We start from the raw sequence: 137,256 nt of genomic DNA, 5'->3' as shown, positions 1-137,256 counted from the left end.
TGGCAGTGGTGCGCAGGGACCAGAGTACAGACGGTAGCTGTTCTACCCACTTGCCGGCATAGGGATGCAGCTGGTCGAAAACTCGCACTTTTATTCCTTGAAGTACCATACCATTGGCACGTTTGACTTATCCATTGCTCATGGGGTGCGCGACGGAGGCATAACAAATTTTGATGCCGAAGTCCTCACATAAATCTTTAAATACTCCGCCCATGAATTGAGTGCCATTATCAGTAATGATCCTGTTGGGTACCCCAAACCGGTGCACAATGTTGATGAAGAAATCTCTAGCCTTGTCTGCCGTGATTGTGATGACCGGTTTGGCTTCGATCCACTTGGAAAATTTATCAACAGCTACAAAGAGGTGAGTATAACCACCAACTGCCTTTTTAAACGTGCCGACCATGTCGAGCCCCCAGACCGCAAACGGCCAAGACAACGGGATGGTTTGCAACTCCTGAGCTGGTAGATGAGTTTGTTGGGCGAAAAATTGACAACCCTCACATGTTCGCACAATTTTGTCAGCGTCGGACACGGCTGTGGGCCAGAAAAAACCTTGCCGGTAAGCCTTGCCAACGATGGTTCGTGCGGCAGCGTGATTGCCACAAATGCCTGAATGTAGAGTAAAGTCCATCAAAGGTCCCTAAACTTGTACCGTTGTGTCATCCCAGTCCCTAAACTCGCAAATCGATCGTTCAGGTCCTCAAACTTGTTCGACTGTGTCATCCCGGTCCCTAAACTTGCAGATCACTCATTTAGGTCCTCCAACTTGTTCAGTTGTGTCACTCCGGTCCCTAAGCAGAACAGTCTAAAAACTTTATATCAAAAAATAATTCATAACTTTTTCATGTGAACTCTAATGAAGACAAACTTTATATGAAAAATGTAGCCCTCGACGCGACCTATAACTTTATAGTTGAAAAGATTTTGAATTAAAACTGTTTAGGGTCCCAAAATTTTGTTGCATGTTTATAGATTTTGAAATTTTAATTTTAAAATTACATTTTGGGACAAAAAGTGACTTATAATAAAAAAAAGTTCAACTACAAAGTTGTAGATCGCATCGAGGGCTACAAATTTGATATAAAGTTTGTCTTCATTAGAGTTCACATGTAAACGTTATGAATTATTTTTAAATATAAAGTCTTTAGACCATCCTATTTAACCTAGATGTTATTCAAATCCAAGTTTAGCGACCGGGATAACACAAGCGACCAAGTTGGAGAATCTAAACGAGTGATCTGCAAGTTTAGGAACCGGGATGACACAGTCGAACAAGTTTGGGGACATGAACGGTCGATTTGCGAGTTTAGGGACCGGGATGACACAACGATACAAGTTTAGGTACCGGCGATGGACTTTAGCAATCGCGGTCCTTTAGCAATTGTCTTCCCTCCTCCAAAGATACACAACGTTGCAGGATTCCCGATGGACTTTTCTTGTATAGCTCGGTCTCATGAATGATATAGAGTCTGCTGCGCCTAGAGATCCGCTCGGCTTCATCTTTATTTTGAGGGAGTTCTTGTTTGGTCAAAAATCTTATGAGGGGCTCTCTCTAGTCGGCTTCAATCACGCTTACGTCTTGAGTGTTCGTGGCTTCAATTGTTTCTTTCCTTGGTATGGTTGGTTCATAAAGATGTTCAACAAACACGTCGGATGGAGCTGCTTCTCATTTTGAACCAAAATTAGCCAGTCTGTCGGCTGCCTCGTTATTATGTCGAAGAACATGGGTGAGCCCAAGTCCATCGAATTTGTCTTCCAACTTGTGTACCTCCTGCCGGTAAGCGGTCATGTTATCATCAAGGCAGGACCACTCCTTCATGACTTGATTAACAACCAACTGAGAATCTCCACGAACTATCAGACGTCGGATTCCTAAAGAAATCGCAATCCTTAGTCCGTGAAGAAGCGCCTCGTATTCTGCCACGTTGTGAGACGCAGAAAAATGTATCCACAATATGTAGCTCAGTCTTTCTCCAGTCAGGGAAATTAGAACAACCCCCGCTCCAGTGCTTGAGAGCCTCTTCGATCCGTCGAAATGCATAGTCCAATACTCCAACTTCTCCTCGGGCATGTCTTCTTGGCACTCAGTCCACTCGGCGACGAAGTCGGCTAAAGCTTGGGACTTGATCGAAGTTTGCGGCTTGAAACATATATCTAAGGACATCAATTCTAAGGCCCACTTTGTGATCCGCCCATTTGCTTTACGATTATGAAGTATATCCCCGAGTGGAAACGATGTGACCACCGTGACCGAGTGACCTTGGAAGTAGTGAGATAGTTTCCTGACGGTAATTAAAATACCATATAATAGCTTTTGAACCTGGGGATATCTTGTCTTGGAGTCAGCCAAAACCTCGCTAACGAAGTAGATTGGTCGTTGGACTTTTTGAACATGGCCTTCTTTTTCACGCTCAACAACCAGGACTGTGCTTACAACCTAGGAAGTTGCCGACACGTATAACAACATCAGCTCTTGCGGATGTGGTGAAGCTAGGACTAGTGGAGTAGTGAGAAGTTTTTTGAAGTCTTCAAAGGCTTTTTGTGCTTCGGGTTCCCACTGGAAATTGTCTGTTTTCTTTAACAGCTTGAAAAAGGACATCCCCCGCTCGCCGAGTCGCGAAACGAATCGGCTGAGCGCCGCCATGCAACCAGTCAGCTTTTGAACATCTTTCTGGGAGCTTGGTGGTTTCATGTTGAGGATGGCATTGATTTTCTCTGGGTTGGCTTGTATGCCTCTATGGGACACCATAAATCCAAGCAGCTTTCCTGACGGTACTCCGAAGATGCACTTTTCAGGGTTTAGTTTCATCCTGAAAGCGCGGATGCTTGCAAAGGTTTCTTCTAGATTCGTGATCAAATCATCCTTCTGCTTGGTCTTGACGACTACATCATCCATATAAGCTTCAACGTTGCGGCCGATCTGAGTTGAAAAACATCTCTGGATCATGCGTTGATAAGTTGCTCCTGCATTCTTTAATCCAAAGGGCATGGTGATGTAGCAGTAGGCTCCGAAGGGCGTGATGAATGAAGTCTTTAAGCAGTCGGATTCCTTCAGTCGGATCTGATGATATCCTGAGTAGCAATCCAAAAAACTGAGTAGCTCGCAGCCGGCCGTTGAGTCAACTACCTGGTCAATGCGAGGTAACCTGAAGGGATCTTTGGGGCAAGACTTGTTGAGGTCGGTATAATCAATACACATGCGCCACTGTCCCGTCTTCTTCCAAACCAGGACTGGGTTAGCTAACCAATCGGGATGAAGGGCTTCCTTGATGAAGCCTGCTGCTAACAGCTTGGTCAATTCTTCCTTGATTGCATCCTTCCTATCCTGTGCGAAACAGCGGAGTCGTTGCTTGATTGGTTTAGCGTCTTCCTTAACATGTAAAGAGTGCTCAATCACCTCTCTAGGAATACCAGGCATATCAGATGGTTTCCACGCAAAGATATCTTTATTATTTTGAAGAAAGGTGATGAGCGCGCTTTCCTATTTACAATCTAACTCAGCACCTATTACAGCAGTCTTAGTAGGATCAGAGGGATCTAGAGGTATTTTCTTGGTCTTGGCGTCGCTTTCTCCGCTCTTTGGCATCTTGGTTGCAGGCACTTCTCCTTCACTTGCTGTGGACGCAGCCAGTCAGATTTCTTCTCGGGCGAGCGTGATCTCGCAGGTCTGGGACATCTCGCAGCTTTCCTTGTCACATGTGACGGCTTGCTTGATGTCGCTCCGCAGGGATATAACTCCTCGAGGACCAGGCATCTTCATCATCATGTAGGTGTAGTGCGGGACAGCCATAAACTTGGCCAACGCCAGGCGTCCGAGTATGGCATGATACGCTGTCTCGAAATCAGCAACTTCGAAGCAAACGTTTTCTGTGTGGAAGTTCTCCCGAGTGCCGAAAGTAACCGGAAGAGTGATCTGGCCGAGTGGTGTAGCGGATAGCCCTGGAATGACTCCGTGAAAGGGCGCATTACTCAGCTTTAATTCCGTGCGAGGGATTTGCATGTCGTCTAGGGTTTTGGCGAAAAGGGTGTTGAGTGCACTGCCACCATCGATGAGGGATCTGCGAAGCTTGACGTTGCGAACCACTGGGTCTAGTACCAGGGTGTACCGCCCCGGGTGGACCACTTGGTCAGGATGATCCAAGCGGTCAAACTTAATTGTTGTCTCCGACCACCGAAGATATTGGGGCGTATCGGCTGAACAACGTTGATCTCCCGTTCGGTCAGCTTTTGCTTTCTCTTAGATTCACAAGCCAGGGGTCCGCCAAAGATGTGGTTGAGCTCCTTGCGATGGTCTTGAAAACCAGTCGGGGCATCATCGTCATCATCCTTCTTCTTGGACATGCTTTGATCTCCGTCGGAGGCCTTACGCGTGTTCTTAGCGTGTTGTTCTGCAAACTGTTTGTAGACGAAGCAATCTTTGGCCGCGTGATTGGAATTGGGATGATGCGGACATTGGGAGTTCATGATTTTGTCAAAAGTGTTGACGCGCGAACGTTGTCGGGAGGATGATGTAGTAGTTGCCACAAGTTCCTCGGGCTTACGCTTACGGTCCTTGTGATTGGTACTTCCACTCCCCCCTGTAGTCGGCGTATCTTTCTTCGGCTTCCAAGTGGTGCCCGACTGTTTGGACGCGATAATGGCATCTTCGGCTTTGGCATACTCGTTGGCTTTTTCAAACATCTGCTTGACCGTCTTGGGAGGCTTGCGCCCGAACTTGCCGACTAGGTCTTCGTGACGAATTCCCTTGGTGAAGGCGGCGATGATGACGTCGTCGGTAATGTCGGAGATCTTGTTGCGTTGCTTAGAAAAGCGTCGAATGTAATCTCGAAGGGATTCTCCGGACTTCTGAATGACGTTGTAGAGATCAAAATGTGTACCAAGGCGTTCAAAGGTGCCCTGAAAGTTGGCGATGAAGTGGTCGCGAAGTTCCGCCCATGATCCGATTGTGCCACGGGGTAACCCATGAAGCTAGGACCGGGCAGAATCCGCTAGAGCCACAGGCAAGTAGTTTGCCATGGCTTTGCTGTCTCCTCCTGCTGCGCGAATTGCGAGACCGTAGACGGTGAGCCAAGACTCCGGGTTAGTGGTGCCGTCATACTTCTTGATTCCAGTCGGCTTGAAGCCGGCTGGCCAATCCACTCGACGCAGGTCGCTTGTAAAGGCAGCGACTCCATCCACGTCGTCGTCGTAGCGATCTGGTGAATGGTGAGGGGCGTAGCCTCGTGTCGTGCGGCGCTGGTTGATTGTGTCGCGAAGATCGACGGGGCGCCTGCGAGGTGGGGAGCGTGGTCGTTCAACTTGGCGCTCCCTATGTCGTTCGGGAGGCGAGTGGATAGATCGCTCGTCGTGACCCCTGCTCCTGTGACTAGATCCCGCGCCGGCGACGCTGAGGCTCGGTCGGTGATAGTCTTGAGATCGAAGGTGGGGAACTCGGCTGCCAGTCGACGTGCGGACGCTTGCAGAGTTAACCGGGACCGAGGCGGCGATCATGGTCTTGGTCTGGTTCCAGATGTTGACGACATGATTAGCTTGATTGAGTGCGTCTTCCTTGAGGAGGGTGTCGAGGAGGGTGATCGCTGCAACCGCGTTCTGTTGAAGGGTGCGAAAAACCGCAGTTCCCTCGACGTCTTGCTGCCCGATAAGCTCTCGTGCTCGTCGCCCGGCGTCCAGGGCCCGTTGTCGCCGGTCCTCATCCTCCTTTGCAGCCTGTTCGCGTTCCTGTTGCTCACGCTGCAGCCATTCTCGCTCTTGTGCTTGGCGCTCCTCTTCCAGTCGGCGTCGTTCGGTTTCCTGTTGTACGCGTAGCTCTTCTGCTTTTCGGGCTTTGCGTTGTTCTTCCGTCTAGTCGTCAGCCATGAAGATGCCGAAGTAGAGAGGCGTGTAGTTGTCTTCAAAGCCTTCGTCGAAGTCGTCGAGGTTGCGGTAGTCGTAGCGGTAGCCGAAGTCATCGTACTCCACGATCTCCGTTGGTCGCGATTCGACGCCGGGGGAGCTGAGGTAGCCGTTCAGTTGTTCCGTCGAAACCGTACCGAGTGGCTGGAGTATGACGCCGACTTCCCTGGAGCTAGGTCGGACCGAGGCTGAAGCCGGATCTCGCCTAGGCCTACGGGGAGAAGACGCCCTTGTGGTGAAGACAGCAGCCAAATCATCGGGGAGTTTCATCAGGATTGGCGGATAGGCTCCATCGTCTTGATCGGGTCATTTTGAAGTAGATTGGATCTCGTCCGAGTGGTTTGAAGCCAACTCGGTAGAGATAATATTGGGGTAGATCTCGGCCGAGTTCGGGATACCGAACGGAGCGGAGATCTGGCCTCTTCCCGACTGGTTCGAATCCGAGTCGAGGAGAGAAATCTTGCCGAAGTCGTTGGTGATGAAGTCGAGGCTGCCGAAACGGAACGCCTGCCCGGGAGGGAAGACGAAGTCGTCGATGCCAGAAACGGAACCCATCGCACTTGTCGGCGAAGAACTTGACGCTACCCCTACATGGCGCGCCAACTGTCGAAACAAGATTTCGGCAATACTAAAAGGGGGTGGCTATCAAGCTGAAAAAGTGGATGGGTTTAGAGACAAGGAATTTTATACAGGTTCAGGCCTTCTTAATCAAGAAGTAATACCCTACTCCTGTCCAGGGATTGATCCGCCGAATGTATTATTGATCGTATGATTTGGGAGAAAAATCGTGCCCCTAGAGGCACCCAGACCCCTCCTTATATAGGGGAAGGGGTCCGTATTACAAAATACTGTCCATATCCCTAACGGAATATGTAGTTACAGATAAAATACAATCGTAACCGACTAGAATCTCGAATATTTCCTTAGCATACAAGTTTAGAATTTAACCCGAGTCCTCTTAAAGATATTCTATCTATGCATGACACCCCATATCCAATCGGGCTATACATGCTGTGTAGATATGGGGTATCCATAATCTCTACAAGATGATTGGGTTTACGAGATTATTACTACCACCTACACCATAGTACTGGAGCATTTGGCAGCTAATATATGTACTGTAGCAAGACGAACAATGAGAACGAGGCAGGTTCAGCCCGTTTCCGACTCATACGCGTTAGCCGACAAATTCGGCCTCTCCCGTCGGATTCGGATCCCAGATTATTTAATTTCTTCTAATTCCGAACTCGTTGCTCATTTCCTTCTCGCCCCTTTCAGGTTTCTACTACGGGCGATCGTCGTTATGCCACCGCGAGTAGCGAAGAGAGCGAGGCTCTGCCGCCGCTCCTGGTCCGACCTCCCGCACGAACTTCTCAGCAACATCATCCGCGGCCTCCCGGCCTTCGGCGACCGCCTCCGCTTCCGCGCCGTGTGCCAGCAATGGCGACGCGCGGAGCGCGCCCACGAGGAGCCCCCGCCCATGCCGTGGCTCGTCGCCGCGGGGCACTGCGTCGGCGTCCACGACGCCGCCATCCACCGCGTCGCCTTGCCCGAGGACGCCCGCGCCGCCGCCTGCCGCGGCTCGTTCGGCAACTGGCTGGCCCTGGTGCCCATGTCGCCGCCTCCTTACCAGCCCTTCCTGCTGAACCCGTTCACCACGGCAAGGATCCAGCTGCCCGTGTGGACCGAGGGGACGATCATCAAGATCGTTGTGTCGTCGGCGCCCGACTCGGAGAACTGCACCGTCGCCGCCGTTGTTGGTTCCGAATTCAACAACGAGCGCCGGCTCGGCAGTGTCTCCGTCTGCCGCCTCAGGCAGAAGAAAGAGGGCTCTTCTTCCCCTTGGTGGTGCATCACTAAGACGTTCTACCTCGAGGACATCGTCTTCTTCGAGGGTAAGCTACACGCAGTCGACGGAGCAGAGCAGACCTATGTCTTTGAGGATGACGAGCTAGAAGAGATGCGTAAATGGCCGTTGTTCCACCGCGATCGGGTCGCTCCCTTGTCCATCCACAAAAGGTATTACCTGACTCCCTGCCATGGGAAGCTACTGATGGTTTCCCGGAACTTTGGGATAAACCGTGTCCCCGGTGGCGCATACCACACTATTGGATTCAAAGTCTCTGAGGTGTCTGAGCACAGCTACGGGAGGATCATCCCTCCGCCTCCAGTGGCGGTCAAGAAATTCGACGGGCATGCACTGTTCGTCGGCGACGCCTGCTGCAGAGCTTTCGCCATCACAGACGAAGGCAGCAAGATCAAGGAGGACCAGATTTTCTTCTCCGACGATGAGAGTAACACGTCGGTCGTCCTCGGCGGCGGCGGAACTTTCCAGGTGGTCAACCACGAGGGAATCAACTGCTACCGGCCGCTGCGGCTGCTGCAATCCTACGACCTGCGCACGGACTGCTTCCGCAGGTACCGACAGCTCCGTCCCACGGGGCAATGGCAATGCGTCACGGTGCAGCGTCTCTTGCACAGGGATGCCTTGCCACCGCCGCCGGCGACAGATCAGTGGGGGGCAATGCTTCTTCTGTGGGAGGTGATGAGCAGCCTCGGGGCAAGCCGGCCGCCGTGCTACTGGTCAAGAATGCCGTCGCATGTCCCCAACATACGTGTCATACCTGGAAATGTAATTATGTCTGTAACTGTAATTGTCTACGACCAGAGCTGGTGCTTCACCCAGAGCGGGAGGTCAGTGCAAGAGGCGAAGCAGCTGGCAGCAAGCGAGGCAGTAAGCTTCCTTCGCAGCCGATTCCGTAGCGTGCTGGATGACAGCCCATGGAGCGGAGTACCACACTGCCATAGCCATGTCAGTGAGGATGAATACGAAGATGATGATGAAGACGAAAACACTTGAAGACCTTAAAACCGAGTAATGGTGTATACACTTGGCTCTGTACAGCTTTGCTTATACTGGAACGGGCTCGTCGCGGGGTCGGCTGTGCCGTGCAGTGCGGCGTGGTTGCATAGCCTGGCTGCCGCCTGGGCTGGGGTAGCTGGCTACGTTAGCTGGGCTGGCGCCTTTGCCGTTGCTGGGCCCGAGCAAAGTAAGGCAAAAAGGATGGGTGGGTCCGGCCAGGCCTGGAGGAAGAAGCAGACTGGGATAAATGGAGGAGCTGAAACGGCTGAGAAAAAAAAAAGGGAAAGACAAAGATTGTTGCCCGAGATGAATTTTTTTTTTTTGGGGGGGGGGGGGGGGGTTGGGGTTGTCACGAGGTGCTCCCCGGCGTGTTGTTTTTCCACGCCGTCGCACCGTCGCGGCCGCATCCGACGGTCCGTACAGCGGCGACGTCCCGCGAGGCTGTGAGTTGTGAGTGATGGCAACTTCAAAGTCAAACTTCCTGCTGCTGCCTTTCCGGGAAAATTCCCAACAGTACCGGGTCCAGGCGGGCGGAGGCGGAGGCGTAGGCGTGGAAACCTGTGGGTATGGAGAAAGCGCGTGTGCCTTCCGGCCGCGCAGAAGAAAAGCCTTCGCACGCAACGTGTTCGACGAATTGCCACTCCGAGATTCAGTTTCACCAATGGACACAATCACCAAGTCTCCTGCTTGTCTTCGAGTTTGCCAGACTGCCAAGGCTGTTGTCTTCGCTTAGGCGAGGAATTTTTCCCAGAGGGCGACTTTTCCTGCTCCCAAAACCCAACCGCGCGAGGGTATCTTTCTCATGCCAATCACCATGGGCATGGTCAGCGACTCAGAGCCATCGCCGCACTTTCGCTGTACGCGCTTGCGGGTGTCGCCTTGTTGGATAATCAGAGCAGCACGGCACCTCGTCGTGCCTCATCGTTGCAGTTCAGTACTCTTTATATGCTCAGGAACTCCCGTACGTGTTTGCAGCCTCCAGTATTGGCTGCTGCATGCTCGTCGTGGTTCCCAATGGCCGACGCGATCTCATGCCTGCAGCCACTGTGCGACTGCTTGGATGGCACCGGCCTGCTCGATGCCGCAGGAAGGGAGGTCGCCTCTTTCCTTCGGCTCAAATCAAATTGGGGTGATCTTGACAAGGCCAGGGAGAGCCTGGGGGCTGTTGAGAGGATGGTTCGAGGGCGGGTAACCGCGGAGTTAAACAAGCTGAACGTCTGTGATCCTCAGGTGGAGCTGTGGCTGAGGCGTGTCGATGAGCTGAAGCTGGGTGCCATTGATGAGGACTATAGCAGTTTGATGAATTACTCTAGCATTTGCCAGTGCACCAGGCATGCTGCTCGGCGTTCATGGATTGGCAAGCGTATCGTCGAGGCGCTGGATGAGGTGAATAAACTGATCGAGGAAGGGAGGCGGTTTAAGAAGTTTGGATTCAAGCCCTCACCGGAGATTGTCGAGCGCTTGCCTCAAACCAAGACATTTGGATTGGAGACCATGCTGGTTCAGCTGCATGATCTGCTTGAGAAGGCTGACTCGAACATAATTGGTATTTGGGGTCAAGGGGGTATTGGTAAGACGACACTACTACATGCCTTCAACAATGATCTTGAGAAGAAGGTCCATAACTACCAGGTAATGTGCTGTTTTCTCAAAAACTGCATTTTATTATGTATACGTTTATTTCTGGTTCTCTTTTGGGATGAATATAGATGATTGCTTCAATCATGATTTACATGTGGCACCATATTCAGAACTGTTGCATGGGAATATGGGACTGCTAGGGGGGTATGTATGATAATTTTCGTTTCAGTTATGCCAGGGGAATGTCATTGTTCTTGCACAAGAACACAATAGCGTGTCCCTTGCATGTATAGGATGGCTAAAATATTTTTCGCAAGTGCTAGTTCAAACTGAAAATTTTATAATCTCATAGGTAACATGATCAGGTACACACTAACCTTACATCTTAGAGATTTTTAAACACATCAGAGTTAATAAAGAGGAAGTAGCTAAATTTTGCATAATTGCACACTGAACATAGAAGAGTTAATCTAAAGAAGTATGGATTTAGCAAGCAAGTCAGGCCTTACTATCATACACCTGACAATAGTGTGTGGGAGACTGCCCGGAGTTGCTATTTTGATGAAATAGAGATACATATCTTATAATGTATCCAAATAGTTGGAAAGAAAGGTAGTAATGCATCCAAATGGTTGTCTCTTATCTAATTTTGTCCTGCAGCTGGGAAGGGTCAAACATTTTTTTAGATAATGTGCAACGCCCGGCCTCTGCATTCTAAGGTGAATGCACATTGCCATGTTGGCTCTCACAAATTTTAATTGGATGTACAAAACCCACCAAATATGCCAATACAATTGTATCTTTCTTTACTAAATTTTGTGAAGGGAAATCCATGGTGCAGGGCAGCACTTCCCTATGTAAGAAGATGCTATGTTGAACTCATACTATTAAGAGGTTTTCTCCAATCCTTTTCTAGTCGTTGTGGGGTATAGAGAGGTATACCTCTAGTGTTAGTCCAGATGTATATAACTCTTAGTTAGAACCAATATCTATACCTCTAAAAGAATGTAAGAACAAGTAACAAATATCTATAAAGATAAGTTTCCAATCCTCTTTCAACATGCAAGTTTAATTTTGGTACCTCCTTTTATGGAGAGGTATATCTCAAATATGGGGAGGTATATACCTCTCCAAGGATGGGAGAAAAATATCTATTATTAAAGTGGATACCGAGTTGCATTTTGCATAATTGCACACTGAGCATCGTACATACTTCTGTTCTACTTCTCTTCCATGTTGCATTTCAATAATATTTCTGAATTGCTTTTACCTTTGGAGTGAAAATCATGTTGCTTTTTTTTTTATTAAATTGGTTGTGCCAGGTTGTCATATTTATTGAAGTATCCAATTCAGAGACACTTGACACATTGGAGATGCAGAAGACCATCTCCGAACGTCTTAATTTACCATGGAATGAAGCAGAGATAACTGTGAAACGGGCCAGATTCCTTGTTAAGGCCTTGTCCAGGAAAAGATTTGTACTGCTTCTTGATGATGTAAGGAAGAAATTCCGGCTAGAAGATGTTGGCATCCCAACTCCAGACACCAACAGCCAGAGCAAGCTGATCCTAACTTCACGTTTCCAAGAAGTATGCTACCAGATGGGCGCATAGAGGAACTTGATTAAGATGGATCTTCTGGATAATGATGCTGCATGGAAACTGTTCTTGAGCAAGCTAAGCACCGAGGCTTGTGCAGCAGTTGAATCACCTAGTCCCAGCAATGTTGTTAGGGATCATGCCATAGCAATAGCTCAAAGTTGTGGAGGTCTACCACTTGCGCTCAATGTCATTGGGACTGCTGTGGCAGGCTATGAAGAACCAAGAGATTGGAATTCAGCTGCTGATGCAATCAAAGAGAATATGAAGTTTGAAGGTGTTGATGAAATGTTTGCTACGCTGAAATACAGCTTCGACAGGCTCACACCTACTCAGCAACAGTGCTTTCTGTATTGCACTCTTTTTCCAGAGTATGGATCAATTAGTAAAGAGCATCTTGTTGATTATTGGTTGGCTGAAGGTTTGCTACTTGATGATCGCGAGAAGGGTAATCAGATAATCCGAAGTCTTATTTCAGCATGCTTGTTGCAGACCACTAGTTCAATGTCATCAAAGGTGAAAATGCACCACATAATCAGACATTTGGGGCTTTGGTTGGTTAACAGGGAAGATAGAAGTTTTGTTGTTAAAGCAGGGATGGCCTTAGATAATGCTCCACCAGCAATAGAATGGAAAGAAGCTACAAGGATCTCCATCATGTCTAATAACATCACAGAGCTTTCTTTCTCACCAAAATGCGAAAACCTCACCACACTGTTAATCCAGAATAACCCAAAGTTGAACAAGCTAGGCTGGGGTTTTTTCAAATATATGCGATCCTTGAAAGTGCTAGATCTATCACACACTGCAATTACTTCCATTCCAGAATGTGATAAATTGGTTGCATTGCAGCATCTCGACCTGTCATACACACATATTATGAGATTACCTGAGCGCCTATGGTTATTGAAAGAGTTGAGGCATCTGGACCTCAGTGTGACTGTTGCACTTGAAGATACTTTGAATAACTGCTCAAAGTTACACAAGTTGAGAGTGCTGAATCTCTTCCGCAGCCATTACGGGATTCGTGATGTTGATGACCTGAATCTGGATTCACTGAGGGATCTATTGTTTCTTGGTATCACTATTTATTCACAAGATGTGCTTAAGAAATTGAACGAGACCCATCCTTTGGCAAAATCAACGCATCGCTTGAACCTGAAGTATTGTGGAGATATGCAATCAATCAAAATTTCTGACTTTAACCATATGAAGCACCTTGAGGAGCTGCATGTCGAATCATGCTATGACCTGAATACACTGGTTGCCGATACTGAGTTGACGACTTCTTGCCTACAAGCACTGACCCTCTCCGTCCTTCCCTCATTAGAAAATGTCCTTGTTGCACCAATGCCCCATAATTTTCGGTACGTTCGCAAATTGTCCATTTCACAATGCCCCAAGTTGTTGAACATCACATGGGTCCGAAGACTTGAACTGCTTGAGAGGCTTGTCATATCCAATTGTGATGAGATGCTGACTATTGTTGAAGAAGCTAACAGTACTGAAGAGCAGCAATATGGAACACAAACAATAAAAATGCAGGGTTATTATTCTGAAGAACAAGACGATCATGCAATGGCTGAGAGTTCACGCAATGAGTGGAATGATGATTACCAAAGCGTCAATGGAGAATCAACCAATGGCGCAACGAGGCAACCTGACTTCCCAAAGTTGAGATCAATTGTGCTGACTGATGTGAAGAAGCTGAGAAGCATTTGCACGCCAAGAGATTTTCCCTGCCTTGAGACTCTTCGAGTGGAAGACTGCCCAAATTTGAGACGCATCCCACTGTGCAGCACTCACAACTGTGGTAAACTGAAGCAAATTTGTGGTTCATCTGATTGGTGGAAGAAACTGCTGTGGGAGGACAAGGAGGCGGTGGCACATATGGAGAGCAAGTACTTCATTCCAATCTGACAGGATCCCGTTTTCAGTGGTCAATTATGTACACTATCGACATTTACCATCATTTTTTCAGGACCAACGTTACATTCATTTTTCATGGTATACATGTATATACAATTTTTTCATTTAAGCATTATGTGATTAATCTCTTTTCAAGAATAATTCCAGTGATCAATTTAGCTCCATTTCACTAGTGCAATCTGTCTAGTGGGACTGCTAGCGGTCGCACATACTTTAGGTAGTGGTAAAACTGCAGAGAGAGACAAGATTGCTTTGAGATTAGTGTTAGACTAGGGCCGTGTTTAGTTGTTTTGGCAAAAAAGTTTTGACGAACACATAAATGTATTTCAAATGTAGACTAATAACAAAACAAATTACAGATTCCGCTTATAAACTGCGAGACGAATCTATTAAACCTAATTAATCCATCATTAGCAAATGTTTATCGTAGCATCACATTGTCAAATAATGGTGTAATTATGCTCAAAAGATTCATCTCGCAATTTATATGCAAATTGTGCAATGGTTTTTTTCATCCATATTTAATGCTCCATGTATGTGTCTAAGGCCCTCTTTGTTTAGGCTAGGCTTATTGGTTTAGACTTTTAAGTCAGCTTATTAGCTTATATGATTTATAAGCCGGTGGATTTACTGTCCTAAGTTTAATGGTAGAGTCATACATCTACCTCACATAAGCTAAAAAAGCTTCTCCAACCTAGTTTTTGGTTTAATAGTGTTAGAGTGGCTTATGGTTTAAAAAAACCAAACGAAAAAGCCGCTTGTTTGTTTAGTCTTAAACTTTTCGGCTTATAAGTTGGCTTATAAGCCTAAACAAAGAGGGACTAAACATTTGATGTAACGGAAAAATTGAAAGTTTGAACGAATCTAAACACAGCCTAGGTCAGAGCGTCGGAGACGTCGTTGACAGTTGTAGAAGAGGGGCAATATTGCTTTGAGATTGTGGGAGAGAGCTGCGGTCTCAACCCCCCAAGTCCCCAACGCACACTGCGCACATGCGGCGGCGGCCGCGGCCGTGCACACATGCGCTCCGCCGCCCGCGTCCGCCTCGCGCCCAAACCGAGAGCCAACCAGCCTCCTCCTCCTCCTCCTCCTCCGTTTCGGCTCGCCCCCGCCGCCGTCGCGGCGCTCGGATCCCACCCCGACGCCTCCTCCTACGCCAGCCTCCTCTCCTCCCTCTCCAGAGAGTGCCACGCCCGCCACCCGTTCGACGCAAGTCCCCCGAGAGCCCGCCACTCGCAGACATGCAGGGCCTTGCACGGCCGGATACTGCGCGGCGGATCACCCCTCCTGGGACGCCTCGGCGACTCGCTCGTCGAACTGTACTGCAAGTCCGGCCGTGTGGGCTATGCCTGGAGCGCCCTGGGATACGCCGGGGAGCGGGCTTCAGGCGCGGCGAGCTCCCTGCTGTCCTGCCATGCGCGGTCGGGGTCCCCTGGGGATGTTCTCGGCGCGTTCCGGTATATCAGGTGCACTGCCGGTGGCCGGCCGGACCAGTTTGGTCTTGCGGTCGTTCTGTCGGCGTGTTCCAGGGTGGGTGTTCTTGCTTACGGCAGGCAGGTGCATTGCGATGTGGTCAAGAGCGGGTTCAGTTCCAGTGTCTTCTGCGAAGCGGCGTTGGTGGACATGTATGCCAAATGCGGTGATGTGCCCAATGCTCGCAGGGTGTTTGATGGGATTGCTTGCCCAGACACAATATGCTGGTCAAGCATGATTGCTTGCTATCATCGAGTTGGATGCTACCAGGAAGCGTTGGCTTTGTTTTCTAGGATGGATAAGATGGGCTCTGCTCCGGATCAAGTGACACTTGTTACCATCATTTCCACACTTGCAAGCTCGGGCAGGCTGGACCATGCAACAGCTTTGCTGAAGAAGATGCCTACACCAAGCACAGTTGCTTGGAATGCTGTCATCTCTGGTCACGCACAAAGTGGACTCGAGTTTAATGTGCTTGGCTTGTACAAGGATATGAGGAGCTGGGGGTTATGGCCCACTAGATCAACTTTTGCAAGCATGCTAAGTGCAGCGGCTAACATGAAAGCTTTTGTTGAAGGCCAGCAGATGCATGCTGCAGCAGTAATGCATGGCTTGGATGCAAATGTATTTGTGGGAAGTTCTCTGATCAACCTGTATGCTAAATGTGGCTGCCCCAGTGACGCGAAGAATGTTTTCGACTTGTCCTGTGAAAAGAACATTGTCATGTGGAACGCTATGCTCACAGGTTTTGTTCAGAATGAATTGCCAGAGGAAGCTATTAGAATGTTTCAGTATATGATGAGGTATACCCTTCAAACCGATGAATTTACGTTTGTCAGTATTCTTGGTGCATGCACCTACTTGAGTTCCTTTTATCTGGGAAAACAAGTACATTGTGTAACAATCAAGAACTGCATGGATATAAGCTTGTTTGTTGCTAATGCAACACTAGATATGTACTCAAAATATGGAGCAATTGGTGATGCAAAGGCACTATTCAGTCTAATCCCTTACAAGGATAGTATATCCTGGAATGCCCTTACAGTAGGACTTGCACAGAACCTAGAGGAGGAAGAAGCAGTGTGTATGCTCAAAAGGATGAGGCTGCATGGTATAACACCCGATGATGTATCTTTTTCTACTGCAATTAATGCTTGTTCCAATATCCGAGCCACTGAAACTGGAAAGCAGATCCATTGCCTGGCCATCAAATATGGTATCTGCTCAAATCATGCTGTTGGTAGCTCTCTGATTGACTTGTATTCAAAGCATGGAGATGTAGAGTCTTCTAGGAAGATTTTTGCACAAGTAGATGCGAGTAGTATAGTGCCAATAAATGCTTTAATTGCAGGTTTTGTGCAGAACAATAATGAAGATGAAGCAATACAACTGTTTCAGCAAGTTCTAAAAGATGGTTTAAAGCCCTCCAGTGTTACATTTTCAAGCATTCTTTCTGGCTGTAGTGGATCTCTTAATTCAGCTATTGGCAAGCAAGTTCATTGTTACACACTGAAGTCTGGTGTTCTATATGATGATACTCTCCTTGGTGTTTCATTGGCTGGAATATATTTGAAGTCCAAAATGCTTGAGGATGCAAATAAACTCTTAACAGAAATGCCAGATCACAAAAACCTGTTTGAGTGGACAGCTATCATTTCAGGGTATGCTCAAAATGGTTATGGTGATCACTCTTTGGTGTCATTTTGGAGAATGCGTCATTGTAATGTTCGCTCGGATGAGGCAACATTTGCAAGTGTTCTTAAAGCTTGTTCGGATGTAACGGCTTTTGCAGATGGGAAAGAGATACATGGCCTCATCACTAAATCTGGGTTTGGTTCTTATGAAACTGCAACTAGTGCCCTCATAGACATGTATTCCAAGTGTGGGGATGTCATTTCTTCCTTTGAAGCCTTCAAAGAATTGAAAAACAAACAAGATATAATGCCATGGAACTCTATGATTGTTGGATTTGCAAAAAATGGTTATGCTGATGAGGCACTTCTGCTTTTCCAGAAGATGGAGGAGTTGCAGATAAAGCCTGACGAAGTTACATTCCTAGGTGTCCTAATTGCTTGTACTCATTCTGGGCTAATTTCTGAAGGTCGGCATTTCTTTGGTTCCATGAGAAAAGTTTATGGATTAACACCTAGACTAGATCATTATGCCTGTTTTATTGATCTCCTTGGACGTGGTGGTCATCTTCAAGAGGCCCAAGAAGCTATTGACCAGTTGCCTTTCAGACCTGATGGTGTGGTCTGGGCTACGTATCTTGCAGCATGCAGAATGCACAAGGATGAAGAAAGGGGGAAAATTGCAGCAAGGAAACTTGTTGAGTTGGAACCACAATACTCATCTACATATGTGTTGCTTTCAAGCTTACATGCTGCTACTGGTAACTGGGCTGAAGCTAAGGTAACCAGAGAATCAATGCGAGAAAAAGGAGTGGCAAAATTTCCAGGATGTAGTTGGATTACCGTGGGAAACAAGACAAGCTTGTTTCTTGTACAGGATAAATACCACCCTGACAATCTTAGAATCTATGAAATGCTTGGTGATCTAACTGGAATGATGAAGAAAGATAACGATATTGATGAGTATGGTCTACTTTATTCAGCTGAAATGCTTGCTTGAGTGTGCTGGTGCTGCTTAAGAGCAAAGGGCCTTAATTCATCTTCTGGATCATCGAGGACCTTCAATAAATGCATGTTTAGTTGAGAGATTTGGAATGTTATGCATATTATTTATTCAAAAGTACATATACTCGTACCAATAATTGCTTTACTTGCTGCAATTGCAGCACCAGACTTTGAAAAGGATCAGCACCGCTAGGTGATATTGGATTGGCAAATATCAGAAGTGGACATGACAATGGGCCTGCTATTTTTCATCTGTAAGCAGTATTTCAATACCTAGGTTGTTAGAACATTGTATTGCTTTTGCCCCAACTTTTTTCCCTGCTCTCGTTCAAAAACCCTACTTTGGTCATCTTACTTCACCTTTGCCTATGTTTCTTGTTCCAGAAATGATCCTCAGAGGATTATTTGGACGGAGGACAACTGGCCATATTTGGAAAAGAACCTACTCAAGTTAATTGTTATGTCAGAAACAGTCCAAACAGCAAAGTAAGATTCTATTTAGTTTTCACATAAAATTATTCTCTCAACGAATATATGTGAAAGGCCACATTTTGTCACTATCAGCTAAGTCACTGTAATTCCAAAAATATGCAAGATGTTGTCTGCTATTTGGCAAAATCCTATCACAAATCACTTTCTCCTCAGTGATTTCTGTTCCTGACTTCATAGTCCAAAATTTAAAGAATTCTTTATTGAATTGCTGGCAAATAAAGTTCTCATTACTTTGTTAATCAAAGGAAGAATTATAAAGTTAAATACTAAGTTATCAAAGAAGAAATAATTGTAGTTAAGCTCCAAGTTATTACTCCCAGATAGTAATTTAGTGATGGTTCAAGAACAAATGAACAATAGAAATTATGCTGAATACAATTTTCCAATATAAACTGAATTGGCACAAATTATTACTTTTTCTGAAATTAAACTTGATCTTCCAAGTAGGGAAAACCACCAAGCAACATAGCCTCATAGAATACCACATACTTGTTGACAAGGTTTTTTTTTTTTCTGAAAAGAATATGATGTGAGAACTAACAATCAGCATGCAAATATTTCAAGCCTGATTTGACAAAGCAGTCAACCTTTCGTTAATATTTCCTATCCTATTATACAAAAACAAAATTGTCTCAAACGTGACTACCTTTTGTATAGGGCACTAACACTGGCCATGTGAATACTATTCTTCAACTGTTGTGAAAAAGAACTTGAATAATTGGCAAGTATCTATCTACATAAACTGTTATAGATGTTCACAAATGAAACAGCATGTTGGTCCAGCACGTTGCTTAGTTCGTGGCTACTGTCTTCCCTTCACAAACATCACATACAATTGAACCAAGGCCTTCACAGTATGGACACTTCGTATCTTCACCGACCCACTCCAAAAACTGCATTTTGAGGGGTAAACAGAAAGGTGCATATCAGAGAATAAATAGCATACTTATATTCACTATATGATGCGATCCTGCAACTGGAACTCGAGCTTACCTGTGGTTCAATGTTCGGCTCACCTGTTCCATCACATTCTGCAGGAAGAAAGAAAAAGGTCTTGTCAGGAGTCGCAACTCACAAGCAGCTCATTTCTCAATACATTACAAATGCTGTACATGTTGTGCCACCAAGCAGCAAATGTTATTACCTACGCACATGAGGCGGCCTTCACCCCGACAAGAGATGCACTTCTTAGTTGATGCATTGGTAGCGCTGCTGATTGGTTTATTCTTCTGTGTTAGCCTAGATGGGTCTTCCCACCTGTTTTCACCGATGAGAAACACTCTATTTTCAGACAACCCTACTCCTGAGACACCATTTCCTTTCACAACAGTTTGTTGAATCTCTGCAATTTCTGTTATGGAGGGAATGGCTGCTCCATTTATGCCATCCTACAAGAGAGTTGGATTAGAATATCATGCCATGACTACAGGTACTGCTTATCGCTTGAACTTTCTTTATATGCAAAGTAAGGAGGCCCTATATATGGGAGCAACTGCTGCAGAATTGTAGATAGCGAATTTCTTGTTCAGAAAAGATAATTGTGTTTCCTTAAACACAGAATGTGTTCATAACCGTTTCTTATTAGTTTGCCTTTATCTTAGCAATAGTGTTACCAAGTTAATAGGTGATAACTTGTGCAGCAAAAAAAGTGTAGGTTGATTGACTCACTTTTGTTTTCACATCCTGCCCAACTTGTCCTGTAAATAACATGTCAAGCAGATCTGATGTCATAATTCCACTCTCCGAAACCCGTACTGTTGCCTGCAACAGAAAGTAACGTGTTTACACAAGTTTATGGAGTAGTTAGCTATCTGAAAATATACGTTGAATTGAACGAAATAATGAAGCAGTAACCTGCCATGTCTTCACAGCTCGTTCGGTGCCAGATGAGAAGCTGGAGAACTCCATGTCTTCTTCGCCCGAATAGTAACCCAGCTTTTCCAATGCTTCCTGCGTTAGTGCAAAGGGCTCAAAATTATGTATTCTACCGATTAGTCTTGTAACTGCTACGGTGCAGAGCATTGCCAATTTGCCGTCGCGTGTGATCAGATTTACTCTATTGCAGTTAGCAGCTTGTATATTGTGACCACCACAAGTCCGTCGCAACCGAACAAATTAAAGCTGTGGCGCGTCAGCTCGGACACAGTTGATGCAACGCGAATCCTAGCCAGAACGAGAGGTGCACGACAACGCTGACCTGCATCGCGCGCACGTCCTCCCCCTCGGCACCCACCCTCAGCGTCCTCCTCCCGCCGCCGTCGCCGCCGCCGCTCTTCGCCTTGGCCGCCTTCTGCTCGACCACCACCACCTCCTTCCTCACCTCGACCTCCTCCTCCACCACCAGCGGTGGCCTGGGCGCCGCCGCCGGCGGAGGCGGCGGCGGCGGCACCGCCGCAACAGCGGGCGAGGGTGCTGGTGACGCCACTGCGGCGTCGACGGACGGGAGGGGGAGCGGGCCCGCCTCGACCGTGCCGAGGCGGAGGCGGAGCGCGGCAATCTCGGCGAGGAGGGACTCGCGCTCGGCGCGCCACCGCGACTCCTCCCGGAGCCACCGCTGCTCCTCCCGCAGCCAGCGCTGCTCCTCGCGCAGCCACCGCGCCTCCTCGCGCTCCTCCCACGACGACGCCGAGCACCGGAGGACCACAACCCGGCGCGGGAGGCCGCCGGGCCTGAACCGCGGGCGGTGGAACGAGGGGAAGAACGGGATGGTGGCGGTGGCAACGATCATGGCGGAGGAGGAGACGGCGGCGCTGAGCTGCCGCTTGCGAGGAGTGAGGAAGTGGCGCGCGGCGAGCAGAGGAGATTAGCCGCGGATATTTCTCGCTGTCCCGCGGTTGATTTTTCTTCCCCGCGGAGCGTTTAGCCTGCGAGAGGCGAGAGCAACGTGCGTGCGGCCTACAGGTAAATTTTCTTTTGGGCTGTCGGTTTGGCCCAACAAAAGCTTTCAAGCCTACCTCGGCCTTGATGGGCTCTCGTCTTCTCTTCACAGCCCCTCTCTATGAGCATCTTTCCCATCCTTAAGGTACCACGATGTACCATGAAGTACCAATCTAATCTAACCGTTGGTTTAAGAGGGGTAGGATCGGCTAACGAAAATGAGGTGTCCCTGCTAATCACCACCCACTCGGCCAATAACGAGTTCGTCCGTGCCGCCCTCTTCTCCTCTCTTCCATCTGCTGCATCGCCGTTGCATCGAGGCCTCCACGGCGCCTTCGCATCGAGCCTGTTCTCCCACCGTGGCGCCATCGCATCGACCACGGCGCGGCTGCCGTCTCATCAAGCCCACCGCAGCTTCCGTCTCATCAAGCCTGCTGCGGCCGCCGTCGCATCTAGCCCGCCGCCCCGCGGCCACCGTCTCATCGAGCACTCAGGCACTTTGCTAGACGGAGCTCCGAATCCATCACCGGTCAATTTGTCATCCCATCCTCCACCCTCACCTCAACTTCCCTGGCGGACGACAGAGCAAGCGCTCCAAATCGGTGGCTTTCATATCCAAATTTTATTCGGTTGGTAGAAAGTGGAGCTATTAAAATAAAGTTGAAATTTATTCGGCGGGAGCCGGCCCACGGAGAGGACTACCCAAGCCTCGATCACTCGGGGTAGTTCTTCCTTCACTCCGAAGGTGGTGAACTCCAAACCACTCACAAACGGCGCCGGGCCTCCTCCACAATCTCCTCGGAGAGGTCACCAGGCAACACCTCCACAAGCCGTCTAGGAGGCAGCAACCTCCAAGAGTAACAAGTCTAGGATGCTTGCCGAGGATGATCAAGTGCCACACTAGCTATAACAATGAAGCAATGCACTTGGATTGGCTTAACTCACTCTCTAACACCTCACTAGATAAACTAAGTGCACAAGGGTGTGAGAGCTCTTGCAAGGGTTCAAGATAATGCAATGGAGTGCCAAAACCTTACCCTTGCTGCTGGGGAGTGGGTATATATACCCCCAACCACCAAAACTAGCCGTTGGAACCGAAATCCCCAACTCTGTGCTCTGCCGGTCAGACCGCCGTTGTGAGGCCGGTCAGACCGGACTACTTTGTAACGGCTAGAAAACTAGCCATTACAGGGCAATCATTGAGCCCACTCAACCTGGTCGGTCTGACCGCAGTGTAGTGACCGGTCAGACCGTCCACGGCTCGGTCTGATCGGTTGCAGCTCTAGCGGCTCTGTATCGCCACCAAAACCCAGACCAGTCCAACAGACCAGTGGGGCCGGTCAGACCGGCCTAACCACGCCGGTCAGACCGGCTAACAGGCCCGGTCAGACCGACTTAGGGCCCACGGTCAGACCGCAGGTCACTTTTTAGCTCAACCGACCGTTAGTAAAACGGCGATATCTCTTGACTCGGGTCTCGAAATTTGGCGTTCTTGGACTCTATGGAAAGCTTATTCAAAGGGCCATCCAAACCATGAAAAAACCATCCAAGAAACACAACTTAAGTCAAGGATAAAGGGCTCACACTCCAAAGGATATCCACCGGACATACCCACAAGATGTCACTCACTCCTATTGGACATGCCCACTTCTCTCTTGGTTTAGGACTTGAAAAAACTCATCACACTTGGCTAGACAAGCCCACCAAATGCACCTACATGCATATGAACTAATATGGCACAAGATCATCCACAAGCTCGCTTCATAGACCCCTCTTGATAGTACGGCGCCTATCTAGCAAATCTGGTCTACACCAAACACCAAGACCGGGAAAAGACTAAGAAAACATTCTTAGCTACATTATATCTTTGCCTTGCGCCATCCATCTTAGGGTCAAGCTTGAGTCGAGATCAACACTAGTGACCATTTGATTCAACCATGTTTATACCAAGGTATTTACCATCATTTGTCAAGACTTTCTTCTCATCACAAGCTTGATTTCATTCTTTGCCAACATGGCGATGTCCTTGGCTTGGTGACCATTAACCCATGGTGTCATCCATTAGCCTCATCATAGTGGGACCTATTCCTTTTCACATCTCAAAGGAGAACATTAGTCTCAACAAATCGGTTGTCATCCTTCACTTGATGACTAACCGGTTGCATATGAAAGATATGGATATATTTGTTGAGTATTCATTTACACCACAAGTGTCATATACTCGTATGCAAGCTCAAGTGCAAAAATCCAATATGAATAATAGGTGAATAACATGGATCTAGAACATGCACAATAAATGTATAGGATTCGCTCCCCCTAAACATATGCATACAAATAAATTTACAAGAGAGGCGAGTGTATGCATAAGTAGTGAATAACCAATGGGGTTTATCCTATACACATAGAAAAGGCATGTAGCAATGATAAAGATAAACAAAAACACATACCTACATGATCTCCATGTTCTCAATGTAAAGGAGACTAAATAAGATAAGGCTCAAGTAAACATTAGTCTCACACTTATATAACAATAACATGGAAATCATATATATGAACCTATCAAAAAGTAGGAGATAAGAAGTGATACATATCGCTTTATCTCCATGAATTTTATCCTTGTCATGATTAAGGTCCATCACCAAAGAATGCATATCTACCATATCTCATTATCGGGAAATAACTTTGTTGAAAACTTATGTAAAAGAGAGGTTAATCCCATAAACATCGGTTTATCATCTATCACCAAAGCAACAATTACACAAATTGTTTAATCCAAGATTTTTCAATCTTTTCTCTCTTTTGTGATAGATAATAATCCGATATAAACAATACAAAGAGATGAGATGAAAGATAATTTCAAATCAAGGTAGAGATCTTATAATGAACCAAATATAGAATAAGCTCCCCCTCAAGATGTGCATATATATGGATATGAAGTAATGCATATGCACACAATCAATCAAGATCAATGAGGAAGCTCACACTATATTTTGGATCCACAAGAGAGACCAAGTTAGAATATGTGAAGTTTAATACATACCTCCCATCATTTTTACTTTCATATCTAAATAAGACTAATCAAGGAAAGGCTCATAAAAACGTTAGTCTCATATAATTAGATTTGTCATTAATCACCGAAACCAAATTAAGTCACTTGAACTTACAAATGTCTCTGATTCAGTTCCTCCATCCCTCAAGGATGGTAAAATCTCTCACTATAATAAACTCACCCATGGTTTAAAATTCCGGAACGAAATTTCGGTTTTATCGGACCCTCTAATATAATATTATTTTGGCTAAATTTTTTTATTGTTTCTACTTTTTTTTAATTTAGCAATATTTGTTTGAATTTGACCAAATTTTGTTTAAAAATTCAAATAATTTTGGACCAAAGTTTCCAAAATTTCGGAGAATTTTAGCATATCGGCAACCCCCGATACAAATTGAGAAAACGAAATATTAAACCCTGAACTCACCACGATTTTGCTATATATTTGTCGAAAACTGGTTAATGTAAATATACTATAATTATAATGTAATTGCATCGTAATTTACATGTAATGACAATGCAACTTGTATTTACTTTTACATAATTTTAAATCGTTGGATTTGTTTTAATATTTGTATAAGAAGGAAGGAAAAAAATCACAACATGCGTATGGGTGAGGACGTTCTGTCCTGAGACGTATGCTTCATATAATTAACGTGTTATTTTGAGATTTTTAAAAGTTACATCTAAGTTGTATTGTAGGTATATACAAGTTATAATATAATTACAGTACGATTATATTGAATCTATTAAATTTTTATAGGAAAATTTATAAGTCACCAAGAGCCTCATCCATGTATCTAGCTGGGATGAGACTCCCCAAACAAACATTGTGTAGTTTACAGTATGACTCATATGCCAGTATCATAATTACAAACTACGTAAAGTTAGAGGATCTGTTTTCATCCAGCTGGCCACCGCCACAGACGGAAACAGGCTACTGAACTGCAACCACAAAGGCGCCCAACTTAAGCTGCAGAATCCGTCAATCTGACCCGCGCGTAACAAGAAGCACGTTGACGGAACGACTCTGAATCACACAGATCGACCGGATAAACGTAGCCATACCGTCGATGGTCCGGTGACAAATTAATCAACTTGACGTGGAGATGAAATCTCCTTTCCTGTCTTATCTACTGGCCAGGCACGATCGCGCGAACAGCGACACGTCCCTCGTCCGTCCACAGTTGGATGATAGCAATTCTCTACCCTTTTCAACTGGTTCTTGTCGGAAAAGGTTCCGTGCTACCCGTTTTCCCGATGGTCCTCCAATTTGTCAAAATCTATCTGATGGTTTTCCGTTAATTTGCCTATGATCGTTTCCTGCATGCTCGCCTATCCCCCTCTTAATTAACATCAGATTATAATATCCGGTTCTTGTCGTAGAAAGCTCCGTGTTATCGTTTATATTCCAATAGTCGGTGAATTACTGAATTTTTCAATTTTCATATCTGGTTGTTTGATGTTCGCTTATTCCCTTCTGAATTAACTGCAGATTGTAATATAATTTCCACGTCTTGATAGTTATGGTCACGACCTTCCTCCTTCATATCCACGCAAGTTTAGCAACGTGATCAACGCGAGAATACGGAGAAATCACGGTACAAAATGGGTGACGATCTCTAGACCGACCAGTCTGGAGGAAAAATGTTCATTTAACAAACGTCTTAAACAGGGAAACCGCATATGCATGTATCATGTATGGATAGATCCCTTGATGGGCTTCTCTACCTGCGCAGTGTGATCGATTAATCCCAATTCTCAAGCACGCAAGCGACTTCTAGTAGTTACATAAAGAGAGAACTACGGACGTAGTAAATGTTTATCTGAAGCTGAAAAATCAAAACACTTGAGCACAACAATATTTCCTTAGATTTTTCGGCTGCGTATATCAACATGTAGATTTTTTTGGTGGGACTCTCTCTCTCCACCGCTCGCTGTGGAGCTGGACGGGACGCCGGCAAGACGGAGTGGCAAGGCGCCGACGACGAGGAAGAACCGACAACGGCGACCAGATCCGGCGCCGGGATGCACGGATCCGGTACCCCCATGGCCGGATCTACTGCTCCGGGCGGCAGCGACCCGGGTCGGCAAGTCGCGGCGTCGGCAGCGTGGAGGTGGCGGCGTCGGCGGCCGGAGGGCGGCCTCGGCGGCGTGGAGTTGGCAGCGGGGCGGAGGTCGCAGCAGCATGACAGTGGCTGCGGCGACAAACGGCGGGCGTGGCCAGATCTGGCCGAACGGCTGGCGGCGGCGGCGGCGGCGGCTGGTGAGGGCGGCGACGGCTGAGGCAACCGTTGCGGTGGCTGGCGATGGCGGCGACGACTGAGGCAGCCGCGACAGCGAGGTGGCGGCGGCGGTTGAGGCAGCCGCAGCTGTGGTGGCGGCTACACGCGGTGCCGACCGTGGATGAGGGGGAGGAGGCACGGTGGCCTCGGACGGCTAGCCGAGGGCGTTGCAGACGGCTGCATCTGGCCGGCTCAGCAGCGTTTGGAGGAGGGGTCGGAGACCGGCTAGGCGCAGAGAGGCACAGCCGATGGCAGCGAAGGCCGGCTCGGCGCGAGAGGTGCGGGCAGCGGAGATGGAGGCCGGCTTGGCGCGAGAGGCGCGTCTGATGGAGGGAGGCCGGATTGGCGTGAGAGGCGAGTCCGGTGGAGGAGGCCGGCTCGGCGCGGCCGGCGGTGGAGGAGGCGACCTTGGTGAGTGGAGGAGCTGCTGGTGGGTCTGGCGTGGTCTTCGACGCACGAAGGCTAGCCGGCGGAGGGCGCCGGTGCAGGGGTCCCACATGTCGGCGGAGGTTGATTGGTGGTGGAGCATCGGTGTGTTAGCTGTGGTTTCGCAGGTGGTAAGCGGTAGGTGAAAACCCAGCCCAGCCTTGATGGTTAATTCCCCCTCCTGAGGGCGTTGTCGTGTTGTCTCGCCCCTCAAGGGTGGTTGCCGGGCGAAAGCCCAGTCCTGGCTCCTTTGAGCCTTGACGGACGGCGGCGGCGGTTTTCCGTCGCTTCTCTTCTTGAAGACGTTGTTTTGGCACTCTCTTGCTGTGTGGCGATCTCGTCTGTGTTCCTTTGTTGGTCTAGCGGCGGTCGGTCACGCTTAGCGGCGGCCGGTCCGGTGCTAGCCTTCTCCCAGACTTGTGTTTAGGCGCTGTCGATGTGTGGGTGGTGGTATATTTTTTCTTTTTCCTGGTTTCGACCCTCCAGGGTTATAATCTTGTAATTTTTTCCTGCTCTATCAATAGAACTTCGCACCGTCTTATACGAATCGTTCAAAAAAAACATGTATATATATATAGAGGCTGGATATCTACCCATTATCTAATAAAAGAATCCCTTAAATTTTAAGACATATATACCACACGAAAGTGTGTAGCTAGGTATACTGATAGATAGTATTGCTTCGATCGTATTTATTGATTATTTTCACTATCTAAAAATACGCATTTGCTTCGTAAAAAAAATGAGGAAGAGATGATTAACACACGCAAGATCATATCGTACTATCTAGTTGATGGGACTCTGTATTTGCATCTGAATTTTTTTTCACCCTCTGTTTTTTTTAAGAAAAAAGTGACAAAAGTTTTGTCTCGTATATATTGATAGACAAGGGACTTTTCACCACTGTATTTGCATCCATGTAAGCACGGTTCAACTGTCCTGGTTAGCTTCTTCCACCCGTGCGCGCGTGTGCATGCAGCAGGAGGAGAAGCTTCTTCTTCATTAGCTTTTACGTGTGGGCTTCATTACATGTTGGCTGTTGTATTCAAGCTAAAACCACGTCGTCTCGTCCATCCAGTCGTCAATCGATTCTCTATATAAAGTCCAGACAGGTCGATCGATCGTTGGGGATAGATATATCGTGCGAGCTTTTTCTCGTCTGCCGCACACGTGTTGTACTATACCCCTTTGTTGGGTTCTTTGCCTCATATAAGGTTAGAAGAAGGTTAGAAGAGGCTAGATATAATCAGCATTGCAGCCTTCGCGACAAGTTCAGAAGATATATGGCAGGAGGCAGTAAGACGCGGATCCATGCCTCGCTCGTTTCCACTCTCCTGCTGCTGCTCCCATTGGCGTCTGCGATCCACAGGAGCGACTTCCCGGCGTCGTTCCTCTTCGGCACGGCCACCTCCTCGTATCAGGTCGGTTTTTCTCGCTCCGTCGCTCGCTTCCTCGCCGATGATTCATTCTCTCGATGCAGATATCCAGCGGCAGACTCTTGGCTGGCTGGAATGCTGGATTTTTGTAGGATCTAGAGGCCACCGACAGTCCGAAATGGTGGTGTTCTAAAAGAACTCTTATCATGAACACTTGGATAGGAGTAGCCGAGTAACAGTAGCACACCTACCTGCAAGGCTGCAACCGCTAGAATCTTTAATTGGCCCTCAATTTGTTGTGGCCTCAATCTTAGGTGATGTTTGGATATAGGGAATTAACTTTAGTCTCTATATTTAGACACTAATTTAGAGTATTAAATATAGACTACTTACAAAACTAATTACCTAAATAAAAGCTACTTTGCGAGACAAATTTTTTAAGCCTAATTAATCCATAATTAGAGAATGTTTACTGTAGCATCATATAGGCTAATCATACATTAATTAGGCTTAATAGATTCGTCTCGTGAATTAGTCCAAGATTATGGATGGGCTTTATTAATAGTATACATTTATATTTATAATTAGTGTCCAAACATCCAATGTGAGTCCTATCTAAACAGGGACTTAGTAGTAGGTCCCAGTCCTGGCGTGTCCTTCAAAATAGCAGTAATCAGTACGTACTACCTCAGGTTATATAATTCTCGATATTATGTGGTATTCAAAATATATCTTTTAATCTTATTTTTATATTAATATATATATATATATATATATAATAAATTAATATATTTCTATTTTTATTATAGTACTTTGTATGACAAATCTATATATGTTGTTTAGTGTCTCTAAATTAGATATTTTTAAAATCATTGATTAAAAAATTTGAATCTCAATTTTGTTTAAAATGTCAAGAATTATGAAATCATAGGGAGTATTTCAGCGCCGTAGCGCCCGTTCCGTCGTGGCGCCTAGCGGGAAAATTATCTCTTAAAAACCCTAATTGTGAAATTTGTTTCTTTGCTTGTCGTCTAGTGTCCGTGCCATCTTAAGATCTCAAATCCCCGATCTATCGTCAAGTTCATTTCCGAATCCAATCCTTCCAAATCAAATCCCTCCGCAAAAGTCTATTTTGCCTCACCCGGGGTCGATGGGCCGAATCTCTCTCGGCCCATCTCCCCCTCCCCTCCCCCGGCGCGCGCTCTCTCTCTCTCTCCCTCCCTCCCCCTCCCCTCCCCCGGCGCGCTCCCTCTCTCCCTCTCCCCCCTCCGCTCCGCCCGCGCGCTGCGCGCACGTGCGCGTGAGCCGCCCGCGCCGAGCCGAGCCCTCCTCTTCGCTCCCTCGCTGCCGCTCCCCGCGCGTCGTTCGCGCGCGCCCGCCCGCGTGGTCGTCGCCCGCGTCGCGTCTGCGCCGCCCGGCCCCGCTGCCCTGCCGCGCCTGCAGCCGCTCGGCCCCGCAGCCAGCGCGCGTGCCCGAACCGCGCCACTCCATCCGCCGCGCCTCCCGTTGCAAGCCGCGCGCGCGTGCCGAGTGGCCGACCGCCTGGTCGCCGCCGTCGTCAGCGCCTGCCCGCGCCTGTCGCCCGTGTCGCCGCTCCGCTCCACACCGCCCCGCCGTCATCGCCGTCGTCATCGCCTCGGCCCCGCCACTCCGCGCGCAAGCCGCCAAGGGACGGAGGCTGAGCCCTCCTCCCTCTACCGCGACGCCCCCGCTCCCCTCCTCCTTTTCCCAAAGAAGAAAGGGGCGAGCCCCCCTTTCTCTCCCTCCTTTTCCCCTTTTCCTCCCGCCGGCGTTATCCTCCCTCCGCCCTGTCGCCGATTGGACGCGAGCGCTGAGCGCCAACTCGCGCCTTGACCGCCCAAGTCGGTTCCAAACCGACATTGCCGCACTTAAAGCCCAGGCGCCCTCCCTCTCTTCTCCTCCCATCGCCATTGTTGCCCCTTCCGAGCTCTGTCTCGCCTCCGCCGTTCATCGCCAAGCGCCGGGAGAGCCGGTGCGTTCGTGGACGCGGAAGGGGACTCCGGGCGCTCGTCTTCCTCCTCTTCCCCAGCCCGAGGCCGGAGAGAATACTCCCGCGCCGTCGGCCTCTCGTCACAGCGCCCCTCCTCATCTCGGTAGTGCCTCCCTCCGTTCTTCCTCCTCGCTCCATCTCTCCCCCTTAGTTTTCGGTGGTAGCACGAGTAGCCTCCCCGTAGCTAGCCGGCGCCGCCCCGACCGTTGCCGTCGCTCGCCGTGTGCTCCCCGCCGTCGCCGCCCAAGCTCCGTAGCACCCGCTCGTCGCCGGCCTCGCTCGGCGTAGCTCCGCCCAATCCGACGCTAGCAACGGATTCCCGTAGCCGCGTAGATGCTCTCACCGCCGGGAATTGGCCCCTCGTGGCCTCGTCGCCATTTCCCCCTTTGCTCTCTGCCGGTTGCCGCCGCCGAAATCCGCCGCAGACGGGCTCCCTCCAGCGAATCCAAGCCGTTGGCTCGCTCCCTCTCCCTCTTCCTCGTCATCCCGGTGTACGCCCCGTCGCCCCTCATCGTCGCAAGGCGCCCCGGAGAAACCGCCGCCGCCCGCCGTCCATTCGCGGCCGGCGCCTTCGTCTTCCTCCCGCCAGCCCACGTGGCAGCCACGTAGGCGCCACGTCGGCGCTAGCTCAGCCGAGATCGGGTCGGGCCGACCCCGGCCAGCCCCTCCCGTGCGCGCGTTCCACCGCGAGCCGTGAGGCTGCGCGTCGGCCCGCCGCATCCGTTCCTCCGCGGACCACGCGCGTGCACCGCGTCCCTCCCCAGCCCGCGCGCGTGCGCCGCGTGCTCGCTCCGCACGGTGAACCGTGTCACCGACAAGCGGGTCCCACCCGGGACCGCGCGCGGTGAGCCCGGTCCACCGGCTCTCTCTCCTCCCTCCCGCGCGCGCGACCGCCTTGGGCCGGCCGGCCCATTAAGCTCGGCCGGACCGCCCCAAATTCTCTCGGGCCGCGCCCTAACCGCCGAGGAAAAGTCTATATTCCCTCCCTCTTTTCTTTTCTTTTCTTTTCTTTTCCAAAAAGGATTTAATTAAATCCTTTTCCTTTAGACCAAAAATCCAATAATCTTAGAAATTCAATATCTTCCCAACCGTGAATCCGTTTGACTCCGTTCAACTTCCAAAATTCCTCAAATCTCGAGATCTATCTAATGGCACGCTTAGAGGTCATTAATAGGGCTTTATTTTCACCGTTTGTTGAGTTGTCCCGTTTCGCGTGTAGTTTCGGAGCCCGAAGACCCACAGTGCGAGGATTTCGAGGATCAAGTTCCAGATCTCGAGCAAGGCAAGCCACCTTTGAACATCTTGAGCCTATATTTGAAATCTAATTATGTTGCTTGAAAAATATTATGCATTGATAGGACCGCACTTAATCTGTTAGTCCCATCTGCAAGGCAGATTGGCGGACCTACCTAGTTTGTTGCATTTGATCCTTCCTATGTTAATTGATATATCATGTCCCCTTGTAACCATCTAGATTGCGCCTCGATATTCGTGCACCCTGTGCGAGTATCGACGGTTGCCTTCAAACTTAAAATCTGAAAAACTTCTTGAGTAAAACTTGGGTTTTACAAAAGACTTGGAAAACCCGACACCTGGGTCGGTGCTTGCGAACTAAATGAATTTCCAAAACCGCGGACCGGGGAACGTACCGGGTGTACGGTTTCCCGCTCTCGCACTTAAGGACCGATTCCTTGGAATTTCATCCAAACATAAGACAAGTACGACCACATGGGTGGAATGGGACACCCCTGGCTGAGTAACTAGCTTATCAGGGGAGCCTTGATGCCGAGAGACATGTGGATTCGCCGGGGTGGTGTCGGGGAGGACCCCTGGGCTTCCTGGCACAGTATGGTCTGGGACCTAACCTGTTGTTGGTCTGGGACCCCTCTCGTCGGCATATGGTAAACCTGTGTCGGCTTTGGAAATGCCTTGTCATGAAAGCTTGGAGGTCTCCCGACGTGGCTGATCCCCACGGGCTGGGTGATCCGGGTTAGTAATGTCGTGTGGGTAAAGTGTACCCCCTCTGCAGAGATTAACAAACTGTTCGAACAGCCGTGCCCACGGTCATGGGCGGATGTGAGGTGATTCCTAGCGTAGTTTTGTTTGACTACTGCTTGTGAAATTGCTGTTGTGGAAAGGGGTTCGATGTTTGAAAAATCTGCAGCTGAAGGGATCAGCTAGGCCCGGGTGGCCGTTTGAAAGTTGTTGGCCCGGATGGCCGTTTAAAAGTTGTTGGCCGGGTGCCAACCTTGAACAATTTTAAAGACTGATACATAGCACAAACTCCGACCGGACGAGACGCACTGTCTCATCCGTGTCGTTTGAGAAGCACTCACTTAGTTGTTTTCAGAAAAGAGTTCAAATAAAATCAATTGCAAAAACAACAGCCTTTCCTTGAAGCCTGCATTAAACACTTAATTCCCATGGCTTGCTGAGTACTCCCATACTCACCCTTGCTCTATATAAATAATCCCCCCCAAGTTGCTGAAGGAGATGAAGCGGATCCTTCTGATGAGGAGTTCTTTCAGGAGCAAGCCGGCTACGATGAGTTTTAGGGTTTCGGCCTAGTTCCCAAGTCGCGCCTGTGTCGTATGGTCCAAGTCCTGGCTTCCGTTTCCCTTTTGTAATGCAGTTGTGAGCTCGGGATCTGTCCGCAGCCCAACATGACTGTACATCTACTCTATAATAAAGAGACCTCTGTTGCTGTGATATTCTGTCTCCCTGTGATACCAGCACTGTTTCCTGGGACTGGTATCGAATAACAGGTTAATTTGGAGCGTCACGGGCTAGTTTCGGTCGGGACTAGTTCGGGGCGTGACAATTAAATATAGACTACTTACAAAACTAATTACCTAAATAAAAGCTACTTTGCGAGACAAATTTTTTAAGCCTAATTAATCCATAATTAGAGAATGTTTACTGTAGCATCATATAGGCTAATCATAGATTAATTAGGCTTAATAGATTCGTCTCGCGAATTAGTCCAAGATTATAGATGGGCTTTATTAATAGTATACATTTATATTTATAATTAGTGTCTAAACATCCAATGTGAGTCCCATCTAAACAGGGACTTAGTAGTAGGTCCCAGTCCTGGCGTGTCCTTCAAAATAGCAGTAATCAGTACGTACTACCTCAGGTTATATAATTCTCGATATTATGTGGTATTCAAAATATATCTTTTGATCTTATTTTTATATTAATATATATATAATAAATTAATATATTTCTATTTTTATTATAGTACTTTGTATGACAAATATATATATGTTGTTTAGTGTCTCTAAATTAGATATTTTTAAAATCATTGATTAAAAAATTTGAATCTCAATTTTGTTTAAAATGTCAAGAATTATGAAATCATAGGGAGTATTTCAGCGCCGTAGCGCCTGGTACAAGCCTCGTGGAGAAGCAATAGCTAGTCCACGAGGCTCATACTTCAGCGCCGCAGCGCTTGGTACTCGAACCTCGGTAGTGGGGCTGGAGTTTTGACCTCCTTCAGTCTACAATTTTTTTTCTCATACGAGTTAAAGAAGAGGATATAAGGAAACACTAAGTGGCACATAATTAATTAAAATATTAGCTATATTTTTTTAAAAAAATAAATTAATATGGTTCTTTTCAAGCAAATTTTATATAGATAATTTTTATGAAACATATACCATTTAACAACTTGAAAAACGTGTGCATGAGCAACGTGAAAATAGAAATAAGAAAAATAGAGGGAAGACCACACAGCTTAATCACCTAGGTGAGGCTCTAGATTAATGAAGAGGGTAAAGTGGGACCGAATTTTAAACAGGTCGTGTTTTTATTACTCTCTCTGTCCCAAATTATAACACATATATTTTTTTACATGATCTTTAATAATATACTTTGACCAATATTTTATTTCATTCTATAGTCCCAACAAATATGAAATTAGCATAACATGAAAGTACTTTAAAATATGAATATAATGATATAACATGCATAATACTTATTATATATATATATATATAGTTAGTATGATTATTAGTTAAAAGCTACAAAGTTTGATTTTCTTTTAAAATAGGACAGAGGGAGGGAGTAATATTTTTCTAGACGAGAGGGGTTGGAGAAGAAAACTCCGACCCACTTATTAATGCTCATATATATATATATATATATATATATATATATATATATATATATATATATATATATATATATATATATATATATATATATATATATATATATATATATATATATATATATATATATATATATATATATATATATATATATACACGGTGTACCGTACTGAGTACAATGTTTTTCTTTTTGTTTTAGATTGAAGGTGCATATCTAGAAGGCAACAAAAGTTTAAGCAATTGGGATGTGTTCACTCATCTACCAGGTATGTTATTAACTCTGATTATTGTACGTCATCTTGTCATCTATAAAATAAAATAATTAAGCCTTACTTTCTCTGTCCTATAAAAAATTAACCTAGTACTAAATGTGACACATCATAATACTGCGTATATATACTTCTATCCAGGTTGGTTATATTAGAATGTGTGTCACATTTAATACTAGATTCGTTTTTTTTATAAGACGGGGGAGTACATCTCTTTTGAGGTGCCCATAATTTCCTTGTTGGATGGGCCCAATTTGAACTGCAGTATGGGCCTTCCCACGATGGCCCAGGGGATCGTTGACTTCTAAATTAGACATTAAAATACTGATAAAGGAAATTCTGCCGAGATAAGGCCCAGTGAAATTTCGAATTTAATTTCTAGGTAGGGAACGTATAAAAACATGATTTTGATGAGGGATCCGTACGGAAAGCCGCAAAGGATACGTGAACATCCTATGAAAATCCATTCATTTTTACTGCTTATTTGGTGCACACTACTGCAAGCGCCAGTCAAAAAGAAAAAAACACCGGAACGAGCGGTCATGTATATATAAACTGTATTTTTCGAGGTAAGAAGTATATATAAAATGTATGTGTTTCAGGAAATATCAAGGATGGAAGCAACGGAGATATCGCGGATGATCATTATCACCGCTACGAGGTGCAATGCAATTAAGCAAACACCATATTGAATTTACAAATCCTGTGCTTGCCTAAACTGAAATGGTACTGAATATTTCCTCTTTACAGGAGGACGTCGAGCTGATGAACTCCCTCGGCGTAAATGCCTATAGATTCTCGATATCATGGTCCAGAATCCTTCCAAGTGAGTTGAGTTGTTTCCATAGCTAAGTTTTCCCAGCTGACCAACTCTGACTGAATACAGTATCACCTCAATCCTTTGCTTAATACAAAATTTTCATTATGCATTTGCTGAGCATAGAAGGGAGATTTGGTGGAGTCAACCCAGCGGGCATTGATTTCTACAACAAACTTATCGATTCAATTTTACTGAAAGGTATCGATCGATCATCACCATGTGTCCATGTGCATTACAAATTACAAATTACTACTTCTTCTTCCCATAGTCCCATATTTCATCTCTGAATTTAATTCCTGATACATCTACCCATACAAATTTGATCACCTTTATTTTTTGCTGGAGCAGGAATACAGCCATTTGTCACCCTGACACACTACGACATCCCACAGGAGCTCGAAGACAGATACGGAGCTTGGCTCAACGCCGAGATACAGTACGACGCGCGAATATTTCCCCAATCAGACAACAAATGCCATGGATTCGAATTTTTAAACCTCGCATTTTGACTGGTTGGCTGGTTGCGATCAAGTTGTGAGATCTTCTTTCTGTGCATTCCAGGTCGGATTTCGGGCACTTCGCCGACGTCTGCTTCGGCGCGTTCGGCGACCGCGTCAAGTACTGGACCACCTTCAACGAGCCCAACGTCGCGGTGCGGCATGGCTACATGCTCGGCACCTACCCGCCGTCCCGCTGCTCGCCGCCGTTCGGCCACTGCGCCCGCGGCGGCGACTCACACGCCGAGCCCTACGTCGCCGCCCACAACGTGATACTCTCCCACGCCACCGCCATCGAGATATACAAGAGAAAGTACCAGGTTGGTGATCGATTCATTCTTGGTTGGTTGATTATTCCGTCGGCGTCAGCCATCAGGTGCATCACCAATTCACCATGGACGCCGACACTCGACGTATACACCGGGGCTTTGCTTGTGGTTGTGGTTGTGAACTTGTGATGATGAACACAGCTAAATTAGCTTATTCGTTGACACTTCCTCTCTTTCTTTGCTCCGTTGCGTGCAGAGCAAGCAGAGAGGAATGATTGGCATGGTGTTGTACAGCACCTGGTACGAGCCGCTGAGAGATGTCCCCGAGGACCGGCTTGCCACCGAGCGAGCCTTGGCGTTCGAAACTCCGTGGTACTACTACGAATTATAAGATCACTCGCTCCATTGCAGTGATTGAACGTGCTCGTAAAAAAAATGTGGATTTGTTCTGAATCAACAGAGGTTTTCTTCCGATTTTTGCCTGTATGTACTCTTGCAGGTTTCTTGATCCACTGGTCTACGGCGATTACCCACCGGAGATGCGCCAGATTCTCGGCGGGAGGCTGCCGAGTTTCTCGCCGGAGGACAGGAGGAAGCTGCGGTACAAGCTGGACTTCATCGGGGTGAACCACTACACGACCCTGTACGCCAGGGACTGCATGTTCTCAGACTGCCCACAGGGGCAGGAGACGCAGCACGCGCTGGCGGCTGTCACTGGAGAGAGCAACGGGCTTCCCATTGGAACTCCAGTTAAGCATAGTTTCAATAAGAAATCAACATCTATAGATGCTTCGAGGGGATTCGGAGATTAAAACTCCGAACCCCTTGAGCCATTTTTGTCCTTTAACGATGTCAGGGACGGTTGGAAATTTAGGATTTAAGGGGTTAAAGAATGTACTTGCAGACAGCGATGCCCACTTTCTACGTGGTACCGGACGGGATTGAGAAGATGGTCAAGTACTTCATGAGAAGATACAACAACCTGCCAATGTTCATCACAGAAAACGGTACGACAGAACAGAGTGACTGAACAGTTGTACTACCCCTACTAGTTGTGCAGTTGCTTTTTATTTCTGTTCCATTTACATGTTCTGAGAAGATTTGTTGCGCTGAAAAATGATTCAGGATACGCGCAAGGTGGAGATAGTTACACCGACGCAGAGGATTGGATTGATGACGAGGATAGGATAGAGTACCTGGAAGGCTATCTCACAAAACTTGCCAAAGTTATCAGGTCAGTTGGAATATTGTGCATATTGCCAAGTTTATACATGTGGATGTCAAATCTATCTATCTATCTATCTATTATATTATTAAAACAGTTTTGAAAGGAGGCACCACGTTTGCTGTGAGGACTAAAAATTCCCACATTAATCGGAGAAAAAGAAAAAAAAAGAAAATGAGAGTCCAAGTAGAAATACAATCTAAAAATAGCTGAAATTCGGAATTAAAAAATAAGCAATATTGAAAGAAGTTTCCATATAAGAACCCAATACGAGATTTATCAAAATTCAAAATAAAAATAAAATAAAAACCAAAATTAGAAAAGGAAAGAAAAGTCCAAGTAGAAATACAATTTAAAAATATCTGAAATTCGGAATTAAAAATTAGTAATATTGAAAGAAGTTTCCATTTAAGAACCCAATACGAGATTAATCAAAATTCGAAATAAAAATAAATTAAAAGCCAAAATTAGAAAAGGAAATGCGAGTCCAAGTAGGAATACAATTTAAAAATAGCTGAAATTCGGAATTAAAAATAAGGAATATTAAAAGAACAGTCCATATAAGAACCCAATATGAGATTAATTAAAATTCGGAATAAAAAGAAAAATAAATCCGAAATTAAGGCAAAAGAAAATAAAGAAGAGTTCAAGTAGGAATACAATTTAAAATTAGCTGAAATTCAGAATTAAAAATAAGCAATATTGAAAGAAGAATCCATATAAGGACCCAATATGAGATTAATTAAAATTTCAAATAAAAATTTAATAATATCCAAAATTAGAAAAATTAAAAGAGAGTTCAAGTAGAAATACAATTTTGAAACAACTGAAGTTGAAAATAAGAAATAAAAACATTAAAAGAACACAATATGGTATTAACTAATTTTTTTAGAAAAAATAAATTCTGAAATTAGATAAAAAAGATTTCAAATAGGAATAAAATTTATAAATAACTAAAATTTGTGATAAAAATAAAGACTATTGAAAGAAAAGACCATCTAAAACACACGACGAGATAAATTAAGTAACAGGCCTATAAATAAGTAGAGTTGGTGGCGGTTGATATGGCATATAAAAATTGTTAATGAAACACCAAATAGAATCCTAATGACGATTAAAAGGAGGGACGTCATGTAGGACGTGAAGCAAACAAGTAAAGCGGTTGCCGTGACTTCTAGAAAGTAAAAAGAAAAAAAACCACATTGATAATTATTTTTGATTTTTAAAATCTTAATGACAATAAAAAAGAGAAGTAGCGGGCGGGGTGTATAAGAGTACAGTTGCAGAGCCTCCGACGGTTGACGGGACTTCCAGAAAATAAAAAATAAATTGCAACGATAGTTATGTTCGATTTTTAGAATCACAATGAAAATAAAGAGTAGGCGGCGGACGAGGGCTGCAGAGGGGCATAGTGGCATCGTTTGATGGGACTTCTAAAAATTATAAAAAATAAAACTACAAGTCCAATTTTTAAAGGTTCGGAACTTCTAAAAAGTTAAAAAAAAACCCAATGATAATCATGTTCGATTTTAAAATCTCAATGAAAATAAAGAAGGGAGGCAGCAGGCGAGCCGTAGAGGAGCATAATGGCAAAACCGCTGACGGTATGGCGGGACTTCTAGAAAGTAAAAATGAACCCAAACTATAATTATGTTCGATTTTTAAAATCTCAATGACAATAAAGAGAAGAGATAGTGGACGGGAGTATAATGGCAATGTTTGACGGGACATCTAGAAATTATAAAAACAAAACCCAACGTGACAATAAACTCTAAAAACTATAAAATCCAAGTTTTAAAGGCTCCAAGAATAATAAATAGAAATAGTGATAGATCGAGTAAGCAAATAAAGAAGGAGATGACATAAGAGGTAGCAACTGGTGTGATTTTAAAAACTATGTAATTAGAAACACGAGGATGATAAGGTTTGGTCTTTTAAAGTCTTAACATTGAGATAGCTCTTTAATAAATTTTAAGTAAAATTATACTTAAAAAAATATATGATTTTTTTCTGCTAGCCGCGCAAATTGCGCGGGCTACCCAGCTAGTTATATTATTAAAGAAATAGAAAAAAGAGCCTCCGCGTTCGCTCTCGTGGTCTAGAAATTCTCACATTAATCGAAGAAAAAGAAAAAACAGAGTCCATATAGAAATACAATTAGGAAATAGCTGAAGTTCGGAATTAAAAAATAAGGAATATCAGAAGAGGAGACTAGAGTCCATATAAAAATATAATTAGGAAATAACTGAAATTCAGAATTAAAAATAAGGAATATTAAAAGTAGAGTATAGAGTCCATATAGAAATACAATTATGAAATAACTGAAATTCGGAATTAAAAATAAGGAATATTAGAAGTAGAGTATAAAGTCCATATAGGAATTTAAAAATAACTAAAATTTGGAATAAACATAATAAAATTAAAATTAGAGTTTAGAGTCCGTATAAAAATACAACTTATAAATAACTAAAAATTCAAAATTAAGAAAAGCATGGGAATAAGAGTTTAAAGTCAATATAGGAATACAGTTTAGAAGTAACTGAAATTTGAAATTAAAAATTAAAGAATATTGAAAGATGAGTTTAGAGTCCACATAGAAATACAATTAGAAATAATAAAAATTCAGAAATAAAAATAAATAATATTAGAAGAAGAGCATAGAGTCTATATAGAAATACAATTTACAAAAAATTCGGAATTAAAAAAAATATTAAAAGTCGAGTCTAGAGACCATATAGGAATATATATAATTTACAAATAACTAAAATTTGATATTAAAAATAATTAATAACTAACACGTATATAAAATACAATATGAATATTACACATTAATAGTTTTGTAAAGTTATTGCAAAATTTAAAATCATGTTGTCATTTTAATATATTTGAATAATATAATGAGAAAACATATATGCTATTATATGAGAGAAAATATAATGATGCTAACCGCATAATATGCGCAATTGAGGCTCACATGCTTTGCTACTAGGGACGGAGCTGATGTTCGTGGCTACTTCGCCTGGTCCGTCGTTGACAATTTCGAGTGGTTGTTTGGGTACACCCTTCGATTTGGACTGTACTACATAGACTACAGAACACAGGAAAGATCTCCAAAGCTATCTGCGCTGTGGTACAAGGAATTCCTCCAAAATCTGCATGAAAATCAATAGATAAAGTTGTACTTTCGAATTTAAATAGGGTGTAAAATGATAGTAATTCGTGTAATGATGTAACTGTAGTACTGTACATTAGTACATAATGTTGATTAGAATGGATACATGATATCCACCTATATATATCCAATTTATTGGACAATTTACTGTAAACTATCAAATTTAAAAAATGTGGTTCGACGTGCCTAATAAATTTAGCTAATACATACTCCAATACGGAGTATATATTTTTCATGTAACTTATTTTATTATATGGAGAATGTCCATCGTCGAGTACCCTATCCAATATGAAAAATCGGACTTCTGATCCAACACAAAAACGGGGCACCCTTCCACTCCTTGCTGCATGCGGCACATGCATCACCTTCCTCACACCCACCCTTTCATCATGCACTGCCTTTCTCCCACCTATAGATGACTCTCTTTTCTCCTCCACATACTCTTCTCTACATGTTTGCAGTTCTTAAGTACCAAATCTCAAATGATTTTTATTGAACTTTTTTTCGACCATACCATTGTATTTGTTAGAATAAATCTTTATAACAAGATCTCGCATAATTATATTCTGATAAAAATATATGTGCTTCAACCGTTAAGATTCGATGTTTCATGTGAAAAAAAGTGAATGTTTTAAGTGGAATTGTGATGTTGCATATTTTAGGTTTTCTTTTAAAAAAATTTTCTGATGTTTCAAGTTTGGACTCGATGTTTTATGTAGAGGTTGTTAGTGTTGTGGTAAAATTTTTAAGTTTAGACACATGCACTTATATAAATGAGAAAATTCCATGTGTACTATTAAAACTTTGCCCCTATAAATACGCAACCTTCGAAAATTGGACCATCATAATATAGTGTATTCCTCACTACTGAAAGAATAGTTATCCATAAACACAAGCATCTGTATCGAGTTTATGACTACTTAACCCGGATAGAAAGATTTCACTTTAAGAAACCAAACCAATTAAGTTTATTTTTTATTTTTTAAAAAATAAGTTTATTTTTAAATATTGCCTTTTTTGAAATATTTTATCAAGTGAGTTGAAATATTGTATTAAGTGATAAAATATTTTTTTAGAAGCGATGGAACAATGTGTACCCGATTTAAAGTCATCCCGGACTTATCAATTTCGATTAGAGATGACAATCTCTTCTTACAAGTGTAATAGTATAACAATTTAAATTACCAAAGGGAAACTTATTCCCTTGGTTGTAGGGCATACATGCGCTTATCTAAAGTAGGAGTATTTGGCAACAGAGTTATATTTGGTCATAAATCACGTTCAGTTTTGCGAAGAATCTAAAATACTCGGTACTATAAGACATAATTAATCGGAAGAATATATAGATCGGGCGCCCGATTGATTTTTCCGATTTCTTTTAAAAAAATCAGATGGTCAAATATTTTAGTTGATCAATGAGTGAAACATCAATTTATATACGGTGAAACCAAAAAATGAACAATTGAAACATTTAAATTTTTGTGAAACATAGTGAAAATATGTGTTGAAACATCTTACTATCACATATGAAACAATGAGTTTTAACGTTTTAGAACATATGTTTTTCTTTCATCAGAATATAGTCATACAATATGTTGTTGTAAAGATTTAAATATAACGAATAAACTAGTATGATTGAATCATATATTGGATAAATAATTTACAAGAAAAATTATTTGAAAGCTTGTTAAATGCATACATTGCACAGAGTGGAGAGAGAGGCATGAGAGATAACAAGGGAAGAAAGTTGCGTGAATCTTGTAATACACAGTGGAACACACGTTGAAACATGTTGATATCACGTATGAAACAATGGGTTTTAATGGTTTGAAACACACTTTTTTATTGGAATATAATCATGTGGTATCTTGTTGTAAATATTTAGTTACGATGAATATAATAGTGTAATCGGACCGTAGATCAGATATGTTGTTTAAAAGAAAAATTATTTAGAGTAATGAGGAGGGAGAGAGAAAAAGCTAGTTGTATACAATCTACTACTCCATCAATCCATAATATAAGTATTTTTGACTTTGAGATGGTCTCCGAGATTCTACTTTGGCCAACAATATTTATAAAAAGTAAGATATTTTAAATAAAAAGAGTTGTATATTATGATAGTTTGTTGAACGATAAATCTATTAACATCAATTTTACATGAATGATCTTTTTATTTTATTTTATTTTAATAGTTAAAATTAAAAATATTTGACTTTTCATTATGCATAAAATGCTTTAAGACGGATGGAGTACCATGCATGCTGCGGTAGTGGTAGCTGACAGGTGTTCTGACTTTTCATCTCTAATCAGACGCCTCTACGTGTGTATTCTCCTAATTAATCTACCTCTCATTCAATAAGTTCTAAATTGATGTCAGCTCGTGTAGCGCCCGTTCCGTCGTGGCGCCTAGCGGGAAAATTATCTCTTAAAAACCCTAATTGCGAAATTTGTTTCTTCGCTTGTCGTCTAGGGTCCGTGCCATCTCAAGATCTCAATCCCCGATCTATCGTCAAGTTCAAATCCGAATCCAAATCTTTCCAAATCAAATTCCTCCGCAAAAGTCTATTTTGCCTCCCCCGGGGTCGATGGGCCGAATTTCTCTCGGCCCATCTTCCCCTCTCCCCCGGCGCGCTCCCTCTCCCCCTCTCCCTCCGCTCCGCTCCGCCCCACCCGCGCGCCGCGCGCGCGTGTGCGCGAGCGCCGCGCCGAGCGCCCCCTCCCTTTCCCCTCGCTCTGCCCGCGCGTGCGCAAGCGCCGCGCCGAGCGCCCCTTCCCCTCGCCCTCCTTCTCCTCTCCCTGGCGAGCTCCCCGCTCGCGAAGACAGCCCCCGCGCGCCGTCGTTCGCGCGCGCGCGCCCGCGTGGTTCCCCACCCGAGCCGCGTCGTCTGCGCCGTCCGCGTCGCCCGGCCCCGCTGCTCTGCCGCGCCTGCAGCCGCTCGGCCCCGCGAGCCAGCGCGCGTGCCCAGCCACGCCGCCCTTTGTTTCCCGCGCGCGCGTGCCGAGTGGCCGACCGCCTGGTCGCCGCCGCCGTCACCCTCTGCCGCGCCAGCCCGCGCCTGTCGCCCGTGACGTCGCGCCGGTCCAAACCGCCCCGCCATCATCGCCGTCGTCATCGCCTCGGCCCCGCCACTCCCGCGCTAGCCTCCAAGGGACGGAGGCAGAGCCTCCCTCCTCCCTCTGCCGCGACGCCCCCGCTCCCTCCTCCTTTTCCCGAAGAGGCAAGGGGACAAGCCCCCCTTTTCTCTCCCTCTTTTCCCCTTTTTCCCTCCCGCCGGCGTCATCCTCCTCCCTCCTTCCTGTCGCCGCTTTGGCCGCGACCGCCGAGCGCTAGCCCTCTCCTTTGACCGCCCTAAGTCGGTTCCCAAACCGACATTGCCATCCTATAAACCCGAGCTCCCCCCCCTTTTTTCCTTTCCTCTCCCATTCACCTCCGCCTCATTGCCGCCCCTCTGTTTCGCCATCGCCGTTCGTCGTTGCGCGTGTCGGAGGAGCCGGCACGAGCAAGGACGCGGAAGGGGACTTCGGCCGCGCCCTCTCCTTCCTCTTCCCTGGCCCGAGGCCGGAGAGATTACTCCCGCGCCGTCGGCCTCTCGTCACAGCGCCCCGACCCGCACGGTAGTGCCTCTCTCCGTTCTTCCTCCTCACTCCATCTCCCCCCCTTAGTTTTCGGTGGTAGCACGAGTAGCCTCCCCGTAGCTAGCCGGCGCCGCCCCGACCGTTGCCGTCGCCCGCCGTGTGCTCGCCGCCGTCGCCGCTCGAGCTCCGTAGCACCCGCTCGTCGCCAGCCTCGCTCGGCGTAGCTCCGCCCAATCCGACGCTAACATCGGATTCCCGTAGCCGCGTAGATGCTCTCACCACCGGGAATCAGCCCCTCGTGACCTCGTCGCCGTTTCCCTCTTCCCTCCCCGCCGGTTGCCGCCGCCGCGATTCGCCGCCGTCAAGCTTCCTCCGGCGAATCCGAGCCGTTGGCTCGTCTCCCCTCATCTCGTGCAACCACCCGGTGTGCTCGTTTTCGCCGGTATCGCCGTGGTTCGCTCCGCCGCTCGCCACTGTTGTCCGCCGTCCGTTCCGGCCGGCGTCGTCGTCTACCTCCCGCCAGCCCACGTGGCAGCCACGTAGGCGCCACGTCGGCGCCAGCTCAGCTGAGGTCGGGACGGGCCGACCCCGGTCAGCCCCTCCCGTGCGCGCGTTCCACCGCGAGCCGTGAGGCTGCGCGTGGGCCCGCCGCATCCGTTCCTCCGCAGACCGTGCGCGTGCACCGCGTCCCTCCCCCGCCCGCGCGCGTGCGCCGCGTACTCCCTCCGCACGGTGAGCCGAGCCGCTGACAAGCGGGTCCCACCCGGGACCGCGCGCGGTGAGCCCGGTCCACCGGCTCTCTCTCCTCCCTCCCGCGCGCGCGACCGTCTTGGGCCGGCCGGCCCATTTAGCTCGGCCGGACCGCCCCAATTCTCTTGGGCCGCGTCCTAGCCGCCCGAGAAAAGTCTATTTTCCCTCCCTCTTTTCTTTTCTTTTCTTTTCTTTTCCAAAAAGGATTTAATTAAATCCTTTTCCTTTAGACCAAAAATCCAATAATCTTAGAAATTCAATACCTTCCCAACCGTAAATCCGTTTGACTCCGTCCAACTTCCAAAATTCCTCAAATCTCGAGATCTATCTAATGGCACGCTTAGAGGTCATTAATAGGGCTTTATTTTCGCCGTTTGTTGAGTTGTTCCGTTTCGCGTGTAGTTTCGGAGCCGGAAGACCCGCAGTGCGAGGATTTCGAGGATCAAGCTCCAGATCTCGAGCAAGGCAAGCCACCTTTGAACATCTTGAGCCTATATTTGAAATTTAATTATGTTGCTTGAAAAATATTATGCATTGATAGGATCGCACTTAATCTGTTGTCCCGTCTGCAAGGCAGTTTGGCGGACATACCTAATTTGTTGCATTGATCCTCCCTTTGTTAATTGTTATATCATGTCCCCTTGTAACCATCTAGATTGCGTCTCGATATTCGTGAACCCTGTGCGAGTATCGACGGACGCCTTCAAACTTAAAATCTGAAAAACAACTTGGGTAAAACTTGGGTTTTACAAAAGACTTGGAAAACCCGACACCTGGGTCGGTGCTTGCGAACTAAATGAATTTCCAAAACCGCGGACCGAGGAACGTACCGGGTGTACGGTTTCCCGCTCTCGCACTTAAGGACCGATTCCTTGGAATTTCATCCAAACATAAGTCAAGTACGACCACATGGGTGGAATGGGACACCCCTGGCTGAGTAACTAGCTTATCAGGGGAGCCTAGATGCCGAGAGACATGTGGATTCGCCGGGGTAGTGTCGGGGAGGACCCCTGGGCTTCCTGGCACAGTATGGTCTGGGACCTAACCTGTTGTTGGTCTGGGACCCCTCTCGTCGGCATATGGTAAACCTGTGTCGGCTTTGGAAATGCCTTGTCATGAAAGCTTGGAGGTCTCCCGACGTGGCTGATCCCCACGGGCTGGGTGATCCGGGTTAGTAATGTCGTGTGGGTAAAGTGTACCCCCTCTGCAGAGGTTAACAAACTGTTCGAACAGTCGTGCCCACGGTCATGGGCGGATGTGAGGTGATTCCTAGCGTAGTTTTGTTTGACAACTGCTTGTGAAATTGCTGTTGTGGAAAGGGGTTCGATGTTTGAAAAATCAGCAGCTGACGGGATCAGCTAGGCCTAGGTGGCCGTTTGAAAGTTGTTGGCCCGGGTGGCCGTTCGAAAGTTGTTGGCCGGGTGCCAATCTTGATCAATTCTAAAGACTGATACATTGCACAAACTCCGACCGGACGAGACGCACTGTCTCAATCGTGTCGTTTGAGAAGCACTCACTTAGTTGCTTTCAGAAAAGAGTTCAAATAAAATCAATTGCAAAAACAACAGCCTTTCCTTGAAGCCTGCATTAAACACTTAATTCCCATGGCTTGCTGAGTACTCCCATACTCACCCTTGCTCTATATAAATATCCCCCCCCCCCCTCAGTTGCTGAAGAAGATGAAGCGAATCCTGTTGATGAGGAGTTCTTCCAGGAGCAAGCCAGCTACGATGAGTTTTAGGGTTTCGGCCTAGTTCCCAAGTCGCGCCTGTGTTGATTGGTCCAAGTCCTGGCTTCCGTTTCCCTTTTGTAATGCAGTTGTGAGCTCGGGATTTGTCCGCAGCCCAACATGACTGTACCTCTACTCTATAATAAAGAGACCTCTGTTGCTGTGATATTCTGTCTTCCTGTGATACCAGCACTATTTTCTGGGACTGGTATCGATTAACAGGTTAATTTGGAGTGTCACGGGCTAGTTCCGGTCGGGACTAGTTCGGGGCGTGACAGCTCGCGGTTGGGCCGTGCATTTTATCGCACGTTTGATTGAAGGAGGCCTTGAGTAGTTGTGCATCACAAGAAACAACAACCACGTAATAAATCGTCGTGATATGATTTGATCGGAGCAGGTACAATAGGTACCCATACGCTGGCTATATCATACGTAGAAGATAAAAAAGTAGAGAGAGTGTGTAAAACGGCCGCTAGTTAGGCTAGCTTGCTGAGAGTAAAAGGCTGAAATGGCGGGTCCTATATATAATAAAGTAAATTTGTTTTATAGCAGATGGGCCAACGCTTATTGTATTGATTGGCTCTTATATTATCTGCAAATGATGTGTATGAAACTAGAGCCGATAACGGGCTGCACTATTAAACTTGCTCAGCAGGTATAATAGTGTTGACTCAGCCGGCGATAAGAACCACCACATCAGCATTATCATACGTGGAGAAGGGAGAAAACGTGAGAGAGAGTGAAGCGAGCGCTTCTGCAAGCGCCGGACGATAGCACGGTAAATTAGGTAAGATGGAATATTTTATTCACTTTGTGGGTCTATAGTGCAGTTACTTGATCTTATGTGCATATGCATACTGTGTGGTTTCAAGCATAGTTTAGTTTCACGCTCAAGCAGGATGGGCTACAGAGATGGAGTTTAGTTTTGATCACTTGTACATGCAACAATTAAACCTAGCCCTTGTTTAGTTTTAAACTTTTTCTTCAAACTTCCAATTTTCCCATTACATCAAAACTTTCATACACACAAACTTCCAATTTTTCTGTCACATCGTTTCAATTTCAACCAAACTTTTAATTTTGGTGTGAACTAATTCCGTAAAACCAATCTAGAGCCAATCTTTATACTTCAATCTACAGTATTAACTTTACATGACCTGAACATGTACTACCGCCGACTGCTGCTTTCACTATTGGGCCCTGACCGATCTTCTGGGTTACAGCGCCAAACATGTCGTGTCATCCTCCGGACCACATACACAAACCTAGCAGATACAATAGTAGACTATAAGCCAGCTGCAAACATATTTTAAAGAATAAATGAGGAGAGAGAAAAATAGGGGGCTACAGATTTGTAGCCAGCTATAGTGCAGACTTCAAAACGCAGTGTGTATGACATGTGAGATTAGATATTAATAGTATAGTATATAACAATTGTATGAATGAACTGTTATATTGGCTATAGATAATTTAAAGCCAGTAGTTAGCTATATTATTAAACTTGCTCTCAAATATTGCCGCTTAATTACTTTTCTACTCCTACCTAATCCCTCCGTCCAAAAAAAAAAGACAAACCCTGGGTTTTCGTGTCCAACGTTTGATCGTCCGTCTTATTTAAAAAAATTATGAAAAAAATTAAAAAGACAAGTCACGCATAAAGTATTAATCATATTTTATCATTTAACAACAATGAAAATACTAATTATAAAACAATTATAAGATGGACAGTCAAACGTTGGACACGAAAATTCAGGGTTTGTCTTTTTTTTTTCGGAGGGAGGACCAGTGAACCATCCATCCAGCTTGTGGGCATAGAAACCCAGGCCAATCGAGAATAGAGCTTGACCGCGACATGGCTGGGTTTTAGTGCCTCGCCGCGGCCGGCGACGCTGTCGACCACGCTGTAACTTTGAGAGTTTCAGACACCGCGAATGATGAGCTAAACTTGATTTGCCACGGCGATGAGTCACTCGACTTGCTGTGAACATGTGAGGACGGTTTAGAGCAGCTACAATAGCAGGCTATAAGTTAGCTATAAATATATTTTAAGAAGATAAATAAGGAGAGAGAAGAGCAGCGGGCTACATATTTGTAGCCAGCTGCAGCACGAATTTTAAGACGCAGTGTATGTATGACAGGTGCGATCATGTATTAATAATGTAGTACTCTCTCCGTCCTAAAATAAATGCAGTTTTACACTATTCATGTCCAACGTTTGACCGTTCGTCTTATTTAGAAATTTTATATGATTGGTATTTTTATTGTTAGTGGATGATAAAATATGAATAATAGTTTATGTGTGACTAATTTTTTAAAATATTTTCATATTTTTTTTAAATAAGACGGACGGTCAAACGTTGGACACGGATTCCTACGGCTGCACTTATTTTGGTACGGAGGTAATACTCCCTCCGTACTAGTAAAGGAAGTCGTTTAGGACAGCGACACGGTCTCCAAAACATAACTTTGACTTCTTATTTCTATAAAAATATTTATTAAAAAGTGATGTATGTATACTTTTATGAAAGGATTTTTCAAGACAAATCTATTCATATAATTTTTACATTTTCAAACTCAACAACTTGAGAGTTATTCATGATTTATATTCTTAAGGTTTGACTTAAACATTGTCCTAAACGACTTCTTTTATGAGTAAGGAAAGAGTATATAACTATTGTATGAATAAGCTAGTAGATTGATTATAGATAAATTAGAGCTAATAGTTGACTATACTATTAAACTTCTTATTACGTGCCGTGTTCACCTGCCCAATGACGAACTATCACCCACCCGGCCGGCCACGGACCCCATGGTCCCATGGCCGTGGGGTCGCTTTCTCCGGTTGCATGCGGTCACGGTGTCTGCACTCCCACGTAACCACGTGCATCCACACACGTATCGACGTACCGTACGCCTTCTCTCTCCACCGAGAGCGCTTCGATCCTTTTTCCCGTTCGTGCGACACGAGGCGAGACGAGAACTTGGGCGAATTGAGTGTGGTGGGCGCGGGCGCTCCGTGCTCGTGGTAGTAGTATAAATTAAGGCAGCGCAGAGAGTAGCGAGAGCAGTGCTCGAGCTAAACGAGTGAGAGAACGAGTAGTACGTGCTGTAGTGGGTGGATCGGTCGAGATGGCCGTGGCGGCGGCGACGCGCATTGCGGTGGTGGTGGTGGTCTTGGCGCTGGCGGTTCTCGCGCCGGCCGCGCGCGGGCTCCGCCGAGACGACTTCCCGCCGGGGTTCCTCTTCGGCGCCGCGACGTCCGCTTACCAGGTGGGTTGGTCGATCATGGGCTGCTCACATGGAGGGTGGGTGTGGAGCTTGCCTTTCCTTCTCGATCGTTCATTCGTTCCTGGCTGTGAATGACATGTATTCCGTTTTCTGCTGCTGCCAGATTGAGGGCGCATACTTGGACGACAACAAGGGGCTCAACAATTGGGATGTCTTCACCCACACGCAGGGTAAGAGGTCACCAACAGATTAACAATAATCAGTTCCTAAAACTATATATTTTTCTCCTAAACTGAATGCAAGAAATTGAATATAGGAAGTGAGAAAACTAATCCTTGATAGCCTAAAATTGATTTCCTATAATAAAAAATGGTCCCTCCCTTTAACTACTAGCAGAGAATATTACATTTTCTGCTCCTCCCCTATACGTGCGCCGGATGGCCAGCTCCTCTTTCATCTCGCTCGAGAGAGCGATTGGGAAAAAAATCGCTCTCTTAAAGTGGGGAAGAAGATATCTAGAGTTAGGAACCTGTATTATTGTTGAGAGACAGGTTAAGGATTCTGTTGGATATGATTTTTTGCCAAAATTTTCTAAATCTAAGGATAGAAAATAGAATAAGAAAATGTTGCGTTCTTTAGGAGTGGGTTGAGTAAAAGAAAAACATATTTCTCACGTGCCAAAGTGCTTAAACTGTTTTTTTTATAAAAATTATAGACAAGTTGCCTTAATTGCTTTTAAAAATTATATTTATTATTTTTTAAGTTTAGAATAATTAATTTAATTAACTATATACTAATAACTTTTTTTTCTCATGCCAACCACATCCCTAGGGTCGTCTATCACCGGCTACACTGAACTCAGATTCTCCTTCTCCCTTCTTAATTCTTCTTCTCCAATCAGGAGTACTAGTACTTTTCAAAAGAGAGCATTTTTTTTGAAAGAATATAAACTGTGGTTAGTGCTTCCATTCGAGATGTATGCCCGTATCATGTGTCAGTTTCACTGTGTCCAAAAGTTGGTCTGCATGTCACTGCCAACATATGCAAGGAGGCATCTTTTCCTCTCGGTAGCCTTGGAATAACGAATCATGCGTAATTCTTCACAGTCACTTGCTGTCCTTGACTGAAGGTGCGTACCTTATCCTGGACAAGAGCATTGCCAGTTCTCACAAGAGAAAAATAAAAACAAGACAAGAGTATGGTCATCTGTAGTTTGAAGATGTCTTAATCCAAACAGTGTAGTAATTGGCGTCTTCAGGTTTTCACACACGCAGTGTAGTTGAGATTTCTCACCCTTTTTTACTGATCATTCTACATGAAAAGCAACATCCAACATTCCACTCCCTTCCCTTCCGTTCCATAGTACTCTCTATTTTTTTTCTTTAATATTTGTCACCTTAAAATTAAATTAACCAACATCCAATATTTGAAGGAGCATTTCATTTTAAGTGTACTTGTGGTTTTTTATCTAACGTTTAATCGTCCGTCTTATTTAAAATTATTTAAATTTTTTTTATGATTAGTATTTTTATTATTATTATATGATAAAAGATAAATATTAATTTATGCGTGACTTTTTTAAAAATTTTATAAATTTTTCAAATAAGATGGACAATCAAACTTTCAATATAAAAATACACAACTACACTTAATTAAAATGAGACATACATATTATCTACCTGTTCGAATGGCATCCAACTTTTCCTAGCATTCAATGAAAAGGAAAAAAAGACTACTGCCAAAGATTCCTCCCTATATACTTCCTTCGTAAAAAAAACCTAGAAATAGATATGATATATCTTAATATAACAAATCTGGGCAGGCTTCTATTCAGATTCGTTTTTTTCAACTAGAAATAGATATGATATATCTTAATATAACAAATCTGGGCAGGCTTCTATTCAGATTCGTTTTTTTCAACTGAGGGAATACTAGCCAATTTGCAATCATCAGCCCATCAGGATGAGTAGTTAACTATTGGAAAATGGCAAATTCCTAACAGGATAAGTTGTAAAAAAAACAGAAATGGGACTTAAAACTAGTGTTTCTTACTACAATTAAACTTTGAGCGATTCGTAGTCGTTGGTATAGTGACATTCAAGGGGCGCTATCCACTTCAGCTGTTCTCCCCCTTCTTTTCTAACTCACATCTTTCTTTTTTCACGTGCACACTTTTTAAACTGCTAAACGGTACGTTTTTAAAAAATAATTATGGAAAAGTTGTTTTAAAAACTATATTAATCTATTTTTTAAGTTTTTAAACTAATAATTAATTAATTATATATTAATGAGCAACACCGTTTTACGTACGAGAAGATGAAGTTCCTAACAATACCTCCCGAACTCACTCCTTGGTTGTCATTCAATAGGCCAGCAAATATACTTGTGCTTTTCCTCTTCTTTTACAGCATGCTTGTATTTTTCCTTGGCTACTGCTTTACAGAGAAGGCAACATCTTAGCTTCTGATGACACATCTGTGTTCTGTTCCTATGAAGTGTTTTACTAGGAAAATGATCACTGTTCTTATCTTTCTCCGATCATTTTTACGGGAAAGTGTTTTACACTTTTACAATCAATCTACACTGATCACCTTTTCTAATCCAATGAACCGTACCTATTATAATACCACCTCAATTAGTGATAGTAAAATAAATTTTGTAACTAGTGATAATACTAGTGTGTTCCATTTGCTTCTAAAACAAGGAGTGGATCTCGTTTTGGAAGATTACATGCATGAGAGGTTTATTTACAAAATTGCTATCCCTCAAGCACAGATGCACATTCTACCATAATTTTTCAATATATCATATAGATGACTGTTTTTTCAAACATTGGCCAACAATATTTATTTAATTACTTAGTTATTAAGTAAAGTGATTAGAGTACCACTAGATCTTCCTAAAAAAATACTTTAAACACGCCTCTACGTTTACACATATTTTTAGAAAAGATGAATAGCCAAACTCAAAAAGTCAATTGCGCCTATATTAAAAAAAGGAAGTAGTATTAGATATAAGTTATCCTCTTGTTTATCTCTCAAAATTGTTTTGTTTCGTCACAGCTGGACGAATCTCAGATGGACGCAATGGGGACGTAGCGGACGACCACTACCATCGGTACACGGTACAAGAGAAATTTTACAAGACAGCCCATAAATGTCCAAGTGATGCATGTTAGATTTATAATAACTAGTATGGTGGCCCGCGCAGATTGCGCAACTAGCATTATTATATTTTCTCTCATATAATAGTATATATGTTTTCTCATTATATTATTAAAATATATTACAATGACAACATAATTTTAAATTTTGTAATAACTTTACGAAACTACTAATGTGTAATATTCAAATTGTATTTTATATACATGTTAGTTATTAATTATTTTTAATATCAAATTTTAGTTATTTGTAAATTATATATATTCCTATATAGACTCTAGACTCGTCTTTTAATATTTCTTTTTTTTAATTCTGAATTTTTATTATTTCTAATTGTATTTCTATGTGGACTCTAAACTCATCTTTCAATATTCTTTAATTTTTAATTTCAAATTTCTGTTACTTCTAAATTGTATTCCTATATTAACTATAAACTCTTCTTCCCATGTTTTTATTAATTTTAAATTTTAGTTATTTGTAAATTGTATTTTTATACGGACTCTAAACTCTACTTTTAATTTTATTATGTTTATTCCGAATTTTAGTTAGTTTTAAATTCCTATATGGACTCTATACTCTACTTCTAATATTCCTTTTTTTTTAATTCCGAATTTCTATTTTTTTCTTAATTGTATTTCTATATGGACTCTATACTCTACTTCTAATATTCCTTATTTTTGATTCCGAATTTATATTATTTCCTAATTGTATTTCTATATAAACTCTATACTCTATTTCTAATATTCCTTATTTTTAATTCCGAAATTCAGTTATTTCCTAATTATATTTCTATATGGACTCTAGTCTCCTCTTCTAATATTCCTTATTTTTTAATTCCGAATTTTAATGATTTCTAAATTGTATTTATATATGGACTCTAGTATTCTCTTCTAATATTTCTTATTTTTTAATTCTGAATTTCAGCTATTTCTAAATTGTATTTCTATATGGACTCTGATTTTTCTTTTTCTACGATTAATGTGAGAATTTCTAGGCAATGAGAGCGAATGTGGAGGCTTATTTTTCTATTCCTTTAATAATATAATAGATTAATATAATAGATGTGTGATGTTGTGAACAGGAAGATGTGGATATCCTGCATAACTTGGGTGTCAATTCCTACAGATTCTCGATTTCGTGGGCGAGAATTCTACCAAGTATTTCAAGAACTGTACATGCAGTGCTTGTTTTAAGTCGGTTCTGAAATTTGACCTGACTATGGACCATTCAGTTCCTTACTTAGCTGTCCTCGAATCATCGCAGGAGGCCGGCTTGGAGGAGTTAATTCAGCAGGAATTGCCTTCTACAACCGTCTGATCAACGCACTCCTTCAGAAAGGTACCCTCCCCCTTGCTAATATATTACGTACAATCTTGTGCGTTCGAAAAAAAAGAAAGGTACCCTTTCGACACTGAAATATTCAATGCACAGATAAGATGTTGGTTAAACTTTTAAAATGACATTCAATAATTTCTTATATGCTGTTTAAAAACAACTCAAACAATATTTATAGATTTGCCTTCAAAAATACTACCACAATATTATTAAATTTTATAAAATTATTTAATTTAAAATTGATGGTCAAAGCTTTAAAATCCAATCAAATCGTGAAAACGAAGTGTTAAATATTTATGACCAAAAGGAGTATATCACAACATGAGTTAAGTTGTCACATTTTCATACTCTAATCTTTGACAAATACTACTTGAATTGTTGCAATGTTTTTTCTTTGAGTAAATTACGCTCATGATATATGAACTTGTGTGATTGGTGCAAATAGATATAACAACTTGTAAATTGCTCACTTTGATATAATAATTTGGCTAGTTGGTGCGAACCAGGTCTAAATGATCCACACAAATAAAATTTATCTAAATTAGCACACACTAATAACGTAGCAGCATACACGTATGATTATGATTTGGATATCTTATTTCGAATCCAAATAAAAGGATAAATTAGATGTGCAAAAGTTTATTTTTCATGTCCAGGATAGAGTATTTATTTCATTTCTTGAGAAAATTTGATCATCTATATAGCTCGTCTAATGTTTTTTTATATGTTCAAGACCAAGACAATTTTTATCCGTACAATTAACTCCTAAAAAATCATTTTAATTTTCATGTTCAGACAATCTATTTCATCGAAAATGTATTTTTGTGATAGGGTATTTTTAGTTATTTTGCTTTTTCGTTGGTCTAAATCCTAAACAACAACAACAACAACAATAATATAGCTAGTATAATTTTTTTATGTGTAACAATAATTACACATAAGTATGTATTATATTTGTAGATAATGGAAATGGATTATATCTCCGGTTTCTGTCATAAGACACACAACCATAAGTTTAATAGTAATAAAAAGGTAAAATAAAAGTAAATCAAAATGAGAAATAAGGTATGGGACAAATCCTTTATTATTGACTAGCGTTAAACCACATAAATTTTTTTAAGCTAGCAATTCTAATGAAACTACGCCACCCATAGTGGAATATAAGTATGTATTATGTTAGATCAATTTTATTTGTGTGGTTCATTTTTGCCTAGGTTTGCATGAATTAGTCAAGTTATTGTATCGGAATAAATAATTTACAAGTTATTGTATCTATTTGCACCCACCCTATAAGTTGTGTGAACACAATTTGCTCCTTTCTTTTCTTTTCTTTTTCGTCAGGCATACAACCATTCGTGACTCTGAATCATTTCGACATTCCGCACGAACTGGAGACCCGGTACGGCGGCTGGTTAGGCGCTGCAATCCGGTATACATACATGGCCAAGTTAATTTCCTCTTCTGTGGTTCTGTCGCCTCAGCTTCAGCTTAAGCTTAATCCCGTGTATGTACATATGCATGTTTTCAGGGAGGAGTTTGAGTACTACTCGGACGTCTGCTTCAATGCGTTCGGCGATCGGGTCAGGTTCTGGACGACGTTCAACGAGCCGAACCTGTCCACCAGGCACCAGTACATTCTGGGAGAGTTCCCTCCGAACCACTGCTCCCCGCCGTTCGGCAACTGCAGCAGTGGCGACTCGCGCCGGGAGCCGTACGCCGCGGCGCACAACATCCTGCTCTCCCACGCCGCCGCCGTCCACAACTACAAGACGAATTATCAGGTGGTCACACACTTCACACAACCAACCCTCGATGGCTCGATCCCTAGCTGAGGCGCCTGAGCTCCTGCCTGGCACTGTACATACGCTAGCTAGTGTTTTTTTCGATGTGTCGTCTGAGATGCAGAGGTGGTTCTGTTTTGTGTGTGTGCGCTAGGCAAAGCAAGGCGGCTCGATCGGGATCGTGATCGCGGTGAAATGGTACGAGCCGCTGACGAATTCCACGGAGGATGTTCGGGCGGCACGGCGTGCGCTGGCCTTCGAGGTGGATTGGTATGGCTTTGCCTTTTTGCTCCCCTTTCTTCAGTGATGCACACATGTAAATTCAGAATCTTTTTATGAGCGAAGCAGAGATTCGGAATCCACCAACTAGAATAGCCTGCAAAATAATAATGAAAAAATAATACCTTGCGTACTTCGTAAATTAATGAAGTACACCCTTAAAAAATAATGCAACGCACCCCAAATGATTACGCACGGTGATCACGAATAGTGTTGATTTTTTTTTTAGAAAAAAAGAATGAGAACGTATGCTACTTGTTCTAAAGATAAAAACAATGCAAACTCAGTTCAACCTGATGTAGATAGGGATTTCTTCATTTTTGCTGCTCAGCTGCCAGCTTGGGTAAAACCGGCAGGCTGTAATTTGTAATTGTAATCGCGTCCAATCTGCTCCGGCGGAGAACCACCACAGCACCCTGTGCAGTGTTTGCATCATCTCTCCTTAAACTTAATAAAACTAGACCGGCAACTCTTAGCCGGTCCTGCAAAAATAAAAATAAAAATGCAAACATGTGACAAAGGCTATGTGTTTGTGTTTTGCAGCCTTGCAGGTATGCAGAGAGTAGAATTATTGATTTTTCCCTTTGTTATGTAGCTACCGACAAATTGTCGAAAGTGGGAGCTTTGAAAGCGTCATGTTGCTCATGTCTTATATATGTATGTTGCTTTCAGGTTTTTGGATCCAATATTCTTTGGTGATTACCCTAGAGAAATGAGAGAGATCTTATCATCAAATTTGCCAAAGTTTACCCCAGAAGAGAAAAAACTACTGCAGAATAACAAGGTTGATTTCATTGGGATAAATCATTACACAGCAATTTACGCAAAGGATTGCATCTATTCTCCGTGCACGCTTGACACTTACGAGGGGAATGCTCTCGTATACGCCATTGGTAGAAGAAACGGCAAAATAATTGGCAAACCCGTAAGAACTACTTGTCTCTTCTTCTGTAATTACTTTCTGCAACATTTGCTTAGTCTTATGCATCTCATATGTGATATGATCGACCTTGTAGACTGCACTTCATGGGTACTTTGTCGTCCCAGAAGCCATGGAAAAGGTTGTCATGTACGTCAATGATAGATATAGAAACACAACTATCTACATTACTGAGAACGGTGAGTGCCTGAGTGGCAACTGTCTTGGACTTGGGATATGCATTGGACTGTAAACCATATGAAAAATTAGTAGCAGTTCGTAGGCTTTATGTGTTCATTTTGTTCCTATTGATCATGGGGGTCCTGATATTTCATTTTAATTAGGCTACTCACAACACAGCGATACCAGCATGGAAGACTTGATCAACGACGTCGAAAGAGTCAACTACATGCATGATTACCTCAAGTATCTCTCTTCAGCAATCAGGTGATGTATTATTGCTAAACTTTATATGCATATATGCACAATCTATTCATGTCCAGTAGCTCATATTCAGTCTGTTGGGATATGTTTACTACAGGAAGGGAGCAAACGTAGGGGGCTACTTCGCGTGGTCAATCGTGGACAATTTTGAGTGGGTTTATGGTTACACCGTCAAGTTTGGGTTGTACCAAGTGGATTTCGACACGCAGGAAAGGATTCCAAGGATGTCTGCCAAGTGGTATAGAGATTTCCTCACGAGCTCCAGTCTTACAGACGGTCTCCAAGTGCGGTCACGTAGAGCAGATTCGTGAATAATTCCGATGCTAGAATACGTCTAGCACTGGATAGTTATTTTGTACTTGGAGTTGTATATATACTCAGATGTATTGTTGTGTACATGACTACATACTTTATAGTTACTTCAGTTATGGACTTGTGATCCTATCAAAATGCTCTCAAGCTCAATTCGTGGACACACAAGGGGGTGCTAGTACAGCTTAGCATAAGTGTACTTATTTACCAATAGAGAGCACCGGAGCAAGCTGTGTACGTTATGTATAGGACGATGTGTTTATGAAGCCATGTGTAAAATGTTATCATGTTTTGTGAAAGTGCATCCGAAGTTTATTTGTGTGATCAGAGTCTTTTTTTTTAGTGATTTCGAGTGGACATACGTATGTGTAGTATTGTGAATTTATATTGGTTGTAACGTGCGTTACATACTTACACTTAGACATTCACCGTTATTATACCAGTTACTTCTCTCCATCGGAACAATAGGGCCGTTATACTTATTACTAAACTTATTGAAGAGATAAAATAGAACCAAGGTCTATATTTTTATTTTTATCAGAGGTTAAATCGATCATCGGAAGAAGAATTAGGCCAAAAATTAGGATACATTCTTGGAAAATGAAACTTCCCTTCACCATTATTAGTTAATTTCTAATCAGTACGTGCAGTTTGCTCGATGGATATTAGAGTTCTACAAAGAATCTCGAAATGTCGGTTGGATCTAAACCATAATCAATCTACATATCATATATCAATAAAATTATAAGGGCTCATCTAGACGTACACTACCAGGAGAACGGTTTTTCCGTGCGGTCAAATCCGATTTTCGCGTGCGGGTGAGCGGCCCGCAAGCACCCAGGAGTCTGTGAAAATGGCAATTTTTGCGTGCGGGTGCTTATGTCGCCCGCGCGGAAAAAAATCTGAAAAAAAATTCAAAAAAATGAAAACCTAGAATCCGGCGACAGCGCCACCGCCTCCTCCTCGTCGTCATCCTCGTCATCATCCTCATCATCGTCGGCGGCGGCAGCCAAGGACACCGCTCCCACTCTCGTCAGCGGCGGCGGCGGCCTCCGCGCCGCCGGATCCGCCCTCCCACTGACCTCCGTGCTCCCCTCCGGCCGCACCGCTGCCGACGCCCCTCCCCTCCACCGGATCTGGGGAGGGAAGGAAGGGAAGGGGAGGGGAGCCGGATCCCAAAGGGGAGGGGGGAGGGCGGCCGCTAGATCTGCGCTCCCCTCCGGCCGCACCGCCGCCGATGCCCCTCCCCTCCGCCGGATCCGTGCGAGGGTTGGCCGCCGCCCACCGGATCCCGCGCGTCGTCGCCGCCTACGCCCGCTGCCGTCGTCAGTACTCGGGAGGAGAGGACTGGGAAAAAGAGATAGAGAGGAGAAAAAGAAATAGAGAGGAGAGAGGAGAGGAGAAAAAGAGGAAAAAAATTAAAGTGGGTAGGATGGAAAGAGAGAGTGGGTAATTTTGCGTGCAGCTCTCTTAATAGGTCCGTACGCGAAAATGAGGTTATTTTCCCAGACGCGACCAGTTATGGTCCGTCTGCAATCTAAATGTGTCCCTGTCCAGGAAAATCGGTTTTTAAGTAGTGGTAGGTATAGGAAAAATATATTTTAGTATCATGATTTGCTTAATTATGTAGGCAATGAAACATGGGAAATTTACAAATTAGTTGTTTGAATCGCTCACAGAAAAAACATAGGAAGTTTGAGAATATATATATATATATATATATATATATATATATATATATATATATATATATATATATATATATATATATATATATATATATATATATATATATATGTTGATTTATTAGAGAGACAAGGGAGAGAGAAAAAAAAAGTACAGTGAAACTTTCAAAGGAATTGTAAACATGTGGTTAAACCTCTTGCTTGAAACCTTCAAAATATAGTGGAAATACGAAATTTCTATGAGGCAATCTTAACATCAAAGGTTCTCAAATCTCAAAGCAATTTTTTTCAGTAGGTTCAATGGATCCCCTATATCTATAACTAATATAAATATTCGTATTTTTTCGGTTGTCACCTCATCCGTACACCAATTTTTCATCCATCACCTCCCCCCTAAAATCCCAATCGGAATTCAATCACCTCCCCATAAAATCCCAATCGGAATTCAATCACCCCCACCCAAAAAAAATTCCCAATCGGAATTCAATCACACAAATAAAATCAGAGGAAGCATATACACACAAATATATCCAAAAAAAAATATCGAACCGCCGCCGTCGAGCCGCCGCCGCCGCCGAACTGCCGCTGCCGTCACAGGCCGCTGCCAGCTCCCCTCCCGCTGGATCTGACGGAGGGGAGGGGCGCCACCGCCGCCGCCTCCCCCTGCCACTGGATCCGGCGGAGGGGAGGAGCGCCACTGCTGCTGGGATGCCGGCGGGCCGCCGGCGCCTCCCCTCCCACTGGATCCGGCGGAGGGAAGGGCACCGGCGCCCCTGTCCGCCGCCTCCCCTCCCGCCGGAAGGGAGGGCGTCGCCGCTCGCCACGGTCGAGCCCTCCCAGGGCCCCATGGCGAGGGAGAGGAGGTCGGCCGCTGCTCCACGCTGTCGCCCGTCGCCGCTCGGTGGGGGAAGGGGGGCGCCACCGCCATCGTCGCTCGGGGTGGGGGGCGTGGGGTGGGAGGGGGTGGGGGGAGTGGGCGCCCGTCACCGCTTGGGGGGGCGGGGGGGCGCGGCGCCGCCGTCGTCGCTCAGGGTGGGGTGGGGGTGGGGGGAATGAATGGTTAGGGTTAGGGTTTGGGTTTGGGTGTATTTATTTAGGTTAGGATTAATCTGTACCGTCCATTCGATTGGACGGCCCCAACTTCTCCCGCGTCGGGCCGCCGGCCTATTGGGCCACCGAATGAAGGACGTCAAATGGACTTCAACAAAGAAAGGAAACAGTGAGACACATAGAATAGACAAAAGGGAGGGAAATAAACTTTTCTATATTCGGCCCAAACATAGGAAGGAGGATTTTGATTCTTTTTCCAATTAAATAATTGTTAAATGATGTTTGTATTATTAAAAATTAGTAATTAAGCTCTGATAATTCCAATAAAATTCTAAAGAGCGTAACTAATCATGGAGAATTTAATAAAATTAAATTTAACCATGTTATTTTATTTTTCACACTTGCTTTACTTGTATATTGAATTAATTATACACCTACCTACTTAAAAATACCAAATATTTTAGCAAATTTTTATTTTAATTAATTACATAATGTAAATTTTTCTTAACTTTTTCTCAATTTTCTGTTCTGTACACTTCCCGTTGCAACGCACGGGCATATTTGCTAGTTTCTTATATAATTCATTTAATCCAAATGAGCATAAACTAACCTCATTTCGTGTTTGGGCCGTGCGCTTGTAGACTTGTAGCACAATTAACAGCACCTGCTGGAATCGGATCCTCTAACTTCGGTCTTCCCTGACGTTACTCTGCAGTCACTTTGATCTACCGTCCAGCAGCAATCCAACGACTCAGCTCGTAGATGCCTCGTGTGGTGCTCCCTGCTCGGCGCTGGCTCGGCTCTCGTGCCCAAGGCTCGGCTTGCTCGCTGGTTTGGGGAGACAGCAGGACGCGCGAACGGCGAGAGCTGCGCCCGACACTGGGAATTGCATCTCTAAACAACATATCATTTTGTGCATCTATGAACTTGCAACAATCAGCATTTCTTTTTATTCAATTCCAAGAAAATTTACAACACAATGTCAATCTGTATACAGGTTCAAACGAAAAAGAAAAATGAAATGAAGCTGGAAATGCTAGTGTTACAATCATGGTGCAGTCATAACATAAAACGTGAACAGCTAGCCAAAGCAGAACTAGAATTCTACAATGTCTAAAGTCAGCTGCCCCTCCTTGCTTGAAGCTGCTAATCCATGACACCATCTTGTCCAGAATCATCTATACGTAGGCAGTCAATCTGAAATGATTCAGTAAGCAGTACATTGCTGCAAACAGGGCAAGAGGTTGGCGTCCTGAGCTTGGCGAGCGCGTCGGCCACCGCGGCCACGAGGCACCTGAGCCTGCGCAGCTGCGCCGCCACCTCCTTCCTCCCTCGCTCCAACCGCCCGCCCTAGCCTTGCTCACCCGCGGGAGCCCGCCCGCCGCCGATGGAGCCGCCGCCCGACCTCGCCTTCAGCCCCCGACCTGCTACGTGCCGCTCCGCCCTCCCTCGTTCCAGCCACTGCCCGATCCCTGCTCGCCCGCGGGAGCTCGCCCGCCGCCGTGAAGGAATCAGATCTATGCGCCCGTCACCACCGCCTCCGCCATCACGGACGCAGCGAGCAGTAAGCAGGAGAAGAGGATAGGGGAAGGGGAAGCGAGCCGTCATGCAGGAGCCGCGAGCGAGTTCTGTCAAAAAAACGTGAGTGAGCCGAGCCAGCGCCGGGCAAGGAGCACCACGCGAGGCATCTGCGAGCTGAGTCGTTGGATTGCTGCTGGACGGTAGATCAGGGTGACTGCAGAGTAACATCAGGGAAGGCCGAAGTCAGAGGATCCGATTCCCAGCTGTGTGCTAACAAACCCCACAAGTAACAACCATCCAAAAAAAAAGAACTTCTATGGCACAACACGCCTAATGATTGAATGGTATAGATTCGCCTGTTGGCCAATACGCCTAACGTGGCCACGCCTCTCCTTATCATGGTGTCGTCTCTCCGCTCTACATTGATTTGACCATTATTGAATTGAAGACGAAGCATGAATTACTAAAACACCCTTTTTTTTGCAAATTTCAAACGTGCCCTCATTTATACTAGCAATATATACTGCTAATATATTATACTATAAAAGTTATAAGAAAAAAAACCCTTCAAGTAACAACAATATCGATATGTCATATAGAGTATATTAGTCATGCAAAGTCATTTAATTTGATCGAAAGATATTATATTTTAGTTCAGATTGATTCTCTATAGAGTTCAGCGTCATACAAGGTCAGACATGTCAATGTCATCCTCCAAACCAACCCAAAATAAGTAATCCCTATATAAAGAATTTTAGTTGGATGAAATATATCTAAACAGACAATATATAGATTTATAGTTGATTTACAGTTTTAGGATACGTCATATTCAACAAAAATTTACCTAAAATTTTAGGGCGGTAGGAGTACGGAGTAGTACAAACTTTGGCCCCGTTGCACCGATTTACGTACCATAATCCTCTCAAAAAAAAGATTACGTACCATCCATGCATGATCCATCCATCTTGCGGCCATAGAAACCGAAACAGAGCATGACCACGGGCATGGCCCGGCGAAAGGAAATGCGCGACCACAACGTGGCTGGGTTTTTAGTGGTTCACGGCTTCACGCAGCCGGCGACGCTGTCGACCACGCCTTGGCTTGAGAGTGAGACGCCGCCGAATCAGCCAAACTTAATTTTTGCACAGGCCGGCGGTGATAAACTCAACGACTGCCACTAACCTCCTCGCGTGCCTGTAGTCTGTTGCGCCTCCCCTGCTGGTACGTGTGGCTCCAGATAGAGCCGACCGGTTTACCTCACCTGTCCAATAACGAGACGGAACGGTCAATTTGATCACCTACCCACCCCCCACGGTCGCATTCCTGTTCCTTTGCGCGCGTCGAGGACTCGAGCCAGAGAGAATCTGGATGGACCGAGTTTAACATGTCTAATCCCAACTTGCAGGATAATCCCCACTTGAAAAGCCACCACGTTTTGCAGGATAATCCCAACTTGACTTCACTCACACGCGCACTCATATCCACGTACGATCTCCCACTCCGAGCGAGAGACGAAGGCCTGCACGTCCCGTTCCAGGGCCTAGCTTGTTCCGCCCGGCTGAGCGAGGCAAGGCGAGTCGAGCCGGGACAGCCGGACAGAGGAGCGAGCTACACGAGAGAGAGAGAGAGGGGGGGGGATCGAATGATCGATGATGGCCGTGGCGGCGGCAACGCGCATTGCGGTGGTGGTGGTCGCGGCGCTGGCGGCTCTCGCGCCGGGCGCGCGCGGGCTCCGCCGAGACGACTTCCCGGTGGGGTTCCTCTTCGGCGCCGCGACGTCCGCTTACCAGGTGGGTTGGTCGATCATGGGCTGCTCACATGGAGGGTGGGTGTGGAGCTTGCCTTTCCTTGTCGATCGTTCATTCGTTCCCGCCCGTACCTAATCTGTTATAGTGAAAGATGCCCATGCCGGCATGCCCCTTAAGCATTAGCCACCACCATACTTAGGGCCTGTTTAATTTGCGAAAAGAAAATTTTTGGATATCACATCGGATATTTGACTGGATGTCGAAAGGGATTTTCAGACACGAATGAAAAAACTAATTTCATAACTCGCCTGGAAACCGCAAGACGAATCTTTTGAGCCTAATTTTTTTTGCGGGGAAGGTTAAATCTATTACTCAAACGAATCTTTTGAGACTACTTAATCCGTCATTAGCACATGTGGATTATTGTAGTACTTATGGCTAATCATGGACTAATTAGGTTAAAAAGATTCGTCTCGTGATTTCTCCTACTTGTGTAATTATTTTTTTAATATATATTTAATGCTCTATGCATGTGTCCAAAGATTCGATATGATGTTTTTGAAAAAAAAAATTGGGGAACTAAATCAGGCCTTATATTTCTTTTTGTTGGTTGTAGCTTTACAGACAAGGCAACATTTGGTTTCTCATGACTCATCTGTGTTCTGTTCCTATCCTATGATGTCAGTATCATTGTTCCTATCATTCTCCAAACACTATTAGGGTGCTTGTGGCGTTTTTCCTTTTCTTTTCATTGCATGGAAGGTGTGCACATAAAAAATACAGTGGTGTCCACTGCCATAGTCAAACGGATGGACATCAGTGGCAAATGCAGCCAACACGATTTAAATTATGGTGGATGGAACGATATACACGAGGGGCTTAATTTACAAAATTGCTCTCCTTTGAGCTCAGATCTGCAAATGATGGATGCACATATTCTTCTCCTCTATTTTGTCGACATCACATCTACCACTGTTCTACCTAAAATCGGAACAGTTAACACGCGTATGTAATTCAAGTTAACCTCTTGTTTTTCTCTCAAAGTTGTTTCGATTCGTCACAGCTGGACGAATCTCAGATAGACGCAACGGGGATGTAGCGGATGATCACTACCATCGGTACACGGTACAAGAGAAAATTTACAAGCCAAAGCTATAACAATGTTCATGTGATGCATGATGCATCTTAGATTTATAACCGTGCCTAATGTTCCGAACAGGAAGATGTGGAGATTCTGCATAACTTGGGTGTCAATTCCTACAGATTCTCAATTTCGTGGGCAAGAATTCTACCAAGTATGTCAAGATCAACACATGCAGTACTAATGTTCACTTCAGTACTGAAGTTTTACCTGCAGATCGCCATTTGATCATATCCTCATTTTGTTGTTCTCCAATCCTCGCAGGAGGTCGGTTTGGAGGAGTTAATTCGGCAGGAATCGCCTTCTACAACCGTCTGATCGACGCGCTCCTACAGAAAGGTAACCCTTCCGACAGATCAGATTCAGATATCTATCGCAGCTATAGCTGGAGTAAGAGTAAAGTCGTCACATTTTCATACTCTAATAACAAGATGAACTGTTGCAATTTTCTTTCTTTTTCTTTGTATATGATCAGGCATACAACCATTCGTGACACTGAACCATTTCGACATTCCACAAGAGTTGGAAATCCGATATGGCGGCTGGTTGGGCGCTGGAATCCGGTAACGTACATGGCCACGTTTCCTCTTCTGTAATTCTGTCATGTCAGCTTCCGCTAAGGTTAATCCGGTATTTACGTATGCATTTTTCGTTTTCAGGGAGGAGTTTGGGTATTACTCGGACGTGTGCTTCAAGGCTTTCGGTGATCGTGTCAGGTTCTGGACGACGTTCAACGAGCCGAACCTGATCACCAAGTTCCAATTCATGCTGGGCGCGTACCCTCCGAACCGGTGCTCCCCGCCGTTCGGCAGCTGCAACAGCGGCGACTCGCGCCGGGAGCCGTACACCGCGGCGCACAACATCCTGCTCTCCCACGCCGCCGCCGTCCACAACTACAAGACGAATTACCAGGTGACCACACACAACACAACCAACCCCTCCTTAGCTGAGCTCTTGGCTGGCTAGTATGTTTCGACGTGTTGTCTGAGATTTTTTTGTGTGTGTGGTTAGGCAAAGCAAGGCGGCTCAATCGGGATCGTGGTCGCGATGAAATGGTACGAGCCGCTGACGAATTCGACGGAGGATGTGCGGGCGGCACGGCGTGCGCTGGCCTTCGAGGTGGATTGGTATGGCTTTGCATGTTACCTCCCTTTTCTTTAGTGATGCAAAATGTAGTGGCAAAAATTCAGTGTCCATCAATTAGAAATTAGAACACCCTGAAAAAAAAGAAGAGAAATTACCTCGTGTGTTCCGTAATTCTTGAACTTCATGTGGATGGGGATGCAATGAAAAAAGATTATACACGGTGATCACGACGTCTGTGCTGGTTTTTTTTCCTTTTTTTTAAAAAAAAAGGAATGGTAACGTGTGCTAGCTGTTTTTAAGATATAAATAGTGAGAACATGTGCACTGACATACTGTCACGCCCCGAACTAGTCCCGACTGGAACTAGCCCGTGACGCTCCAACTTAACCTGTTAATCGATACCAGTCCCAGGAAACAGTGCTGGTATCACAGGAAGACAGAATATCACAGCAACAGAGGTCTCTTTATTATAGAGTAGGAGTACAGTCATGTTGGGCTACGGACAGATCCCGAGCTCACAACTGCATTACAAAAGGGAAACGGAAGCCAGGACTTGGACCAAACAACACAGGCGCGACTTGGGAACTAGGCCGAAACCCTAAAACTCATCGTAGCCGACTTGCTCCTGGAAAAACTCCTCATCAGCAGGATCCGCTTCATCTTCTTCAGCAACTAGGGGGGATTATTTATATAGAGCAAGGGTGAGTACGAGAGTACTCAGCAAGCCATGGGAATTAAGTGTTTAATGCAGGCTTCAAGGAAAGGCTGTTGTTTTTGCAATTGATTTTATTTGAACTCTTTTCTGAAAACAACTAAGTGAGTGCTTCTCAAACGACACGGATGAGACAGTGCGTCTCGTCCGGTCGGAGTTTGTGCAATGTATCAGTCTTTAAAATTGTTCAAGGTTGGCACTCGGCCAACAACTTTTAAACGGCCATCCGGGCCAACAACTTTCAAACGGCCACCCGGGCCTAGCTGATCCCTTCAGCTGCAGATTTTTCAAACATCGAACTCCTTTCCACAACAGCAATTTCACAAGCAGTAGTCAAACAAAACTACGCTAGGAATCACCTCACATCCGCCCATGACCGTGGGCACGGCTGTTCGAACAGTTTGTTAACCTCTGCAGAGGGGGTACACTTTACCCACACGACATTACTAACCCGGATCACCCAGCCCGTGGGGATCAGCCACGTCGGGAGACCTCCAAGCTTTCATGACAAGGCATTTCCAAAGCCGATACAGGTTTACCATATGCCGACGAGAGGGGTCCCAGACCAACAACAGGTTAGGTCCCAGACCATACTGTGGCAGGAAGCCCAGGGGTCCTCCCCGACACCACCCCGGCGAATCCACATGTCTCTCGGCATCAAGGCTCCCCTGATAAGCTAGTTACTCAGCCAGGGGTGTCCCATTCCACCCATGTGGTCGTACTTGTCTTATGTTCGGATGAAATTCCAAGGAAACGGTCCTTAAGTGCGAGAGCGGAAAACCGTACACCCGGTACGTTCCCCGGTCCGCGGTTTTGGAAATTCATTTAGTTCGTAAGCACCGACCCAGGTGTCGGGTTTTCCAAGTCTTTTATAAACCCAAGTTTTACCCAAGTTGTTTTTCAGATTTTAAGTTTGAAGGCGTCCGTCGATACTCGCACAGGGTGCACGAATATCGTGACGCAACTAGATGGTTACAAGGGGACACGATATAACAATTAGCAAAGGGAGGATCAATGCAACAAATTAGGTGGGTCCGCCAATCTGCCTTGCAGACGGGACAACAGATTAAGTGCGATCCTATCAATGCATAATAATTTTTCAAGCAACATAATTAAATTCAAATATAGGCTCAAGATGTTCAAAGGTGGCTTGCCTTGCTCGAGATCTGGAGCTTGATCCTCGAAATCCTCGCACTGCGGGTCTTCGGGCTCCGAAACTACACGCGAAACGGGACAACTCAACAAACAGCGAAAATAAAGCCCTATTAATGACCTCTAAGCGTGCCATTAGATAGATCTCGAGATTTGAGGAATTTTGGAAGTTGAACGGAGTCAAACGGATTTACGGTTGGGAAGATATTGAATTTCTAAGATTATTGGATTTTTGGTCTAAAGGAAAAAGGATTTAATTAAATCCTTTTGGAAAAGAAAAGAAGAGGGAGGGAAAATAGACTTTTCTCGGACGGCTAGGGCGCGGCCCGAGAGAAAGGGCGGCTCGGCCGAGCTTAACGGGCCGGCCGGCCCAAGAAGGCGGCCCAGAGCGGCCCAAGACGCGCGCGCGCGGGAGGGAGGAGAGAGAGAGCCGGTGGACCGGGCTCACCACGCGTGGTCCCGGGTGGGACCCGCTTGTCAGCGGCTCGGCTCACCGTGCGGAGGGAGCACGCGGCGCGGCGCTAGGGTGGGGGAGGGACGCGGTGCACGCGCGCGGTTCGCGGTGGACGCGGATGCAGCGGGCCCACGCGCAGCCTTACGGCTCACAGTGGAACGCGCGCACGGGAGGGGCTGACCGGGGTCGGCCCGTCCCGACCTCGGCTGAGCTGGCGCCGACGTGGCGCCTACGTGGCTGCCACGCGGGCCGGCGGGAGGTAGACGATGACGCCGGCCGGAACGGACGGCGGACAACAGCGGCGAGCGGCGGAGCGAACCACGGCGATACCGGCGAAAGCGAGCACACCGGGTGGTTGCACGAGACGAGGGGAGACGAGCCAACGGCTCGGATTCGCCGGAGGAAGCTTGACGGCGGCGAATCGCGGCGGCGGCAACCGGCGGGGAGGGAAGAGGGAAACGGCGACGAGGTCACGAGGGGCCGATTCCCGGCGGTGAGAGCATCTACGCGGCCACGGGAATCCGATGCTAGCGTCGGATTGGGCGGAGCTACGACGAGCGAGGCTGGCGACGAGCGGGTGCTACGGAGATCGGGCGGCGACGGCGGCGAGCACACGGCGAGCGACGGCAATGGTCGGGGCGGCGCCGGCTAGCTACGGGGAGGCTACTCGTGCTACCACCGAGAACTAAGGGGGGGATGGAGCGCGGAGGAAGAACGGAGGGAGGCACTACCGTGCGGGCGGGATGCAGTGACGAGAGGCCGACGGCGGGGGAGTAATCTCTCCGGCCTTGGGCCGGGGAAGAGGAAGGAGAGGGCGCGCCCGGAGTCCCCTTCCACGTCCTTGCTCGTGCCGGCTCCTCCGACATGCGCAACGACGAACGGCGACGGCGAACAGAGCACGGGGGCGGCGGCAATGGCGCGGAGGCGAATGGGAGAGGAAGGAAAAGGGGGAGGCTGGGGTTTAAATGGGCGGCAATGTCGGTTTGGGAACCGACTTAGGGCGGTCAAAGGAGAGGGCTGGCGCTCGGCGGTCGCGGCCCAAGCGGCGACAGGGAGGAGGGAGGAGGATGACGCCGGCGGGAGGGAAAAAGGGGAAAAGAGGGAGAGAAAAGGGGGCTTGTCCCCTTGCCTCTTCGGGAAAAGGAGGAGGGAGCGGAGGCGGGGCGGCAGAGGGAGGAGGGAGGCTCTGCCTCCGTCCCTTGGCGGCTTGCGCGCGGAGAGGCGGGGCCGAGGCGATGACGACGGTGATGACGGCGGGGCGGTTTGGAGCGGAGCGGCGACACGGGCGACAGGCGCGGGCAGGCGCTGATGACGGCGGCAACCAGGCGGTCGGCCACCACGGCGCGCGCGCGCGGGGAACAACGGGCGACACGGCTGGGCACGCGCGCTGGCTCGCGGGGCCGAGCGGCTGCGCGGCTGCAGGCGCGACAGGGCAGCGGGACCGGGCGGCGCAGACGCGACGCGGGCGAGGACCACGCGGGCGCGCGGGGAGCGTCATCGAGGGGGCGGAAAGGAGGGCTCGGCTCGGCGCGGGCGGCTCACGCGCACGCGCGCGCGGCACGCGGGCGGGGCGGAGCGGAGCGGAGGGAGAGGGAGCGTGCCGGGGAGGGGAGGGGGCGAGAGAGAGAGAGAGAGAGCGGGAGCGCGCCGGGGGAGGGGAGGGGGAGATGGGCCGAGCGAGATTCGGCCCATCGACCCCGGAGGAGGCAAAATAGACTTTTACGGAGGAAATTGATTTGGAAGGATTTGGGTTCGGAATTGAACTCGACGATGGATCGGGGATTTGAGATCTTGAGATGGCACGGACACTAGACGACAAGCGAAGAAACAAATTTCGCAAATAGGGTTTTTAGGAGAAAATTTTCCCGCTAGGCGCCACGACGGAACGGGCGCTACACATACTTTCAGTACTCATAAACTACAACGTGCAACATGTGAGTAGGATTAAATTAGAGGAACGATTATTGATCACTGACAAGTTGTCTCTAAGGTTGGAGCTTTGAAGGTGTCCTTTTGGTCCGTGGATCTAGAAATTTAATAGATAGAAAAAAAAAGACATGGTCACAAAAACTATAGTGCCTATAGTATTCCATATCTATAGTAAGTCATACCAAGCGCTATTCTCTTATTAAGAAGAAATAGGCACTATATATATTCGGATCAGTATGTCATACAAGTCTAATATATACGACGGTCCCTATTACTCCTTAAATCAAATTGATACCGAGTTTCTTAAGTATTCCATATCTTCTATTTATGAGAACTAATTTATGATACCTACTACAAGATTATATCCATTCCGTTATGTTTGTGTTTTCCACTATTAAGAATATATTACACATTCAATTCGAATGCATTTTTTTACAGTTTTAATGTGTTACTTTCAGGTTTCTGGATCCAATATTCTTTGGTGAATACCCTAGAGAAATGAGAGAGATCCTCTCATCAAACTTACCAAAGTTTACACCAGAAGAAAAGAAGTTGTTGCAAAACAAGGTGGATTTCATTGGGATAAATCAATACACAGCAATTTACGCAAAGGATTGCATCTATTCTCCGTGCGCACTTAACACATATGAGGGGAATGCTCTCGTCTACACCACCGGTGTAAGAAACGGTGCAAAAATCGGGAAACCTGTAAGAACTAGTACTTCTCTACTTTTTTATGTCCCTACTTGATCTTCAATCAACTTTGTCCAATATTTGTTTGGTTTCTATGTATCTCATATTTGAATATGTGATATGATCGACCTTGCAGACTGCATTTTCAACGTATTTTGTTGTCCCAGAAAGCATAGAGTCGGCTGTCATGTACGTCAATGGTAGATATAAGGACACAACAATCTACATTACAGAAAACGGTGAGTAGTGATATGCATTGGACTCAACCCCCTGAAGATCCAGTTGCAAGTTCATATGGCTTTATGCGTCTATTCCGTCCCCATCACTTATCATGGATTCATGGGTCATGGTATTTGCTTTCAGGCTACTCACAACATAGCGATACCAACATGGAAGATTTGATCAATGACGTTGAAAGGGTCAACTACCTGCAAGGTTACCTCAAGTATCTTTCCTCGGCGGTCAGGTGATGTATTATTGCTGAACTTTGTATTGCATATGCATGTAAAATACATTCGTGTTTGCTGCAAGGTGTATTTGTGCTTTCCTGCTCACATGAAAGATCCGCCTGTTGGCACATGCTAAACTGCAGGAAGGGAGCAAATGTAGGGGGGTACTTCATGTGGTCACTCATCGATAATTTTGAGTGGGTATTCGGTTACACCATCAAGTTTGGGCTGTACCATGTGGATTTTGACACGCAGGAGAGGATTCCCAAGATGTCTGCCAAGTGGTATAGAGATTTCCTCACGGGCTCCAATGTAACAGACGATACCCAAGTGTGGTCACGTAGAGCAGATTCTTGAATATTCCGATACAAGTAGCTATACTACACCGGGGAACTGTTTTAACAGCTCGAGTGGATGTCCACCCATTTATTGCATGTCATCTAAATGGTTATAAAAAATTTTGAAAAAGTATAAACAAAATATATCAATATGTAATATATCACTCCACAAACATGCAAGTTAAAATTCAACTTCTACAAATTGTAACAAAAATAACAAACAAGACTTAAATTAATATATGTATATTTACAGTTAAATTTATTATTTTTCTTACAACTTATAGAAGTTTAATTTGAACTTACATGTTTGTGGAGTGATATATTATATATTGATCTATCTTGTCAATTTTTTTAAAATATTTCACATCCATTTAGTTGACATACAATAAACAGGTGGACGTCTACTCGAGCTATTAGATTCCAGTTCTCGACTTCCAGTCAATACATCTAGCACTGGATAGTAGTTTTATACTTGTTTAGAGTTGTAGACCCGCTTGTGTTGAAATGTAAAATTGGGGATATTGTAGTGCACACTAATACACTATTGCACTACTGTACAGTTACTTCAGTTATGAACTTGTGCTTTAATCAAAACTAGCATATATATTTTCTCTCATATAATAGCATATAGTATGTTTTCTCATTATATTATTCAAATATATTAAAATGACAACATAATTTTAAATTTTGCAATAACTTTACAAAACTACTAATATGTAATATTCATATTGTATTTTATATACGTGTTAGTTATTAATTATTTTTTATATCAAATTTTAGTTATTTGTAAATTATATATATTGACTAGTTTTTCAATATTTATTTTTTTTAATTCCGAATTTTCTGTAAATTGTATTTCTATATAGACTCTATACTCTTATTCCAATATTATTTATTTTTATTTCTGAATTTTTATTATTTCTAATTATATTTCTATGTGGACTTTAAACTAATTTTTAATTTCGAATTTCAGTTACTTTTAAATTGTATTCCTATATTGACTTTAAACTCTTCTTCCCATGTTTTTCTTAATTTCGAATTTTAGTTATTTGTAAATTGTATTTTTATACGGACTCTACACTCTACTTTTAATTTTATTATGTTTATTCCAAATTTTAGTTAGTTTTAAATTCCCATATGGACTCTATACTCTACTTCTAATACTCCTTATTTTTTAATTCTGAATTTCTATTTTTTTCTTAATTGTATTTCTATATAGACTCTATACTCTACTTCTAATATTCCTTATTTTTAATTCCGAATTTCAGTTATTTCCTAATTGTATTTCTATATGGACTCTATACTCTACTTCTAATATTCCTTATTTTTAATTCCGAATTTCAGTTATTTCCTAATTGTATTTCTATATGGACTCTATACTCTACTTTTAATATTCCTTATTTTTAATTCCGAATTTCAGTTATTTTCTAATTGTATTTCTATATGGACTTATTTTTAATTCCAAATTTCAGTTATTTCCTAATTGTATTTCTATATGGACTCTATACTCTACTTCTAATATTCCTTATTTTTAATTCCGAATTTCAGTTATTTTCTAATTGTATTTCTATATGGACTCTATTCTCCTCTTCTAATATTCCTTTTTTTTAATTCCGAATTTCAGTTATTATTTCTAAATAGTATTTCTATATGGACTCTATACTCTATTTCTAATATTCCTTATTTTAATTCCGAATTTCAGTTATTTCCTATTTGTATTTATATATGGACTCTATAATCTACTTCTAATATTCCTTATTTTTAATTCCGAATTTAAGTTATTTTCTAATTGTATTTCTATATGGACTCTAGTCCACTCTTCTAATATTCCTTATTTTTTAATTCCGAATTTCAACTATTTCTAAATTGTATTTCTATATGTACTCTAGTCCCCTCTTCTAATATTTCTTATTTTTTAATTCCGAATTTCAGGTATTTCTAAATTGTATTTCTATATGAACTCTGCTTTTTCTTTTTCTCCTATTAATATGAGAATTTCTAGGCCATGAGAGCGAACGTGGAGGTTCCTTTTTCTATTCATTTAATAATATAATAGATGCTTTAGTTCCACCATGTGAATGCATGAAGACAAGTCGGTGGCCTAGACTATCTTGGAGCAGCAACCGTGGTAAAAAAAACTGACACTTGTTACTGCGTGTGTGATTCATAAACCCCCGATTACTCTGTTAGCATTAGCACATGGTGTGATTTAATTTGGGCCTGTTTGATCAATGCTAAAATATGCCTAGTTTAAATAGTAAATGTGGTGGTTTGGTTGAAGCCAAATGGTTGGTAATGCCACAGTCAACTCGACATAATTCAAGAACTATTTTTATCATAATATAAAGTCAGCTCTCAATTATTATCAATTCAAACACATTCATTTTCTTCAATGCTACCTCACAAAACATTGGTAATACCAAAAATTAACAAGATAATATTATGGTATGATACTAAACCAAACAAGTTCTTTTTTTTCCAAATGATGTCCAAAGGATCAAAGATTAATCGACTTGTATCCAGAAAAACATAATCAAGGATAATAGTCAACAGAATTTAAATCTCTAATGCTAAAGAATCTATGTTTATTCCTTTGATAAATTTCGTTTGTTCCTTAAGGAGGTTGGGGGTAGGAGGCCCCCTAACGACCAATTGCGCGGGCTGGGCCGCAATGGGCTGCCACAGTGGCATGCAGAAAATAAAAAGGAAAAAAGTACACCAAAGATCCCTCAACTTGTCATTAAGTTTCAAAATCGTCATTGAACCGCAAAACCGGATACGACCCATCCCTCAACTTACAGAACCAGTGCAAATTAGGTTACTTAGCGGTTTTGACTCCGGTTTTGTCCGAGGTGGTATCTGACTCAGCGTGAGACCCACGTGGGCCCCACACGTCAGCCTATTCTTCCTCTCTTCCTCTCACCTATCTTCTCCACAGGCGGCGGCCAGCGGGCGCATGTGAGCGGTGGAGCGGCGCGCGGGCGGGTTCGATTGGTCGTCGGTGTTGGAGGCGGTGCGGGCGAGCAACGACACCCGCGTCACCGAGGCCCTCCGCGACTGTCGGATGCTGCTCGACGACTGCCGCGAGATCTCCAGCAACACCATCGCCATCATCCAGCAGGGCGCCGCCTTCGCCGCCATGCTCGACCTCCACGCCATCGAGAGCCACGCCGGCGGCAGCGAGGTCGACGTCGAGGATGACATCTAGCAGTAGCACCACGTGGACCGCCACCTCGAGGGGTCAGTACCCGTCCCGCCGTGGGTGTCCGACGAGGACTGGAGGATGCTCACCAGCGGCGAGGAATTCGTTGTCGGGCTGACACCGAACGTGACAGTGGCCAACGACGGCAGCGGCGACTTCACCAACATCTCGGCGGCGCTGGACGCCCTGCCGGAGACGTACACCGGGAAGTACATCATCTACGTGAAGGAACGCGTCTACGACGAGACGGTGAATTGAACGTCACCAGCCGAATGGCCAACATCACCATGTACGGCGATTGCTCCAAGAAATCCATCATCACCGGCAGCAAGAACATCGCCGACGGCGTCAGGATATGGAAGACAGCCACCTTCGGTACGCCACCGTACACCGCCATTGACTCATCCATTCATGCATTGACATGGACATTGACATCGGTGTTGCTGGTGCAGCGGTGGACAGCGACCGGTTCACGGCGATGAGGCTGGGGATACGGAACACGGCGGGGGAGGAGAAGCAGCAGACGTTGGCGCTACGGGTGAAGGCGGACAAGAGCATCTTTTTCAACTGCCGGATCGAGGGGAACCAGGACACGCTGTTCGCGCAGGCCTACCGCCAGTTCTACCGGAGCTGCGTCATCCTCGTCAAGCCTTCGCTCCCGGGAAAACCCACCGTGGTGACTGCGCACGGGCGTCGCGACCGGCAACAGACCACGGGGTTCGTGGTGCACCACAGCCAGGTGGTGGCCGCTGCACCGCCCGCCGCCTTCGCCCGCCCGCGCGCCGCTCGCCTGCGCCCACCGGGCGCCGCCCGTGGAGAAGATAGGTGAGAGGAAGAATAGGCTGATGTGTAGGGGCCACGTGGATCCCACACTAAGTCAGCTGCCACATCGGATAAAACCGGAATCAAAACCGCTAAGGGATTTAGTTTGCACTGGTTTTGTTAGTTGGGGGATGCGTCGTATCGGTTTTGCGGTTTAAGGACGATTTTGTAACTCGATGACAAGTTGAGGGAGACATGAAAAAACATTCAATTTAACCTCCTTAAGTTAAGGCTTTAACTAGTGATGGGCCCTTCTAATGGGCGATCGATCGCCAGCGATCACGCTGGGCGATCAGTTCCCCCCCCTCCCCTCCCCCCTCTATACTCCTCCCTCTTCTCCCTCCTTCCTCCTCCCCTTCTTCTCTTCCTATTACAGTACACCACACAAATTTTTTTAAAAAAACAAAAAGTTAGAAAAATTTATGTATAGAAATACTATATAAAAAAAATTTGAATTCAAATTCAAATTTGAATCGGGTATATAAACTTTTGTTTTATAAATTTTGGGTCTATAAACTTTAGGTGTATAAACTTTTAGATGTATAAAAATACTATATATAGAAAATATTTGAATTCAAATTTGAATTTGAATTCAAATTGTGTAAACTTTTGACTTATAAACTTTGGGTCTATAAACTTTAGGTGTATAAACTTTAGATGTATAGAAATATTATATATAGAAAATATTTGAATTCAAATTCAAATTTGAATCAGATATAATTCAAATTCAAATTTGAAACGGGTATGTAAACTTTTGACTTATAAACTTTAGGTTTATAAACTTTAGATGTATAGAAATACTATATATAAAAAAATATTTGAATTCAAATTCAAATTTGAATCGGATATATAAACTTTTGACTTATAAACTTTTGGTCTCTAAACTTTAGATGTGTAAACTTGAGGTGTATAAACTTTATGTGTATAAACTTTATGTGTATAAATTTACTAAAATAAAAAAATAATGCGGTGCCAAAAAAAAAAAGAAACCATGTGGAGGGGTGGAGGGAGGGAGGGGGGAGAGAATCGATCGCTACCCTATCCCCATAGCGATCGCCCATCAGCGTTCCTGACTAGTGATCGGATCTTATTTGTACATCTTAAACGTATAAAACGGGATATATTGATCTCTTGACTGTGTAAAACAACTTCACGTGACAGCCTAGGCATACGGCCCATATGCTGGCCTTGTTGACATATTGCGACTGTTAGACCCCCCCAACGACGTATGGTGCTCTGCACGGGCTGGGCTGCGGTGGGCTGTGATAGTTCCATGCAATGCCACGTACTCCTCGCTACCTGCTGGGCTACACAGCAAAACATCATCGGCTTCCGCCCTTGCACACTCTTCGGTGGGGTGGTGACGCGCGCCAGTCGGCAGATCACCGGGCCGCGCGCGGTAACGTGGCACCACATCCTGCTCCTCGCCGATCGTCCTTGTAGGCTACAGCGTTCGGTGGGAGGTGACGCTGACGCAGCGCAATCGCCATATCACCGGGCCGCGCGCGGTAACGTCGTAGGCGACATCGTTCTCTGTCTGTCCCGCACTCCCGCCTTTTGCCAAAGCGGCCCGCGACGCGACACAGCGGAGAGGTGCAACTCTGCCATCGTCGTCGCTTCTCAAGGTTTATCAATATCTCTCTCTCGGCGCGTATAGCCGTCGCGCGGAGGGACGAGCCAAGGCCACGCCGCATCCACAGATCGAGAATCGCGACGGGGAGAGGCGAGGCACCGTGTGGGCCGCCGGGAAGACGCACGCACGAGATGGCGGCGGCGTGGCTCGTGGTGCTCCTCACCGTGCACCGGCTCCTCCACCTCTCCGGCGTCTCGGCCGTCGACCGCAGCCAGTTCCCGCCGGACTTCCTCTTTGGGACCTCTTCTTCTGCTTACCAGGCACGACGGCGGAATCCCCACTCGACCATGCTGCATAACAAGTCTCTTTCTGAACTCTGCTTCTTCAGGTTGAAGGCGGATATTTGGAGGGTAACAAAGGTCTCAGCAACTGGGATGTCTTCACTCATAAGCAAGGTAAATAAAGCATGAAACTTCAATGTGTTTCCTTTCGTTTGTGCTTATTTCTGTTCCCTTTCTTCCCCACTATACAATTACTTTTTTTTTTCGAGAACATGTGGCTATGAACTTGCGATTATATCTTTGTTCACTCATCCTATATGGTTTTAGGTACAATTGAGGATGGAAGCAATGGCGATACAGCTAATGACCACTATCACCGTTACATGGTAACATCTCAAAAGAACCGCAAATTGCAAGATTCTTTCAGGAAAACAAAAGGAACTGCGAGGAATTATTCACGGATAATTATTCTGTAGAATGAACTTAATACTACTTATAGAGATATTCTAATGAATCTTTCTATCTGTTTAACTGCCTGATACTGAAAAATCTCTGCTCCAGGAAGATATTGAGTTGATGCACTCCTTGGGTGTCAACTCGTACAGGTTCTCCATATCATGGGCAAGGATTCTACCAAGTGAGCTTAACGATTCAGCTTATATACAATTGGAACAAACGATGTATTAAAAAAAATTCTTGTCGCTCAGAGGGTCGGTTTGGAGATGTTAATCCGGATGGTGTAGCATTCTACAACGCCCTTATTGATGGTCTTGTACAGAAAGGTATTTAAATAATATTACAAAAATCATATGTTACAAGCTAGAACAAAATTTTGAGGGAGACTAAACATAAGAGTTGTTAACTGGATATGTAACCAGGAATACAGCCATTTGTTACAATATGCCACTATGATATCCCACATGAACTGGACGAGCGATATGGTGGATGGTTGAGTCCAGAAATCCAGTATGTATTTTGATGTTCCATAAACATTGATTCATTTTAACTGGTTTCTTACTGATTTCTTATTATTTTCCAGGAAGGACTTCAGTTACTTTGCAGAAGTATGCTTCAAGCTGTTTGGTGACCGAATAAAATTCTGGACAACATTTAATCAACCGAATTTGTCCATAAAGTTCAGTTACATGGATGGATTTTACTCTCCTGGTCGTTGTTCTGAACCATTTGGGAAGTGTGCCTTAGGGAATTCTTCAATAGAGCCATACGTAGCAGGTCACAATATCATACTGTCGCATGCAAATGCAGTCAGCGTTTACAGAAACAAATATCAGGTACAAGGCCTACCCTTCAGACAAAAGGACTACAAAGTGATTAGAAGGACAAGAACATCAATTGTTATTTCCACACAGTTTATTAAATATTGAAAGCAATATCAATCTAATCCTTTTAATTAATTTTTTATTACATACAAATTTCAATATTCTGGTCATGTTGCTAGGGAAAACAAGGTGGTCAGATTGGAATTGCTTTGAGCATAACCTGGTATGAACCATTCCGGAATACCACTATAGATCTCTTGGCGGTTAAGAGGGCTCTATCTTTCGGTGCTTCATGGTATTATGCATTCCTTTAATATGCAATTGTCAACATGGTGCTACCTTGTTTTCTACTAATATGTTCTGATGTCCAAAAGTGTTTGCCATGAGAAGTAGTATCTGATGTGTTTTGGTGCAAGTCATTCACATAAATAGCTCATTCAGATTTCATCACAATAAGAAACTCAAAGGACTACCATTATGTTGATAGTTGTACTTGAAGATTTCCTCTGCTATATTTTTGACAATTTAACAAGAGAATAATACAAACATTCAATTGACATGTACTCCGTATGTTTTTGCACCGTTGCCTGACTTTTTTTTTCTAGGTTTTTAGACCCTATACTTCTTGGTGATTATCCCACAGAGATGCGTGAAGTCTTGGGTCAAAGCCTACCCAAGTTCACATCAAAACAAAAGAACAGACTGCAGAGCACAAAATTGGATTTTATCGGACTAAACCATTACACGACATGTTATGTGAAGGATTGCATCTTCTCACCGTGTGAAATTGATCCTGTTAATGCAGATGCACGAGTATTTAGTTTATACGAAAGGGATGGAGTGCCCATCGGTAAAGCGGTAAATATATAGTTATCAAAATTCTAAATTGTTTTGCAGACTTGGAACTTAAAGTAAACAGCAATTACTAGTAGTTGCACTCTGACTCAAACAGACAGGAGCGCCATTCTTTCATGACGTTCCACGAGGGATGGAAGAAGCAGTCACATACTATAAACAAAGATACAACAACACACCAACATATATCACTGAAAATGGTATGGCTCTCTTTCTCCCTATGTTGTTTCTATGAGCTAGAATAATCATTAGCCTGAACTTGGTAGGATATTTGCGGGTATCATTTGAGTAGAATATCATATACTTCCTATTGACCCCATGTGTGCAGTAGTGCACCAAAAAAGTAATTAATTTTTACATATCATAAATAGCTCATATACCAAAAAAATGAAAATGTACTTTTTTAGTGTTTTTACAGTAATATACATGTCTTTGAAAAAAATACAAAAATATATGTTTGCCGTGGGATGGTAACGTGGGACTGCGTCATGGACACGCGATACCGCGTCGATCCCACAGCTTAGAGCAAGTTTAATAGTATAGCCAACTACTAGCTTCAAATCATCTATAGCCAATATAATAGCCAATTCATACAATATTTGCTTATTATACTATTAATATCTGGTCCTACCTGTCATACACACATTACGTCTTGAAGTTCGTGCTGTAGCTGGCTACAGATCTGTAGCTCGTGACGCTTCTCTCTTCCTTTTATCTTTTAAAAATATGTTTATAGCTGGCTTATAGCCTGCTATTGTACCTGCTCTTAGCCATGCGGCACCACGCGGGCCCGCAGGCCGACCGTGCTGCACTGCGAGATGACCATGTGCGACCGAGCCTCACGCATGCATGCATATACCTCACGCGTGCACATCGTATTTCTTACCTCACGCATGCATCTTGGCCGTTGTCGCACGGCTAGCCCGCGGTACCGCGTGGTGCCGCCCGGCCAGCCCACAGGACCAACACGGTACCGCGCGTACCCCGTGCGGGATTTTGTGGGCTGTTGTCCCGCGTTTTGCACCGGGCCAAACACTCTGCCCCGCATTGTATATTTTCAATATTTTTCCATATACCCTCAAACTTACCTTCCTAAGTTACTTCTAGTTATTACTTCTTGCTATTCTTTTTTATTATGTTGTGCACACTGCACAGTAGTGCATTATCAATTTGTGAATCATTTTTTTAGGTTACTCCCAAGCAAGCAATAGCAACATGACTGCCAAGGATTTTACCAACGACACAGGAAGAATTACCTACATTCAAGGCTACCTCATTTCCTTAGCCTCGGCAATAAGGTAAGCTGAATAACTCTAAGCAGCCTCTTGCTAAGATTTGGCTTCAGACATTGCAGTAGTGATGTGTTGCCATGCCTGAAAATCAAGTTGTGTACCCTTTCTTGTGGAACAATTTGAAGGAAAGGAGCTGATGTACGTGGCTACTTTGTATGGTCTCTCCTTGATGACTTCGAGTGGAATTTTGGATACACGTTAAGGTTCGGGCTCTACCATGTCCACTACAAGACACTGAAGAGGACGCCAAAATTGTCGGTAGATTGGTACAGGAAGTTCCTCACGGGTTCACTGCTGAGGAGAAAGTTCAGAGATGAATCTCAGCTTCATAAGTTTAACTCTTATTAATCCATACATGCTGTTCTTCCCTTTCCATATTACTTTATGTAAAGTCAATATGTGATGCTTTAGCGTACATATGCTTGTACTTGCATATGTTCGCAATTATCCATCCTAGACCATATGCATAGAGTATAATATGTACTGAATAAAAGGGACGGATTTTTGTGTGTAATTCATCTCCGGAAGAACGCTTTGTGTCATCAAAGACCTTTGCCAATAGATAAGCTGAGTTTAAGGGGTTCTTCACGGGCTGTCTATGCATTTAGGGTGTGTTCGGCACCCATTTTCCTAACCCCTCTCCCTCGTTTTCCGCGCGCACGCCTTTCAAACTGCTAAATGGTGTGTTTTTTGCAAAAAGTTTCTATACAAAAGTTGCTTAAAAATCAAATTAATCCATTTTTGAAAAAAAATTAGCTAATACTTTATTAATCACGCGCTAATAAATCGCTCCGTTTTTCATGTAGGAGGGATTAGTTCCTATCCCCTGAAACTGAACACAGCCTAGCCTAGTTCATGCTGTAGTTAGGGATGGCAACTTGGGCCATCCCCGACGGACAGTGACCACCCGTCCCCGTCCCTGCCCCCACCGGGATTCCGGGGCTATGACGGGGGCACACACCAGAGGAGAGGAAACACGGTGCAGCACTGTGCATCAATTTGCGAATAGAGAGAAGGGAGACACGAATACAAATTGAGAAAATTTTGGGGATTTGGGAGTAGAGAATTAGAGATAATGGATACACAAAGTCACATACGGATTGAGAAAATAATGCTGAAACACGCACACAGGTGTGGCCATTTCCATTTTGATGTGGTAAATAAGAGTGTAAAATTACTTTGGTAGATTTTCTTATGTCACTCTATACTAATGTTATAGCTCTAGTATTGTAATTTATCCATTATAGGTAGAATTTGAACATTCTACAGTTCAGTAAGCATGCAATCTATGAATATTGTACAGCAATTTAATGGTAGTAATAACAATTAACAAAAGAACAAAAAAAACGATTACATAAATACCTGACCTCTATCTTCAGATGGTGATTTTGCTTGTATTTCATCAGTGGTTGAGAGCATTTTGGCCATTTTGTCTGCAAGAACTTGGAATCATCAGTGTTAGGCTACACTAACATTGAATTGACGACCTGCATTCTGGGCATTAGTATTCAACTGAAGCATTGCCACAGAACGAAAATTCAGGAAATCAAACAAAGCTTGTATCTGAGATACAATAAAACTGCTGCATTCGAAATCCAGTTAGTCATACCTGCATTCTCTGGAAGCTGAATGGCAACAAATAAAGTTCAAGGAATGTCTCAACACATCTGAAAGAACAAGTCAAACCACCATATGCAAGGTAAGGTGACAGTCCAGGCAGTGTACTATTCAAATTATTTTGAGTTTTTTTTTTTTGGCCCAAATCACTCTGTCTTCGACATGTCTCCTTTGATGTTTTCTGGATGCTGTCAAGAAAGGTGTTATTTGGAGTTTACAGCAATGGTTTCTGCTCTTCAAGTTTGTATGAATCTGATAACTAGGATGAAATGTTGCATACAATTACTCCCTCCGTCCCATTAAAAATCAACCTAGTATCGGATGTGACATATCCTAGAACTATGAATCTGGACATACAAGATGTGTCACACCTGATCCTAGATTCGATTTTTATGACACAGAGAGAGTAGGACAGAACCAGATAGAGAATAGACATATCGGCTTTCTTATAATTGTATTTGCAAAAAAAAAAAAAAAATCTCAAAGATCCAAAGTAAACTTATAAATCTCATTATGTGAAAATTAAACCATCCATTCTTTTAATTGAAATGCCGGATATTCACTAACGAAGAAAAGGGCATTTCAGGGTTACATGCCACCGGAGAATCTCTTACTTGGATTACAAAAAGCATCTTCATGCAGCACTAACTCTTCATCACCACCTATAGCTATTCTTCCTGTGTGGGAGTAGGGGGAGGAGGTGTCGATGTCGCAGGTGCAGGCGCCACAAATGTTTTTGAAGGTTCCCTTAAAGTCTTCGGGCTCTTCTCGTCAACGACCTCCATAGCAGCTCTCTCCTTTGCCTTTTGGGCTCTCTGAATTACTTCCTCCTGTAATGCCATTATCCCCCAAAAGAAGAACTCATAAGCATGTGCCATGCATTCAGATTTACAGAAGAATGGTAGGGTGATTATAAAGTTCTTTGTATATGCTATGCAGTGATCAATAATTATTAGTTGCAAAACCTAAGCAAACCTGGTGCATTGTGGCTAAGGCTGTAAGGCGTGAAGATACATTGTACTCTACTCCCTCCGTTTCATATTATAAGTTGTTTGATATTTTTCTTAGTCAAACTTCTTTAAGTTTAACCAAATTTATAGAAAAATATACTGACATTTTCGATACAAAACAAACATATTATCAAAATATATTTAATATTAAATTTAATGAAACTAATTTGGTACAAAAGATGTTGATGATTTTTTCTATAAATTTGGTTAAACCTAAAGAATTGTGACTAAGAAAAAAGTCAAATAACTTATAATCAACCTGAAGAATTGTGACTAAGAAAAAAAGTCCAATAACTTGTAATATGAAACGTACGGAGTATACAGCTAGCTCTCTAGTTCCCAATTCCCTGATTCATAGGCACAATTGCAAGCAACCACCTGAGTTAGGGAAATTATATAGTTTTTCACCAGCTAGATCGCATCCCTTTCCACAGTTCCAGATTTACAGGCTCACGCTTTGCTGCATTCTCATATGAGGAGTTCCCATCAAGAGGAAGGAGCGTGGTGATGCAGTACCTGGAACTCCTGGACCTGCTTCTGCTGCTCGGCTTGCCACTGCCCCACCACACTGAACACCTCGCCCACCACCGACTCCACCTTCTCGGTCAGCGCCTCGGCGAAGGCCTTCCCAAGGAAGAAGGCGTCAAGCACAGCCTTGCTCTCATCGTCACCTACACGGACAGCAACAGCAACACCCAATCCCACAGTTCAGAAGCGCCTCTCTCTTTCTCTCGGTTGCACCTTTCTGACCACACACACCAAACAGGTTTACCTACCTGGTTTGGGCCCTGGATTGGTCCCGCCGCCGCCGCCGCTACTCCTGGCTACGAATCTGGAGAACCTTCTGGCGGAGCACGGGGCGGCGGGGAAGGAAGCGCTGCGGCCGCGGGGGCCGGGGGCGTGGAGCGAGACCCAGCAGGTCGGGGAGGCAGCCGCTGCCGCCGGTGGTGGGAGCGGCGCCATGTGTGTGCTCGGGGTCTGAGCCGTAGTTCCGTGGAATTCCTCGGCTTCGCCAGCGGCCGCTAGCGGGTGGGAATTGCTGAAACCCCTCCGGCAACCCCCACCGGCGGTCGGCGGACGCGCGGCTTGGATTGGGGACAGCCGGGGGAAATGGAGGGATTGTTTCTCGGTAGTTCAGGATTTTTTTTTTTCTTTTGGGTTTCCCGTCCATCGAGAAAACTCACTAGTGGTGGGCTCCGACTGGACTGGCCCATCACGCTTGAACATTTGGCCCACCGAGGCCTTCACGCCTGCCCGTTTCGTCCTCACGCTGCGTCGCCCGGAGTAAAATTCTTGGTCAACTCTCTATCGTCAACGTCCTCGCATCGCGGATGGCCGGCCGGTCAAAGAGCGCTCGCTCGCTCGCTCACCTCACTGATCTCATCCGTGCTACTCCTGTCTCGATTAGAATTGCCAGAGTAATCGGAGCTCCGGTTCCGATCCCTGTCCATGGCGCGCTGCGGCGGCGAAAGGATGGTGGACGAGCTGCGCGACGTGCTGGACGACTTCGCGTTCCGGGCCAAGCGGCTGGCCGCGCCGCTGCTGCAGCCGTTCGGCCGCGCCTCCGAGGCGGTGGCGCTTGACGGCGCGGAGATCGACGGGCTCAGGCGCATCCGCGCGGCGCTCCGGGCCGCCGAGGAGCGCGTGGTCACCGATGACTTCGTCAGGCTGTGGCTGCGGGAGCTGGAGGACCTGGAGCGCATGGCCGAGGACGTGCTCGAGGAGCTCGAGTTCGAGGCGCTCCGCGCGTCCCGCCTCGAGCGGTTCAAGCTCCAGCTCCTCCGGTCCAGCGCCGGCAAGCGGAAGCGCGAGCTCAGCTCGCTCTTCTCCTCCTCCCCGGATCGCCTCAACCGCAAGATTGGGAAGATCATGGAGCGCTACAACGATCTCGCCAGGGACCGGGACGCGCTGCGGCTGCGAAGCAGTGATGAGGAGAGGCGACGTGAGCCGAGCCCACTGACGCCGACCAGCTGTTTGACGAAATGCTCCCTTCATGGAAGAGAGCGGGACAAGAAGCAGGTCATTAAGCTGCTCCTATCTGATGAATATAACTGCCAGGGTGTCTACTCTGTTGTGCCTATAGTTGGCGCTGCTGGTGTTGGGAAGACTAGTCTGGTTCAACACATCTACAATGATGAGGCCTTGAGATCCAAGTTTGACATGAAAATGTGGGTCTGGGTGTGCCAAGAGTTTGATGTATTGAAGCTCACAAGGAAGCTCGCTGAAGAAGCAACGGAGTCCCCTTGCGGCTTCGCTGAGATGAATCAACTACATCGAATCATTGCTAAACGGCTGGAGGGAAAGCGATTCTTGCTTGTTCTTGATGATGTATGGGATGAGAGTCTACTCCGCTGGACAAGCTTGCTGGTTCCTCTAAAATCTGCTGCACCTGGTAGTAGAATTGTAGTGACGACTAGAAGTGCTAAAGTTGCTCGAATGATGGCATTCAAGATACACCAACTGGGGTACCTCACTGATACTACCTGCTGGTCTGTGTGCCGAAATGCTGCCTTGCAAGACCGTGATCCTAGTATTATTGATGACGGCTTGATTTCTATAGGTAAATCTGTTGCAGCCAAGTGCAAAGGCTTGCCATTGGCTGCAAATGCAGCAGGAAGTGTTCTATCCATTGCAATTGATAGGAAGCACTGGGAGACTGTTGAGCAAAGTGACTTGTGGGCTAACAATGAAGTGATTGATCATACCCTTCCTGCTCTTCTAGTGAGCTACAATAGCTTACAGAAGCCTTTGAAACATTGTTTCTCGTATTGCTCGCTGTTTCCGAAGGAGTATGTGTTTAGAAAAGACAAGCTGGTCAGGCTATGGTTGGCACAAGGCTTTGCTGCAGCAGATGGAGAAAGCGATGCTGAAGATATTGCTTGCAGGTACTTTCATAACCTCGTGGAGAGGTTCTTTCTTCAGCAATCTCCATCTTATGACCATAACGAGCAAAGGTAATGTCACTTATTTTCCAACTCCAAAAAACCATGAACTATTAATTATGTCACAGGGATGTGCAATTATGCATGAGTGACCATCCTTTGGTTGATTGTTGAAGGAAAGTTCCACAAGAAAATATTACTGCATTGTTATTTTACCTTTATGCTCCCAAGGATAAATATGCAATTATTCATGGCATGCACAAAAATTGAACTGGCATGCAAATTAAACTCAATGTTAGCGCACTCCATTTTATGTACCATTCAAATACTCAAACATCACTAGCTACACCACATAAATGTCTGTACTGCTTACATGTTATTTTGCAATCTAAAATAGAAATTTGGCACTGAATTCGACATGGTGACTTGGTGAATGTCAAAATAATGCTGCTAAATATATTTTAATTTTAATATGGGAAGTTAAAAGTAAAGCATGGAAGACTTGGTTTACAAATCTAACTTGAAATGTTTCAGTATGCATGCTTTATGCAGAACAATAATACTAGAGACAACAAGAACTTCTGAAGTAAAAAATTGTAATTCTGCATATGCACAACCAAACTTGATGAATGGATATAGAATTGGTGCAGATGTGCCGTGTTACCAAAGATATTCAGGAAATACAGCATGTTAAGATTGCTATAAATTTATTATTTTTAATAAAAACTTATGTTTCATTTTTCTGTGGTGCTTTTATTAGTATTCTCCTTGTAATAGGTGAGTCTATACATTTTTTTCTTGAAATTTCCGAATTGAATGCTTTTTATGGACAATGTCACATAAGTGCCACTATTATGTAGTGGAGTTTAAACCTTAATATTGCTGCTATTATTTCCTTAGTGGCTGAAGAGTAGCACTGCAAGAGCTCACACTTTGATAGCCTTCCATATTTTCCATGTCTTAATCCCAGTGGTTTGATGAATATTTGTATTGATGGCTATTGATTATTAGATGAAAAGCTCCTATGGTTATAACTAGATGGATGGCCTTAAACAACTACTAATGTTGGTCATATAAACATTCATTTCTGGTTAAACCTTTTCAGGCTTCATGTTAGTTAGGTATAACTCATTTTAATCATATTCTTGCTTCATGGGTTTATGCTGTTTTAAGATCCTTCAGAAACTTCCATAACACTGATTATACTAACAGGTATGTCATGCATGATCTCTACCATGAGCTTGCTGAGTACGTAGCAGCCGATGAGTACTCTAGAATAGAGAGATTTACATTGAGCAACGTAAATGGAGAAGCTCGCCATCTATCCTTGACTCCAAGCGAGACTCATTCTCATGAAATAGGAGAATTTCATGCATCCAATAACAAATATATGAATGAATCCCAATACCCTGGCCTGCGAACTTTGCTGGTTGTCCAGAGAACCAAACATGACGATGGAAGAAAAACTTCGAGCATACAAAAACCAAGTGTTCTGTTCAAAGCTTTTGTATGTTTAAGGGCTCTGGATTTGAGTAATACTGACATGGAGGGCCTGCCAAACTCTATTGGGGAACTGATACACCTTAGGTACCTCAGTCTTGAGAACACCAAAATCAAGTGCCTGCCAGAGTCAATAAGTTCTCTATTCAAGTTGCACACGATGAACCTCAAGTGTTGCAACTATCTTAGTGAGCTGCCACAAGGGATAAAATTCCTTGCTAACTTAAGGCATCTTGAACTACCACGCATAGATAACTGGAATGTGTACATGCCATGTGGAATTTCTGAATTAACTAATCTCCAAACAATGCACACGATCAAGTTCACAAGTGATTCAGGAAGTTGTGGGATTGCTGACTTGGTTAACTTGGACAATCTTAGAGGTGAGCTGTGCATATCAGGCATAGAGAACGTAAGCAAAGAACAAATTGCTACAGAAGCTATCATGAAGAACAAAGGTGAATTGCGTAAGTTGGTACTCCAGTGGTCACACAATGACTCCATGTTTGCTAATGACGCATCATCTGTGTTGGACAGCCTTCAACCCCACCCTGCTCTGGAGGAACTCATTATCATGGGCTTTTTTGGTGTCAAATTTCCTGTATGGATGGGGAGCCAGTGCTCGTTTAAATTGTCCTTCCTAGAGCTGAAAGATTGTCGGAATTGTAAAGAATTGCCATCTCTTGGTCTATTACCCTGTCTGAAACATCTTTTCATCAACTCACTCACCAGCATCAAGCACGTGAGACGGATGTTATCTAGCGGTGATCATACTAGCTCTGGTGATTTTCAGTCCAGGATTGCTTTTCCTACATTGGAGACACTGAAATTCACAGACATGGAATCTTGGGAGCATTGGGATGAAACTGAGGCTACAGACTTCCCTTGTCTCCGACACCTTACCATTTTGAATTGTAGCAAACTAACGGGGTTGCCCAAGCTTCTGGCATTGGTAGATCTGCGAATAAAAAATTGTGAGTGTCTACTCGACTTGCCAAGTTTCCCATCCCTCCAGTGCATTAAAATGGAGGGTTTCTGCCGTGTCAACCATTTGTTGCAACTCCCTCTATTCTCTCAGCTTGAGATGCTAGAACTTCGGTGTCACAAAAAACTCGTATCGCTGAGAAAACTCCAGCATATTTCCCCATTTCACAGTTTGAGATTGAGAAAAGAACTAGTACAAAAGGTATCAGGTTGTGAAGTGTTGCCATTCCAGAATCCCTCTGTTCAAGATAGTCAGGTATTTGTTCTTTCTCAAGTAGAAATCAAACATGATTGCTATCAAATGTTGCATACTCTAAAGCATTGCATGCTTTGTGGTTTTCTGTGCATTTCAGAAAACTTGGACATTTTTAAGGTGTGCCGGGCAAATCCTTGAATGTAATGTTGTTGCTTGTACTGATCTTACCTTCGGCCAGACGAATGTCCACTCTTCTGAAGGTAGCTTACATTTTTCTTTCTTGTTCTTTATTGCCTTCCACCATTTTCGAAACTTGTGTGCTGATGGCACCCAATCATGTTCAAATTCGATCCATCTAAAGAATATTGCTCTGATCGACTTGTATGTTTAATATGTTTCAGAGGAAATCGGCAATGGTGTAATATTCCACATAGGACAGGATGAAGCTGTTGAGCTTGTATCCTGCAAACCGGTTTGGGTCCAAATAGGCCAGCCAGAGGAGGTTGAGATTATTTGCATAGACTAGCTATTATGAAGTCAGCTTGATGGTCAAATCTTCTTGTGCTAAACCTGGATACTGCTTGTAAAGTCAATACATAATAGTTTACAGTGTGATCCTACGTTGCAACTTGTGGTACAAGATTCTTGAATGATGTTGTTAAACATATAGTAGATGCTGATTGGATGACTCATAAGCCTTTGAAGCTGGAGTCATGAGTAAATGTTATCAATGAAACTCGGTCAGATGGTGACATGGTGGTGTGGAGGCTGTTTTCTAGTACATTTCCTATGAAATATATTTACGTTGTTCTGAGGAATAATGCATATATGTACTGGAAAAAATATACACGGCAACACTCTATACTCAAAATTCTCACTTCGATCGATGGAGGATAATATTTGACTATTCGAAATCTGTAGTGATCAATCCCAGCAAACATCGCCCAAAGGAATGTAATATATAGCCCGTTTCAAACCAAGATTGACGGATAAACTTACACAAACCCATAATAATAGATATAAAAAAAAACTCGGGTACTTTTATCATGATTAGATGCATGACAATAGGACATATATAAAACTGACGCAGAAACCACATGTTTACCCTTACAGCTGCTCCCTGCAGCTATTTATAACAACAACTTAGATATGTCTTCCTAAATGTAGGAAGAGCACTGGAGACGGTTCGCCTGCATCTCCAAGAGCTTAATTTGTTTAAACATCAGAATGCTCAGGCCAACTTATCTGCTGACCCTGCGCCGCGCGGTTTATCATGCCCAGGCCAGTCTCGAGCTGGAGGAGCACGCGCTCGTCGGCGAGCAGCTCCGGCGTGAAGAGATCCTTCCACGACTGATACCACACGGCGGCCTTCCCCGGGATGGGCCTCACTTCCGTCACAAACGGGTACACCGCGTACCTCCATTTGGCAAAGAACTCCGACTCCAGAACCGGCACCATGTACCTCGCCGGAACTAGGAGCGCCCACCTCATCACCAGAGGGAATGTGTTGCTCCCACCCCATGTCCTCGTCGGCGAGATCGTCGGATCCCGAAGGCTCCTGCTCACCACCGGCACGACGTGCCGCTGCACAGTCACAAACTCGTCCCACGTCTCCGGGTCGAACACGCCCTTCCACTGCGACACTTTGCCGTAGGCGCATCGCGTGACGTCCCGCCCCTTCATCCACCTCCCGAGCTCCCCCGCTATGTCGAGGTATACCCCGTGTAGGCGGTCGACGCCGAGGTGAGGGATCCACGGGCTCACCCAGACGCTGGCTGGATCCACGGGCTCACCCAGACGCTGGCTGGCTCTGTCCACCACGTCGGCGACCAGCTCCGGCATGACCACCTTCTCCAGGATGATGAAGGCCAGCGCCGATGGCGGGAGGGTGTCTTTCCACGTCTCCAAGAACCGGAGCATCGGCTCGGGGTTGCTGAGACGTTCCACGGCGACTCACTCACGCTCGGCGGGACGACGTACGTTGTCGATGAGCATCGCGTACGCCGACATGCCCGCCGACGGCGCATCCTCCTCCTCTTGCAGTATGTTCCTCAGCGACTGCACCAACGCCAGCGCCCAAGCTGGCCTCTGCAGGATGTCCCAGCGTCCGTCCTGTGGGCGCAGCAGCGGGCGGAGCCACGGCGCCGTGAGGTGAGCCGCCGTTTGCGCGAGCTGGAACGTCCCGTACGCCTCGGGGAACTTCTCCTTCAACCCCTCGAACTCGCAGATGAGGCCGCCCAGCGTGAGCGTCCTCGACGAGGTCTCCCCCCGGATCACCGCCATGGCGCTGACGATCTCCTCCTCCGCCGGGACCGGCCCGCGGTCCTCCCCGTCGTGGCTCGACAGCACCAGGCGCCGGGCCGTGCTGGCGCTGCCGCTCGCACGAAGCGTCTTCTGCGCCCGCTTGGCAGCGTAGGCGGCGCTCTCTTCGCGCAGCGTGGCGAGTGTCCTCTCGATGTCGAGGGCCTCCCACCCTGCACCGCCGCCGACCTACCGTGCGATCCCTCGACGGCGCCGAGGGCGGCGTTCCTAGGCCGGGAGGTCATCTCGATGGGATCGATGCGCCTAGGCGCCTAGCTGAGAGACTACGGGAGGAAAAGGGCATTCTCTACCGTTGGATAATGCCCCTTATATAGGGAGGCGGCGGCGCGAGGAGAGCCAAGCCTAAGTGGGGAGGCGCGCCGGCGCCACCGTGGCAGCGCGGAAACCCTAGCGGCTAGCGGCTCAGGTTAATGGGGCGGCGCAAGCGCCACAGCTGTGGCTGTGTGGCAAACTGGCAACCCTAACAAGCAGCTGATTTGGAAAGAAACACCGAAACAGGAAGCCATTCAAAAGCGTACAGGATAACCCAGGCTGGCGAGGCGCGGGAAGAAGGATAAGGCGCGCGAGGAAGAGGGAATATAGACGTTGGCGACGGGAAACTGTTTAAACACGGGTGTACGTTCACCCGTTTCTTGCATGTCAATTAAATGGTTAGAAAAAATTTTAAAAAATTTGACATGATAGGTTAATATGTAATATATCACTTCACAAACATGCAAGTTCAAATTCAACTGCTACAAGTTGTAACAAAAATAACAAATTTGATTGCGAATATACGTATATTAGTTAGAGTTAAATTTGTTATTTTTGTTATAACTTGTAGAAGTCGAATTGTAACTTGTATGTTTGTGAAGTGATATATTACATATTAACCTATCATGACAATTTTTTTGAAAATTTTTCATAACTATTTAGATGATATGCAAGAAACGGGTGAACGTCCACCCGAGAGATTAGAATCCACCTCCCGTTGGCGACGTACTGTTTAAAATCTTTCCAAATTTCTTCGGTTCTCCACCCTGGACGGTTTCACATTTTGAGGTTCCAAAAAGGAACCATTAGAAAAGATATCAAATGCCGTCGCGATTGATTTTCATTAGAAACCAAAATTAAACAACTATGTTATTAAATATTATATGCTCTATCTACAAGTACAACTTGCGTGCTTTCCTGATTGCTGCTACGTACTATTTCAGAATTTTACAATTAGTTTCTGGCAAAACGTCTCCCAAAAATTATTTCATATGTATTTTCAAATCAAAAGCAAGTCAAAATGACATTCATAGACATAGTATAGACATAACAAGCAAAGAGGCAAAAAAAAAACTGAACTTAAGCTTCATATCACGATTACATGATAGTAGATGCCTAGATGGCATACATGAATTGACCTCGGTAAACACAATATCTAACACATACAAGCTTCTTACTAGCAGGGGCTCAGCATCTCGAACTCGTATAGGCCTCAGCAGTTTATGTTACTAATGCTCCGGCACGCTTATCTCCAATCCCTGCGTCGCGCGGTTGATCATGTCGAGGCCGGCCTCGACATGCACGACCACGCGCTTCTCCGCGAGCAGTTCCGGCGTGAAAAGCCCTTTCCACACTTCATACCAAGCCATCGCCTCATCCAACCGGGGCCTCTCGCCCATTAGGTACCGATAGTTGGCGTACATCCATTTCTTGAAGAACCCTTGTATCAAAAGTGGCACCATGTACTTCACCGGCACGATGGATGCCCACCTCATTACAAGAGGGAAGAAGTTGTTGTTTTGTAGCCAAGTCATTCTTATCGAGATCTCGAGGTCATGGAGAGCCTTCCTCAGATGAGGCAGCACGTGCCGCTCAATGTGTTCATCCCAGCTCGCTGGATCGAACACCTTTTTCCATGGCAACGCAAGCTTGTAGTCGTACTCAGAGATCCCACCGCACAGCCAATCTCTGAGCCGCCTGCTTATAATGTACACTATTCGTAGGCGGGCGTGGCTGAGATGAGGAATCCACATGCCCACACAGACGCTCAGCTTACTCGGCCTCGTCAGCCTAAACACGTCCGTCGCGGCTACCAGCGTCGGCAAGATGACCTCATCTAGGATGGAATCCATGGTGGCTTGCGGAAGGAGGCCCTTCCATCTATTGACGAACCGTAGCATCGGCTCCGGCTCCTCAGCGCTCCACCACCACGCATCCAAGGGCGGTGCCATCACGAGGTCGTGGATCAGGCGAGGGTACGCCGCCGATGCGTCCGCCCCCAGCTTGTCCTTGAGCGCTTCTACCATGACAAGTGTACGGTTCAGCAACGGCTGCGTGCCTCCATACTCACCTGCGTTGTACTACCAGCTCAGCTGCGAGTGGAGCAGCGGCGCCGCGAAGCTGATCGCCTTGTACGGCATACAGTTTGTCCTGTAATCCTCCAGGAACTTCGCCTTCACTCCCGCGAACTCGTGGATCAGGCCGCCCAACGTGAGCTTCCCTGACTCGTTCAGCTCCCGGACCATCTTCAAGGCACGCTTGATCGCCGTGTACCTGGAGGCCATCCCCTCCCAGTCGTCGGCGGCGGTGGCGTGTTTCGGTGGGCGTTGCCTGCGCATGTTATAGGCTCGAACCTTCTCGTGGCGCCGCTCCCACGCCCGCGCGGCGGCATAGGCTTCACGCTCTCTCTGCAGCGTGTCCATGGCGCGAACCTCCTCGACGTCGACAACGGCTTCCGGCTCTGCTTCGCCGGTGCCCCGCTCGAGCTTGGGCTCTACAGGCGGCCCCGTGTCATAATCCGAGTCGCTATCGTACGACGACTCGAATTTGCCAACGCCTCCTTTCCCATACTTTTTGGTCGGGTTGATGGGATCGATAATCCCGTGGCCGTACTTGCCAAGGCCGGTGCCCTCCTCGTAGTTCATCTGAGCCATCAACCTTGCCACTATCTGGTTGGTTGCCATGCTCCCGGGCTGCGGCGGCAATGGGGGATAGTAGGAATTGCAGTAAGCGGGAGGGGAAAACAACGATTGACAATGGTGATCCGTGTCGCCGGAGCTCACGCGCACAAAGTGGATGGTGGGCACGTCTTTGCTTGCAGCCGCCGCAATTTCCTGCACGCCACTAGTCTTGGTGTTGGAGGAGTTAGGAGGAGTGCGATCAGATGTTTCCAACTCTTGGCCTGCATTAGTCTCGCCGTGGGAAAGACTACCACCTTGGTTTCTCCCCTCGTCACCGACGGAGGCCATTGAAATAACCGAGGCCAAGATCAGCATTGGGTGAAGTGTGCGCCTCCCTGTTAAGGCCGGCCTGTGTTATATAAGGGGAAGTAGCGGTTCTGTTCTGATTCGGTATACAGGGAAGTAGGGGCTGCGCGATCCTGTTCTTTCTCTTCCGAATCGGAAAGAGACGCGTATCGGGATTCGGGACTCTGTTCTCTTCCGAATCGGAAAGAGACGCATATCGCGGCTGCCCGTGCCACGTCCGCACCTGTCCACTAATCTGTTAGTCTTTGTTCGCTATCTATGGAAATTAATCCAAAGGAAAATCAACCCACGTGGGGTTTGGGTTGTTCCCCCACCTGACACCCAATCCCTCCTTGTGAATCCCCCTATCGTCCACTTGCGCGGGTGGTTAGTGGGATTAGCAGGGATTATCCCTGGGTTTGGATAGAAGGGGATTAGAAGGGATCACTACCATTCAAAAATAATTCAGAAATGATAAGAAAAAAATTGATCGTGAAAACAGAAAAAAAAATCAATGTGCAAAATAACTCTAAAAAGCCCAAAAATAGAAAAAAGTAGATTTACCATAGACGAATTCTGAAAAATAGTCCAGAATATTAAAAAAATTCATAATTTTGGATAGATTAAATTCTACAAGCAGTAAAACATCCAAAATAATCATATGTTTTCCATAGATATGCTAGTCACAGACAAGAGATTGATTTGTCATTTACATTGTCTACTAGTATAGCAATAGATTAGAAATTAAGCGCATATATCGTCTTCCATGTTCGGCCCTGCATATACTGATCTGTTGAAACAGTACAATTAGAGACTCCTAAATCTGCAGTTCTGCTAATTGAATTACCATTATACTACGAATAACAGTTCTGCAGGCAAACCCCAAAAGAACTGACGAAACTAAAACTAGTTTATCATCAAGCCCTTGAAAACAAACTTTTCCTTGTCTCTGAATTTTTCCCAAAAATAAAGAGAGTTTGGCAACTACCACCATCAGCTTCCAAATCCATCAAAAGTCCTGTCTCTTAATCTTAAAAACCTGAAAAACAAACAGGAAACATTATGGACACCTGAATAGTCATATGAAAATTTGTTTGGAAAATGACAATTATTCTGTGTTAATTTGGAAAAACTAAAATAAGAAGTGAGTTATCATCTACAATTCTGGGAAAAAAATATTTTTAAGACAAGGAAGAAGGTCAGGCATGATTAAGCCTAGTACATATACTCACAATTTTCAGTTTTTAAGCACTCAACCATACTTGCTATAGAAAACAAGGACTATTTGGACATATAAAGTACTTACCCTGATAAACATCATCTCTACTTGTCTTTGTCTGAACGTACCAGAAAACCAGCGTCTCATTTTTCATATTGTTCTTCCCTGAAAGGTTAATCTTTGAATATAAGCACAGAACTTGCAATGCCAACAGTTGCAATATCAACACAAATGAGTTATATGTCGATTTGTCCACAGTTCTGCACTACATATAGTAATAATTGAGCTAGTCAATGATATTCATGTTTTTGTCATATCTGTGAGACCATGGGCAGTGGCAGCACTGCTGAATGTGGTAAATTCATCAGATATATCATATAATTATTAATTATATTCGTGATAGAGCAGGTAGCTCCTTGGAAAAAGAAAAGTATGCATAATACCTGTTATATTTGTGTTTCTTGGAGTATCAACCAATAATGTAGGACCTGTCCAGCAAAGAGGAAATCGGTCAACTTCAAATATCTATAACTACCTGACAAATTTTCACTCAAGTTTCATTTGCAATTTCCTTTGGAATGTATTACATTACAGAGAGTGCATTTCTAAAGAATTGTTGAATAGGCATTTCACACTTTTCACAGCTATTATCTCACAAAATTTCTTCAGCTAAACTGTTAATTTTGTTGATCGAATCATATCAGGTGAACCTTCAATGTTGGAACAAAGCCAACGAAAAAATTGATCTTTGCAAGCAGCAGGACAAGAAGCTGTGCTCTGCACCTCTGCATGAGAGAAGCAACTGGAACAATGACAGGCTAATACTAGCACCTAACACTGAAATGGAGCTGTCTAATTCACTTGATCCTGCCAACTGTCAGTATACAAAGGGAGATCGTGCAAAATCAGAAAGACTGGTTTAGCTTCTACTCGCTCATCTAAGGCTTTGGAAACAACCGTGTTGCTCTCCTCGTCACCGGAGGAGAAGGGCATAGAAATTTACCAGGCTAACTAGCACTAGAGGATAGATGAGATCAATACGGGTTGTGTGCGTCCTCCCCGTCGAGGCCGACACTCTTATATAAGTCCGCTGTAGCGATTGTCTTCTATTCATATTCGACGAGGGGACGGTGTTCCGATTCGGTAAGGGATTCGGCGAGGGAAGTAGTGGTGTTCCGATTCGGTAAAGGGTCTGCAGCCGTCGGATTGCCAATCTACGATGTGGTGGACCTTGTTGTAATATGCTGGAGTTTAGGGTCTTTTTTGCAAAAAAAACGCTCAATTCCTATCTCCGCCTTCTCTCCCACCCTGCCATGGCTGCCGCCGCCTCCTCTTCATACTCTGCTGGTGCCTCTCCTCTCCATATGCACCGCTTTGGCACGCCTCCCTCCATGTCCCTAGTGAGAGCACTGCAAACCATCTTCATCTGAAATGTTAGTAACATTGTTCACAGAATTTACATACATATGTTATAGTTTATAAAATCAGATAAGAGATATGTGAATTTTGTGAATAATGTTACTATCACTTTATCGGATGAAGAAAAGACCAAAATAAAAGTTATAGATCTTGATGATTTATACAACTTTGTTGTTGATGGCTTTTTCAGTTGAAATTATTTAGTATTTGAAAATATTGTTTGAAGTTGTCATATTTTTAAATTAAAATTCAAATTGTTCAAAAAAATGTTATATAGAAAAATAACCAAAATAAAAGTTATAGATATTGATGAGTTATACAATTTTATTGTTGATGGCTTTTTAAGTTGAAATCATTTAGTATTTGAAAATGTTGTTTGAAGTTGTTATATTTTCAAATTCAAATTCAAATTGTTCAAAAAAATGTTATATAGAAAAATAACCAAAATAAAAGTTATAGATATTGATGAGTTATACAATTTTGTTGTTGATGGCTTTTTAAGTTGAAATCATTTAGTATTTGAAAATATTGTTTGAAGTTGTCATATTTTTAAATTCAAATTCAAATTGTTCAAAAAATGTTATATAGAAAAAAAGACCAAAGTAAAAGTTATAGATCTTGATGAGTTATACAACTTTATTGTTGATAATTTTTCCATTTGAAATCATTTACTACCCGAAAAAATATTTGAATTTCTTATATTTTAAAATTCAAATTTTATATAGCTCTATTAAACCCAGATGGAGAAATGACCAAAATAAAATTGGTAGATCTCAATGAGCTCTACAACTTTGTTTTTGACAGCTTTTTCATATGAGTTCATTTAGTATCGTAAAATTCAATTCGAAATTTATTTTTCCTAAAAGTCTGATTTATCTCCTCCTTACGATAATACTTGCTAAATATATATTTGATCCAATTAACTTGGTTTTGCTGGTGAAATATGTGATTAAAATAGATGTTATGTGAATGTGGTTGTGTTAAATATATGTATGTGAATGAATGTATATGAATAGGGTATGCTAGGGTGTGACATCCTGGCCCAGGGCTTAATAGGATTAATAGAATACTCATGCCAACAAGTTACAATTTCTTTCTCGGAATCCAATCTCCAAAGAACTATGAGGCTAAGCGTGCTTAGCCTAGAGCAATTTCGGGATGGATGGGTGATCGACCGGGAAGGCGCACGAGTGAGGGCAAAGGCGTGTGAGGCTAACAAAAAAACAAAATTTATTTTTTTTGGATTATACTTATCCGTGCGAGCTATAATTTAGGCCCGTTAGAGATGAGAGTCATCCGTGACGGGTTTTTGTGTTGGCCCGATTGAGATGTGTGTCATCCGTGACGCCCGGATGTCCGGTTGAGATATTTTCTCACATCACTGACCTTTGCTTAGTGAAGGGGCCCTGCCCGAAAGAGATGAGCTTTAAGCCCGTTAGAGATAACTGATCCCGTTCTAGTGTGTACACCAAGTTTGTATATGTACGTATTAAAAACCAAAAAAAAAAAAGAAAAGTGTACCGTCTGCTGCCTCCCTCTCCGTGCGCGCCACGTGTTCAATGGTGCACGTGGAGGAGGGGGAATGCGCGTGACTAGCCACGCATTAGCATTTGCGTGCTGCCTCAGCTGTGTCGATCTATCGTTTAATAACGCTTCTGCATTTTTTGCTGGTGGCCTATGAAAATTAAAATTTTCATATACGGGATCTAGTGAAAATAAGGTAATTTTTACGGCTGTCCTGTTATACACATTTGTAAAAATCAATTTTTATAGACAATGCTGAATTTATAGGGTCTCTTATCCTATATATCTATAAAGTTCATCCCCCGCTGAGTGTAGTTAATAATATTTATCTCTTCTCTCATAAAGCCACATTACCTTAATTGTGTTGTTAGCCTTTGGATGATTCATCAATAATGTAAATTACATCTCTTCACGTCATCTCAATTATTTTTAGCCTTTGGATGATTCATCAAGGGTGTAAAATACATTTCTTCACATCATCTTATTTGTTTTTAGCCTCTGGATGATTCATCAAGGTTATAAATTGCATCTCTTCCCCCAAAAAGTACACCATACAACCCAATCATTTCTAACATTTAGATAATTTATAAAGTATAAAAATAAATAAATACATGAAAAAAAAATCGAATAGTAGATAAGAAAGAAAAATTTAGAACTCATATCTACTATATTATCACACAATTTTTCCGCAGCAACGTGTGGGGTATCCATCTAGTTATTTTTAAAGGAGGATTCTTTTGAATCCACCTAAAAAATAAACCCATGTGTTGGGAAAATCGCTTCTTATAGTGCAGCTAATCATCTCCATTAAATATTCATTTGTTATATATGCTACAATTTATTTAGATGACCTGGAAAATATGGTATTTCGCTTACTCATGTTCTACGTACGCACATGCCTGATGCATATTTTACCCTTGATGTATTGCGCATTATATACTGGTCTTTTATTCAAAGCCGTCATCATTAGTTCTAAACTGAATGATTAACATGACTATTATTCTACTAATTAATTTCACGACATATTTTATTGGTCTTTTTAAAGATTTGAACAAAAATAATAACCTATTGTTTAAAAATTATATTTTCGCTGGAACCCTGAACCTCTGAAGTCAACACAACAATATGGTTAATTTCTAGCAAAACGTCTCTCGAAATGAATCTAATACCCATTTCCAAACCAAACCGAGTTAGTCAATTAAAATGACCTGATACCATTCACAGTTGATATAAAAGACTTCAAGTTTCCTTTTAAAAAGCAACAATTTAAGAGTTATATCACTGTTAGTACGTAACATTTTTTTAAAATAGAATTAGCACGGGATTGTGCTTTTTATTAAATATAATGGAAGAAAAAAAAACCCAAAAGCAAGAAAAGAGAAAAAACATCATATACAACCCCCGCGGGGGACTCGATGGGTGAGCGGGACCCGCACAACCAGATAGAGTTAGGCTGTGTTCGGAAGTGCCTGTTACCAACACACACAGTGCGTATAGAAAACGGAGTGGTACATTAGCACATGATTAATTACTAGTAATTATTAGCTAATTTTTTTAAAAAAAATGGATCAATATAACTTTTTTAAGCGACTTTCGTTTATAAACTTTTTTAAAAAAAACACACCGTTTAGCAGTTTGAAAAGCATGCGCGCGGAATACTAGAGAGGGGTTGGGAACCTAGGGCTCCAAACACAGCCTTAATACTCATTAGAAAGGACACATCACACTGAATGATAATGTACAAATCACAGAATTAAATCCTAGGCTATTGCATTGGCAAATAGCACAGGACCCATCCATGAGAGATGTATTGGAGTCTAGAATATCCTCGTTCCTCACTGGTTGCATGCCGGATTTAACATCCTGTCAAAAAGAAGTGGTTAAAAACGGTGAGAATTAGGACTAAGCACATCCCTTCTTTCTATAAAGTTAAGGCCAAAAGTTTAAACCTCGTGCTTCCACGTCATCATCAAATTGTGAACCGTTGGATAAATATATTAGATTGCTTCTCAGACATTAGATATAATGCAGCATAGAGCCCAACCCATCAGTCACCACCCCGGTGAGTCTCTTAGCTTCTTCAGTGCCAAATGTAACCCACATGGGCATATCTCCACACACATCTATATGCATCCAGCCTGTCAATCCATATAAAAGAGCTTTATGGCTGAACATTCCTTCACTTGACATGTGCTATCTAAATTATGTACAAATTTTTGATAGGGCTGCTAAAAAGAATTTCTTCAAGAAACCTATTTGTTTATTTTGTTTCTTTTTGAGATTATACCTCTTATCTAACAAATTGATGTTAACAAAGTCCTGCAGCAACGCGCTGGGCATCCTCTAGTTTGTAGAACACTGGATACCGCTGCACTAACAAGGTAGAAAGCCCCACATCGTACCCATGCATCTGAAGTCAGCGTAGGAGGAGGAGGCAGCGTGGTACTCAGAGAAGCAGGAGGGACTCAGGAATTCAGGAGGACGGGGAGAGGTGGCTGTGGGCTTCTGGTGTCGAGGTCTCAAGGAGGACACAACGTACCGAGCCCAAGCCCCGCTCGAGAGCCTGTGTCGAGGTCTCAACGGAGAAAACAAAGAATGAGGTTGGAGGAGAGGGGGAGGGGGGGGAGATGGGAAGTGGAGAAATTATGGTTTACTTCATATACCTCTATTTAAAAAGGCCAAATAGGCTTCAAGGTTCTACCTCATATCTTCGGAGCCCACCGGGTCATCCGCGAGCTGGAATTTCCACTCAACCCCAACAAGAAAATTGTCACCCCTAATAAGTATCATAGATATTATCACTGTTGGAGCCGTCGGGAGGAGTGTCTTAGAGAAGACGGTGCTTCCGACACCAGTCTTGGTGTTAAACAACTTAAGTAACCAATCTTATTTTAGAAAACAGATAAAACTTATATTATCATCGATGTCTCAATTAGAAGGACTTTAATTCTCGATCCATCCTACAAATAAGCAAAGATTTTAAAACTCAATTATCTGGCCATCTACAGAAATACGGAGGATTTTGGGCTTCCCAAACAAACTGCAACTAATAAAGCCAGGTCCGGTCCCACGTCCCAGACACCTGAGGCGGGAAACAAAAACCTACCCAAAAGATTTCCCCCGCTCCACTGACGGGTGGGCCCATCGGACGGGACCCAGCGTCATAACAACCGGGTACACGGCAGTGGCAGTTTCCCCTGGCCCCACTCCACGCCACAGAACCCACATCCCACCATGACGCGCAATTACCTCATTATCCTCTAGATTTTGTGGCAACTAGACTCTAGCGAGGATGGCATCCCTTGTAATTCTTCCGAACCTTGAGTCCTCTCTCTAAATCTCTCCGATATAAATATGAGCCGGCATCCCACAGACCCCTTCCCTTCTACCACAAATTTTTTTTCCACCTTCCCTCTCTCTCTTCTCTGCTGTCTCTCCCCCCCTCCATCTGCTTTGCTGGCCCCTGGCCTGTGAAGTTACGATTTTGCCCCTGGTGGGCCCCACCTTTGTACATCTCCTTCCCTTTTTTTTCTACCCTTTTTGCAGAACACATCGCCCTTCTCTTTTTCCTTTTCTCCCATCGAAACCTTTTTTTTTTTTCTGAATTCCTCTCTTTCTTTGACGGCTCTGACTCGTGCTGACGTGGCACGTGGCGAACGACCCTCAGCCGTCGATATGTCGCTCAGCGAGAAGCTGGAGGCGGCACGTGTCGCGGTCGGCAAGCGCAAGGAGCGGGAGCTCCTGGCTCAGGCTCCGGCTAATAAAGCTCTAGCCGAGCCGGGTACTAATAAGCCGGCTCCGGGGCCGGTCCCCAACAACAAGCTCCTAGCCGGTCACCTGGCGCACGAGTTCCTGACCCGCGGCACGCTCCAGGGCCGCCGGGTCGAGCCGACGAAGCCGAGCCAAGCCGCCGCCTTGCATCCCGGCGAGCCCGTGCCCGAGCCGGAGCCCGACGCCGCCAAGCGGAGGAGGTACGCCGAGGTGTCGTGGCTCCTCATGGCGAGCGGGGCCCGCGTCCCCGGCGTCGTCAACCCGACGCAGCTCGGCCGCTGGCTCCAGATAAAGGAGTGACGTGCCGGCGACCAGACATCACAACCCCAGGTGGTTTTCCCCCTTTTCACCGGGGAGAACCGACACATCATCAAACCGGTTTCTTCGTTTTCTCCTCCTCTTTGCCTGCTCCTCCTGTTTAGATTTTAGATCTAGGAGAGAAAAAGAAAAAAAAAACGTTGGTGTACTAGCAGCTTTATTCGATGAAATTATTGTTGTTATTCAAAACCAATGACCAGAATGGTCCAGCTTTCTATAGAAAGCGCGATTTCTTGTTAGTACTACTACTAGTTCGCTACCTGTATATCATGTGCGTGCAATGTTTGGTGGTTGTCATTTGTCAAGTACTAGTAGAACGGCGAGCGTGTGCACGCACCCGGGACGGTGAATCGCAATTTTTTTATATAACTGTTGATTCGCGTTGATGGGTGGATTTCGCGTGCTACCGAGCGCCGCCGCCCTCGCCTATCGGTTTCCTCGGCCTGTGTTCCATGGATGAGACGGCGGCTATTCGCATGAAGAGACGCGTAGAGGCGGTGGCGCGCGAGACGTGGGGGATGTGCCCAACGAGCATGGCGCCGTGCAAGCGGTTAGTGGTGGCCTGGTGGGAGTTGCTCCTCCCCCATCCATCATCGTTCCATGTGCCCTGGTGGCCTGATGCTGTTTTTAGATCTAAAGTTTGACGCAAACTTCAGTCCTTTTTCATCACATCAACTTGTCATACATACACAACTTTTTAGTCACATCATTTTCAATTTTAACTAAAATCTAAACTTTACGCTGAACTGAACACATCCTAAAAACGCATGTGTTTCCAGACCACAACCAGACGAATTATTGGAGAATTGTTCGGTGTCCTCCATGGCTGACGGTGTACACGGTTGAAGCATGCTTTGGACGACGCGATTGCAGAGGAGGTGATTCACGAAAAGGACGCACGCACGCACTACGTATTATTCTGATCTGAAGCTCTCTGCGAGTAATTTATTTCTGATCTTCCTCTGATTATTTATTCGGGCAATCAGGCAATGGAAAGGGCGTAGGGGCAGCTCCTCCCGTATTGTTTTCCAGAGCAAGATTAGTTGGTGTTTGCTGTTTCCATTTGATTGATTGGCTAGCATTGTTCCAAGTGGTTCGATTCCTGCACCTGCCTGGTCCATTCCTGCCAGTTTTAATTGCATTTAAATAAATCGGGGATCATTGTTGGTTGGGTAATTGTCTGAACTGTTCGTTCATCTCGTCTCTCGGTTTTGGTCAATGGCCTGCGGAGGGCAATGTCAAATGTCCAAGCAACCGGGGGAATTGGATGGGGGTAAGCAACGCGCAAGATAGCGTAGCCGTGTTAAGGGAAGACGAGAAAGGAGATGCGTGTGATTTACTTGGAAAGCAAAGCATTCCTCGGCTTTGTTTACAACATCGAAGCATTTCTGAGATCATTTTCACCAAATTTACATTGCGAAAGTTTAGACGAAAATGCCTACACGAAAAAAATCTGGGTTTAATTTTTACTTTGTATAGCTTGTAAAATAAAATATGTTTGATTCGACGCTCCCACAGGGTCTGCATCCGACGCTCCAACCTTAGGGCCCTTTGATTCGGAGAAAAGTCAGCCTTAGGTTCTGAGTATTTCATTTGGAGGAAAAACTTGATTTAGGGGAAAAACAATCATATTAAAACAAATGATTGAATGATATACTATCATAGATTTTGAAGAAAATTTAACCAAAGCTTCAACATCTTAAAAAATTTTCCTTTAAGGCCCTGTTTAGATCCCATAAAAAACCTTTACACCCTGTCACATCGAACGTTTGAACACCACGTGAAGTATTAAATATAGGCTAAAAATAACTAATTGCACATATTGTGATTTATGTGCGAGACGAATCTTTTAAGCCTAATTGCTCCATGATTTGACAATATGGTGCTACAGTAAACACTTACTAATGATGGATTAATTAGGCTTAATAAATTCGTCTCGCGGTTTACTGACGGATTATGCAATTAGTTTTTTTATTAGTGCCCGAACACCCCCATGCGACATCATATATAATATCCGATGTGACACGTCAAAACTTTACACCCTTGAATCTAAACACCCCCTAAATCTATATTTTTCATTCGATTCATATGATCCAATCAAACAATCATTTATGTGTCTTATACTTCTCTATTTTGCACTTGCTTTACTACCAGAATCATATGTTTCTTTTTTTTATTACTCCGTTTTCCCTTTGTATGTTTCAAGCGACCCTTAACTCGTGAAAACTGAAAACACTACTTATCAAGTCTAGGGCCTCGTTCAGATCCAAAAATTTTAGCCAAAAACATCACATCAGATATTTGGACACATGCATAGGGCATTAAATATGGGAAAAAAAATCAATTACACAGTTTGCATGTAAATTGCGAGACGAATATTTTGAGCATAATTACGCCATGATTTAACAATGTGATGCTACAGTAAACATTTGCTAATGACAGATTAATTAGACTTAATAAATTCGTCTCGCAGTTTACATGCGGAATATGTAATTTATTTTATTATTAGCCTACATTTAATACTTTAAATATGTATTTAATATGTGTTTGTATAGCTAAAAAATTTTACGCCCAAACAACTTAACACCCTAGACAGATCAGCTTTGGTGTCTTGGTGGTTGTTGTCACTTGAGAGCGGTTCAATTCTGCCAATACGACAGGCGATGAAAACCAGGCAAGTGATTGATACGGCCGGTCCGCTTCCATCGGTCGGTCGTCCGCCCATGACCTGATCCCGTCTCTCGGGCTCTCGGCACGCAGCCACGCACGCACGCACGCACGCATGCCGGGCACATCTCGGACTTCGCGAACACGTGGCCGCACGAGCACGTCGCCGACTGACACTAAAGAAGGCCACCCCAAGAGGCCGACGCGCACCTCGCGGGCCAAGCTTTAGCCTCCGGCCCGTGCTTCTCCAACTCGCTCTCCTCCGCGGCCCGGCCCGGCCTGCCTCACCACCCCCGCTTTAGCCGGCTGCTAGGTCTAAGGTCTTCAGTCTTCACCCTAAAGCCGCGAGCCCGCGACGTGCGCGGCGCCGGTTGGGGGCGCGCGCCTGCGCGCCTCTCTCCCGCAGTCCCGCCCGCCCGCGCGCGCGCGCGGCGCTCGAAACAGGCAATCGCTTTCCCCATCCAAAACCAGTCCACCCTCGCGCCGCGGGGGAAAACCCCGAAAAATTTTCTTCTTCCCGCCGATGGCACGCCGGTTCAGACCCGCGCCCGCACGCGGCGGCATCCAAACATTTTTTTTCCAGCCGCCGCCACCCCTTCCCTCCAATTTTCGAGCGTGGCCACGCGTATTTCAGTGGCTCCGGAGCTAGCTTAATTAGCAGTGCCCACAAGCCACCGTCTCCGCAGTCCGCACACAGGTTCTTCAATCCTTTGAGAGAGAGCGAGAGCGAGAGCGAGACCGTGCGGCCGTGCAGGGATGGAGAGCTTCAGGAGGTTCCTGAACCCGCTGGTGCTCAACCTGCAGAAGATGGAGCTGGAGCTCACCTGCCCCGTCTGGTACGCGCCTTCTCTTCTCTTGAGCTCCCTCTCCTTTGGATCCAGATGAAAGAACAGATCCTGGGCAATCAATCAGGCTAGCTAGGTTGGTGTTAGTTTAGATCTGCGTAATACTGCCGGATCTGAACTTGTTTACCATAATAAGACGTCAAATGAAAATATTTTGATTGCTGATATTTCCGGTCTTCTCATGGCATTGTCTTTTGCTCGGCAGCCTGAAGTTGCTCAACGCGCCTACCATGCTGCCATGTTACCACACTTCCTGCAGGTTATTTACAAATACCTGAACTGATATGAATTGTATTTTGATCTACGCATCTGGTCTTGTGACTAATTTGTTGAATCCTTTCAGCAAGTGTGCTACTACACGGACCATGGACGGTTACAGCTGCGCGATTTGCAAATCAGCTTATCGTTCTCAAGGTGACATCATGCCAGACTGAAATGTTACAAGCATCAGACCAATGCTTTGATTCTTTATCTGACCTTAACATGGCTTGCAGACCTAAGGCCTGCCTCTCACCTCGAGGCAATAGTGAACATCCACAGGAGCCTAAGCTCTACAGTCAGCAGCATGGTCACTCAGCAGGAGGCTCAAGCTGATATTCCTGGTACATACTCTGCCAGTTATTTGCCCCCTAAATTCACAGAATATCTACATCGGAAACAAAATACTTCGCACTGATAGTTGTATAAGGTCGAATGCTGATTACGCTGGTAAAATATTTCTTCTGTTCAGTTGCAAAGACATCATTTCAAGGAACTCCAGAATCGGGAAACAGAAATGGAGCAGAGAAATCTGATCAGGTGAAATCATACACCCCGGTTGCTTCTAAACTGGCATATAACCAGTCAACTGGGCTTGCATATGGAAATGTGGACGGCGTGAAAGAAAGAAATCCTGCATTGGAGACTAGAGGTGCGGCTGATGTGACTGCTATGCCCACAATTCTTGTGCAGAAGGGACCCTGCCGATCTCAATCTTCTGATGGCCCTAGGGATCTGGATTGCGACAGCAATGACCTTGAAGGAGAGCTGGTAATATTCTATCTAAGCAACTCCATTGCTAAAAAAACCTTGTCTTTGGGCATTCATTAATTGAATTCGGATGTCTGAATCTTGGAGCTGAACTAGTTCAAGTCTAATGAATGTTCTGAAAATTTTCCTTTGCATGTGCTAACTTATTTTTAAATCTCACGCATGATGCATGTATCATTCTGATAGATAACAAGCAGATCATCTCCTCAAAGTGTCTTGAAAAGAGAACCAAATACAGCGAATGATGATAATAGAGAATTAAAAAGGCAAAAGTCCACTGATCAGGATGATAGTAAGTCTTCTTTTCAAACTGCTCTCCTTTCTGATTAGTTAGAATTGCAAGGTCACTAATGCATATGCAATCGTTGATACAGGACAACCAGCTGTTGCTGGTGCTTGGAAATGTGAATTTTGTCACTCTTCCAAAACCACTGAGGTAAGTCAAATGGCAAAACCTGAACATTGTCTTTTTCACTATTCAGGACATGCCTTGGATTGCTTTTCTATTTCAAGAATCTAATATAAAGTTGGAATTAACAGAGTACTGGCCCTCTGTCCCATTATCTGCATGGTGAGCCATTAGAGGATAACCAAGCATGGAAACCAAACGTTTTACATGTTCATGAGAAGTGCATTGAATGGTATGCTCCATCCAGCTTATGAGCTTATTTTTCCTAAATGAATACATAATTTTATTTGAGTTGTAAACCGATAAAATTAAGTTTGTATTTTTATATGCTTTTTTAGACTGAAGCATGTTTATCTAGCTAGAATATCACCTATAATTCCTTATACTTTTTAATATTGAAGTTACTGATACCAATGTAGGGCCCCTCAAGCGTTCTTTACTGGTGACATTGCAAATAACTTGGAGCCTGAGTTGGCCCGTGCTTCTAAGATCAAATGCAGTGTTTGTGGACTAAAAGGTGCAGCCCTTGGCTGCCTTGTCAAGAGCTGCCGCAAGAGCTTTCATGTTCCATGTGCCCATGGGATATCAGGCTGCCGATGGGATGATGTAAATATTTCTTTAACCTTGCACTGTCCATTCTTTTTACAGTCTGAATGCATGTCTTTATTTGTGGCACAAAATTATGTGAATAAGTGAATTCATCTCATCAAATGTACTGTGTTTTAGGAGAACTTTGTTATGCTGTGTCCTTCTCATTCCTCGAAGAAGTTGCCATGTGAGAGATCAAAGTCAAAAAATAAGAAGACCAGCTTGCAGCGGTTTGTTCTCTAGTCCTGTTCATTGTAACTGCATTTTGCTATACCTTCATGGCTGCACATATCCTTAAGTTGAACCTTTTCCCTTTCTTGATTTGCCAGATCATCTTCCGATACAATGCTTGATGACCTGAACTCACCATCTACAATCCATATGGATGGACTTTGGACTGCTTCACCTTTTCTCACTAGTGAATGGGTTATATGTGGATCTGCTCTCTCTAGTCAGGAGAAGGTGATTAATAGTTATCTCTTATCTAATTACAATTTCAACAGGCTATTGCATGATTTGGTTGTTTCAAAAATGTAAACTTTCTTTGTTTGGAACTTGACAGGAAATCTTGGACCAGTTTGAGCACCAAACTGGCATCACTGTAACTAACGGTTGGAGGTCGAATGTGACTCATGTGATTGCTAATACGGATGAATGTGGGGCATGTGCCAGGACACTCAAGGTTCTCATGGCCATACTAGCTGGGAAATGGGTTCTGAATATAAACTGTAAGTTCAATGCCTCTGAAAATTAAGACCTGGGTTTACCTGGGGATAATGGTTTCTGCTCTTGTGCTTTTCTAACACATCCTTTGTCATCTTTTAGAAATTAGACAATAGCTGATGGATTTTGTCACTTCTTACATGTAGTTCTCTTTTCATACGCTTAAAATAAGTTGAGCATGCTTACCACATGAATATTTTTATGCTTGCATTTACAATGGTTGCTCCATTGTAAATACCCTCTTCTGCTAGGAAGTTTCTCTGATTCATGTTATTGTGTAATATTTAGGGCTGAAAGCTTGTATGGAGGCTAAAGAACCAGTCCCAGAAGAGCCTTATGAGATCAGTTCTGATGTTCATGGCTCCTTTGATGGCCCTCGCATGGGAAGACTACGAGCAATGCAAAATGTGTGTATAAATTCACTGAGTAAATAAGTCAAAGTACAAGTTCAATCTTCATGGAGTATTGATCCCATGTGTTTCTTGTTTTCTAGGCACCACATCTGTTTGCAGGATTGACCTTTTACTTCAGTGGCCATTTCATGCCCAATTACAAGGTTCACCTTGAAGATTTGATCACTGCAGCTGGGGGATCAATCTTGGACAAGGCTGATCTCTCTAGCACATCCTTGATAATTTACAGCATGGAGCCACCACAAGGAAGTGATCCTGATACCCTTAATGAGGTCATCAGAAAGAGGAAGGCTGAGGCTGAAGAATTGGCGGCAACGATTGGCTCCAGGGCTGTTCCTCATACATGTGTTCTGGATTCTATTGCATCATGCACAGTGCAATTGACCATGTGATGCTGTATCTTAGGTTAGGAGTTAGGATGTTACTGATATGTTCTTGAGTGAAAATATCTTCTAGATGTTGTAAGTTGTAACGTGAGCAAGCAATTTAATTCAAATAATATTGATATGTCTCTTTCCATTTTCTTGTCGGTGTCGTCATTTCATATGTTTCACCTACCGGCTACCGCCGGGCGCAGTTGGTCTAATATTTATTTTGCAAAAAAGGTGAGCCTTGCAGGCAGGGTTACTCCCAAATCTGCTTGAGTTGATTGGGGAAACACCTACTTGCCGTTCTTTTTCTTTTTACCAAAAAAACAAAAAAAAACTTCTTGGCGGATTTGAATCACATCAGTGCTTCGGTGCTACTAGTATTCAAGAGTTCCTCTGTTCAGCTATGGAGTTTAATTATTCACTGCTACAGGGATGATGGGCAAAGGCGTCAAATGATTGTGGAGTGCATTTGAAACAAAGCAAGGAATTGAAATGGCTGAGCTCAGCTGGTTGCTTCAGATGTTTACCAACAACAGTAGAGGTCCCCTTCAGGCTTTCAAGTCTCACCAGTCAGACGGTCACCGGTGTCCCCTTGCTGCTGTTGGTGTCCCATGATTTTGTTCTTTTCACCAGACCCTCGTCCTCGTGCAGTGATGTAGAAGCACTTCTGCATCTTCTCTTCTCCCACCACTAGGCCCCTCTATAATAAGGAGCCAGCAATTGATGCTATGCGGTAACAGTGCTAGCTCCATGGCGTTCTTCAGCAGCGGATCGCGGGCGCTGGTGGAAATCCTGACGGGATTGCAGAGGTGCGTTGCTGTTGGTTAATCTTTCCTTCTCTTTCTTTGCCAGTGAAAGCGGAAATCTTTTTTCGATAATTGAATTCAATCCAGTCTCTACATTGAGGTGAAAGCAGAAAAGTTGTCTGTGTGCAAAGGTTGGCTGCCTGAGTTGTGCCGCTCCTACATACATACATGGATTGGTTGACGCAATGTGATCAGAAAACTATGTTTCTCTTGATCTTTGCAGTGTTGAACGACCTATGCCTGTTGATCATACCTTGTTTGAGTTTGGATCAATCCGTTACCATTTACAGGTAATTTTGCTCCAAACACCTTTGATGCATTATCTTGCAATTTGAAACAAATAATGTAGGGCATGGAAAATGATCATATAATACGCATCAAGTATCAACCAAACAGAACATCTCGGCACTTACAATTTGCATAATTGTTCAGGCTTCTATTACAGATTCAGAGAACATATACTTGTCAATATCAACACCATCTCTTTCTTATGAGGCTTCGCCATCCAGCGGCTTGCCTGAAATCACATTACAGGAGACAAGGAAAATGTATCACAAGTTTGCAGAGATCATCGAGCCTGCAAAAGAAGGATACACTTTGACACTGAGACTGAACTTCTCTGGCCTTACTCGACCGAAAGGTATGAGCATCCTCAGTCCTCACACCCTGTTTCAGTTGCTGTATTTGGTGATAGAAATATTAGCCAAGGCAACTGCAGGTCTGCAGCAAACAAGGATTCGATGTAAGAACGATTGCTCTTTATGCAGATCGCACCAAGGCGATCAACCAGATATCGTTGCTGCAATCCGTCATCCTTAGCTCGCAGCTCAAGGACATGCTGGCGAGCCTCGGCTCGTCCGGCACGATGAAGCTCGTGTACAACCAAAGGGACCCTTTCTTCGTCAGCAAAACGGTACTATCCTAAGCTACGCAGATTAACAAAAGCTTCACAGGTAGAGCAAAGCATCAGCACGGCTCGCTGACGATGCGGTTCTTGGCCTGCCTGCAGCCGGTGAAGATAAGCGCCATATTCCCCATGCGTTTCAGGGACGACACGGACCTGGCCATCGCGTCGTCGTTCTTCCAGGTTGGGCCGGCGCCTTCTGTACGTACTTTTTTGAGTTTTCTGGTTAGCTCCGAGACCTGAAGAAAAAAAACGACAGGAGCTACAGGACCTCGGGAGCACGTCGTCCTTCTCCAGGGCGCCGCGGTGCAGCTGGTCGCCGATCCCGCCACCCGAGCTGCGCGGGGAGTACGTGCACCACCTCACCACCAACGGTGGCTTCGTGTCCTTCGGTACGTAGCAGTAGCACATATCGCACGCGGCATCCGCGTCCGCTCGCTCGCTTGCCCCGCACCGCACCAACCACGCATATTCTCCGTTTCGCCCCCACGCGGCCACGCCACGGCACCGTGCCGACGCGCGCGTTTTGTGTGCGCCCGCACCGCGCGATCGCGAGAGGCCGGCCTCCGTTCCGCGGCGTCGGTGGCGACTACCGACGCGGCCCTCGCGAAACGAAACCCGCGCGAGCGGGTGCGCGGGGCAAAGTAGCCGATCCGGACGGACGAGGCCGCGGTGCCCGCGGCTTGGGCCGGCGCTTCTTGGGTTGGGTTGGGTTGGGTACACTTCGACTTTGGACTTTTGGAGGGTTGACGCGTGCGGGTTTGGAATTTGCAGACATCCTGGCGCGGCACGTGAAGGGGAGGAGGGCGGCTAGGACGGCGTGGATCCTGCTCAATTTCCAGTCCTACGTGAAATACCATATCAAGGTAGGATGCGGCATCGCACGCTGGTTTTGTGTGCTACTACATGATTATATCGGCGTTTTAAATTTACTGGGAATGGTGTGGTTTTACTGACGGCGAGAAAGTTCGTGTGCGCAGTGCACCCGAAGCTACATCCAGAGCAGGATGAGAAAGCGTCTGGAGATCATGACAGAGGTAACAACTCCATACCATTTAAAAGAAACATTGGGTATCGAAGGAGTGGCAATTGCTTTAAACCGGGCTCGCTGTGCTTCAGGTGATCGATGACGCGAAGTTCAGAGGAAACGATGAGAGCAGCAAGAAGCTGCAAGGTATTAGTACCTGGATACTGCAAGCTCTCGATACTGGCTCACTGGCTGACCGATCTTATGCTCGCGAACTCTGATGTCGCAGTGAGGAAGAGAAGCAAGAGAAGATCAATCAAATTCGCGAGAGCCAAAAAGCTCCAAAAGGGTTTCAAAGCTGTCATCGACAAGATCAAGCGGCTGCGGCTGAGGATCAGAGTGAAAGGCCTGGACCGGTTCAGGAGGCACTGCCAGTGCTTCCCAGTGCTCAAACTGACCATGGCACAGAGGAAGGAGCAGAAGTACCAGAAGCTGGAGTGAATCCTAATCAACTTTACGACTAATCACTTTTTTTTTTCACAGCACAGGCACAAGCGTGGTGATACATGCATGCTGACTCTTATCCTTTTTCCATACTGATCAAGTATACAAATCTGGTGAGTGATGAACATCCATTCAGATGGAGGGCACTACCATAGAAAAAGGCTAACAGGAGGACAGACAGTACACGGTTATTTAAAAACCGTTACATATATCTAAAAAATATCATAGACGACTATATTAGGAATTGTCTATGATAAAAAGCATCTAGTGTGTTTTTTTTCTTTTGAAAAGCACGAATGTGTTTTTTGTTATTTTCACTTGTGGCCAATCGTGCATTGGATTGTGGAAAACATGCATTTTCACTTGACGTACGTCAGGCAGTGACAATACCTGTTCGCAACTGTGGTTGCCTCTACATGATTATTATGTACCTTCAGTTCCAAGTGTACTCCCTCCGTCCCATAAAAAATCAATCTTTCGTTGTATTAAAATGTGTCACATCCAGTACTAAAATATGTCACACAGCAACATTTTCTTAATTATTGTGTGCTCTGTTAAAAATGAAAAGGTACTGAGCAACATGAAGCGTGGATTTCATTAGGCTTCTGGAGTGAAATATGCCAGCTTAAATACATTTAAACCTTCCTCTCAAAATTTTAGCATAGGCACCTATATAACTCTAGGCAGTTGTGAATCATAACAAAAGGCATACTCTAATCAATGATTCCTAAATATTGTGGAAACTTTATCTATCCACTGGATTTTCCGTAGAGAGAGAAGAAAAAAAAACACCCATCTGGACATCAGTAACTCATCACGTAGAAACTGAAAGGTCCTCACGAGAATTGAGAAGTAATCACTAACAGTTTCCTATTCTTATTTTTTCAGGCAAATTCCTTCGAAATAAACTAGTATTTATGCATAAATCTCGATATATGATTATCCAGATTTACTATAAAAGTTTATTTATTTTAAGATGGAGGAAGTATGCACTTAGTACAAGCAGGATGCAAAGCTTCTTCATGTTTACCTAACCATCTTCTTAGGGCATGTTCTAAAGTGTGTGTTTGAAGACGGCTGATTAGCTGCAATGCAAAATGAGAAATATGCTACGGCTGATTAGCTGCCATGCAAAATGAGAAACATGTAGCATATGATAATTAAGTATTAATTATCAAAACTTAAAAAATAAATTTATTTTTTAAAAACAACTTCTATATAAAAGTTTTCGCGCAAAACATATTGCTTAGCAATTTAAAAAGCGTGTTAACAAAAATTGTGACACAATTTAGAACGGGCCCTTACAAGTAATTGATTGCTCCGATTCTAAGCCTTCGTTCACACAGTATTGGAGTAGTTCTGGCTCAATCCTAAAATAAACCAGCCTCGTACTAGGATGTAGGATGTGTCTGGTTTATTTTGAGATGGAAGGAGTACATCTAAGGCCGTGTTTAGTTCACCCCAACTACCCCCGATTTCCAACTTTCCATCACATCACATCACATCTAAAACTTTCCTACACACATAAACTTACAACTTTTTTTCCAAACTTCCAACTTTCCCCAAACTTTCAACTTTCTGTAGGAACTAAACACAGCCTAAACTGTAAATTTCTTTCTGAACTTTGATTTGACTGCCTGGGGGTTTGGATTGCAAGAATTGCAGATAACATCACACCCTTGTTTTTATTTTTTGTCTTCCATATCGCCTCTTTTAGTACTATTTCCCTTGCATTCAACAAGAGGATCTATCAAGAAGTACTCTACGATGCATCGAAATAGGAAGCATTCACCTAACAGAATTAATCACAAGCAAGGAGAGCTAGCAGGCATGTTTTGTGTGATGAGATCACCCTGCAAGCATGAATTACACACCATGTATGGGCATGAAATGGACCCTTTTTTTTTTTTTTGCAAAATAGAAGACTTGGCAGAAGAAAAAGGTCTAAGCCCCCAATCAAATTCTTGAAGAAATCAACAAAATTTCCTGAACTACTAAAAAATGGCCTATTCAGTTGTGCACGACAATGCAAAGACTTGGGGCGCCACAGTATGCAAGCAGAGCTGACCCTAGCTAAGCTATCCAAACGGGAATGCAAAATGTGTGCACATAACAAACAAACAAACAGTAGATTAGTGCTTTGCAAATGCTTTGATTATAGTACATATCATGTCCAAACTCTCAACGACCTCCAAGGACACTAACATTTGTTGTCTCACCTGTTCTTTTCCCAACTGATTTCTTCAAGAGCACACATCCAAACAGCGTTCTAATGACCGGCAAATTTGGGGGTTGAATTTTTTCTAGGAGGTGCCTGACAAAAGATTCTAGGGGTGCTTCACAAATCCCCTTGCGTACATGAGGTGTTTTCTGCAATGTAAACAGTCCATGCAAATAAAATGCTACCGAAGAGCTTACCAGTTAGCACGGTCGGGTGAGGGAGCTGCTTGCTTACCTTTGGGTCAGAGAGGAAAGACACTGCCCATCACCATGGCGACGCGACCAGGCCCTTTGACCGAATGGCCATGGCAATGGATGGGGGGCTACAAGGTATGCCAAGAATTTGCCAGCATGTCCTACTCCTTCCATACAGGATGTCTTGTTCGAGAAATATATTAAACCAACTCCAATCCATTTACCAATTAACATGCTATTAGAGGATTGCACAAACCATCATCGTTTAGTTTTCGATTTTTCATGAATATATTGATGGATGAATTAGTCGTCGTCGTTCTTGTTTCTTTAGTACCCTTAGTAGTTCCTATACCGGTCATATTTCTTGGGTTATTTACAAGCGGTATTCAAGTAATGCGTGATCATAATAATGTCTAGTTGAAGGAGATCAAGAGAATTAATCAATATTAGTTGAAATATTATCAAGGAAAAACTAATCATTACCAGAATGATGGCTTGAACATGAATTTGAGCCACACGGGGTTCTGAAACAATGGAAGGTCTCCATGCATTGTCAATTAGGGATTGCAGCAAATTTGATTTCCATAGGGTCAACAATTGGACCATGCTCAAGCATATCCTAACAAGTTATTGGAACCGCATACGTTGCATAGATATAGATCAGAAGCTGTCTTTCTCGTGTTCGTGCATTTTTGGCCCGCAGATTATTTTCAAATTGTGTAGTTACCTCACTTAGCCATGATATGATTTCTTGTTAGTCCAACAATATATTCCATCTCCACACCCAGAAAAAAAATGCTTCAAGAAAACGATGGAAGTAAACCATGGTGCCAATCATTCGCCCAAAATATATGGCAGGTTTCTTTGCTTGCATGATCTGATCAATACTGACAGTACCATCGTCCAACATGTGCCCAATCTCCTCTGTTGACGTCTCAGATTCTTTGGCTCAATAAGTTGCACAATCGCCAAATGACATAAGTACCAGCCGTCTAAATATGGCAGTAGCTGTACATTTCAAGCAGTTTCATGATTCAACTGAACTGACACTGTAAACTGCAAATCCACGGTGATAAACTTGATGACGATCAACTGAAAAACCTTTCAAAGACAAGATGTCATTCCAACATAATTTGTTCCCACCACCCAGTACTTGACCGAATGCTTTCTGTCCATGCACAGTACCTGGTCCTGGCTCCTGTGGCCATGCACACGGCACACAGGTTGGCCACCAAGGGGTGGGGAGACTTTGACCCAGCGTACACTTTCATGTTGCCAACTCTGCTGCTGAGGATGATCCACAACCAGATCTGGATCAGTTTGTCTCGATACCAGACTGCTCGCAGGAAGCACCTCATTGTTGATCGCAGTCTCGACTTCGAGCAGGTGGACCGAGTATTATACTTGGCATGGGCACGGGCAGGTATGCGATGCCCAAGTAATCCTTGCGTTGGTGGGAAATATCTCCACTGCAGGCAAATCTACTCGTGTTAATTGAAATGATGATTGATCCTTGCTATTATGTGCAGGGATGATCAGATCATCTTGAACGGACTTCTGTTCTACCTGGGCTACGCAATCATCCCGAACTTTCGCCTAATGCCAGTGTGGAGAACCAATGGAGCCCTCATCACTATCTTGCTTCACATGGGACCTGTCGAGTTCCTCTACTACTGGTTTCACAGGGCACTGCACCACCATTTTCTCTACTCGCGTTACCACTCGCACCACCACGCATCCATCGTCACTGAGCCCATAACCTGTAAGTAACGACACTAAAAACAACAAGAATCAACACAATGATATATCCAACTTATTCTCTAAGGTGGTGTTTGGGAAGAAGGGACTAAACTTTATAGTCCCTCTCACAAAAGTATAAGTCCCTCCTATAGGGATTAAAATTTTTGTACTTTAGTCCCTCCTTCCCAAACACCACCTAAATCTACAACTAGATGCACAAACAACGATGCCTCAAGAACATAGTTATTATCCAAGAGCTTTAAATAGGAATAAATAATGGCAACATGAAATGGCGAACATGGAACTGATCTTCTTGTTTATTGATTGTTTCAGAAAAAGCGCGGTAAGGTTTTAGAACATTTTTACAGGTTTATGATTCGCCCCACGCCACTAGTTTGCAGAAGTAACAATTGTTTTTCCTGTTGCATCTTAAGACAACTGCCAAGAACACTAGATAAGTGACATTGTGCCAGTTTGAGAGCATCAACAAACACATCAAAGTCCCCAAAGATGGACAAAACAAGACAAAGTGTACCTTAAATTTACTATATAAATAAATCAAAGCATGAGTACCCTGTAATATTGCACTGTGTGATTTTGATCAGCTTCAGTAAATGTGTAATTGCAGATGATGGTAAGATGTTAAAAAAAACAAAGCACTTCTCATGTGATATTCACATCAATCTGCCGCCAAAGTAGCACCACATGCTATCATGATGCTAAGAGCACACAAAGTTCTTATCATAGAAACATGAAATGCATCACTCAACTTTCATCACCAAAAACTATTCATGAGCCAGTAATTCACAGTAATTGCTTTTAGTAGTTAACAGTAAGTAAGGTGCATGTACTGTTACACATGTAAGACCATTCTTTTTTTTGTTACATGTTTGTCATTGCTCCTACAATTTATGCTACTAGCACACATCATATTTATGTTACTTCACAGTCAGTTTTTTTTTTTACCAACAATGGCTTGAAGAGTGTAAAAACATACAAAATAAATAATTGTTTATATAGCTCATTTACTAACGTACTGGAAGATATCAAAGTACCATCGGTATTTTTTTTGTCTATACTACATGGCATCAACTGAATTCCTGAGAATAATTTGTTGCTGTGAGCACAAAAAGTTAAAAGCTTAGAGATTTTTTTTTAATTTTTTGAACCTTTTCTATTTTAAATTTTAAAAATAAACTCATGCAAAACTTATTTTCAAAATCTGAACCATATGGCCTTGCCAGCCCGCCTGGCGTGGCAAAACAACACTGCCACGCCGCCTGTAGCGGGCGTGACAGTTTTGTCCTGTCACTCCAGCGAGAGCGGCGTGGCCAAATAACGTTGTCACGCCAGCAGGAGCGGCGTGACAATATTGTTTTGCCACGCCAGTTTGGCCAACGTGGCCAAAAAGGTTCATATCTTGAAAATAAGTTTTGGATGGGTTTATTTTTAAAATTAAAAATTAAAAAGGTTTAAAAATTTTAAAAAATCAAGCTTAGATGAATCTAAGAGAAAGTATTGAGCTATATGTAGTCTCTCAAAGCCATAACACAATTCTCAACTAAGGTGTTATGTCATTGGTCCTTACACCAGCTCATCTACTTTGAATTTGCCTTCTTCGCTTGGACTAACGTATTAACTCACTAGATGTTCATTATGTTGGCAACGCGTATTATTGTGTTGCAGATAGCATGTTGTGCAACATTTATGCAGTAATTCCACAGCCTCCTTTGATTCTAATGCAATTTTAATATATGACTGGCAGCTGTCATCCATCCGTTTGCTGAACATTTAGCCTATTTCCTGCTATTTTCAATCTCCATATTGCCGCCAATTTTTATGGGCTGTGGTTCTGTCCTGGCTGGTGTCTTGTACATTACTTACATTGATTTCATGAATAACATGGGCCACTGCAATTTTGAGCTGATGCCAAAGTGGATGTTCCAAACTTTTCCTCCTCTCAAGTATCTCATATATACTCCATCGTAAGTATAAAATTTTAACATCAAGTTCACAATCTGACCAACATATTAGCAGTCCACTAGGTAATGGACTTGGGATTTGTTGCATTCTTAGTCAAAGCTGACAAGTGGATTATGGATAGAAGTATATAAAAAAACTACTTATTTTTGTTCCATTTCACAGGTTTCACTCTCTCCATCATACCCAGTTCCGTACAAACTACTCATTGTTCATGCCATTCTATGACTACATTTACAACACCATGGATAGTTCAAGTGATGAGTTGTATGAGAGATCATTGAAAGGAACAGAGGAAACACCAGATATTGTTCACCTGACACATATGACTTCCTTGAAATCAACGTATCATCTAAGGATTGGGATTACTTCCATATCATCTAAACCATGCAATGACTCAGTGTGGTATATGTGGATGCTATGGCCTGTTGCGTGGTTATCAATGGTACTGGCATGGATTTATGGATCTTCAGCATTTGTTGTCGAGAGACTAAAACTGAAGAAGTTCAGCATGCAAGTATGGGCACTACCAAGATACAACTTCCAAGTAATGGATTCATCCGCAGTAAGAGCAAGTTTAATAGTATAGCCCACTATTAGCTTCAATTCATCTATAGCCAATCTAATAGCCAATTCATACAATAGTTGCTTACTATACTATTAATATATGGTCCCACCTGTCATACACACATTGCGTCTTGGAGTCCATGCTGCAGCTGGCTACAGATCTGTAGCCCGCTCTTCTCTCTCATCTTTTATTTCATTAAAATATATTTACAGCCGGCTAATAGTCTGCTATTGTACCTGCTCTAAGATTGCTATGCCTTAACAGTTAACAGTTTGAAAACTGCTAACAAGTTCTTTCCATGCAGTATGGCTTGTCTTGGGAAAGTAAGTCCATCAACAACTTGATCGAGAAGGCAATATTAGATGCTAATGAAAAAGGGGTCAAAGTGCTCAGTCTAGGACTTCTAAATCAGGCATGATGATAATTATTGTATTGCATAATTTTCTTTTATACTATTACAACCTTTCTGTATAAATATGGATTCAAGTACATTAGCAAAATGCATGCAAGAATAACATTTTGTCTACTTCTAACAACTTCGTAGAATTAGTCAGTTTTTTACCAGAATCATTGTGAAATGTCAGGTCATGCATAAACACATACAAATTTCTTTGAAAAAAATTGTACAAAAAACATTGATTTGTTTCATCCAAACTTCAGAAGTGTACCATTTAATCAGATGGCCATGATTTTAGACCTCATTTCATCGTTGCAGGCAGAACAACTCAATGGAAGCGGTGAATTGTTTGCCAAAAAATATCCAAGATTAAGGGTACGACTTATTGATGGAAGCGGCTTAGCAACTGCCGTGGTGCTCAATAGCATACCTTTTGGTACAAAGCAAGTTTTTCTCTGTGGAAGTAATTCTAAGGTGACCCGTGCAACAGCCATAGCTTTATGTCAGAGAGGTGTCCAGGTAAATCTAGCAGCCTCCCACTTTGTTATGTTCGATACATTTTTATAATCATTTAGTAGATTATTTTTTATATTAAATTATCTTAATGTATTAAAACTTGGGTTATAAATCTTGCTATAATCCAGACTATTCCACATATTTTTGTGCAGGTAATCCTGAATCAAGAGAAAGAATATGGAATGCTCAAGTCTCGAGTTCCAGAGAGTAGAGCTATCTATCTGAAATTCTCTAATGATGAAACACCACAGGTAAAATAAGGAGGGAGTTTTCCTCAAGAAGCATAAATTGGTGAATAAATAGTACTGTGGTACCATAGACACTACTGGAGCTTGGTAGGCTAGTAAAAATCTCAACTATAAACCTTGTTAAAAGAATTCAAACAAGTTATTCATGCATCATGCTATCACACGAGTTCCCATATGTGTGACACTATATTATATAACCACTATTGGGATTGCATCAAATGACGAGTAAATTAGTGGGTGATGTATATTAGTAATACTTTAATGCTCCTTCAAAATTTGTCCACAACTTTAAGACCATTCCCAACCCAATGACTAGGATGATGTCCATAGCATTAAATAAGCTAGCACCTATGATGAAAAATGATGTGTCAAGTGAATAAATGAGGAAAGAGAAGAAAATTATGTCTTGCATGAAACATAGTTTCTACACAACACCCAAGACATCATGTGAGATAAGTAGCATTAAATTTAAGTATGGAATATTGGTGTTTGTATTGAAATAGTAGTGTCTAGTACTAGTTCTTGATGAGGCGGAGTTTATGGAAACTATGTCTAGTGTCTTGGGTTAGGATTGACCTAAGGGGTCCTTAGAGTACTACTTCTCCCACCCAACTACCAGTCATTTAATTTTCACCCAATTTTACCCCCAAACCACCCTCCCACTCCCCTAACATCCGTCATCATTAATGAGGGGGTACATGCATCTCTTCCTTTCATCCTTAATATCTCAAAAAAAAAACAGCTAGGATACCTTGTGGACAGAGGTTCATAAAAGAGATAACCAAGAAAAAAAAACTCATGCAAGCTTATTATATTCATGATTATACTCCCATTGCAACAGATTTGGATAGGAGATAGCATAGACGATGCACAAGGGAGGGCACCAAAGGGAACTATATTTATTCCCACGTCACAGTTCCCCCTTAAGAAGGCACGCAAGGACTGCACTTACTTGAGTAACCCAGCAATGAAGATCCCAGAGACAATGCAGAATGTCCACACCTGTGAGGTATTTTGAGCTAAACAAAATGGGCCCATATGTTATATACCAACTATTTCTCCATGCCTAAATTTACCAACATTGACATGAGTATACTACTGGCTGTATGAACAGAATTGGCTGCCAAGAAGGGTGATGAGTGCATGGCGCATTGCTGGAATATTGCATGCTTTAGAAGGTTGGGAAATGCATGAATGTGGAGATGATATGATGACCATTGAGAAGACTTGGTCGGCAGCTATTAAGCATGGATTCAAACCTCTGACAAAACCTTGCTCTCTGAATTCTGGAACGGACCTTTAAATGCTACTGCAACAATGCAATGTTGAGTGCAGTGTTAAAGAACGCTGGATATCCTTACTGCCTCGTCAACCAGAGTTTGTATTTTCGAGCCCTAAAAGGAAGGAAAAACAGATAGAAAAATCATATACTCAAGTCAATAACAATAGACAGTACTCAGTTATGTACATGCAGCTATGGATGAGAGGTATAAATACTACCAAATCATGTATCATTGATTTTCAGATGCAAAAAGTCAAACTACGTTCATGGCCAAGAATCGAGGTTAGCAATTCATGCTTGAGAGTGCAGATAGCCCCAGAAGAAGAGCTAAGAACTCTACTGGCCGTTAGCTTAATGTCCTTCAGCGGTACAACCTTTGTGGTTCCCCTAAATCTGTGTAATACTAGCTATAAGTTCGTTCAATGAATCATAACATGATGGCTGAAAAAAATATAAACGTTACTCCTCGCCCAATTCACAAACCATATTGGTGTAAGATATGATGCCTATTGCATTAATGTACGGTATTTTCAGAAAATTAATCGCATGAGCAGACATATTCCCCTATGCCCCTAGACTCCCATTCCCAGATGCTCAAAATTACCGGGTGGTGGACCACAATGGCTGATGGCTCGGCGGCTTAATAACTACTCCCTCCGTCCCAAAATAAGTGCAGTTTTGCACTATTCACGTTCAACGTTTGATCGTTCGTCTTATTTGAAAATTTTTTATGATTAGTATTTTTATTGTTATTAGATGATAAAGCATGAATAGTACTTTATGTGTGTGACTAAATATTTTTAAATTTTTCACAAAATTTTCAAATAAGACGGACGATCGAACGTTGGGCACGGATATCCATGACTGCACTTATTTTGGGACGGAGGTAGTAGATAGGTCTTGAACTTGCAAACGAGGCAGATGGGAGATGAACAGAGACTAACTAGATGAGGGGAGAGCGATGAGGCGGGGTCGGTGAACCTGCGGTGGGCTGCTACGACGAAGAGGAGAGGTATATATATGTGGTGACCAACGCGAACAGGATGCTGACCGCCGGTAGATTTAGGCCGCATTGGACCCGGGAACCCAGCATCGCAGGCGGCACGGACACCGGAGGTAACCGAGGAGTCGACGACGACGACCGGCGGCGCGGCAGGGTTGACTAGGTGCCTAGGTGGGGTGAGGGGACATGGACATGGACATTTGTATCCAGGCCGTATTTTATTTTCTTTTTCTTTTTGACTTCGATACGTTAATTTGAACTAAGGTCCTCTACATTGGATATTTTACATGACCTGTTAAGTAAAATGAAAACTTTTGGGTGTCACATCGGACGTTTGACCGGATGTCGGAAGGGGTTTTTGGATACGAATAAAAAAACAAATTTCATAACTCACCTAGAAATCGTGAGACGAATCTTTTGAGCCTAATTAATCCGCCATTAGCACATGTGGGTTATTGTAGCACTTATAGCTAATCATGGACTAATTAGGCTCAAAAAATTCGTCTCGTGATTTCCCCTAACCATACAATTAGTTTTTCTTTTAATCTACATTTAATGCTTCATTCATATGTTTAAAGATTCGATGTGATGTGTTCAAAGGTATTTTGTTCGAGCTAATGTGAACTAAATTGTTCGTTATAAAGTTGATATGCTCCAAGTGGGACTAATTTGTAGTAAAACTCATGTGAAGGTTTATACCCAAATACATTGACCATATCAAACATGGACCATCTCTTATGTAATCGTCTGAGATTAATAAAAGCTACTTTTATATAAAAAACAGCGACCATCTCAAATCTGAAAATAGAGCGTTAAATCTTTCATGTTCTTCAATATACATTTAAATACTTTAAGCTCCACAAACTTTTAAAACCATCAGTCAATACCCTGATCATACACTATCCTGAACTCTGTAGTACTCTGGAGTAATAACAACCTGGTTGTGTATATTTAGTTGGGGGGCTCCTAATGCGCGCGCTCGCGCCGGAAGATCAAGTCGCGAGCGTGTGGAGTAGACTAGGAATCCGTGATTTATTGTTTCTCGTTCTTGTTAGCGACAAAAATAAAAATCCTCTGATCAACCCGCTTAAGTGCCCCCCTCCTACTATGCTAATAATGTGATTAGCGTTAATTACATGATTAACGCTAATAAATACTAGCTAACATGAAGATTTAAATTTTAGATACGAACTTGAAACTTTTGAATTTTGGACTTGAAAGTTCTCGAATTGGAATTGATTTTTAAAAAATTTTGGAGTTGAAAGTTTTCAATTTTGATTTGAAAGTTTTTAATTTTGAATTGAAAGTTTTCAAATTTGGATTTGAAAGTTTTGAAAATTCGGATGAAAATTTTTAATTTTCAGTTGAAAGTTTTTGAAAATTTGAATTGAAAGTTTCAAATAATTGAGTTGAAAATTTCAAATTTAAGTTGAAAGTTTTAAAATTTAGAGTTGAAAGTTTTAAAATTTCAGATGAAAATTTTGAATTTTCGCTTGAAAGTTTTTGAAATTTTGAGTTGAAAAGTTTCAAAATTTTGAGTTGAAATTTTTAAATTTGAGTTGAAAGTTTTAAAAACCGGGTTGAAAGTTTTCAGATATGAATGCTCGTGTTAATCACGTCACCTAATTACAATACTAGAACTAATAATGAAGAATTAAAGCGGTAATCACGCTATAGATTGATTTACTCACTTGCCCGACTGCCCATTTGCATCACTTGCATGCATTTGCACTGTCGGACCGAAAAACAAAAAGTCAAAAGTGTTCTTGGACCTTGGGCCTTGCTAACGATGGGCCAAACCTAAAACGCGCGCTAGTTATTTATCTAGCGCGACTGCGCCAATTAACAATTTCGATTTAGTTGTAGACCATTCGGTGTACTAGTACTAGCAGTTTGTAACTACACATAAGCATACACCATCACCCGGTACTTTTTACCCTGCTAACTATTACGTTGGTCTAAAATACAGGCCTAACTCTAAAACTGAGTTCTAAATTATAAATCCAAATTATAACTTTTTCTGTTAATACGCTTTCTAAGTCGTTAAAAGGTATTATTATTATTAAAAAATCTATATATTTTTAAAGAATAAATCAAATAAAATTATTTTTGAAAATTTAATGCTTAACTAATTGTACGCTAATAAACCATCCCGTTATACACACCGCTAATATGCAACTCCAAAATGATCTTTGAACGGGATCCTAAAACCGAGAAGAAACACCCCTTAACTTATAGAGCCGTTTAATTTACCGTCTTAACTCATATCAGAGTAGTTTTTGCCTATGCGCTATGTCCAGCAAAAACAATAATAACGATGTTTGATAGGGTCCAGTGGTCCACATGTCTTCTTCTCCCTCCTTCCTTTCACTCTTCTCTCTCTCTCATACTTATGGCTTGCACATTGGAAGCCTAGAGCTCGACAGAGGTTGCTCAAGCTAGACCTTATCGTGGGCTCCGCTAGCAATGAGAAGCAAGCTCATAGTGAGATCGAGACCGTCCCGTGGACCCTATCTTCACAAAGGGAACGACCCATCGACATTCACGATGAGGGGATCACCATGCTATAGCTAACACCCTCAACACTGACACGAGCGCCGTAGCAGCACGCATGGTTGGGGCTTTGATGAGGCGGGCGCAGGGAATCTCGTGTGAGATATCCGACCATCTCGACGGGAAGTAAAGGAGCCTAATGTTGGACACATTTGTTCGACCCTTGCTTAAGCCATTAGCTCCCGTTCTTCGACTGAAGGTGCCATCGACTGGGCTGTAACCGTCAGTACATGCAGTTCTCTTTGCTGTCAGTCCTCTTGATACGCCTCTGTCTCCATCTCAGCCATGATCTGCCTCCCCAGGCACCGTCGTGCAACTCTTCTAAGCTCCCTTTCCACAAGCTACCTACCCCTATACAGAAAGAACTTTGAGGATATTGTCGCCCTCTCTCTCTCTCTTCTCTCTGACGGTGTGCGGCGTGCCTAGGGAGGAACCTAGGCGTTGTCTCCCTCATCCAGGAGAAGCCGTCACTCCTTTCTTAGGTATGAGAGCGGCGATTAGGGGTGGAAATGAGCTAACTTGAGCTCGGCTCATTTCCTGGCTCGAGCCAGCTCGAGCTGGCTCGCAAGCCTTCCTGTTGAAACACCTCTTCATATATATTTTGTAATTATTAAAAAAAGTAAAAACAAATCATCAACATATAAAATTTAAATAAGTTTATATATTTAATTCTTCAAAATCTTAATGATACATTTCAAGTTGATAAATAATAACGCTATATAAAGTAAAATAATCGATATAAACACACGATTGTCGACGGGTGATACCCGTAGACCGGATATAGAGTGTACAGGGGTACGCTGGTACAAGGATCTACGTAGTACGACATCAAGCAATCAAAAGACAGGAATTATACTGGTTCAGGCCCCTTGACAGGTAATAGCCCTAATCCAGTTGATATGGGATTATATAGCGGAAAACACAGGTTACAAAGGAAAAGATGGAACTTGTCAGATCCGGCGAGATTGTAGTCGAGTTGATTCGACTAGCTCTCGACGACTTGGCTCCTCGCAGGCTCCGACTTCGTAGACTGTGTGGGTTGTGTTGGCTCTGAGATTCGATCCCCAATGCCCTCCCCGGGGGGTCCCTTTTATACCATAGGTCTGATGCTCTCCGAGTAGGACTCGAACACACCAGACCTAGCATGATACGTAGGTAACCCAGTCCTCGTCCGAGAAGGACTCTTCCTGTCTGTTGATTTCGTGAAAAGTTTCCTTAGATTATGAAGGAAATGTCCGCGTACGCGTGGGCATGCCACGTCGATACGTAATGTATATCGAAGGGTAGAGGGTATGCCAGACCCGTAACCCTGACAGTAGCCCCCGACTTCTGCTCAAAATGAACTCGTGTGACCATTCGCGACTTCGGGTGTCGAGAACGCTATCATTCCAGGTGTGAGGACCTCGGAGATGACTTGTAATCGAACATGTCGTTTGAAGCCCAACAGTCACGAGTGAATTTTGAACTGAAGTCAAAAACTGCCGCGCATAACGGACCTAGAAATTTCCGGCGAGGATTTCTCTCAGTCCCTTGGAATTTGCACCGTCGGGGGTGCGTCTATTTAAAGGGATTTTGGGTGCGCATTTTGGAGTCCGCTGACTCCGTCAAACACACACCGCCCGTTAGCATTCCTCGCCTTCTCCGTCGCCGTACAGAACCCTAGCTTCGTCAGCTTTAGGTTCATCTCCGGTGATCTTGCAGCTGTGATGGATCTCGGCAAGTCGGCTTCCACCAGCGCGACCCTGAAGAAGCTCCAGGAGGATGGCGCCCTTCCTAGCCGTGGAACTACGGAGAGGGAAGCAGGAGGTACTGATCCTCAGCCCGTCTTAGGTCGCATGGTTGCGATCGAAGATTATGTTGTCTGCGGATTTCTCCCTCCACCCTCTGAATTCCTTCTACTGGTCTTGAATTTCTGTGGGCTTTCTCTTCTGCACTTGAACTCTAATTCCATTACTTTCCTTAGCGTCTTTGTGCATCTCTGCGAGGCCTACATTGGGGTAGAACCCTTTCTTGATCTGTTCCGCTTTTATTACGAGTTGCGCTGGATGGAATCCAATAGGATATCTAGTTGCGTCGGGTTCCGACTTCGTGATGGCATGAAGTTGCGTTATGTCCCCTTCCAGTGTCCCTCTTTTCGCAGCAAATGGCGGAACATGTGGTTTTACCTTGAGATCAAGGATTCAAATCCGGTCCTCGCTGTTCCCGAGGAACAACCGGACAAGATTCCAGTCTAGACCGCCAAGCCCCCCTTGACCCCCTCTCTCCAATCGTTTATCGACATCATCGATAATCTTCGAGAACGGGGTTTATCGGGATATGAAGTCGTTGCAGACTTCGTCGGTAGGCGAATCCAGCCGCTCCAGGCTCGGGCCCACCCGGCCTATAACTATTCCGGGCCAGATGACGCGACCCGGGTTTCTCCTCGGGGTATCTTTCTCGCATTTACTTCGATATGCTTGTACTCGCGTTCCCCTCTGACCTATCAAAAACTAATTTCTTCTTGACAGGTCTGAGCAGGGAAACCGTGGAGCGGCGTGTTGGTCAGGTGATGATCAGCGGCCCGACCACGGTGAGCGACATCCCCGCGCCCCTTTGTGAAAAGGGAGCGGCGGAGCGCGACGAAGCAATCAATGTGAGTTAATTCGATAAGCGTCTGCCTTCTTTTGCTCAAAATCAGCTTATGACATGATTTAGCGTAGGCCCTTCCTTTGACTGATGTCGTCGGTCCACTCGCGAATCATCAGGTGGCGGCATCTCTGAAAGAGAAGGTCGTCAAGGAGGCGTCCGACGCTGCCACTACTAGTGGTGGCCAAGCTCCGAGTAAGGCGAGGAAATTCTCGTCTGTGCTCGGACACCGCCGCAAGACGGAGACTCCCTCGGTAATTTTCACCTTATCATCCGGTTATATGACGAGGAAGGTTTGTTCTCACTCTGTGTCGGTTGTCTCGCAGGCTTCCGACACGTCTCCGCCGCCTGCACGACGTCAGCGCATTGTGACGATCGGCGAGAAGTAAGTGAAGAAACTTTTAGATTCTCGCGTCTTCTGCTCGAGTGGAGTTTTGATTCGTGGCGGTTTACAGGGAGGCGCGGGCGAAAGCTGCTCGGGCCAAGGCCGGGGGAACATCCAGCGCATCCCCTGCCACGGCATCAACAGATGTCGTTCCCGTGGTCGGGAGTCGGGAGGCGACGCCGACCGGCCCCGTCAGTGATCCTGCTGGGGGTCGTAGTCTGCCAGAGGCCGCCCTCACCTGGGAGGAGCTCCAAGTCAAAATGGGGCACCTTCTCGAAGCTGGTGCTCGCGGCATTGGCCGCGAGATCTCAGAGGTGAGGGCGGAGACGACGGCGGCAAACGCGCGCGCCGAGCGGTTGGTGCGGGAACTGGCTGAGGCCCACGAGGACCTCACGAAAATGAGGGAGCTGGTGGCCGGGAACGAGCGCCAACGCAAAGGGCTCGAGGACCGCATATCGGAACTGGGAGACAATCTCTCCGAGATTCGTGGTTCGCTGCGGGTGACCTACACCGGCCTCCACCAGCTCGCCAGGGAGTGCGGCGTCGAGTCCACGACCCCGGTGAACCCCGATGAGTTCTCGTTGACTTCTTCTCTTGTGGAGCTGGCGACGGCGATGGGGGAAATCCCCTCCAAGCATACGGCCAGGATCGCGGAGGAGACGTCCAACGGTATCTTCACCGGGGCGTGTCACGTCCTTGCGTGTGTAAGGTTGTCGCGCCCTGAACTCGATCTGCGTGAGATCTTGGATCAGGGGGCGGCAAGCGACACGCGTAGGGAGGTGATGGAAGAAGTTAGTGACCGGGGGGAGTCTGTCCTCCCCCTTTTTGAAGAGTAGGGCCTCTTGTATTTTTGTCATTTGTAAATCTTGAACTCTGGTTGCCTTCGTGCATGTGATTACCATCCTTGTTCAATGTTGATCTCGGAAGTTTTTTTTGTAAATTGTAGAGATGCTAATAACGAGGATGTCCAGTAGCGCGGGCAACCCGAGTCACTGGCGATAATTCTGGTACTCGAGTTTGAACCGCACGTCTCACATGACGCCGAGGACCCAACTCTTGATGTGGAAGTCGAGATGACGACAACTGCCTCAAGTGAGTAGCCTATCAACCTTGATGCTGTTTTTGGGGGTTTCCGGGTTGTCTTAGCGGTCGTTACGTTTAGTAGATCTCGAGGATGCCCTTGCGACCCAAGATCGTCGTATCCTATACTGGAAGACGAAATTTGAAGTGACGGAACTCAAGAGGGCAATGCTAGCCGTAAAGAAAGAGCAAGCTGTGGAAACGCTCCGAGGCCGCGAGGTGTGGTTCTCGTCTTACTTGAAGAGTTGCTGCACTTCGATGGCCAGGGTGTGCCGGGAGCTTCGGGTAATCTGCGGTGATCCTGAGGAATTGGCGGCCGGGTACATCTCGTGGCTCAACGGGGCCTGTGCCCAACTCGATGGCATTGGCAAGCGAATCGATGAGGCCTTGAAGCAAGAGTGTCGTCGAGCGAGCCGATATGCCGGAGGACACGTGCTGGCTTGCCTGCGAGATCACCGCCCGCGGCTGGATCTCGAATTTTTACGTGAAGTTTTTCCACGTTCTCGGAGGAACCCGGCGGAGATAGACCACCTTGCGAGGTCGATGTCGCCGTTGGCCGAGAAAGTTTTCCAATCAATGGACTGGCGTTGGCCGTCTTGGTAATGCTTGTATCCTGCGACCAAATATCTTAGGGGAAGATATAATGCAGCAAAATATTTATGTATAAACTGTAAGGAATATTTTGTGAATAAAGAAATTTATCTTTAAGAAATGTTTTCTTACTCTGGGTGTTGTGTGTAAGAGTGTGTTCTCAGTTAACGACTTTAGTTAGCCGTTTGGGTCGTACACTCTCCCTAGCCCCCAGCCTTGTCGTCGGAGGGATTTCCTCGGGTGACAAGGCTCCTGGACCCTTGGCCTGTTTTGGTTGAATAAGCTCTGATCCTAGACCCCAGCCGTGAAGTTGGAAAGCTCGGTTTCCGATTACACGGCTTGGTTAATACGCACGGCGAGAACTCTTACACGACCAGATCTTACATGGTCTTTCATCTCTGAAGGATCTGACAAGACCTTATCGGCTCTGGGCGTCCCCAGCCGAAGATCCCTTAGGTTCCTCGGAGGCCTTGTCGGGTTTCAACGTTAGGCGTCGTTAGGGTAAGGGGTCATTGGGTGAAAGCACTTTGGTCGTGATATGAGACCAAGAAGTAGGCTTTATTGATACTGCAAGGGTGCTTACAGGTATAGCGGTATTGACTCATACATAGAATTTACGTAGTTGGTCAATGTTCCACGAATTTGCTAGTTCGCGACCGTCGCCGTCGGCCATTTTGAATGCGCCTGGCCGCAAGACTTGTGTGATCGCGTACGGTCCTTCCCATTTTGGTGAGAGTTTGTTTCGCCCCGCTTGGGTTTGAACTTGTCTGAGGACGTAGTCGCCGATCGAAAGTATGCATACTCGGATTCGTTTCTCATGATAACGGCGGAGGGCCTGTTGATAGCTAGCTGCTTGGATGGCAACTCGCTCACGATGCTTCTCGAGAAGGTTTACATCGATCTCTCGCTGATTCTCCTGGCTCTCGTCGGAATGCTTCTGTACTCGTGTGCTTTGATGCCGTAACTCGCCAGGGAGCATGGCTTCAGAACCGTACACGAGGAAGAAGGGTGTTTCCTTATTGGACGTTGTCGGTGTAGTGCGTACGGCCCATAGTACTGATGGGAGTTCTTCAACCCATTTTTTGTCGTGTGACATGAGTCTGTCGTAGACGCGGGTTTTTATCCTTTGTAGTACTATGCCGTTCGCCCTTTCGACTTGTCCATTGCTTTGAGGATGAGAGACCGAGGCGAAGCATATTTTGACTCCCAAGCTGATGCAGTAGTCCTGGAAATCGGCGCTGATGAATTGAGAGACATTGTCGGTTATGTGCGGTGCGGTAGTCCGTATCTGCAAAATATCCCTCTGATGAACTTGATGGCGTTATCGGCCTTGATCTCCCCGGTGGGTACTGCTTCGATCCACTTGGTGAACTTGTCAATCGCTACAAATAGAAATCTGTAGCCGCCGTGTCCTCGTGGGAATGGCCCAAGTATGTCTAGCCCCCAGCATGAGAACAACCAAGTCAGAGGGATTGTCTGGAGCGCTTGTGCAGGTAGCTTTGTGTGCTTGCTGTGGAATTGACAGGCTTCACATCGCTGGACCATGTCGTATGCATCTTTAAGGGCGGTTGGCCAGAAAAACCCTTGTTGAAAGGCTTTGCTGACCAATGTCCGACCGGCGGCGTGTGACCCGCATATGCCTTCATGTATGTCGAGGAGAAGTTGTCTGCCATCGTCGGTAGAGACGCATTTGAGAAATATCCTGTTTGGCGCTTTTTTGTATAAGTCGTTGCCGACCATACAGTAGATCTTTGCTTTGCGGATTATTTTCTCAGCCTCTGTATCGTCCTCGGGCAACTCCTCGCTGCTGATGAATTTGATTAATGGGCTGCGCCAGTCGTCTGTAGTTTCGATGTCAACAACGGCGCGTTCTACCTCAGTGACCTCCGAGCTGATGTCGGGGGTGTTCGGGCCAACTTCACCGCTTACTTCCTTCACCGATGGCTTCGTCAGGACGTCGAGAAAGGTGCCGGGCTCGAGCGGCTCTCGTCTGGATGCGCGTCGTGCTAGATCGTCTGGCTCGACGTTGTCCTTGCGGTAGACGTGCCGGACCTCGATCCCATCGAACCTCCTCTCTAGCTTCCTGACTTCTGAGAGATACTTGGATAACTCGGGGTTGGAGCATTTGTAGTCTTTGTACACCTGGTTTGCGACTAGCTTAGAGTTCCCTTTGACGATTAGTCGCTTGGCCCCAAGTGCGGCTGCAGCTCGTATCCCGGCGAGTAGTCCTTCGTATTCTGCAGTGTTATTGGTTGCCCTGAAGTTGAGGTGGATTGCATGCTTGAATTGATCTCCGGAGGGAGATGTTAAGATAAATCCTGCCCCTGCTCCTTGGCTGTTGAGTGCGCCATCGAACGCCATTGTCCATGTCTCATTGTCGCCTTGGTTGTCTGGCTTATTATCTGGCATGGTCCAATCGGCCACGAAGTCGGCGAGTACCTGAGATTTGATGGCTGTTCACGGCACAAAGTGGATATCAAACTGGCTTAGCTCGACTACCCATTTCGCGATGCGGCCGAGAACGTCTTTGTTTCTCACAACTTCGCCAAGTGGGAAGGAGGAGACAACTGTGACTCTGTGGCTTGAAAGTAGTGGCGTAGCTTCCTTGATGTCATGATGACTGCGTAGAGCAGTTTTTGAATCTGTGGATATCTTGTCTTTGCATCATGGAGAGCTTCGCTGAGTAATAAACTGGTCGTTGTACTTTCTCTCTCTCGACGACAATGATAGTGCTAACGGAATATGGCGTGGCGACAATATAAAGGAATAATTCTTCATTAGGTTGGGGAGCAACGAGTACAGGGGGGTTTGATAGGTAGCGCTTGAGTGCAATAAATGCCTCTCCGGCTTCCTGTGTCCATATAAATTTGTCTTGTTTCTTCAACAAGGCGAAGAAAGGCTGTCCTCGTTCTCCCATCCTAGCGACGAATCTGCTTAATGCTGCCATGCATCCGGTTAGCTTCTGCACCTCCTTGAGTCTTGTGGGCGACTTCATGTTCTCGATTGCTTTGATCTTCTCGGGATTTGCCTCTATCCCTCTGCCAGAAACGAGGAATCCGAGTAGCTTGGCCGACGGTACTCCGAATGTGCACTTCTCTGAGTTGAGCATAAGGCGATATCGTCGGAGGTTGTCGAACGTTTCCCGCAGGTGATCAATCAATGAGTCGCTCGTCTTGGTTTTGACAACGATGTCATCGACGTAAGCCTCGACATTGTTGCCAAGCTGGTTGCTAAGTGCGCCCTGGACCGTGCGCTAGAAAGTATTCCCGGTAGTTATTAGTCCGAAAGGCATCTTAACATAGCAAAATACCCCGAACGGCGTGATGAACGTTGTTTTCTCCTCGTCCTCTTTCGCCATACTGATTTGGTGGTAGCCAGAGTAAGCGTCGAGGAAGCTTAAAAGCTCGCATCCGGCTGTTGAATCCACCAACTGGTCTATTCGAGGGAGAGGAAAGTGATCCTTGGGGCACGCCTTGTTGAGGTCTGTGAAGTCGACGCACATTCTCCATTTTCCGTTGGCCTTCCGCACCATGACTGGGTTGGCTAGCCACTCTGGATGAAGTACTTCTCTGATGAAGCCAGCTTTGAGAAGTTTGTCGAGCTCTTCTCGTATGGCTTGTTTTCGATCTGGTGCAAATCTCCGCAGTCTTTGCTTTACTGGCTTGGCATCGGGTCGCACCATTAGTTTGTGCTCAATCACCTCCCTGGGGACCCCCGGCATGTCGGACGGCTGCCAAGCGAACACGTCGGCATTGTCGCGGAGGAAGGTGATGAGCGCGAGTTCCTATTTCTCATCTAGTGTAGCCCCGATTTTGACAGTCTTGTCGGGGTTAGCACTAGAGAGCGGAACGATTTTGATGGCGCCGTCTGGCTTCGGCGTCTTGTTTAGCTTGCTCACTTTCTTGGGTGGCTCAGACATGGCAGGTGGGGTGGGCGTTTGCTCGACCATGTCGAGGCTCCGCTTGTCGCACTGCACCGCCAGCTTTGCATTCCCCTGAATAGTGATTGTTCCCTTCGGTCCCGGCATCTTGAGCACTTGATATGCGTAGTGGGATGCGGCCATGAACTTCGCAAGTGCAGTTCTCCCGATGATGGCGTTATAAGCTGTATTAAATTCAGCGACATCAAAGGTGATCTGCTCTGTTCGGAAGTTGTTGGCTTGGCCGAAGGTCACGGGCAATGTGATCTTGCCCAAAGGTCTGGATGATGATTGGGGAGTAATTCCATGGAAGGGTTGATCAGTTGGTGTCAACTCACTTTGTGGGATTGAGCTGCCACCGTCGATGAGAACTCGTGCTACCTTGACGTTCCGAATAGTGGGCTCGACCACGATCGGATATCGACCTGGGATAACAGAGGTGTTGGGGTGGTCCTCCTCCGAGAACTCTATTCTCTGCTCAGACCACTTCATCTTGGGTGCAGCCACCCGCCACGTCGAACAGACTTCACGTTCCACTTTCTTGTATTCTCGCTTGGAGGAGTACGTTGTGGAGCCGTCGAAGATGTGTGAGATGTGGAGGTCGGAGTTCGGGTACGCAGAGTCCGATTCATGAGGAGGTGTCTCCTCGTTCTTCTCGACAACACGTACCCGCTTGCCCTTTTCAAATGCCATGTGCTTCTCGAGCGACTTTTTGAAAACAAGGCAATCCTCCAGAGAATGTCTGTCCGCTTTGTGTATGGGGCACCATGATTTCTTTGTATCGCTGCCCTGTGGGTTTGGGCGCTTGGGAGGGTTCGCGTACTTAGCTGCGAGGACTTCCGCTTGAGCTTTCCTTTTCCCGTTCTTGCGATTTTTCTTCTTGTTTGACTCAAATGCGTCTGCGGCTGGTTTCTTCTCTCCCCCGGTCTTCGGCTTGTCGTTCTTGCGTCTTAGCGCGTCATCCACGTGGGCACACCGCTCAACGATCTCGAATAATCTTCGAGTAGTTGTGATGCGTCTTATTGCCAACTCCTGGGTAGTGTAGCGATCTCTGACACTGGACTTGAAGGCACGAATTACAGAAGCGTCGGTAATCTCGGAAATGGTGTTTCTGCACTTATTAAAGCGCGAACGTATTCCCTCAATGATTCCCCAGAGTTCTATGTTAACGCGTGTAAGTCGTCTTCGATCGCGTGGCGCTTGTATGTTCCTTGGAAATTGGCGACGAACTGTTGCCACAGATCTGCCCACGAAGAGATTGAGTAGGGAGGAAGATGCATCAGCCATGAACGTGCAGAACCCTTCAACGCAGTTGGTAAATAGTTCGCCAATGCGTTGTCATCTGCTCCAGCAGCATAAAGCACTGTCGAGTAGACTTGAAGGAATTCTTCTGGGTCAGTGCTCCCATCATACTTTTCAATGGCCCGGGTCGGAATCTCTCAGGCCATCGGACATCACGTAGGGAACGACCGAAAGCCCTATACCCAGCACTGGGGGCGGTGGGTTGCCGGCGGTCGCATGACCTTCGTGGATGTCTGTCTGACGATGAAGAGGACGCGGATGATGACGATGACGAGGGGTCGCTTGGCTCTGGCGTACGATTACGAGGATGACGACCTGGATCCCGGGAATCTTGTCGTTGTCTCTCGCTGTTATCTCGGCGCCGATCTCCTTCGTCGTCGTCGTTGCGGCGACGGCCATGACCAGTATTGTCTGGCCCCCGCCGTTCATGATCGTTGCATTCTCGGTCCTCGTTTGGGCGGTCTCCTCGATCATGGCGCCGTGAAGAAACATGACGCCGAGAGCGATTTGCATCGTCCCATGTGCGCCGTGCTTCTCGGCGACCGTTAATTTGATCTCGAAGATCACCAGTGCCACGAGGTGGAGGGGTAGCCTGTCGAGGCGATTCCCTCCGCTCCGGATCTTCACCATTGGGGTTGGCGATTGGTGGCTGATCTTAGTGTGATGCGGTAGCGGCCTCTTCGAACGCATTGCTAAGGTTGGTCACCGACTCCCGTAATCGTTCTGTCCAATGCTCGAGGTCATCGTTCAGAACGGGATCGAAAGGAGTTTCCCTCAGTATAGTTTGAATAGCCCTGATGTGCTGAGCTGG

General features: G+C 44.8%; 19 protein-coding genes across 28 annotated transcripts; 14 read left to right on the top strand and 5 right to left on the bottom strand.

Annotated features, from left to right (window-relative positions):
• Window positions 1-9,731: 9,731 nt before the first annotated feature.
• Window positions 9,732-14,030, top strand: LOC107277938 (probable disease resistance protein At1g61190). Its single transcript, XM_066309599.1, has 2 exons — window positions 9,732-10,390; window positions 11,662-14,030. The coding sequence occupies exons 1-2, from the start codon at window positions 9,773-9,775 to the stop codon at window positions 11,950-11,952; spliced, it is 909 nt and encodes a 302-aa protein (XP_066165696.1). The 5' UTR covers window positions 9,732-9,772; the 3' UTR covers window positions 11,953-14,030.
• On the top strand, window positions 11,968-14,030 carry LOC136351175 (disease resistance protein RPS2-like). The gene has a single exon (XM_066309598.1). The coding sequence runs from the start codon at window positions 11,968-11,970 to the stop codon at window positions 13,855-13,857; it is 1,890 nt and encodes a 629-aa protein (XP_066165695.1). The 3' UTR covers window positions 13,858-14,030.
• A 777-nt stretch (window positions 14,031-14,807) lies between these two features.
• Window positions 14,808-19,853, top strand: LOC4336394 (pentatricopeptide repeat-containing protein At3g09040, mitochondrial). 3 transcript variants are annotated; one of them, XM_015781310.3, is made up of 3 exons: window positions 14,808-18,229; window positions 18,360-18,461; window positions 19,505-19,853. In XM_015781310.3, exon 1 carries the CDS (start codon window positions 14,887-14,889, stop codon window positions 17,968-17,970), a length of 3,084 nt encoding a protein of 1,027 aa, XP_015636796.1. In that variant the 5' UTR covers window positions 14,808-14,886; the 3' UTR covers window positions 17,971-18,229; window positions 18,360-18,461; window positions 19,505-19,853. The 3 variants fall into 3 exon arrangements, with proteins under 3 accessions (XP_015636796.1, XP_066165694.1, XP_015636798.1); XM_066309597.1 differs by having other exon boundaries at window positions 18,360-19,386; XM_015781312.3 differs by having other exon boundaries at window positions 14,808-18,252.
• Window positions 19,037-21,439, bottom strand: LOC4336393 (protein disulfide isomerase pTAC5, chloroplastic). Its single transcript, XM_015781313.3, has 6 exons — window positions 20,665-21,439; window positions 20,322-20,417; window positions 20,136-20,228; window positions 19,612-19,855; window positions 19,461-19,498; window positions 19,037-19,360 (listed from the first exon to the last, which is right to left on the bottom strand). The coding sequence occupies exons 1-6, from the start codon at window positions 21,193-21,195 to the stop codon at window positions 19,259-19,261; spliced, it is 1,104 nt and encodes a 367-aa protein (XP_015636799.1). The 5' UTR covers window positions 21,196-21,439; the 3' UTR covers window positions 19,037-19,258.
• Window positions 21,440-26,012: 4,573 nt separating this feature from the next.
• LOC136356351 (uncharacterized) lies at window positions 26,013-27,421 on the top strand. Its single transcript, XM_066310112.1, has one exon. The coding sequence runs from the start codon at window positions 26,927-26,929 to the stop codon at window positions 27,248-27,250; it is 324 nt and encodes a 107-aa protein (XP_066166209.1). The 5' UTR covers window positions 26,013-26,926; the 3' UTR covers window positions 27,251-27,421.
• A 716-nt stretch (window positions 27,422-28,137) lies between these two features.
• Window positions 28,138-41,098, top strand: LOC4336391 (beta-glucosidase 18-like). Its single transcript, NM_001419666.1, has 12 exons — window positions 28,138-28,525; window positions 34,806-34,872; window positions 35,478-35,536; window positions 35,626-35,701; window positions 35,819-35,893; window positions 36,044-36,131; window positions 36,257-36,512; window positions 36,718-36,833; window positions 36,961-37,210; window positions 37,366-37,468; window positions 37,587-37,695; window positions 40,676-41,098. Exons 1-12 carry the CDS (start codon window positions 28,388-28,390, stop codon window positions 40,854-40,856), a joined length of 1,518 nt encoding a protein of 505 aa, NP_001406595.1. The 5' UTR covers window positions 28,138-28,387; the 3' UTR covers window positions 40,857-41,098.
• An 8,734-nt stretch (window positions 41,099-49,832) lies between these two features.
• On the top strand, window positions 49,833-58,729 carry LOC4336389 (beta-glucosidase 16-like). 3 transcript variants are annotated; one of them, XM_015781209.2, is made up of 12 exons: window positions 49,833-50,183; window positions 50,305-50,371; window positions 53,204-53,265; window positions 54,384-54,495; window positions 54,566-54,640; window positions 55,979-56,066; window positions 56,166-56,418; window positions 56,573-56,688; window positions 57,370-57,622; window positions 57,714-57,816; window positions 57,961-58,063; window positions 58,158-58,699. In XM_015781209.2, the coding sequence occupies exons 1-12, from the start codon at window positions 50,043-50,045 to the stop codon at window positions 58,369-58,371; spliced, it is 1,587 nt and encodes a 528-aa protein (XP_015636695.1). In that variant the 5' UTR covers window positions 49,833-50,042; the 3' UTR covers window positions 58,372-58,699. The 3 variants fall into 3 exon arrangements, with proteins under 3 accessions (XP_015636695.1, XP_015636694.1, NP_001406594.1); NM_001419665.1 differs by having other exon boundaries at window positions 49,870-50,183; window positions 54,384-54,459; window positions 58,158-58,729; XM_015781208.2 differs by having other exon boundaries at window positions 49,869-50,183; window positions 54,384-54,459; window positions 55,979-56,418.
• Window positions 58,730-64,092: 5,363 nt separating this feature from the next.
• On the top strand, window positions 64,093-72,924 carry LOC4336390 (beta-glucosidase 16). 2 transcript variants are annotated; one of them, XM_015781214.3, is made up of 11 exons: window positions 64,093-64,418; window positions 65,421-65,501; window positions 65,596-65,671; window positions 65,782-65,856; window positions 65,993-66,080; window positions 66,177-66,429; window positions 66,529-66,644; window positions 71,309-71,558; window positions 71,680-71,782; window positions 71,907-72,009; window positions 72,136-72,924. In XM_015781214.3, the coding sequence occupies exons 1-11, from the start codon at window positions 64,278-64,280 to the stop codon at window positions 72,347-72,349; spliced, it is 1,500 nt and encodes a 499-aa protein (XP_015636700.2). In that variant the 5' UTR covers window positions 64,093-64,277; the 3' UTR covers window positions 72,350-72,924. The 2 variants fall into 2 exon arrangements, with proteins under 2 accessions (XP_015636700.2, XP_066165346.1); XM_066309249.1 differs by having other exon boundaries at window positions 64,131-64,418; window positions 65,440-65,501.
• Window positions 72,925-75,804: 2,880 nt separating this feature from the next.
• Window positions 75,805-76,361, top strand: LOC107276717 (probable pectinesterase/pectinesterase inhibitor 13). Its single transcript, XM_015779385.1, has 2 exons — window positions 75,805-75,907; window positions 75,985-76,361. The coding sequence occupies exons 1-2, from the start codon at window positions 75,805-75,807 to the stop codon at window positions 76,359-76,361; spliced, it is 480 nt and encodes a 159-aa protein (XP_015634871.1).
• A 1,511-nt stretch (window positions 76,362-77,872) lies between these two features.
• On the top strand, window positions 77,873-82,212 carry LOC4336388 (probable inactive beta-glucosidase 14). The gene is made up of 12 exons (NM_001419663.1): window positions 77,873-78,247; window positions 78,316-78,382; window positions 78,536-78,594; window positions 78,770-78,845; window positions 78,916-78,990; window positions 79,087-79,174; window positions 79,248-79,500; window positions 79,668-79,783; window positions 80,094-80,346; window positions 80,441-80,543; window positions 81,533-81,641; window positions 81,761-82,212. Exons 1-12 carry the CDS (start codon window positions 78,119-78,121, stop codon window positions 81,981-81,983), a joined length of 1,551 nt encoding a protein of 516 aa, NP_001406592.1. The 5' UTR covers window positions 77,873-78,118; the 3' UTR covers window positions 81,984-82,212.
• A 1,469-nt stretch (window positions 82,213-83,681) lies between these two features.
• On the bottom strand, window positions 83,682-85,398 carry LOC4336387 (uncharacterized protein At4g13200, chloroplastic). The gene is made up of 3 exons (XM_015781306.3): window positions 85,039-85,398; window positions 84,779-84,933; window positions 83,682-84,082 (listed from the first exon to the last, which is right to left on the bottom strand). The coding sequence occupies exons 1-3, from the start codon at window positions 85,223-85,225 to the stop codon at window positions 83,921-83,923; spliced, it is 504 nt and encodes a 167-aa protein (XP_015636792.1). The 5' UTR covers window positions 85,226-85,398; the 3' UTR covers window positions 83,682-83,920.
• Window positions 85,399-85,575: 177 nt separating this feature from the next.
• LOC4336386 (putative disease resistance RPP13-like protein 1) lies at window positions 85,576-90,576 on the top strand. Its single transcript, XM_015781305.3, has 4 exons — window positions 85,576-87,216; window positions 88,357-89,884; window positions 89,982-90,084; window positions 90,226-90,576. The coding sequence occupies exons 1-4, from the start codon at window positions 85,712-85,714 to the stop codon at window positions 90,348-90,350; spliced, it is 3,261 nt and encodes a 1,086-aa protein (XP_015636791.1). The 5' UTR covers window positions 85,576-85,711; the 3' UTR covers window positions 90,351-90,576.
• A 463-nt stretch (window positions 90,577-91,039) lies between these two features.
• On the bottom strand, window positions 91,040-91,744 carry LOC136356228 (septin and tuftelin-interacting protein 1 homolog 1-like). The gene has a single exon (XM_066309827.1). It carries the CDS (start codon window positions 91,742-91,744, stop codon window positions 91,040-91,042), a length of 705 nt encoding a protein of 234 aa, XP_066165924.1.
• A 1,883-nt stretch (window positions 91,745-93,627) lies between these two features.
• Window positions 93,628-94,425, bottom strand: LOC136356227 (septin and tuftelin-interacting protein 1 homolog 1-like). Its single transcript, XM_066309826.1, has one exon. The coding sequence runs from the start codon at window positions 94,423-94,425 to the stop codon at window positions 93,628-93,630; it is 798 nt and encodes a 265-aa protein (XP_066165923.1).
• Window positions 94,426-94,479: 54 nt separating this feature from the next.
• On the bottom strand, window positions 94,480-95,367 carry LOC107275418 (uncharacterized). Its single transcript, XM_015779383.1, has one exon. The coding sequence runs from the start codon at window positions 95,365-95,367 to the stop codon at window positions 94,480-94,482; it is 888 nt and encodes a 295-aa protein (XP_015634869.1).
• A 7,546-nt stretch (window positions 95,368-102,913) lies between these two features.
• Window positions 102,914-103,905, top strand: LOC4336385 (uncharacterized). The gene has a single exon (XM_015778804.3). It carries the CDS (start codon window positions 103,202-103,204, stop codon window positions 103,595-103,597), a length of 396 nt encoding a protein of 131 aa, XP_015634290.1. The 5' UTR covers window positions 102,914-103,201; the 3' UTR covers window positions 103,598-103,905.
• Window positions 103,906-106,941: 3,036 nt separating this feature from the next.
• Window positions 106,942-110,808, top strand: LOC4336384 (BRCA1-associated RING domain protein 1). 2 transcript variants are annotated; one of them, XM_015778573.3, is made up of 15 exons: window positions 106,942-107,118; window positions 107,333-107,386; window positions 107,471-107,541; window positions 107,622-107,729; window positions 107,858-107,925; window positions 108,079-108,156; window positions 108,343-108,448; window positions 108,531-108,592; window positions 108,697-108,797; window positions 108,985-109,171; window positions 109,292-109,383; window positions 109,483-109,615; window positions 109,716-109,881; window positions 110,165-110,283; window positions 110,370-110,808. In XM_015778573.3, exons 1-15 carry the CDS (start codon window positions 107,039-107,041, stop codon window positions 110,679-110,681), a joined length of 1,737 nt encoding a protein of 578 aa, XP_015634059.1. In that variant the 5' UTR covers window positions 106,942-107,038; the 3' UTR covers window positions 110,682-110,808. The 2 variants fall into 2 exon arrangements, with proteins under 2 accessions (XP_015634059.1, XP_015634058.1); XM_015778572.3 differs by having other exon boundaries at window positions 107,858-108,156.
• Window positions 110,809-111,267: 459 nt separating this feature from the next.
• LOC4336383 (actin-related protein 2/3 complex subunit 2B) lies at window positions 111,268-114,289 on the top strand. Of its 4 annotated transcripts, XM_026025028.2 has the most exons (11): window positions 111,270-111,469; window positions 111,554-111,597; window positions 111,690-111,756; window positions 111,976-112,106; window positions 112,234-112,379; window positions 112,476-112,553; window positions 112,630-112,762; window positions 113,145-113,236; window positions 113,351-113,407; window positions 113,490-113,544; window positions 113,627-114,289. In XM_026025028.2, exons 1-11 carry the CDS (start codon window positions 111,384-111,386, stop codon window positions 113,836-113,838), a joined length of 1,101 nt encoding a protein of 366 aa, XP_025880813.1. In that variant the 5' UTR covers window positions 111,270-111,383; the 3' UTR covers window positions 113,839-114,289. The 4 variants fall into 4 exon arrangements, with proteins under 4 accessions (XP_015634374.1, XP_025880813.1, XP_015634373.1 ...); XM_015778888.3 differs by lacking the exon at window positions 111,554-111,597 and having other exon boundaries at window positions 111,268-111,469; window positions 111,899-112,106; window positions 112,639-112,762; XM_015778887.3 differs by lacking the exon at window positions 111,554-111,597 and having other exon boundaries at window positions 111,273-111,469; window positions 111,899-112,106.
• A 1,975-nt stretch (window positions 114,290-116,264) lies between these two features.
• Window positions 116,265-123,445, top strand: LOC4336381 (very-long-chain aldehyde decarbonylase GL1-7-like). The gene is made up of 10 exons (XM_015778885.3): window positions 116,265-116,391; window positions 117,439-117,661; window positions 117,785-118,018; window positions 119,762-119,981; window positions 120,142-120,523; window positions 120,849-120,956; window positions 121,260-121,460; window positions 121,610-121,708; window positions 122,547-122,714; window positions 122,820-123,445. Exons 1-10 carry the CDS (start codon window positions 116,332-116,334, stop codon window positions 123,006-123,008), a joined length of 1,884 nt encoding a protein of 627 aa, XP_015634371.3. The 5' UTR covers window positions 116,265-116,331; the 3' UTR covers window positions 123,009-123,445.
• The last annotated feature ends 13,811 nt before the right edge of the window (window positions 123,446-137,256 follow it).

Source organism: Oryza sativa, chromosome 4 (genome assembly GCF_034140825.1).
Source record: "Oryza sativa Japonica Group chromosome 4, ASM3414082v1".
In the NCBI taxonomy this organism is placed as follows: domain Eukaryota; kingdom Viridiplantae; phylum Streptophyta; class Magnoliopsida; order Poales; family Poaceae; genus Oryza; species Oryza sativa.
The sequence above is the reverse complement of the archived record's forward strand: the minus strand, read 5'-3'. Positions and strand labels throughout refer to the sequence as shown.

Coding starts and splice junctions, on each gene's coding strand:
- LOC4336388 (NM_001419663.1), top strand. CDS start 78,119: ATGGCGGCGGCGTGGCTCGTGGTGCTCCTCACCGTGCACCGGCTCCTC. Junction 78,595..78,769: donor ACCACTATCACCGTTACATG/GTAACATCTCAA, acceptor TCTCTGCTCCAG/GAAGATATTGAGTTGATGCA. Junction 80,544..81,532: donor AACATATATCACTGAAAATG/GTATGGCTCTCT, acceptor TCATTTTTTTAG/GTTACTCCCAAGCAAGCAAT.
- LOC4336384 (XM_015778572.3), top strand. CDS start 107,039: ATGGAGAGCTTCAGGAGGTTCCTGAACCCGCTGGTGCTCAACCTGCAG. Junction 109,384..109,482: donor AAGAAGACCAGCTTGCAGCG/GTTTGTTCTCTA, acceptor TTGATTTGCCAG/ATCATCTTCCGATACAATGC. Junction 109,882..110,164: donor ATGGGTTCTGAATATAAACT/GTAAGTTCAATG, acceptor TGTAATATTTAG/GGCTGAAAGCTTGTATGGAG.
- LOC4336391 (NM_001419666.1), top strand. CDS start 28,388: ATGGCAGGAGGCAGTAAGACGCGGATCCATGCCTCGCTCGTTTCCACT. Junction 35,894..36,043: donor CGATTCAATTTTACTGAAAG/GTATCGATCGAT, acceptor TTGCTGGAGCAG/GAATACAGCCATTTGTCACC. Junction 36,513..36,717: donor TATACAAGAGAAAGTACCAG/GTTGGTGATCGA, acceptor CGTTGCGTGCAG/AGCAAGCAGAGAGGAATGAT.
- LOC4336393 (XM_015781313.3), bottom strand. CDS start 21,195: ATGATCGTTGCCACCGCCACCATCCCGTTCTTCCCCTCGTTCCACCGC. Junction 20,229..20,321: donor GAGCTGTGAAGACATGGCAG/GTTACTGCTTCA, acceptor TTTCTGTTGCAG/GCAACAGTACGGGTTTCGGA. Junction 19,499..19,611: donor AGGCCGCCTCATGTGCGTAG/GTAATAACATTT, acceptor TTCTTCCTGCAG/AATGTGATGGAACAGGTGAG.
- LOC4336390 (XM_015781214.3), top strand. CDS start 64,278: ATGATGGCCGTGGCGGCGGCAACGCGCATTGCGGTGGTGGTGGTCGCG. Junction 66,430..66,528: donor ACTACAAGACGAATTACCAG/GTGACCACACAC, acceptor GTGTGTGGTTAG/GCAAAGCAAGGCGGCTCAAT. Junction 72,010..72,135: donor TATCTTTCCTCGGCGGTCAG/GTGATGTATTAT, acceptor GCTAAACTGCAG/GAAGGGAGCAAATGTAGGGG.
- LOC136356228 (XM_066309827.1), bottom strand. CDS start 91,744: ATGCTCCGGTTCTTGGAGACGTGGAAAGACACCCTCCCGCCATCGGCG.
- LOC136351175 (XM_066309598.1), top strand. CDS start 11,968: ATGGATCTTCTGGATAATGATGCTGCATGGAAACTGTTCTTGAGCAAG.
- LOC4336386 (XM_015781305.3), top strand. CDS start 85,712: ATGGCGCGCTGCGGCGGCGAAAGGATGGTGGACGAGCTGCGCGACGTG. Junction 87,217..88,356: donor TATGACCATAACGAGCAAAG/GTAATGTCACTT, acceptor TTATACTAACAG/GTATGTCATGCATGATCTCT. Junction 89,885..89,981: donor CCTCTGTTCAAGATAGTCAG/GTATTTGTTCTT, acceptor TGTGCATTTCAG/AAAACTTGGACATTTTTAAG.
- LOC4336389 (XM_015781208.2), top strand. CDS start 50,043: ATGGCCGTGGCGGCGGCGACGCGCATTGCGGTGGTGGTGGTGGTCTTG. Junction 56,689..57,369: donor CTGGCCTTCGAGGTGGATTG/GTATGGCTTTGC, acceptor TGTTGCTTTCAG/GTTTTTGGATCCAATATTCT. Junction 57,623..57,713: donor GCAAAATAATTGGCAAACCC/GTAAGAACTACT, acceptor TCGACCTTGTAG/ACTGCACTTCATGGGTACTT.
- LOC136356227 (XM_066309826.1), bottom strand. CDS start 94,425: ATGGTAGAAGCGCTCAAGGACAAGCTGGGGGCGGACGCATCGGCGGCG.
- LOC136356351 (XM_066310112.1), top strand. CDS start 26,927: ATGGCAGCGAAGGCCGGCTCGGCGCGAGAGGTGCGGGCAGCGGAGATG.
- LOC4336381 (XM_015778885.3), top strand. CDS start 116,332: ATGGCGACGCGACCAGGCCCTTTGACCGAATGGCCATGGCAATGGATG. Junction 121,461..121,609: donor TATGTCAGAGAGGTGTCCAG/GTAAATCTAGCA, acceptor ATTTTTGTGCAG/GTAATCCTGAATCAAGAGAA. Junction 121,709..122,546: donor CTAATGATGAAACACCACAG/GTAAAATAAGGA, acceptor CCATTGCAACAG/ATTTGGATAGGAGATAGCAT.
- LOC107277938 (XM_066309599.1), top strand. CDS start 9,773: ATGGCCGACGCGATCTCATGCCTGCAGCCACTGTGCGACTGCTTGGAT. Junction 10,391..11,661: donor AGAAGGTCCATAACTACCAG/GTAATGTGCTGT, acceptor TGGTTGTGCCAG/GTTGTCATATTTATTGAAGT.
- LOC4336383 (XM_015778887.3), top strand. CDS start 111,384: ATGCTATGCGGTAACAGTGCTAGCTCCATGGCGTTCTTCAGCAGCGGA. Junction 112,380..112,475: donor CTTTCTTCGTCAGCAAAACG/GTACTATCCTAA, acceptor GCCTGCCTGCAG/CCGGTGAAGATAAGCGCCAT. Junction 113,237..113,350: donor ACGTGAAATACCATATCAAG/GTAGGATGCGGC, acceptor TCGTGTGCGCAG/TGCACCCGAAGCTACATCCA.
- LOC107276717 (XM_015779385.1), top strand. CDS start 75,805: ATGGCCAACATCACCATGTACGGCGATTGCTCCAAGAAATCCATCATC. Junction 75,908..75,984: donor ATGGAAGACAGCCACCTTCG/GTACGCCACCGT, acceptor TTGCTGGTGCAG/CGGTGGACAGCGACCGGTTC.
- LOC4336385 (XM_015778804.3), top strand. CDS start 103,202: ATGTCGCTCAGCGAGAAGCTGGAGGCGGCACGTGTCGCGGTCGGCAAG.
- LOC4336394 (XM_015781310.3), top strand. CDS start 14,887: ATGCGCTCCGCCGCCCGCGTCCGCCTCGCGCCCAAACCGAGAGCCAAC.
- LOC107275418 (XM_015779383.1), bottom strand. CDS start 95,367: ATGGCCTCCGTCGGTGACGAGGGGAGAAACCAAGGTGGTAGTCTTTCC.
- LOC4336387 (XM_015781306.3), bottom strand. CDS start 85,225: ATGGCGCCGCTCCCACCACCGGCGGCAGCGGCTGCCTCCCCGACCTGC. Junction 84,934..85,038: donor CAATCCAGGGCCCAAACCAG/GTAGGTAAACCT, acceptor CTGTCCGTGTAG/GTGACGATGAGAGCAAGGCT. Junction 84,083..84,778: donor AGCAGGTCCAGGAGTTCCAG/GTACTGCATCAC, acceptor ATGGCATTACAG/GAGGAAGTAATTCAGAGAGC.